At 43.0% G+C, this 144,179-nt stretch overlaps 2 protein-coding genes and 1 pseudogene across 2 annotated transcripts; 2 read left to right on the top strand and 1 right to left on the bottom strand.

The window, feature by feature from the left end:
- Nucleotides 1-21,944: 21,944 nt before the first annotated feature.
- LOC129546423 (U7 snRNA-associated Sm-like protein LSm10) lies at nucleotides 21,945-25,261 on the bottom strand (annotated as a pseudogene).
- Nucleotides 25,262-34,975: 9,714 nt separating this feature from the next.
- On the top strand, nucleotides 34,976-104,819 carry LOC148774286 (uncharacterized). Its single transcript, XM_088830477.1, has 9 exons — nucleotides 34,976-35,015; nucleotides 35,601-35,684; nucleotides 73,991-74,156; nucleotides 75,110-75,172; nucleotides 77,587-82,061; nucleotides 95,276-95,352; nucleotides 97,424-97,550; nucleotides 98,055-98,150; nucleotides 101,082-104,819. Exons 6-9 carry the CDS (start codon nucleotides 95,338-95,340, stop codon nucleotides 104,420-104,422), a joined length of 3,579 nt encoding a protein of 1,192 aa, XP_088686603.1. The 5' UTR covers nucleotides 34,976-35,015; nucleotides 35,601-35,684; nucleotides 73,991-74,156; nucleotides 75,110-75,172; nucleotides 77,587-82,061; nucleotides 95,276-95,337; the 3' UTR covers nucleotides 104,423-104,819.
- A 10,637-nt stretch (nucleotides 104,820-115,456) lies between these two features.
- LOC129546314 (uncharacterized) lies at nucleotides 115,457-134,618 on the top strand. Its single transcript, XM_088830482.1, has 5 exons — nucleotides 115,457-115,538; nucleotides 116,129-116,212; nucleotides 126,199-126,325; nucleotides 126,820-126,912; nucleotides 131,275-134,618. The coding sequence occupies exons 2-5, from the start codon at nucleotides 116,198-116,200 to the stop codon at nucleotides 133,428-133,430; spliced, it is 2,391 nt and encodes a 796-aa protein (XP_088686608.1). The 5' UTR covers nucleotides 115,457-115,538; nucleotides 116,129-116,197; the 3' UTR covers nucleotides 133,431-134,618.
- The last annotated feature ends 9,561 nt before the right edge of the window (nucleotides 134,619-144,179 follow it).

The following is a 144,179-nucleotide window of genomic DNA, read 5'->3' as shown; positions in this document are numbered from 1 at the left end:
ATAACATTGAAAATAAACGTGACTAATTCAGTGACCACAGGACTGGAAAAGGTCAGTCTTCATTCCAATCCCAAAGAAAGGCAATGCCAAAGAATGCTCAAACTACCACACAACTGCACTCATCTCACACACTAGTAAAGTCATGCTCAATATTCTCCAAGCCAGGCTTCAGCAATACATGAACTGTGAACTTCCAGATGTTCAAGCTGGTTTTAGAAAAGGCAGAGGAACCAAAGATCAAATTGCCAACATCCACTGGATCATGGAGAAAGCAAGAGAGTTCCAGAAAAACATCTATTTCTGCTTCATTGACTATGCCAAAGCCTTTGACTGTGTTCAGTTCAGTTCAGTTCAGTCGCTCAGTCGTGTCCTACTCTCCACGACCCCATGAATCACAGCACGCCAGGCCTCCCTGTCCATCACCAACTCCCGGAGTTCACTCAAACTCATGTCCACAGAGTCGGTGATGCCATCCAGCTATCTCATTCTCTGTTGTCCCCTTCTCCTCCCGTCCCCAACCTTTCCCAGCATCAGAGTTTTTTCCAGTGAGTCAACTCGTCGCATGAGGTGGCCGAAGTATTGCAGTTTCAGCTTTAGCATCAGTCCTTCCAATGAACACCCAGGATTGATCTCCTTTAGAATGGACTGGTTGGATCTCCTTTGACTGTGTGGATCACAGCAAACTGTGGAAAATTCTGGAAGAGATGAGAATACCAGACCACCTGACTTACCTCTTGAGAAACCTGTATGCAGGTCAGGAAGCAACAGTTAGAACTGGACATGGAACAACGGACTGGTTCCAAATAGGAAAAGGAGTACGTCAAGGCTGGATATTGTCACCCTGCTTATTTAACTTATCGGGAGGAGAAGGGGACGACAGAGAATGAGATGGCTGGATGGCATCACTGACTCGATGGACGTGAGTTTGAGTGAATTTCGGGAGTTGGTGATGGACAGAGAGGCCTGGTGTGCTGTGATTCATGGGGTTGCAAGGAATCGGACACGACTGAGTGGCTGAACTGAACTGATGGTAAAGTTTCTAATTAATCTTCAGAACTTATTCAACAGCAGACTATTCAGAATCCACAGAAAGAAAACAAGTATAAGAAATGTATAAAAGTCTTTACTCACTCATCCAATCTAAGTAGAGATTGGATAATTCATACAGATTGGAAAACTTTCAAATGTTGGCAAAGCCTTTAGTAAGAGTTCACATCTTAGTCACCATCAGTGAATCCATACTGGCCAGAAATCTTTTAAACTTATAAGGAATGAGTTAAAGTGTTTATCTATTGCTCAAATCTTAATCAACATCAGCAAATTCATACTGGGGAAAAACCTTATAAATGTACAAAGTGTGGCAAAGTCTTTTATCAGAAATAAAATCTTACTTAACATCAGCGAATTCATACTGGAGAGAAAACTTAAAAATGTAAGGATTGCAGCAAAGCCTTTCACCAAATGTCAGGTTTTACTCAACATCAGTGAATTCATACTGGAGATATAACTTACAAATGTACAGAATGTGGCAAAGCCTTTACCAATAGCTCAGGTCTTTCCCAACTTAAGAGAATTCATACTGGGGAGAAACCATGCAAAGAATATGGCAAAACCTTCAGTTCAGTTCAGTCGCTCAGTCGTGTCAGACTGTCTGCGACCCCATGAATCACAGCACGCCAGGCCTCCCTGTCCATCACCAACTCCCGGAGTTCACACAAACTCATGTCCACAGAGTCGGTGATGCCATCCAGTCATTTCATTCTCTGTCGTCCCCGTCTCCTCCCACCCCCAATCCCTCCCAGCATCAGACTCTTTTCCAGTGAGTCAACTCTCCCCATGAGGTGACCAAAGTATTGGAGTTTCAGCTTTAGCATCAGTCCCTCCAATGAACACCCAGGATTGATCTCCTTTAGAATGGACTGGTTGGATCTCCTTGCAGTTCAAGGGACTCTCAAGAGTCTTCTCCAGCACCACAGTTCAAAAGCACCAATTCTTCGGTGATCAGCTTTCTTCACAGTCCAACTCTCACATCCATACATGACCACGGGAAAAACCATAGCCTTAACTAGACGGACCTTGGTTGGCAAAGTAATGTCTCTGCTTTTTAATATGCTATCTAGGATTTTCATAGCTTTTCTTCCAAGGAGCAAGTGTCTTTTAATGTCATGGCTTCAGTAACCATCCTCAGTGATTTTGGAGCCCCACGAAAGTAATATTGTCACTGTTTCCACTTTCCCCCATCTATTTGCCATGATATGATGGGACTGGATGCCACGATCTTAGTTTTTCTGAATGTTGAGTTTTAAGCCAGCTTTTTCACTTTCTTCTTGCACCCCTATCATGAGCTTCTTTAGTTCCTCTTTGCTTTCTTCCATTAGAGTGGTATCATCTGCATGTCTGAGATTGGTGACGTTTGTCAAGGAAATCTTGACTCTACCACTAAAGAAAGTGACAGTTGGTTGCACAATCCTGTCCCACTCTTTGCAACCCCATGGACGGTAGCCCGCTAGGCTCCTCTGTCCATGGGATTCTCCTGTTGTAGCCACGCATTCCGGGAAACAAACTTACTCAGAAGGACAATGCGGATAGTGAAGTGCAGTTTATGACACTGGCGGGCCCAAGGCAGAGTCTCCTCTTAGTCAAGGACCCCGACCAGCATTTGTGAAAATCTTTTATACCCCATGTGTACGTGTCTGAACCCACCACTCCAAATTCCTTGAGACTTACATAAACCAAGGAAGATACAATCCCAGTAACCGCATCATTCACGTGCTGTGTGCTCATTGCTCATGTGCTCAAACAGGCAAACAGTTAGCCAATAATCAATAAGCCCGAGGTTACACTCCGATAGATACAGAACAATTTACGGCCTGTCTGGAGGAAGGGGTGATTAGTGTATGTTTTCTCTTAGGCGATGAGTAACCTAATTACGAGCTCCAAGGTTCCCCTGTCTGGAGGGGGTCTTATCCTTCTGTTGTCGTTTTCATAGGCACTAAACACAGAGTTCAGAGTCCATTGGAAAGGTGGCCGCGCATGATCAGCATGAACAGGCCTAAGATGGAGTCCAGGCCCCATGAATTCATTCTTCATTCCTCCCTCTTGATGCTCTTAACTCATATTATGAGCATCATTTATAGGGATATATTGCACCCTGACCACCAATTTGGAAGTAATGACATCAACTTTCGGGGTTACGAAGTTCATAATACATTGTAAAAATCAGGGCCCACAAAGCAGAACTATCAAGGAAACTATAACAGTGGTAAATATATTTTTCCACCAATCACCCTTCACCCAAGATAGGACCGAAGTCCAGAAAGGAACGTTTTCATTTGACATTGTTTTTACCTGGTTTTTCATGTCAACTAAAGCAGTCAATACATTGCCTTAATTGGTGAAAGGGAGAATGTATACACAGCATTCAGACTTAATTATAGCACAGGTCCCTCCTTGAGCAGCTGTGAGTATGTCCAAAGCCATTCTGTTATGAATTACAGCTTTTCTCATTGGGATTTAGTCTTCATTTAAGGCTTGGATGGCTTTTGTTCTATCTAGGACGGCCTGTTTTGTGAAATTAGTCAAGGCCTCTACTGTAATCATGATAACTGTTGACCCTATAGAGGGTTCAAATAAGGCAGCAATATACTCATACCTTTGAAACACAGAGTTGTCCACCTAGCATGTAAATAAGGTAGATTTACCGGGGCTTGTTGTAGGTTAGGCTTTTGTTACACTGGCATTTATATCAAATGTAACCCCATGACACGAATCTATTGACTGTAGGTCTTACACCAAGAGGGCAAGGAGAGGTTATGATTGACAAGAGAGAGGAAAGTCTCCTTTTGTCATCCCAGAAAAGAGCAGAGTGGTTTAAAATCTCTTTGGCAGAGCAGTGACACCCACCAAGGAAGTCCACCCATCACTGACAGAGGTGTAGCCCCACATACCCAGCAGTTGGAAGTGTTGTGGAATGTGTGTAGTCTGCGTAGGAATGTGCCCCATGAGATGAAAACATTGTCCTGAGTTGAATCGGAAGTTAAATTCAAAATCACGTTGATGAGGCCAAGCAGCAGGAGTTGATTGTGCGGCTTCCTCCTGAAGGGGCTCGTCCAGGATCTTCTTTTCCTTCGTCTTAAGGGTGGTCTTAGTCTCTCGAGGGTCAGCGGGGTCTCTCTGTGCAGTCTACTCAGCGATTTTTGGGTCTGCATGTTATGTTCTCTTCACCCTTGTATGATGGATCCAAGGGACAACACCTGCAACTTTAACTGCAGTAGGGGTAGTTAGAATAACATAAGGGCCCTTTCACCAAGGGGCTAGCAAATCATGTTTCCAGTCTTTGACCCATACTTGGTCACCAAGTGTAAACTCATGAATCTGTTCCCCAAGGGGGAACGGCACCCTTTCTTGTACAAACTTAGTTACCCGATTTATTACCTTACCCAGTTCCATCTGCTGTGAAATCTTATCCCCCCTTACCTGAGGGAAATTTGTTGACACCTGTTTTATTATGGGAGGGGCCTCCCACACTCAATTTCGTATGGAGAACAGCCTTGGGACTGTGGGGTCATCCTGAGTCTGAGCAGAGCCGTCGGAAGCAAGTCCACCAGGGAGCGGCCAGTCTCTATGATCTACTTGGAGAGTCTCTTTAATGTCCGGTTGGTTCATCCCACCATCTCAGAACTCTGGGCCTATGTGCACTGTGCAGTTTCCATTTGATGTTTAAAGGTTTGCTTACTTGTACTAAATCTGCTACAAAAGCCGGTCATTGTCTGAACCAATGCTGGTAGGAAGTCGAAATCTGGGAACTATTTCCCTAAGCAGGCACCGGGCTACTTCTGATGCTCTTTCAGTCCAGGTAGGAAAAGCTACCCATCCCGAGAACGTGCGTACCATGACCAGCAGGTAACGGTAGTGTCGGTGAGGTTTCATCTCAGTGAAGTCCACTCCCAGGTGTTCAAAGGGCAGCGTGCCTTTCAGCTGAATACCCGGAGGATTTTGTCTGAATACACGAGAGGCAGCATTAACCTGTGAGCAGGCAGCATGGCCTAGGTGGGTTGCTTGCTGTGTTTGGCTTACCAGGTTGTGTGCCAGCTCCTACGGTACCAATAATTTGCCACTTGGCAATTCCCACCATCCCTTTTCAGTCTTGACGGCCCCTTCCACTTTGGCTAACCTGACAGCCGTTGTCCTTCTTTTATCAAGCTAGTGCCATCAGTATATAGGACCCAACTAGGGTCTGGAACCTTGTGTCCTTCTTTAAAACAAACCCCAGATACCTTACCTCCTCCTTGCAGATCTCTGCCTTCTTCTTCGACACCTGCTAACCTGCTTCCATCAGCAGCTGGAGCAGTGCTTTTGTCCCTTTCCAGCATTTTTCCGTGGTCTCAGCAGCCAGCAGCAGCAGGTCATCCCCATATTGTAGGAGCCAACATCCATACTCTTCCGGATGGAATGAGTTCAGGTCAGAAGCCAAGACTTCCCCAAAGATGCCTGGGGAGGTCTTAAACCCTTGTGGGGAAGTCCAGATGAGCTGTTGTTTGGTGCCCCCGGCTGGATCTTCCCATTCAAAGGAAAAGATGGGCCGTGACGCTGTGGCGAGGCGTACGCAGAAGGCATTCTTGAGATCTAGGCGAGTATAAGCTTTAGTCCTCAGCAGGAGGAGGCTAATAAGCTATAGGGGTTTGGAACAGTGGGGTGTAAAGTCACAGTAGCCTGGGTGACTAGCCTGAGATCCTGTCCAGGCCTATAGTCCTGTCCTCCTTCCTTTTTGACTGGCAGGATCCGCATATTCCAAGCCGACTGGCACTCTACCAGAATGCCCGCTTGTTTCAATCTATTGATGTGGGGCAGTACGCCGGCCCGGGCCTCTGTTGGTAGTGGGTGCTGGCGCTTTCTAACCGGGATGGTGCCTGGTTTGAGTTCTATTATCACTGGGGCTTGATGCTTAGCCAGCCTGGGGGGTGGGGGGTTGTCTTCCGCCCAGACCTCAGGGAATAATTGAGTTAGCTCTGTCTCATGCTCTTCCGGCCCACTGGTTCTTCTTTCGGAGGCTCATGCAGCCTCCACTCATCTTGGGGTGGTGTTGAGAGAGAGAGCAAATAAGTCAGAGTGCCCATCTGGAAGGTAGGCCTCTCCTCCGGGGAGAAAGTCACTTGTGCTCCTAGTTTGGAGAGCAAGTCTCTTCCCAGCAGGGGTACTGGGCACTCAGGAATGTAGAGGAATTCATGAATCACTTGGCGCCCCCACATCTGACATTTTCTGGACTGGCAAACGATTTCATCATCTCTTCTCCCGATACCGCAGTTACAGCGGTAGTCTTTTTGGACAGTGGTGCCCCAGGTTTTGTTACTACCGACAGTTCTGCTCCTGTATCCACCATGAAGTCAGTGTTTTGGTCCCCCACTTCTAAGGTTACCATGGGCTCTCAGGGACCTGATATCTCTGAGCCCCGGCAGCCCTACTTAATTTCCAAGTCAGCAAGCCCCACCACTGCGGGAGCTTCCTTCTCCTTCCTTGCCTTAGAGCATTCATTCTTCCAGTGGCCAAAAGCTCAGCACTGGGCACACTGGTTTGGCTGTAACGGGGCCCAGGGCCTCCGTTGGGACCAGCTGAAGGACTGTCCTGTCCCTGGGGCAGAGGAGGTTTTCCGGAGGCCCCGAGATAGACTTTCCCAGAGCAGTCTAGCATTGTAAATCTCTTGTCTGTTCTCTTTCATCCCTCTGGCTCTCTGGCAGAGCGCAGTCTCTGCTTAATTCCAACGTCTCCCTCCCTCCCCTTCTTGTCAGTACTCACCGGGAGAGGCGGGTGTAGCTTGGGCGGATCGGCTGGAGCCGGATCCTGGAAGTGCTGGCCAGAGGCTTCTGTCACTGAGGTGGCAGTTCTGTGACCTCTAGGAGAGCGGGCGAAGGAGCAGCGGCTGCTGCAGGACTTCACCTGGCCCTGGGTTGGGCATTAAGGCGGCCTCCAGTCCTGGTGGAGCACTGGGAGGCAGGTGCGTCATTGTCCAGTATGGGGGAGGGGTCAGGTCATCCCCGTCCAAATCCTGTAGAATTTCCTTTTTTGTCATCAGTCAATTTTTGTGCCATTAATATTTTTCCCTTTCCCTTCTGCATACAGAACCTTGTCCATGTAGGAGGGTCTTGAGCTAACCCTAGCCATGACTCAATATGTGGATTTTGATCCAGGTGTCCTGGCTCCCCTGTGACCACTGTATAGACTGCTTCCACTATTTTTAAGTTCATGGTGTTCTCTTGTGGCCATCCTACTCCCACAGGGGCCGTTCGACCTCACAGAGTATGAGGAGGAGGTTAGGCTTCGCCTTCACCCCATCAGTTCAGTTCAGTCGCTCAGTCGTGTCCGACTCTTTGCGACCCCATGAATCGCAGCACGCCAGGCCTCCCTGTCCGTCACCAACACCCGGAGTTCACCCAAACTCATGTCCATCGAGTCGGTGATGCCATCCAGCCATCTCATTCTCTGTCGTTCCCTTCTCCTCCCGCCCCCAATCCTTCCCAGCATCAGAGTCTTTTCCAGTGAGTCAACTCTTCGCATGAGGTGGCCAAAGTATTGGAGTTTCAGTTTTAACATCAGTCCTTCCAATGAACACCCAGGATTGATCTCCCTTAGAATGGACTGGTTGGATCTCCTTGCAGTCCCAGGGACTCTCAAGAATCTTCTCCAACACCACAGTTCAAAAGCATCAATTCTTCGGCGATCAGCTTTCTTCACAGTCCAACTCTCACATCCATACATGACCACGGGAAAAACCATAGCTTTGAGTAGACGGACCTTGGTTGGCAAGGTAATGTCTCTGCTTTTTAGTATACTGTCTAGGTTGGACATAACTTTCCTTCCAAGGAGTAAGCGTCTTTTAATTTCATGGCTGCACTCAGCATCCGCACTGATTTTGGAGCCCAGAAAAATAAAGTCTGACACTGTTTCCACTGTTTCCCCATCTATTTCCCATGAAGTGATGGGACCAGATGCCATGATCTTTGTTTTCTGAATGTTGAGCTTCAAGCCAACCTTTTCACTCTCCTCTTTCACTTTCATCAAGAGGCTTTCTAGTTCCTCTTCACTTTCTGCCATAAGGGTGGTGTCATCTGCATATCTGAGGTTATTGATATTTCTCCCAGCAATCTTGATTCCAGCTTGTGCTTCTTCCAGCCCAGGGTTCCTCATGATGTACTCTGCATATAAGTTAAATAAGCAGGGTGACAATATACAGCCTTGACGTACTCCTTTTCCTATTTGGAACCAGTCTGTTGTTCCATGTCCAGTTCTAACTGTTGCTTCCTGACCTGCATACAGGTTTCTCAAGAGGCAGGTCAGGTGGTCTGGGATTCCCATCTCTTTCAGAATGTTCCACAGTTTATTGTGATCCACACAGTCAAAGGCCTTGGCATAGTCAATGAAGCAGAAATAGATGTTTTTCTGGAACTCTCTTGCTTTCTCCATGATCCGGTGGATGTTGGCAATTTGATCTCTGGTGCCTCTGCCTTTTCTAAAACCTGCTTGAACATCTGGGAATCCACGGGTCGCATCTCCCCCTAATCCCCTTAAACAATGTGAACCGTGCTCTCGAACACACTTGCCTTAGATTCACTTCCGCCCATCTTGCTTACCTTCTCGGACCTTCTTCTACTTTTTCTTTTCGTTCTGTCTTCAAAGCTGATCGCCGAAGAATTGATGCTTCTGAACTTTGGTGCTTGAGAAGACTCTTGAGAGTCCCCTGGACTGCAAGGAGATCCAACCAGTCCATTCTAAAGGAGATCAATCCTAGGTGTTCATTGGAAGGACTGATGTTAAAACTGAAACTCCAATCCTTTGGCCACCTCATGCGACGAGCAGACTCAATGGAAAACAGTCTGATGCTGGGAGGTATTGGGGGTGGGAGGAGACGGGGACGACAGAGAATGAGATGGCTGGATGGCATCACCGACTCGATGGACATGAGTTTGAGTGAACTCCGGGAGTTGGTGATGGACAGGGGGGCCTGGCGTGCTGTGATTCACGGGGTCGCAAAGAATCGGACACGACTGAGCGACTGAACTGAACTGAACGAAGTTTTCAGTACCCTATGTATTTCTGATATTTCCACTCGATGACACTTAAATTGCCATTCTGCCTCCTTCCTAATTGGGGTGAGAAGAGCCTTACCTGCCAGATACCAGAGGGAGAAGGGGGATCAGCCTTCCTTCACCTGCCAGTCATCACAGCCAAACCAGAACACCACGTGCTCTAAGACTGTTTCTCCCTTAAATTCCGTTCCGCCTTGGTGGGCTTGATCAGGTGCGGATGAAAACACAGATGGGTTCAATATCCCATGTCCCAGGCCATCTCCGGAAAAGCCAATTCATACTCACTTATGTATCCCCTTCCTTCTAGCCTAACAACTCCGAGGGGGTCAAGAATTTCACAGGAGACGGGACACCTCCTGGGGGAGGGCAGAATACGAGCATACAAGGACCAGTTTCCTATCCTAAAAATCCCCTGGCAATCGCTGGTTATAATATTCCCTGAGAGGGCGTGGACACACCTCCTAAATGACTGTCACAAATTTCCTTCCTAAACCCTAGCTCACCCATTGACCTGTGTACCAAGCAATCGCTGCCGCCTGCCTCTTCCAGGTCCCTGTGGGTCTGTGCCCCTTCTGGCCCCTCCTGGGGGGTGATCAGGCCCCCTTCTCCTCCCTGCCGGGTGGGCTCCTGCCCACCTGAGTGCTTAGTTCCCTTGCTGCCCTTCACTACCTGCCAAGGCGAAGAAACCAGGCGTTGAGAAGGCCGAATTCTTCCAGAGGGGCGAGGCGCCTTCCCCCCTCTAGGAGATTCAAGCCACAAAGCCTCGGGGTGGCCTCAAATGAGACCTGTCTCCTCAAAGTGAGGAGTTTCCCGGCCCATGCACCAAATGTAGCCACGTGTTCCGGGAAACAAACTCACTCAGAAGGACGATGCAGATGGTGAAGTGCAGTTTATGACACCGGCAGGACCAAGGTAGAGTCTCCTCTTAGCCGAGGACCCCGACCAGCATTTGTGAAAATCTTTTATACCCCATGTGTACGTGTCTGAACCCACCACTCCGAATTCTCTGAGACTTACATACACCAAGGAAAATACAACCCCAGTAACCCCATCATTCACGTCCTGTGTGCTCATTGCTCATGTGCTCAAACAGGCAAACAGTTAGCCAATAATCAATAAGCCCGAGGTTACACTCCGATAGATACAGAACAATTTACGGCCTGTCTGGAGGAAGGGGTGATTAGTGTATGTTTTCTCTTAGGCGATGAGTAACCTAATTACGAGCTCCAAGGTTCCCCTGTCTGGAGGGGGTCTTATCCTTCTGTTGTCATTTTCATAGGCACTAAACACAGAGTTCAGAGTCCATTGGAAAGGTGACCGCGCATGATCAGCATGAACAGGCCTAAGGTGGAGTCCAGGCCCTATGAATTCCTTCTTCACTCCAGGCAAGAATACTGGAATGGGTTGTCATTCCCTTCTCCAAGGGATCTTCCTGACCCAGGAATTGAACCCCGGTTCCCTGCAATGGCAACCCACTCCAGTATTCTTGCCTGGAGAATCCCATGGATGGAGGAGCCTGGTGGGCTACAGTCCACGGGGTCGCAAAGAGTCGGACACGACTGAGCGACTTCACTTTCCCTTTACCTGCAGTGCAGGCAGATTCTTTACCAAGTGAGCCACTAGGAAAGCCCTACTACTAAAAAGCCCTTTGTAAATGCAAGTCTCTGAGCCCAGGTGAAACAAAGCCAGCTATTCAGAAGGTATAGGCTATTTCCTACTCCTTAACTGCCGGGGGAGGGACGGGGGCGGTGTGAGAGGAGTCCAGCTGCCTCATCTACCATCCCTTATAGAAAACAAGGAATTAGGATGTGAACAATCGAGGAAGCAGGATTACTTCTGGATATCTAGATGCCTGTGAAAGAAATTATTTCAATAAGCCTGGACACTTGCATAATACCATACAGAGAAGATCACTAAATCTCTTCATGTGAGGGGTCTTTTTCTTAATTATTGTAACCTTTAATAATCAGATTACCTGCCCCTTGCTGCAAACTTGTATATAGTTTGTCTCCTCCTCTGCCTCCTCAGAGTCAGCTGTCTCAAGATCAACTGACATACTGTCTTCTGGGCTCAAGACCTAACATTCCCACCAAATAAAACCTAATTCTCAACTTTGAGCTCGCAGTTGTTTTTTTTCAGCTGAGCGTTATGTCACTTATTACTTAACACAGATCGTTATTTCCTTTGTTGGTCATCAGATATGCATTTAGGACATCATTTTCACAGGCGTTTGTCCATTCCCATACACATTTTTGGGATTCCCAGGTGGCAACAATACTAAAGAATCCGCTGGCCAATGCAGGAGGCCCAAAAGACATGGGCTTGATCCTTGGGTCAGGAAGATCCCCTGGAGGAGGAAATGGCACTCCACTTAAGTATTCTTGCCTGGGAATTCGCATGGACAGAGAGGCCTGGTGGACTACAGTACAAAGGGTCACAGAGAGTCAGACATGACTAAGCGTCTAGGCACACACATTTTTAATCCAGTGTTCACTGCTGCCCCTGGTTTATTTTCAAAGAAAGCTGTGATGGAAATACCTTCAGGCAGGTGTCACAATGCAAGTCATTTTGTGAAAAGCTGTGTCCCCTAGGCTACAGAGAGGAGTGAAAATTAAGTACTCAAGGCATCATGGGACTCTCCTGGTGGCGCTGGTGGTAAAGAACCCACCTGCCAATGGGGAGATGTAAGAAATGCAGGGTCCATCCCTGGGTTGGGAATATCCCCTAGAGGAGGGCGTGGCAACCCACTCCAGGATTCTTGCCTGGAGATTTCCCATGGGCAGAGATGCCAATGGGGCTACAATCCATGGGTTCGCAGGGCTGGACAGGACTGAACGACTTAGCTTGCAGCAGGCAAGGTATCTTTGGGAAGAATTTGGAGAGCAAAGCCTTCCAGCAACCCAAGGCCCCAGGTGATTCCCACCAAGCAGTCACTCCCCATCTCCCCTCCCTAAAGGTCACAGATACCAGGCCTTGGAGCGCCACACCCTTCCTAGAAGGAGCCCCTCCCCAATCAATCAGGCTGACATTCTTTGTTTCTAGAAGTTCCCGCCCTAAATCCTCCCTTCCTGAGGTCTCAGGAGTGCTGAGTGAGGCTGCAGCTCTTGGCTCATGGATCTGGGTCTTCCTCTTAAATTGTTTCAAAAACCCTCACAGACTGGGTCAGCTAACCTGGTAGTTTTGTCCGTTATCTCTTGCGAATTGTTCTGTGGCCTGCACTCTGTAATGCAAAAGGAAAGGAGAAGAACTAGCAGGGGTGGTCTGCAAAGAGAACGCAGGAAAGGTAAGCACCAAACACAGGATGTGATTAGCATATCAGGTTAGTCTTGATTATCCGCTACAGATCAGGAACCAAGGAAGTAAAAACGGAGCTCTGAAAAAGGCAAAGAGAAACAAGAAAACTATTTTTTCTCAATCATTGGAGCACTTGCAGATTCAAGAGTTGAGTGGATGCCTTTAAAGTTATTTTCTTAACACCCAGATGTGAGTTTGTGACAAAATACCCGCAGAGGAGACGCAGAGCTGGAGGAAGAAGAGGAGGAAATGGCAGCTTCTCAGGTAAATGTCCTGTCCCAAGTCTGGGGCCGTGTCTGCTTTTCCTCCTGAAATGCCTGGACTGAAAATCTGCAAACCTTCAATTCTCTGCTTCTAATTTTTCTCCCTAGGGAGTTTGTTGCCAACTGCTTATTTTCGCCAGTTTTTCTTCTATAAGAAGACTGGCTCTTTAGACGGTTTCTTCCTGATGTCCCAGAGCCCATTATCCAATGTCTGTATCCTGGCTTTCTATAGAGCGTGATGAATTCTCACCTTGAATTAGTCAGTTTTGATGTTGAACATATTCGCTTTGTGAAAGAGCAAGACGGGGAGGCACTGGTGTGAGGGATTCGCAGTGGACGTTGTTCTGTGTTGCGATCCTCGGGCGGTAGGGGAGACGCCACGGTGAGTTTATATCTGGATGCAACTTCAGGTCTTTAGAACAGGAGCAAAAGGCAATGCCTTTGGAAATAGAATGAACTCGGTGGTCCAGAATTTTTCAGAATATGTTCAGAAATAAAAAAATGTAGTTGGGACTATCCTCTTCCTCTGTGTCGATAAGAAAGACTTACTAATTAAATGTGGTATTAGGCTACATGTCAGAGGAGGTATATATGAAGTGAAATTTGCTTAAAACTAACATTTTTAAATGATAGATTCAGATCCTGGTTTCTGTAATATTGCCAAAATACCCGTGCAGTGTTAATGCATTCTTCCATGTACTTCTAACCCCATGACTCTGATGTTCACTGGTTTAGGTACTTCTGTGAGATTCCCGTGTCACGGAGCTCATGTATTTTCCTTTTGTCTTTAACAAGTGTCTTGGAAAGAAACAGTGAGGGATGTGCCTAAACTATCACAGTTAATGGGGGAACCCCATATGCTCTTGGTTTCTCTTTGCTTTGGAAGATGACTGTGTTTAGTAGAGATGCTGGGTTTGGGGAGTGGGAGTTTTGGTCACTCGAGCACAGGTCTGATCATTTCCAGGTACACTCCATGCTCACATCAGAGAGTCTCATCACATTTTTGTATTTTTCAAAATGTTTATAAGAATCTTCTTAGTGCTAATCTATGTTCGACTGCTTTAAAATTTGAACTATAGCTCTTTGCAAATGATATAGATTTTCAGGAAATTAAAAAATTCAGAACCAGAGCTCTATTTTACATCATTGTGTATGTCTGTATCCTAGTTTATTTAAAGAAATAAAAATAACATCATCCTCATATTTATGTACATTTTAATAAGTTAAACCATCTGTTATGTTATTGACATGACAACTTTTCTCTGTTAAGTATTAATAATAAGTATATAGTCCCATTTTAGTGTATGTCTGTGTCTATAAACCTGTTAACATGATTTGGTTGCTTTTTTCTTTTTTTTTTCAAGATTTCCTGGAGAAGGGAATAGCTACCCACTCTAGTATTCTTGCCTGGAGAATCCTAAGGACAGAGGAGCTGTTATTTCTGTTGCACATTCCAGATTCTGTAAAAACTGTCAGAAAGATATACAGTATATACTAAATAGTTAAAATGATTCTTGGTGCCAAGTTTACTATCCTATAAGACTTGTAAAAGACTTAAAGTACAGACTTAACTATGAATTCTTGCCTACTATTCTACTTCGTTGCTGTTCAGAATGGTCACATGTGAAGCGGAATTTGCAACGTTACTAGTTCAAATAAGCTTGGTAAAAATGGGGCACATTTTCTTCACTCCAGAACTCTTGGATCAGAATCTGCTTTTTAAAAATGCTTCCTGTTTTTTGGTAGACAATATATTCTGGGTCACACGAGTACAACGCTCAAAAATAAATATGCCAGTGTTGATCTGATTACATTATAATTTCCCTTCCACATCAGAATAGGCTCTTGTGAATCATATCCTCTTTTCTTGGGGTTAAAAATATGGTAGAAAATGATACTGTGTGATACTGGGGACTACACTCAATCAAAATCAGTTCTCGGAATTTGCTGTTTTCATTTAGGGTCACGTTAGGAAGTCTTCGCTTGGCCATGTGACAATCAGTCGGTCAGTCAGTCATCAGTCGTGTCTGACTCTTTGTGACCCCAAAGTACACGGCATCTGTACTTTGTATTTCAGGGACGGTTGATGTTCCAGGACGTGACCATAGACTTCACCCAAGAGGAGTGGGAGTGCCTGGACCTCGGTCAGCGGGAATTGTACAGGGACATGGTGTTAGAGAACTACTGGAACCTGGTCTCCTTGGGTGAGGACAACTGACTTCCAGAATCCCTTATCCACCACTGGGTTTGGTTCCTGCACTTCTAGAATGACTCCTGGAGTTTTCTGCTTGCCACAATAGCTTCAGATCCCTGCTTTCTAGCAGGAAATGGGTATCTGTGCGTTTAGAGGGAAAGCCTTCGTGGTGATTCTGTGTGATTCTAACCTTTTCCTTCCTTGATGTCATCTGCCTCCTTCACTCTAGCGTGGCTGTGATTCTATTAGTTCCATGGTATTAAATGGTGATACCTTCCTCTGAAAATCACATTTACACTACTTACTTTTGCCTTGCAGTACTTGACCAGAATCTCGGGACCGGATTTTTATGTGTTTGTTAGTGTTGTAAGGGTGCTTTCAATCAAGTGTTTGGGGAAATCATTCTCTAGGCTGTATTAACATTCACCGTGTGTTCTCTTCTCACCCAAATACATATTGGATTGGAAAGTGATGAATCTCTGGCAAAACAAATATTCCTTTCTCTGATGAACAGGTCTTGTGGTCTCTAAGCCGGACCTGGTCGCCTTTTTGGAGCAAATGAAGAATCCCTGGGATGTAAGGAGAATGGACACAACAGCCACATACCCAGGTAGGTGTGAATGGATGGAGCCGATGACTCAGTGAGAGGGCCAAGGAGCAGTGAGGAAGTCATCCTTTGTCATGTGGCTTGGGAAGATGTGCTTCAGTGGAAATGATTTTAGAGAACTCTGGGTTAATTTCTTTTGCTGTCATAGACAGACATTGCCTGGCTTATTTTGCCTCTCAATCATTCATGAATTCAGCTCCATGACTACTTTTCTCATTCACAGTGAGAATTCAAATTCTCTTCTTGGCTGTGATAACTTGCATGAGTTGGCTGCTGTTTCATTTCTTGGGGGCCCTAGGAAAACTGTGCCCATTGATGAATAAATATAGGACCTTCTTTTTAAAGTTTGTTTCTACCTCTAGACAGAAGTGTGTGAGTGGAGTTGCAGACAAACTGCCAAACCTCTAGGAATAATGGGGACAGAATTTATTTTTCTGATTTATAATTTCTAAAACACTGGAAGCTACAAATCAGTTAAGTTCAGTTCAGTCGCTCAGTCGTGTCTGACTCTCCGCGACCCCATGAACCACAGCACGCCAGGCCTCCCTGTCCATCACCAACTCCTGGAGTTCACTCAAAATCATGTCCACAGAGTTGGTGATGCCATCCAGGCATCGCATTCTCTGTCGTCCCCTTCTCCTCCCGCCATGGACCACAGCCGAATGTGGTCCACTGGAGAAGGGAATGGCAAACCACTTCAGTATACTTGCCTTGAGAACCCCATGAACAAGCTACAAATATGACCTTATAAATTTTAAACTCAAGTCATTTCTGTGTATAAAGCAAAACCTCTGTAAAATGAGAAAATACAAATCTCAGGGTTACTTCAGTGTCTCACTTTTCTTTATGTGAACTCATTTTAAATATCTGAAGTGTATTTGCTGCAATTCCTCAATGGTAAAATACTTTTAATGTATTCAATTAACTCAAAGATTTTTAAAATAAATTGGCATAATAGCTTAGAATATTTTCCACCATATTTCTAATGGTTGTTTCAAACTATTAACATTTTAGATCATATAAAGAAGTCCTTTTAAGTCCTTTAAATCCTTGTTGGACTGTAGCTATTTTACAATGCGGTACTCTTGTACAGAAAAGAGAATACAGTGTATGTATAAATAGCCACTCTTTTTCAGATTTCCTTCCATTTAGGTCTCCACAGGGCACTGAGTATAGTTCTGTGTGTTCCCAACATCTTTTTAAAAATCTCACTTCTTATTTAATTGCTTAAGACTTTATTAATTTATCTTGTTTGTTATCAGCTTCCCCAGACTTTATTAATTTATCTTGTTTGTTATCAGCTTCCCCAGACTTTATTAATTTATCTCATTTGTTATCAGTTTCCGATGGCCCTCAGTTTCTAATTGGTTGCATGTCAATATCATTTATGATTTTTAGATACAAACATCTAACAGAATGTGTTCCAATAAAAACGCACGGGGTAAGAAGTGGATTAAAGAATTTGAAGGCACCTAGTATTTCTGAAAATGTTTGGTGTCTCCATTTAAGATGACTTAGGGCAAAAGGTAATCATTAGACTGCGTGTCTCAGCGTCCGTTAGTGGTGCTTGTAGCTCAGTATTTTGCCCCTTCCATGCACCATACTCTTTGTCCTCTCGTTTTATTACATTTTCTGTGTTTGTGGTCTCTGCCCTGAAGGCTGCAGGATCCAAGTTCCTCTTGTTTCTTGTGCCTGCCCCTTAGGGGGTCAGTTTGGTCCTGAGGTTTGTGCCCTTATCCCCTTGATGAGCACTTGATTGCTGCGACCCGAGCCTGCCCTGATATTGAGGGGAGCTTCCCCTTGGCTCTGTGGCTGTCACCGTCCTGTCTATGGTGGGGTCTGCTCCCTGGTTGGTGGAGTAGAAGCCCCCAGATCTGTTTCTTCGCTGTGATTCTGATCTGTGGTCGAGGCAGGTGTGATTGGAGCACAACCACTGGGAGAGGAGCCACTGAGGATTGCTCCTCTGGGGATGTTCACCTCGGGGTGTGCTCTGTGTGTCCCCTTCATGCCTTGTGCAAGCTCTCGTGTCACCCCGTGCTGGCACTGCCCTTGGACCCCCCTCAATCATGGGTATGCCAATACATGGCGCTGGGGTCTCTCAGATGTTTTCACCAGGTCACCAGTGTAGATCCTCTGAAGTCGACCCAGGTCCCAGGTGCTGTGGTGCTGTGGGGGCAGCTTGGACTCCGGCCTGGCCACACCTCCTTGTGTACGAGCCCACAGTCTACAGCTGCTAAAGCTACACCTGCTGTGACTGGGGGAGCCCTCCTTGTCCTTCAGATGCTCTGTAGGGGCTGAGTTGACAAAGCTGGTTGTGGGTGTAAAAGCATGGTTAGAGCAGCTGCAAGGAGAGACTTCAGCTTTTCTTCCTTAATGCTGGAGCTGGCTGTGCTTTCAGCTCAATCTGTTCATGTGGCCCACCCACAGGAATCTGCTGATGGTGGAGGAGGTGCATGGGGGGAGGCCATGCCTGGGGCTCAATAGAGCCCACCCTATTCCCTAGTGCCAGGGAGGAGGGGCCAGCACAGGGGGAGAGAGGCTGCAATGGGCTTCTTCTTTGGGCATCACTCACCAATGGCGCTCTGCGCTATGGAGGTTCAGGCTTCCTCCACATGCATTCCCATGTGTAGAGCTCCTCCCTCACTCCCGTCCCCTCAGGATGTCTCCTCAGAGCCCACAGCAGTCCTCTGCCTGGGTCTGCTCTCCAGAGCCCACATTCCAGCACCCAGCCCTTGTCTGCAGGGGTGGACACCCTCTCAGGCTGGGCGGGCAGGGCTGGGGTCAGTACCCTGTGTGCAGGTCTCACTCTGTCCTGCTGCCACAGGCTGGCTGCCATGTTCTCTTCCCACAGAGAATGAGGCTCCACTTCTACCCCACCTGAGCTCCCATCCCGCCCCAGTGACGGGCTTCCCTGGAGGCGGAGACCTCTTCCGTCTTCAGATGTCCCCAGGGTTGCAGGTCCCATCCCACTTCCTCTCCTCTTCCTTCTTCTTCCTTCTTCGGTCTGCCTGGCTCAGCAAGAGTCTTTTTTTTTTGTGTTTTAGGTGTTGTAGGTCCTCTGCTAGTGTTCACAGGGGGCTCCGTGAGAACTATTCCATTTGCAGATGTATTCTTGATGCATTTGTGCAGAGTGTTGAACTCCATGTCAGCCTAATCCTCGTGCATCTTGATTCTTGTGTCTCTATTTTCTGTACAGTTTTAAGGATATTCACTGAGAACAGTAGATAAGAAAACTTTTATTTGGTATCTTTCAGCTGTGTCTTCTCACAATAGCCATGGTTTGATGTCAAAGAATCCAAGGTTAGAAAATTTAATCCAAGAAGCAAACCTAGGACTATATGAAAGAGCTCACCTCGGAAATGAACATTTAACCAAAGGCTGGAGATATACAAGGGTATGTGAAAGACTGAGAGGATGTTTCTATGGACATAAAGGAATTGAGACCGTTTCACATAATGTGGACATGACTGCCAAAAGACATGAGCGATGTGAGTCAAATTGGGGAAAACAGCCATTTCAGTCATCAACATCTGCGGAGAAGTGTATCTTTGTAAGCGATGACTTACATCATGTTTTGAAACATACACGTTCTCTGAGGGGAAATGTGGAAAATCTGGAAGGTCATCCAGTCTCTACTCCAAATGCTCATTCAAACCACTCTGAACATAGACTTCAATTACACATACATTCAACCACGTCTGAAAAGGAGAAGTTTAAAAATGATGGGGAAAACTCACAATATAATCAATATGAGGGATCTGAGAGCAAGGGGTCATTATTCTTCCACCAAAAGACAGTTTCTCTCCATTCCAAAACGTGTAATGTTGATAATAATGGAAGAGACTTAATTCAGCCATCATTGTTTGATGCATTTCGTGAGAAGGATAATATGAAACAACTTTTCAGGTGTAATAACACGAGTCAGGCCTTAAGTAGGAGCTCCAACCCCAATAGTTACCAGAGTATTTATGATGGAGCAAGAAACTCTTCATGCAATGAAACTGGATGTAACATTGAACAAGGCTCTGATCTTATGAAACATCAGGCACCTCAATCTTCAGATAAGAATTCTAAAAATAATAAATGTAGGAATATCTTTTATCGAACATCAGGTCGTCCACTAAATAAGAGTACACATACTGGAGAGAAGACTTACAATTGTAGTGAATATGTTTCTAATCAGTCTTCAGAACTTATTCAACAGCAGAGTATTCAGAATCCACAGAAAAACTTCAAGTGTAAGAAATGTGAGAAAGTCTTTACTAATGCACTCAATCTATGTAGACATAGGAAAATTCATACAGGATGGAAAACTTTCAAATGTGCAGAATGTGGCAAAATGTTTAATCAGAGTTCAAAACTTAGTCAACATCGGCGAATCCATATTGGCAAGAAGCCTTATAAATGTAAGGAATGTGACAAAGACTTTAGCTGGCAATCAAGTCTTACTGACCATCAGAGAGTCCATACAGGGGAGAAGCCTTTTAAATGTAAGGATTGTGGCAAAGACTTTAGCCAGTGCTATGGCTTTACTCAACATCAATTAATTCATGCTGGAGAGAAACCTTATAAATGTAAAGAATGTGGAAAAGCTTTCAGGCAATATACAACTCTTACTAAACACCAGCGAATTCATACTGGAGAGAAGCCTTATACAAGTAAAGATTGTGGTAAAAACTTTAGCTGGCTCTCCCATCTTATATACCATCAGAGAGTTCATATTGGAGAGAAGGCTTTTAAATGTAAAGATTGTGGCAAAGACTTTATCCAGCACTCAGGTCTTACTTGCCATCAGAGAATTCACACTGGAGAGAAACCTTATAAATGTAAAGAATGTGGAAAAGCTTTCAGTCACTATACAACTGTTATTCAACACCAGCGAATTCATACTGGAGAGAAGCCTTATAAATGTATGGATTGTGGCAAAGAATTTAGCCGACTCTCAGATCTTACTTGCCATCAGAGAATTCACACTGGAGAGAAACCTTATAAATGTAAAGAATGTGGAAAAGCTTTCAGTCACAATGGAACTCTTACTAAACACCAGCGAATCCATACTGGAGAGAAGCCTTATAAATGTAAAGAATGCGGAACAGCCTTTAAGCAGAAGTCATATCTTACTCAACACCAGCGAATTCATACCAGAGAGAAGCCTTATAAATGTAAAGATTGTGGCAAAGACATTAGCCGGCTCTCAGATCTTGTATACCATCAGAGACTTCATACTGGAGAGAAGCCTTTTAAATGTAAAGATTGTGGCAAAGACTTTATTCAGCGCTCAGGTCTTACTTGCCATCAGAGAATTCACACTGGAGAGAAACCTTATAAATGTAATGAATGTGGAAAAGCTTTCAGTCACTATTCAACTCTTAGTAAACACAAGCAAATTCATACTGGAGAGAAACCTTATAAATGTAAAGAATGCGGAAAAGCCTTTAATAAGAAGTCAAATCTTACTCAACACCAGCGAATTCATACTGGAGAGAAGCCTTATAAATGTAAGGATTGTGCCAAAGCCTTTAGCCAGAGCGTAGGTCTTACTTACCATCTGAGAATTCATACTGGAGAGAAGCCTTATAAATGTAAAGATTGTGGCAAAGCCTTTAGCCGGCTCCCACATCTTATAAACCATCAGAGAATTCACACTGGAGAGAAACCTTATAAGTGTAAAGAATGTGGAAAAGCTTTCAGTCACTATTCAACTCTTAGTAAACACAAGCAAATTCATACTGGAGAGAAGCCTTATAAATGTAAAGAATGCGGAAAAGCCTTTAATAAGAAGTCACATCTTACTCAACACCAGTGAATTCATACTGGAGAGAAGCCTTATATATGTAAGGATTGTGGCAAAGCCTTTAGCCAGAGCATAGGTCTTACTTACCATCTGAGAATTCATACTGGAGAGAAGCCATATAAATGCAAAGACTGTGGCAAAGACTTTAGCCGGCTCTCAGGTATTATATACCACCAGAGAGTTCATACTGGAGAGAAGCCTTTTCAATGTTAAGGTTGTGGCAAAGACTTTATCCAGCTCACAGGTCTTACTTGCCATCAGAGAATTCACACTGGAGAAAAACCTTAGCAATGTAAAAAATGTGGAAAGCTTTCAGTCACTCTGTAACTCTTACTAAATACAAGCAAATTCATACTGGAGAGAAGCCTTGTAAATGTAAGGATTGTGACAAAGGCTTTACCCAGCACATTGGTCTTACTTACCATCTGTTGGGGTCCTTTGTGGACCGGGGACCTGGTGGTCCGGAGACGACGATAAGAGTGAAAGAGAAAGAGCCTGATACTCCCTAGTTTATGCAGGAAACCTTGGCACAGGACTTGCGTCTCCCACAAAGGCACCGGGCGCCCTCTTGAGAGAGTCTTAGAAGCCCGGGCAGGAGAGTCGGCAAGATGGGTCTCTACCCTCTAAGGAATCAGCCGAGGAGCGAGAAAGAGAGAGAAAGAAAGAAAGAAGAAAAGAAGGACACAGGGACCCAAGCTCCGATGGAGCGAAGGTACTTTAATGATTTCTCTGTGTGTACATAAAGGCTGTGGTACAAGAAATTTCTTTCAACAATGATAAAGATCAGAAAACCACACGTACAGTAACTGTTACCAAGGGAATCAGGGGTTAATAATGGTCGCAAGGTCAGGAGACAATCCATATTTCAACGAAAAGGGGGAAGAGACTAAGCAAGTTTGTCATAAAGAGAATGTTTACTAGAGGAGATCCGAGCCCGTCTCACACAATGACCCCAGTTCCTGGGAGAAGCTTGCTTCCTCCACTTGAAAAGAAACAAAGGACTTGTGAGAAACAGCATATAGGAATCCTCCTGTTAAACACTCCCTGACAATTCCCCCTTATTTATTTATAATATTTGTAAAAAGAGTTCTGACCATAAGAGTTTGTTTAGTTTTAACAATCTTTAAGAAGGCAATGGTAGATGACAAATATAATTGTCAAGACAGTCACTAAAATTACAGTTCTGGACCTGATGCTGTGAGTAATGCTTTGAAATCATCCACATGGGTTTAACCCCGATAATTGATCAGCTAGTTGTTCAGCTAAAGTTTCCAAATTAGTGGAAGGGGGCCGATTATTAGAAAAAGTTTCAAATATTTCTTTTTGTAATTATTGTACAACGAGAGAAGGATTATCATGTATGATTTGCAAATGAAATTTGACTTGTTCCCAGTTGTAGGCATTATTATTGAAGTGAACAGGAGTAACACAAAATTGAGTGCATTTCCAACCACATTTTAGCATCATTTGTTTTTGTATATCTGTTAATTGATCTCCAACCCATTTGATGGCTGTTTAGTTCTCGTATTTCCTCTTGAATATCTTCATCTATCTGTGCCTGAGTGGCCCACATAGTATGGGCATCTTTAGTCTAACTTTGAATAAAATTATGTGTTTGAATTGAGGTTTGTAAAGCAACACCAGTGACAGCAGCAGTGGTGCAAATAGCTCTTAATCTCAAAATGCCAAATACCAGCCATCTAATGAATCGTTTAGATTGCCAGAGAAATTTAGTGAGTAATCGAGAAGCAAGTCCAGGCATGGGACCTTCTTCCCTGGGCCACTGAAGATTTATTGGTAACCATAGATTATGTCGAGATTGAAGAATCAAAAGGGAGTCATTTCTCAAGGAAATAGAGGAGTTAAGACAAGTATATAATTTACAATTTATGCAAGTTACAGAACGTAAAGTCTTACTGAATTGTAAGTTTTCTATAGCTATAACAAAAGGAAGTGGAACATAGCCTTGTATAAAATATGATTGATTATAGCGAAAGAAATAATTGCTATGCTATGATTAGTCTCTGAAATATTAAGTCCAAGTCCTAAGTTCCTTGGTGCTTGCAGCAAGTTTCCAGATGTCCCATTGCTCAGGCCCAATCTGTTTATCAGGAATGATTCAAGGACAAGCTGGGGGCATTCTACCGTCAAGCCATCCAAAAAGTCCTCTGTCATGGTAATGTTCCATTGTAATATTAGTAGTTTTCTATGTGACTTCAATAATATAATCACACGGAGTTCCATTAATATCATCTGAGCAGTTAGATAACCATATACCATGGGGGTCTCCAATCGACAATTGTATGCTTAGCCACAAATATTGATTTTCCTGATTTGGCTTGACACTTTTCCCAGTGAACAGGAATATATTTAAAGTTTTTATTAGTAAATCCTTTGCATAGTGTTCTTTATTCTTTCCTAATTCTTTCCCTAAAATTTTAGTAGTATAAACATGATTCTCGGACAAGGAAAGGGCAGTAAATAATGCAAGCAGTGTCCGAAAGTCTTCTTTTGGAGGCAGGGCAAAAACCCAAGTTTGTCAACTAACTTTTTTTTTTTTTTTTACAAGAGAAATGGGGCCCCTCAGGCCTGGGATGTTTAATAGTCCTCAATGCAAGAGGGTTGAAAACTATCTGACACAGTCCCTAAATCAGGAAATTAGAGATTCAGATAAATAAGGATCCAAAGGGGGGATTGTCCTCTACCCCAAGGCCACAGTCAGATAACTAAAATTCCGGGTCCCAGGGTGAGTCTGAGAGGTGAGACCCTGAGAAAGGCAGCTGTGACAGGTGACGTCAGACACCAGCTTCTGGGCTGGTCCTGCTCCCCTCCCAGATTCTGGGTGGGCAGGGAGAGCAGGCTTTGGCTCAGAAGAAGTCTGCAGGAACCTGAGTGGGGACCGGGACAGGCTTAAGAGTTCTTGGAGGGAAATTCCTGCCGGCCTGGCCCCTTGCTGCCAAAGTAACGCACCCGATGGACGACCTGCAGCTGCTGCTCAATGGTTGCTGGTGATGTTCACGCTGTCGGGGATGTGGACGTAAGGGACGTTCCGGCCTGTCACAAAGAGGTCGTCCAGCTCCACCCGATGCCCCCAGCGGTCTGTGTAGGTGACCTGGGCCAGGCGGATGTTCATGAAAGCATCGACGTTGTCTATGCGTCCGTGGGCCTCGCTCTCGTCCCGCAGGTCCACCGGTGGTGACCTGGCCCTGGAGGCCCTGCAGCAGGATGATCAGGCTGTTCTCAGAGATGGTCCGCTCCTTCATCGAGTGGCTCACCTCCATTCTTCCACGATCGCCAGAGCGTGGGAGTGGGCGTGGGAAGAGGAGCTAAGCTCAGCAGCCGGGAGGAAGACGCTGGCCCCGTTCCTGCCGCCGCCGTGGTTCCAGGCTTGCTCGCGCTCTGCCCCTGGCTCCCCAGGTCCGCCACGCCGGTTCCTTCCGCTGTCCCTCTGCACGTCGCTGCCGAAACTATTGGGCGCCTAGACGGGCGGCCTCCCTCCCGCTGCCGGAGTAAGACGCCAAGGCAACTCGGTCCTTCTGGAGCATCGAGAGCCCGGCCGAGCACTGAGCTGGCGTTCCCCCGTGGGGAGCCCAGAACTACGTCAGCTAACTTTTATACATAATTTTGCTGGGCCCATACATAAAGGAAGGACTTCATAACCTAGAGAGATATTAATTAGTTTCCCTTCTTCTTCAGGGTGTGAGGGCCCTTTAAGGCTCCAGGGAGAAGGCCTATGTATGGAGTCATTGTTTCATTGTTTGGTTTTCTCTCCATCCATACTACAACCTGAAATAAAGCGGGGGTTAGGTATGTAAGCCCAGTAAGTGTGATTAATTGGTTTAGCTCGAGCGGGGGAGGCAAAAGCAAGCAAAGCAAGCATAGCGAAGAAAAATATTTTCAGGATTCCGAGGCATTCCCTATTGAAAAATCAGATTTTCAGTTTGATTAGTAAGGGTATTTATCTGTCTCCAACTAGGGAGATCATAAGGTCGATGATGTCGAGTGCGGCCTTTTTTGGAGATTTTTAAAGTCGCCTTGTTTTGGAATTCCTTTCTCCTGAGGGTTTTGTTGTATCATCTCTAGTCTGAATGCTGGGGGGCCCCTTAGGTTGAATCTTCTGAAGAGGAAGTCATATGAGTTCGTTGGATCCATCTGGGGAAATACAAGCATATCCCTTTCTCTGTAAGATTAATTCCCTAGGTTTCTATTGTTTATTCAATCCATCTTGATACCAAATGGGCAGAGGAAGAGAAGAGTCTTTGAATTCCTTGAAATGCTTTTTCTGCTCTTGTCAAGATATCTCCTTGCAATAAGTTTAAAAAATTTAAAACAAATAAAGCTATATTAACAATAGAAAGAAAGGAAAGTGATAATGATGAAAACATTCTTAAGAAATATTTCTGTCCAAAAGAAAGAGAAAAAATTATCTAGAAATCTGTTTGGGACTGGTATTTGGCTGTGGTTTGGAATTAATGGGTTGATTTTCTCTTCATACAGTATATACATTTTTCTTGATATAAAAAGAAATGGGATCTGACTGTGTTTTAAGTGTTTTGTGTTATTTGGGGCAAAGGATTAGGAAAGGATTAGGACTGGTATTTCGTTGTGGTTTTCAATTAGTGGGTTGATTTTGTCTTCATAAGTATATACATTTTTCTTGATATAAAAAGAAATGGGATCTGACTGTGTTTTAAGTGGTTTGTGTTATTTGGGGCAAAGGATTAGGACCCCATAGACGGAAACCCACCAGGCTCCCCCATCCCTGGGATTCTCCAGGCAAGAACACTGGAGTGGGTTGCCATTTCCTTCTCCAACTTAGTTCAGTTCAGTTACTCAGTTGTGACCAACTCTTTGCAACACCATGGATTGCAGCATAGCATGCTTCCTTGTCCATCACCAACCCCCAGAGTTTGCTCAAACTCGAGTCCTTTGAGTCAGTGATGCCATCCAACCATCTCATCCTCTGTCGTCCCCTTCTCCCTCCAATCTTTCCCAGCATCAGGGTCTTTTCCAATAAGTCAGTTTTTCACATCAGGTGGCCAAAAGGTTTGGACCTTCAGTATCAGTCTTTCCAATGAATATTCAGGACTGATTTCCTTTAGGATTCACTGTTATGATCTCCTTGCTGTCCAAGGGACTCTTGAGAGTCTTCTCCAACACCACAGTTGAAAAGCATCAGTTCTTCAGCGCTCAGTTTTCTTCATGGTCTAACTCTCACATCCATACATGACTACTGGAAAAACCATAGCTCTGACTATACAGACCTTTCTTAGTGAAGTAATGACTCCGATTTTTAATATCCTCTCTAGATTGCGTATTGCTTTTCTTCCAAGGAACAAGCACCGTTTAATTTCATGACTGCCATCAATATCTATAGTGATTTTGGAGCCCAAGAAAATAAAGTCTGTCACTGTTTCCATTGTTTCTTCAGCTATTTCCCATGAAGTGATGGGACTGGGTTTCATGATCTTCATTTATTGAATGTTGAGTCTGAAGCCAGCTTTTTCACTCTCCTCTTTCACTTTCATCAAGAGACTCTTTAGTTCCTCTTCACTTTCTGCCCTAAGGGTGGTGTCTTCTGCATATCTGAGTTTATTGATATTTCTCCCAGCAATCTCGATTCCAGTTTGTGCTTCATCCAGCCACGAATTTCGCATGATGTACTCTGCATTTAAGTTAAATAAGCCATGTGAGAACATACAGCCTTGATGTGCTCCGTTCGAAATGTGGAACCAGTCTATTGTTCCAGCTCTAACTGTTGTTTCTTGACCTGCATACTGATTTTTCAGGAGACAGCTAAGGTGGTCTGGCTTTCCCATCTCTTTAAGAATTTTCCAGTTTTTTGTGATCCACACAAACACTGTAAGAGAGTCAATGAAGCAGAAATAGATGTTTTTCTGGAACTGTCTTTCTTTTTCTATGATCCAAGGGATGTTGGCAATGTGATCTCTGGTTCTTTTGCCTTTTCTAAATCCAGCTTGAACATCTGGAAGTTCTTGGTTCACATACTGTTGAAACCTGGCTTGGAGAATTTTGAGAACTACTTTGCTAACATGTGAGATGAGTTCAACAACTGTGCTTCAGTTTGAGCATTCTTTGGCATTGCCTTTCTTTGAGATGTGAATCAAAACTGATATTTTCCAGTCCTGTGGCCAGGGCTGAGTTTTCCTAATTTGCTGGCACATTGAGTGCAGCATTTTAACAGCATCATCTTTTCGGATTTGAAATAGCTCAGCTAGAATTCCAAAACCCCCACTAGCTTTGTTTGTAAGTAATGCTTCCGAAGGCTCACTTGACGTTGCACTCCTGGATGTCTGGCTCTAGGTGAGTGATCACACCATCATGATTATCTTATTCGTGAAGATCTTTTTTGTACAGTTCTTCTGTGTATTCTTGCCATCTCGTCTTAATATCTTCTGCTTGTGTTAGGTCCATACCATTCTGTCCTTTATTTTGAACTTGATTTATAAAATAATTGTATTTAATCACAATGATGTTAATGTATTTTACAAAAGTAGTTATGTCTTAAAATAAAAGATATATGTATACATGTATGTTTCCATGCCTTGTCATTTAATTTTAAGTTTGATGGCATTTCTAAACATATTATTTGAGTAACAAGTTTCTGTTTATCTTAAATAGTTACTATTAAGTCAACAGGGAGGATGGATAAATTTTATGCATCTAATAAAATGTAGATATACTGAGAGAAGTAGAAAGTATTAGCCATCCAGTCATGTTCAGTCATGTCCAGTCATGTCCAGCTCTTTGGGACCCCATGGACTGTAGCCTGCCATGTTCCTCTGTCCATGGAATTGTCCAGAGAAGAATACTGGAGTGGCATGCCATTTCTACTCCAGCGGATCTTCCTGACCCAGGGATTGAATGTGGGTCTCCTGCATCTCAGGTAGATTCTTTATTGTCTGAGCCACCAGGGACGCCCCGATTCTAGTCTAGTTTAGAGGTCTGCTCTATGGCAGGGCTTCCGTGGTTGCTTAGTTGATACAGAATCCGCCTGCAATGCAGGAGACCCCAGTTCGATTCCTGGCTTGGGAAGATCCCTTGGAGAAGGGAAAGGCTGCCCACTCCAGTATTCTGGCCTGGAGAAGTCCATGGACTGTATCATCCATGGGGTTGCAAAGTGTCAGACATGACTGAGCCACTTTCATATTTCTATGAAAAATTTTATTTTTCTTAAAAGCTATATAATTATATAAACACAAATTATATATGTATAAATATATAATTTTTATATACATTAAAAACTATATAACTTACACAGAGTGAAGTATGTCAGAAAGAGACATATAAATACCATATACTAACACATATATACGGAATCTAGGAAGATCGTACGAAAGAATTTATTTGCAGGGTAGTAGGAACGCTGGGCTGGAAGAAGCACAAGCTGGAATCAAGATTGCTGGGAGAAATATCAATAACCTCAGATATGCAGATGACACTACCCTTATGGCAGAAAGTGAAGAGGAACTCAAAAACCTCTTGATGAAAGTGAAAGAGGAGAGTGAAAAGGTTGGTTTGAAGCTCAACATTCAGAAAACAAAGATCATGGCATCTGGTCCCATCACTTCATGGGAAATAGATGGGAAAACAGTGGAAACAGTGTCAGACTTTGTTTTTTTGGGCTCCAAAATCACTGCAGATGCTGTTTGCAGCCATGAAATTAAAAGACGCTTGCTCCTTGGAAGGAAAGTTATGACCAACCTTGATAGTATATTAAAAAGCGGAGACATTACTTTGCCAACAAAGGTCCGTCTACTCAAGGCAATGGTTTTTCCCGTGGTCATGTATGGATGTGAGAGTTGGACTGTGAAGAAGGCTGATCGCCGAAGAATCGATGCTTTTGAACTGTGGTGTTGGAGAAGACTCTTGAGAGTCCCTTATACTGCAAGGAGATCCAACCAGTCCATTCTAAAGGAGATCAATCTTGGATGTTCATTGGAGGGACTGATGCTAAAGCTGAAACTCCAATACTTTGGCCACCTCATGCGACGAGTTGACTCACTGGAAAAGACTCTGATGCTGGGAAAGGTTGGGGGCGGGAGGAGAAGGGGACGACGGAGAATGAGATGGCTGGATGGCATCACCGACTCTGTGGACATGAGTTTGAGTGTACTCCGGGAGTTGGTGATGGACAGGGAGGCCTGGCGTGCTGTGATTCATGGGGTCGCGGAGAGTCGGACACGACTGAGCGACTGAACTGAACTGAACTGAACTGAAAGCAGAGACATTACTTTGCCAACCAAGGTCCGTCTAGTCAAGGCAATGGTTTTTCCCGTGGTCATGTACGGATGTGAGAGTTGGACTGTGAAGAAAGCTGATCACCGAAGAATCGATGCTTTTGAACTGTGGTGCTGGAGAAGACTCTTGAGAGTCCCTTATACTGCAAGGAGATCCAACCAGTCCATTCTAAAAGAGATCAGTCCTGGATGTTCATTGGAGGGACTGATGCTAAAGCTGAAACTCCAATACTTTGGCCACCTCATGCGACGAGTTGACTCACTGGAAAAGACTCTGATGCTGGGAAAGGTTGGGGGCGGGAGGAGAAGCGGACGGCAGAGAATGAGATGGCTGGATGGCATCACCGACTCTGTGGGCATGAGTTTGAGTGTACTCCGGGAATTGGTGATGGACAGGGAGGCCTGGCGTGCTGTGATTCATGGGGTCGCGGAGAGTTGGACACGACTGAGCGACTGAACTGAACTGAACTGAACTGAATGGAGAAACAGATATAGAGAATAGACTTACGGACATGGGGAGAGGGGAGTGGAGGGTGAGATGTATGGAGAGAGTAACATGGAAACTTACATTACCACGTGTAAAATAGGTAGCCAGTGGGAATTTGATGAATGTCTCAGGAAACTCAAATAGGGGCTCTTTATCAACTTACAGGGGTGCAATGGGGGAGGGAGATGGGAGGAATGTTCAAGAGGGAGGACATATACATATGCCTATGGCTTACGGATTCATGTTGAGGTTTGACAGAGAATAAAATTCTGTAAATAAATAATCCTTCAATTAAAAAATAAAATTTTAAAATATTTTTTAAAATTTTTGACAAATTTTGTTTTTCAAATGCACTCTAAGCTCTTTACTTGCTTGGTGACAGAAATATTAATTGGTTTTTGACAGGAATTGAATAAACATCTACCAGTCATGGAAGACTATAACCTACACAATGATATTTAGAAAAATCAATGTGTGATAAACTGATGTGACATACAAAATAAACACGACTTATTCCAAATCATAAACTGATCTGTTAATTAATGTGACATTAAAAGTATTAAGTGGAAGTCAAGATTTCTGAAACATTAATATATCACGTTTAAAGAAAAGGACATATTTAAAACGTGACTTTTATTTTGTAAAATGAAATTCCACAATTTGTCTATAAATTTTGAGAATATTTTCAAATCAGAGAATACGACACATTCTGGTTTTATGCCTGATAGCTACCATCTGAAACCCATTTCTGAAGTTGGTTTTGGAAAATGGTCTGACCCAAATCAGCCAACTATGGATGTTGTCAGTAGGAAACAATGTCTTTGTTAAGCACTTTATAAACTCCAGAGTTAGAGAAGGTATTTCTAAGGCTTCCTGGTAGCTCAGATGGTAGAGAACCTGCCTATAATGCAGGAGACCAGGGTTCGATCCCTTGGTCGGAAAGATACCCTGGTGAAGGAAATGGCTACCCACTCCACTATTCTTGCCTGGAGACTTCCATGATAGATGAGCCTGGCTGGCTACAGTCCATGACGTTGCAAAGAGTCAGACACGACTGATGGACTAAGCACACAATTGTCAACTGTATATACTGTTTCTAGAAAAGATCATTTCTATAGATTTATGTTTATTAATCATGGAGGTGCTGTTGGCACCCGTATCAGTTCAGTTCAGTTCAATCGCTCAGTCGTGTCCGACTCTTTGCAACGCCATGAATCACACATACAGTAACCCTAAAAATGTATGCTTTCTGTAAGGTACTCCCTGATTTCCCATATATCTCTGCAATTCCAGTCATTAGTTACATTAAACATCAGGTTTCATATCGCTTGGATTCTACAATAACAATCACTGTCACAAAAATTACATTGTGATTTCCTTGGTGGTCCAGTGACTAAGACACGTTGCTCTCAAGGCTAGCTGCAGTGAGGGCAGGGGTGGGGGGTGGGGGGGTCGGGATTGGGGGGAGGTGCCTAGGTTTGATCCCTGGTAAGGGAACTAGGTCCCATAGGCCACAAGTAAGATCCGGTACAGCCAAATACATATTTTTCAAAAAGAAGTACACTAAGATACATTAGGAGGCATTGGGAGCTGACATCTGGTAGCACCTAATCTCTCTTTAATAGCTTCATTTAATTTTTGAATTATTCCTCCTTCCAGTGTTGCTTTGGCACTGGATTACTTTGACCCTTTTTCCTGTATGGTCACCAACCCAGACTGCCCGAAGCACCTGTTTCTTGCAGATTCTTGCCCTCAGGCTGAAACAGAAAATACTCACTTGATATCCTCACATAGCCCGGATACTGGGTTCAGGTGTTGGTCACGGCAAGCTGCTCCTGTGATAGGGAGGGAGGCAGCCAGACCTCCAGACATGGGTTTGTGTTTCTGTACATCACGTCCCCTCAGAACTGCAATTATCTTCACACCTGTATCTGCGATGTGAGACAGGCTTGGGGAACTGAGATTAATTGTGAAAAGCTTTAATGCTCAGCTGCTAATGATAAAGCACCAATGAAAACTTTGTACCGATCATCTCCAAAGGGACTCTTGAAATCCTTCTGGAAGGTTCTATTCCCTTTGGTCCCTGGAGACAGACAGGGACTCACAAGGAAGCAGTAGGAAATACTGAGGCCTAACAAAGAAAGGGAATTTCATGTGTCTGCTTATATAGTTTGTATCCCTGAGAAGTTTTTCTACAAAAGACGAGTTATTTTCTATTCTTGAGACTACTGAACTGTACCTCCATTTAGAGTATGAGTAGAGAAATGGAGCCAAAGCACGTGAGAGGGACTGTCAAGAATTTCTCCATCTGTCATTTTACAAAGGTGAAACTTTCATACCTCATTGTCTGAAATGTCATAGAACTTCTCAAAAAGTATCTTGAGGCAAATACCTCCTGTTTACAGTTAGGGTTCAATGTCTGATAGAAATCCCCGCATAATTTTCGCTGTAGTCTGCAATAGCAGGTACACATTTGCCGGGAGCCAGCACGCGAGATCCCACCCATGACAAGGTCATGAGGACAAGACCTGACAAGCAAGGCAGATCAGGACTTCAGGGATTTCAAAAAGCTGCCCGGCGCTCACCTTAAAGATGATATCTGTCTTTCTGATGCTTATCTTTCTGACTGTTGTCTTTCTGACTGCCCCTTAATTTCTGTGACTCAGGCAGAAGGCCTTCCCCGACCTCTTTCCAAACAAAATCAACTTGTTTATGCCCTTGGCACTAATGCACACGACTGCTCACAACACCTTCATCATAAATAGCATAAAGAACCTGATCACACAGAAGCCCTACTAGATAGAGCCCTTCAGGGGGTGAAGAAGCCCTATTAGAGAATATAAAAAATATTATTCCAGAAGTTGTTACTGAATCCACGTTTGCTAGCTGTGTTTTTGCTCTTGATGTAGAAATTATTGTTACTATAGTTAGAATTTAGAATAATAAGAGTTTAGCCCTAGTGTAGAAACCATAAGACAACCGAGGCTTTTAATCAGGAATGCGAGGCAGAGGCTGCCTCACCGGAGCCGCAGAGTCTGTGTGCAGTAACTAAAAAGAACTGACCATTGTGTTAAATTTCTAATGTGCTGTAACCTGTTTAACTTTTACCTTATGAAATTATAACTTTTCTGTTTTCTGTTTAGCACAAGACAAGTGGAAAAATAAGAATAGCTTACAAAAAACAGCTTTGCATTCACCTAGCTTGTAAGAAAAGGTCATGAGATGTTAATAGGCCTCAAGGCCAGAAGATAATGTATTAATGTCTACTATAAAAAAGACTCTAGTAAACAGAGAAGTATGCAGAAAGCATTCTGGTTTTGTAAAGGGCAAACTGACACAATGTTAAGCTGACTTTGCTCACTCTCCCCTTTAGCACTGTACTAGTTTAGGGTATATAAACACTGATGTACAAAAATGAAATAGTCTTGATTCAACACTCAACCAAGACTCGACTCACTTTGTTTTCTTCCTTTTCTCGCTGACACCGCTCATCCTGAGGGTATCCCTGGACTCAACCAAAGAGGGGACTTCGGTATACCTTAGTTCCAACTCCCTAGAGAAAGATTCTCCTAGTTCTTAGTGACCAATGTCATATTCAGAACCAGAGTTTCCAGCAGGGAACCATAAGAATTGACCTACTGATAATTTTATCATGAAAATCATCATCAATATCCTCTACTTAGAATATGTTCCCACTCACAGATACTTAAGAAACATATTTTCTTTTCATTTTGTTCACACCCCAAAACATGTGGGATCTTAGTTCCCCGGCTAGGGAAGGAACCCCAATTCTGCATCGGAAGGTGGGGTCTTAACCATTGGACTGCCGGGGAAGCTCCCAAACATATTCTCTTTAATAAGGGATTTAATATCTTGACATACATTTTCCTTTATATTGTAATTAATGCTTTTTGTGTAAGAAATGATTAAATCCTCAACTCTGAGATCTTAGCTCCCCGACCAGGGATTGAACCGACATAACCTGCAGTGGAAGCACAGCATCTTAACCACTGGATTACCAGGGAAGTTGCTAATCTCACATTTAAAGAGAAAGGTGTACTCTCCTGGGATACAATTGTCTGTGGGCCTCTGTTTTTCCTGTCTTGTGTTAAATCTCCTCCAGATTATCCTTTCAAGGACTGGGTGAAGAGGAGGAGGTTAGGAAAGAAAGCCAACAGTGGGGAGGGTGTTTGGGAAGCTAAGTGAAGAGCAGTCGATGTGATCCACGCCACCATTTGCCTAGCTTCGTGTCCAGTTTTAGCACAGAAAGTCCTGCTTCTTGGAAACTTGTTCAGTCCTGCAAGAAGCAGGGCAATTGGTTGCTTCAGCAGCAGCAACGATTAACAGAGGCAATCTGTGTATCAACATATTCTGACAGGAGTAACGGTATGTCACTTCTGGGGTTACCTTATAAACGGCAATGTGGATTCCGGTCTCCCTCTTCCTTTCTGGAATCACTTCCGAAGGGAAAGGCCAGCTGCCCTGTTGTTAAGTAGGTCTCTGGTTACAATTACTGAGGCTTCCTCCCAACGGAGCATCTGAGTGATTACATTCTACTTTTCGTCACTGAGGAGACACCCACCTTCACAACTCACACAAAGGGCTTTTGAATTTTCCCCGATTTTCAACTTGCTGAAAACATCTCGGCTTCCCATAGCGGCAGCTCTCAAAATTCGTCTCTTTTGCCCTCAGCTGTGTGAAACAGTAAGTTAGAACAGGCAGGAAGCAGCTCTGCTCCAGAGGAAATCGAAGAGATTTAAAGGCGTCAAAAGGCAGAGAAAGGGAGCACAGCTGGACAGAAGGGCCAACAGCCACAAACCTGACAGGGGCCCAGGTGAGGGGGACCAGGCTCCGCCCCCACTGGCCCCGCCCCTACCTCCCGGCGCTTCGGGCCTCGCCCCACCCTCTCCGCTTACGTCGCCTCTGGTTGGCCGCGGCGGAGCGCAGTCACCTTCCCTGTGCCGGATCTTCCGCCCGCGCGTGCGCAGTATCCTGCAGACCCGGAATGGAGTGAAGTGATCGACGGAGAGTTCTGGTGAGTTTGTTTGTTTAGGACCCGGATCTCGTAGTCCCTCAGCCTGTGGTCCTTCACACGTGGGTTTCGGGGGTCTCTGTGGACGATCAAACTACCGGGACCATTTTGGCGTCCCCAGTGTGTCCTCGCATCGCCGTGAGTTCTGCAGTCCGTTCGCTTACCTGCCGGGTCCCTGGGGCCCACGTCCGCTTACTGTTAGTATCGTTCTAGAACCACGTCCTTCTCGGGCACTTCTACCTTCTAACTTGTAGAGGCCGCTGCTTCAAGTCCTGCATTGCGCAACCCCTAGGTCCCTGATGCACGAAGAGGTGAAGGAGGCTCTATTCTGTATGGAGTTTGGTCAGGGTCTCGCCTAAGGTTTGAAGGGGAGGGTCAGCCTAGAACGTGTGGTTTTCACAAGCCGGGCCGCGAGTTCTGAAGAGAAGAGTAAAACTAAAAGCACCTCGTTTGATTCTGTGTTCCAGAATCCCTGCTGTATCAGTGGCCGTAGAGGATTGTGTTGAGATCCTCCCTGTGTGTGGGGCTATGTTACAGGGACCTAGGTGTATTTTTCTAAGTCTTGAACAGGCTATTTTGAACACTCAGGGGTCACTTCCCAAGACTGATCTTACCTGAGAAGGAAGGCCAGAGGAAGAGAAAAGCAAGGAGTCAGAAATGACTCATTCCGAGGTAAGAGGCATAGTCCTTTTGTTTCTTGGTTCTGTCTCTCTTTCCTGAAATGCTGTTTTTTTTTTTTACCTGATAAGCTTCTTAACTTCTGAATGAGTTTGTTTGAATTTACCCTAGGGTCATGATCCCTAGGGACCCATTGCCCTCCTGGCACATCCGTGTGACAGAAAACAGAGTATTGCCAGCCAGAGAAGCTCACTCAAGCTTTTATGTCCCGCGTTTTTATTGGGGTTTAGCTACATAGGCTTGATAACCATCTCCAGCATTGTCCCCTGCTTAGAGGTTGGGCAAATAAGCCCACCTGGCTCAAAGTCACAAGTCTCTAGTCACTTCGTTGGTCTTCGTGAAATGGCCAGCCTCACAACCTGAGTCATCCCATTATTAAACTAGGGGCCCACCATAGGTCATGTTAGCATAAGTAATCAGGGCCCACGGAAAGTAATAAAGCCATTTCAGTCACTAAGGAAATTCCAAGGGAAAAAACACTTAAATTCCAAGAGTAGTTAACAAACTTCCACAACCGGGGACCAAAGCCTGCCATATTCTTTTTTTTAGTTTTAGTATTTATTTAGTTTTGGCTATACTGGGATTTTGCTGATGGGCTTGGGCTTTCTCTGTTGTGATTAGGAGGCGCTACTATCTTGTGGAGCTCTGGCTCTAAGGCACGGGTTCAGTGGTTGTATTAATAACTGGCAGGCTCTGGAGCAGGTGGGCGCCAGTAGCTGTGGCACACTAGCTTAGTTGCTTCAAGGCATGTGGGATCTTCCCTGACCAGGGATGGAACCCGTGTCCTCTGCATTGACAGGCAGATTTCTCACCACTGGACCATCAGGCAAGTCCCTAAATTCTTTATTACACGAAGCTGAAACCTAAATCTTTCCTGTATGCCCTTTGAGTTTTTTTCCCCCCTCTGATTTTTGTTTTTACCTCGGAATACATCACTTGTTGCATTATTTAAAAATATTGTGTTTACCTTCTATTTTATTGTTCAAAATAATGTCCAAGTCTCTCTTTAGGTGAGCTTCTTTGGCTACCTTGTAACTATTTTGCATCATTTGTTTTGAAGTTTTACTAGTCTATACAATAATAACTTTATCTGTAATTTGGCAGAATTACACATTTACAGATTGTAATTACAGAAACCTGTAATTTCCCTCTATTTAGGTTTTCTCTTGTAAAAGTTCCAAATTTTGTTGGCTCTCCTAGATACAGCTGAGACTTATATTTGAAATATCCATGTTTGTTTTGAGTTTGAATTGTTCTGAATTTGCAGTCACTGAAGTCTTTATGTCACCATGTCTTTCAAGTAAAACTTGTGATTTTCAGACTTTATGTGCTTCAGTAAAGGTTTACAGTTTCTTCACATCGGTCTGGAAATGTGTTCTAAATAGGTGTCATGGTATATTTGCTAATAAGATGTAGACTGTTTCTCATGTTGTGTTTTTGATCATTCCTACTAAAGAGAAGAAATTGTTTTCAGTGAATCCAGGTGGCTCAATGGTAAAGAATCTGCCTGCCAATGCAGGAGAACTGGGTTTGATCCCCAGGTTGGAAAGGTCCCCTGAAGAAGGAAATGGCAACCCCCTCCAGTATTCTTGCCTGGGAAATCCCATGGACAGAAGAGTCTGGATGGTTACAGTCCCTGGGCTCGCAAAGTGTTAGACATGATTGATGTGACTTAGCATGCATTCATGCACAGTTTGTACATTTTTGTTTTACCATAAATGCTAAAATACACTTGAGTTTTACAAGAAGAGATGGATTAAAAATGTTTCTTCCTAAGGATCTGTTACTTATAGAAGGTTGCTTTTACTTTAAGTGTGTTTGTGCATCTTTGTGTTCAGGCAGAAACCTAGAGTTTATATAAAAGCCATCATCATTTCATGAATATTTATATTTATTCTAACCTTTGAAAATTGTTCGTACATATTTTCCATGGCTTTAGGTTATTTCATTCTAGTGAAATGAATATGTAGTTCCATTTTAATATATGTATGCATGAAAATATTCAATGATTTGATCACTTATTTTTCTTGTATTTTGTATTCTTCACAGAGAAACTTCTGTGAACTTTCTTTAGAGTTGTCTCTATACATTTGTGTGTGTATTATTAAAGTTTAGAGTACATAAAGTGAAGTAAATTTAACCTGTTTAAGGAATGTTTGCTACATATTTGCAAAAAGGTGGAACAACAACAAAACTGATTTTAAATTATTTCTGTTACACATCCAAGACTCTGTAAAAATTCTCAGAAAGATATATAGTATATCCTGAATAGTTCAAATGATTGTTGCTACTGAGGGTGCTATCATATTTGAACTGTAAAATTTGTAAAACACTTGAAGTTCAAAAGTAAGTATGAATGCTTACCTTACTATTGTATTTCATTACTGTTTAAAATGGTATTCATGCAGCGGAATTTTGAACATCACCAGTTAAAAGGAGCTTGTTAACAATACTAAGAAAACAGTTAAGCTTGTTAAAATAAATGGCACATTTCTCCCACTCCAGAGCTCTTGGGTCAGAGTATGCTTTTTAAAAATATTACCTGTTTCCTTGATAGACAATTCATCCTGGGTTATACAAATACCACACTCAAAAATAAATATGCCCATGTTGTTCTGATTATTTTATCATTTCTTTTCCAGATCAGAATAGTTTCTGAAATGGCGTGTGGGTCATTTCTCATCTTTTTTGGGGTTAGGATTACTGTAGAAAATATTGCTGTTTAAAAATCATATTATAGTATAACACCCGTTCAGTCCTGCGCCCAGGACTGAGATAACGAGATTTATCGCAAGCATGGATTACCTTCAGTGAACTCTTTCCCTTAGGTAAATCTGCCTAGTCACCACCCTCCCTCTTGAGATATGGATTGTGTTCTGACCTTATGACCATTGTTAATTCCTTGGTAATGGTAACTATACATGTTTGGTTTTCTGATCTATATCATTGTCAAAGAAATTCCTTAACAGCCTATATATGCTCACACAACGATCATTTAAGCACCCTTGTTCCATCAGCTCTTGGGTCCCTGTGTCTTTCTTTCTTTCTCTCGCTCTCTCTCTCTCCCTCAGCCTAATTCTCTGGAGCATGGAAACCTGCCGAGCTCAATTTCTTGCCAGGGTTTTCAAGACCTCCTCGAGAGGACGTCCTGTGCCTTCATGAGCGGTACAAGCCCTGTGTCAAGGACTTTATTGGTTTTTTGCGTAAACCAGGGAATATTAGCCTCTTTCTCTCTTTTACTTTCTTATTGTTAACTCTGGACCACCAGGTTCCAGTCTGTTAAAGGACCACAACATTCAGTTCAGTTCAGTCGCTCAGTCGTGTCTGACTGTTCACTCAATCTCATGTCCATCGAGTCGGTGATGCCATCCAGCCATCTCATTCTCTGTCGTCCCCTTCTCCCCCTTCCCCCAATCCTGGCCAGCATCAGAGTCTTTTCCAGGGAAGGCATATATGAAGTGAAGTTCATTTACAACCCATTTTTAAAATTTATTTGGCTGCACTGGGTCTTCTGGTGGCAGGTAGGATCTTCAGTTATCCTTGTATTTTTCAGGTTCTTTGGTTGTGACATGTAAACTCTTAGCTACAGCGTGTGGGATCTGGTTTCCTGATCAGGGAAAGAACCAGAGCTCCGTGCACTGGGAGCTCAGGGTCTTAGTCACTGGATCATCACAAAGTCCCCGAACTAACATTTTTTAATGATAGATTCAGATGATAGTTTCCGTAATAGTGCCAAAATACCCATGCAGTGATAATGCATTCCTCCATGTACTTCTTAGCCCATGACTCATGTTTACTGGCTTAGGTGTTCCTGTGAGATTCCCATGCTATGAATTTGTTTTTCCATGTGACTTGAACAAGTGTCTTGGAAAGAAAAAGTGAGGGATGCAGCTAAACTATCACAATTAACGGAGTGACTTCATGTCTTCTTACTTTCTTTCTGGTTTGGAAAATGAACATTCTCATGTGTGAGTGAGATGCTGGGTTTTGGGAGTGGGGGTTTTCATCCCAAGCCCAGGTCTAATCTTTTCCTGTACACTCCATGCTAACATCACAGAGTCTCATCACAGTTTTGTATTTTCGAAAATGTTTACAAGAATCTTATTAGTCCTAATGTATGCTCAGCTGTATTAACATTTAAAATACAGCTCAGTGCAAATAAAGAATATCATCTTCAAACATTATGTACGTTTTTAATCCATTGAAAATTACCTGAGTGTAGTGACATGAAAAATTTTCTCTCTTCCTCCTAATGAGCATATAGCCCCATTTGAGTGTATGTCTGTACTCAGTGTTGATGAGTTTGAGTAGGCTCCGGGAGTTGGTGATGGACAGGGAGGCTTGGTGCGCTGTGGGCTAGGATCGTGAAGAGTTGGATATGACTGAGCAACTGAACTGAACCACGTGTATGAAAATCTTAACATGACTTAATCAATTTTTTCTTCTTTTCTTTTTGCTTTGTTTTTTTTGAGGAACTTCTGGGGAAGGGAATGACTCCCCATTCCAGTATTCCTGCTTGGGAATTTCTTGGACAGAGGAATCTGGAAGTTAGAGTCCATGGGGTCACAAAGAATGGGACATGACTGAGTGACTAAAACTTTTCTTGTCTTTAGTATTCTTTACAGTTACAGAAAGTTCTATCAACTTTTCTTAAGAGTTGTCTCTGTGAATCTGTGTGTTATTAGTTAAAGTCTAAAGTACATAAACTGAAGTAAAGTTTAAGCTCTGCCGTTTAATGGCTGTTTGTTAAAATATGTGCCAAACGGTTCAAGATCAACATTACTGATTTTTAGTTATTTCTCTTGCACTTTCAAGGCTCTGAAAAAAACGATCAGAAAGATGTAGAGTATATACTAAAAAGTTAAAATGATTCTTTCTGCCAAGGTTGTGGTTACCCAAAGAGTGAAGAACAGATAAAACCAAGGAGGGTCTAAGACTGCAGAAACTGAAAAACCAGACCCGTATTGTCTCATGTCTGGAAATTCTTTTCCAGCCCGCACCCAGACCATGACATTTCTGGTGGCTTGTTCGGGGACTTGGAGTCTCTTCCACACCTCCTCTCTTCTCCTTTCTCATAGGGACCCTCTGCCAACAGGCAACTGCTGTGGAGGCACTGAGGCACTCTGGGCAGGGTTACCCTCTGGTATGTTCCAAAGGCCGCGCTGCTCACTGCGCCCAAAGTAGCTGCCGATTGAATGGGAGAGGGTCTCTCCTTTGTCTTTTTCGCAACTAAGGACTGCTCTCACCAATATTGTGTGGGCACAGGTCAGACACATAAAAGCCATTGGGGTGCCTGCCACAGAAAGACTCCCATGTGAGGATAGGGGGCACACAGAACAGATCAGGGCACAAGGGCGTCCGCCCCCAGCAAGGCAACTTCCGTCCACCATGTCAGACACACGGTGGTTGAAGCAAAACAGAGACCATTGTCCCCGGGCCACCGCCTCCCCGATATATTGTAAGGCGGATTCCGCAGCCTTCTTCCCTGTCACTTTCACGTCTTTCCCTTTTGGTCCGCATTGATTTACAGGACCTGGGTGTTGCCTCTTCAGTGTATTTGCCCCAATTCTACTATGGCAAAATGTGTTTTTATATTATATTACCTCATAGAAATTTAAAATAAATTGACAAAATCTTAGCACATTTTCCACTATATTATTAATGGTTGATTCAAACTATGACAATTTTTAGATTATATAAAGAAACCTTTATTAAAAGTTCTGATTGGAATATAGCTGTTTTTCAATGTTGTACTCCTATACAGTAAAGAGAATCAATTGTAAATATCAGTCAGTTCAGTTCAGTCACTCAGTTGAGTCTGTGATCCATGGTCTGGAGCAAGCTAGTCTTCCTTGTCCATCACCAATTCCCAGAACCTGCTGAAACTCATGTCCATCGAGTCAGTGATTCCACCAACCGTCTCATTCTCTGTCGTCCCCTTCTCCTCTCATCTTCAATCTCCCCCAGCATCAGGATCTTTCTCAGTGGGTTAGTTCTTCGCATCAGGTGGCCAAAATATCGAAACTTCAGCTTTAGCATGTCCTTCCAATGAATATTGAGGACTGCTTTCCTTTAAGATGGAGTGGTGTGATCTCCTTGCAGTCCAAGGGACTCTCAAGAGTCTTCTCCAACACCACAGTTCAGAAGCATCAATTCTTCGGCACTCAGCTTTCTTCATGGTCCAGCTCTCACATCCATACATGACCACTGGAAACACCAAAGCTTTGACTAGATGGACCTTTATCAGCAAAGTAATGTTTCTGCTTTTTAATATGCTGCCTAGGTTGGTCATAGCTTTTCTTCCAAGGGTAAGCTTTACTTTCATGGCTGTAGTCACCATCTGCAGTGATTTTGGAACTCAAAAAAATAAAGTCTCTCACTGTTTCCACTTTTTCTCCTGCTGTTTGCCATGAAACGATCTGACCGGTGCCATGATCTTCATTTTTTGAAGGTTGAGTTTGAAGCCAGCTTTTTCACCTTTTCTTTCAGTTTCATCAAGAGACTCCTCAGTTCCTCTTCGCTTTCTGCTATAAGGGTGGTTTCATCTGTATATCTGAGATTATGGATATTTCTCCCTGAAATCTTGATTCCAATTTGTGCTTCTCCAACCCGGTATGTCACATGACGTACTGTGCATATAAATTAAATAAGCAGGGTGATAATATACAGCCTTGGTGTACTCCTTTCCCAATTTGGAATCAGTCCATTGTCACATGTCCAGTTCTCACTGTTGCTTCTTGACATTTGCACAGATTTCTCAGGAAGCAGGTAAGGTAGTCTGGTGTTCCCATCTCTTTAACAATTTTCCACAGTTCCTTGTGATCCACAAAATCAAAGGCTGTGGTGTAGTCAATGAAACAGATGTAGTTGTTTTTCCAGAACTCTCTTGCTTTTTATATGATCAAAGGGGTGTTGGCAATTTGATCTCTGGTTCCTCTGCCATTTCTAAATCCAGCTTGAACATCTGGATTCTCTCGGTTCACATACTGTTAAAGCCTCGCCTGGAGAATTTTGAGCCTTTGCTATTGTTTGAAATGAGGGAAATTGTGTAGTAGTTTGAGCCTTCTTTGGCATTGCCTTTCTTTGTGATTTGAATGAAAACTGACGTTTTCCCATCCCGAGACCACTGCTGAGTTTTCCAAATTTGCTGGCTTACCGAGTGCAGAACTTTAGCATTATCATCTTTTAGGACTTGAAATAGCTCAGCTGGAGTTCCATCACCTGCACTAGCTTTGTTGGTCGTCATGCCTTCTAAGGCCGACTTGATTTTGGATGCCAGGACGTCTGTTACTAGGTGAGTGATCACACCATCGTGGTTTTCTCAGTCATTAAGATCTTTTTTGTGTAGTTCTTCCAAGTATTTTTGCCAACTTCTCTTAATATCTTATGCTTCTTTTAGGTCCATCCCGTTTCTGTCCTTTATTGTTCCCATCTTTGCATGAAATATTCCCAGTACCTCTAATTTTCTCAAAGAGATCTCTAGTCTTTACTGTTGTATTCATTTCCTTCCCATTTAGGTTTCCACAGAGCAATGAGTAGAGTTCCGTCTTTCAATCACAGTTTTAAAATCTCTCTTCTTATTTAATTTCTTAAACTAGTACTTTATTAAGTGTATCTTATGTGTATTCAGCTTCCTCGGACACTGTCTTATGTGTCCTCAGTTTCTAATTAGTTCTCTGTCACTATCATTTATGATTTTTAGATGAAAGATCTAATAGACCATTCTCAGAAACATGTGTGGCAAGAAGTGGATTTAAGAATTACTAGGCACCTAGGATTTGTGAAAATGTTTGGTCTCTCCACTTAAGATGACTAAAAGCAAGAAGTAATCATTAGATTGCCTATCACCTTAATTCAGTGGTCCTTGGAGGTTTTTATTGTGCTTCTTCCCCTGTAACCTATTTATTTGCCGTCTCATTTTGTCCAGTGTTCTGTTTATGGTCTCTGTTTTGAAGGGTGCAGGAACCTAGCTAGCCTTCCTTCTGGTGTCTGCACCTTGGTGGGTGAGGTTGGTCCAGATGTGTGTGCCCTTTTCCGCTCTTGATGTGCTTTGATGGCATTTAACTGTGACCAGAGCCTGCCTGGGTATTCAGGCTGTTTCCGCATTGTTCTGTGGTTGTTACTGCCCTGTCTGTGATGGTGCCTGCTCCCTGCGTGGTGGAGTAGAGCCCCCGCATCTGATTCTTCGCTGTGATTCTGATCTGCGGTGCAAGGCTGGGGGAATGAAGCACAGCCACTGGGGGAGAAGTCACTGAGTGTTCCTCCTCTGGGGACGTTCACCTCAGGGTGGGCCCTGGTGCCCCCTGTCATGTGTTCTACAAGCTCTCATGTTATATAGTGCTGGCACTGCTCTTGGCCCCTCCTTAACCATGGGCATGGTGGCACATGGCACTGGGGTCTCTCAGATGTTTTCACAAGGTCACCAGCGTAGATTCAGTGAAGTCAGGTCCTGGGATTACTTTTAGCATGGAGCTGGACCCGCTGTGGTGCTATGGGGCAGCTCAAGCTCTGTCCTGGCCCAGCCCCCTTCTGTAGGAGCCCACATATCTACAGCTCCTAAAGCTAACCTGCCATGACTTGTAGAGCCCTGGTTGTTGATTCAGATGCGCTGTAGGGGCTGAGGTTTCAAAGCCGGTCATGGGTGTAAGACCAAGGCTTGTGTTGCTGCAAGGAGAGGTTTCAGCTTTTCTTCTTTATCCCTGGGCTCAGCTGTGCGTTCAGCTCCATCTGTGCGTGTGACCAACTCACAGGTGTCTGCTCCAGAGGCTGCCCCAGAGCACAGGAGTCTGCTGACTGTGGAGGAGGTCGATGGGGGAGGCCATCGCTTGAGGCTCAAGCAACTGGAGTTCTTCATAGTTGCTGCCAAGCAGGGCCCGGCACATGGGACAGGGAATGCAATGGGCTTCTTCTTTGGCCATCACTCACCAGTGGTGCTCTGCTCTATGCTGGTTCAGGCTTCACCACAAGCATCCCCTTTGCAGAGCTCCTCCCTCACTCCCATCCCTTCAGGATGTTTCCTCATAGCCAACCGCAGTCCCCTGCCTCGGTCTGCTCTGCAGACCCCACATTCCAGCACCCAGCCCTTGTCTGCAGGGGTGGACACCCTCTCAGGCTGGCCGGGCAGGGCTGGGGTCAGTACCCTGCGTGCAGGTCTCACTCTGTCCTGCTGCCACAGGCTGGTTTCCATGTGCTCTTCCCACAGAGAATGAGCCTCTCCTTCTGTCCAAACTGAGATCCCCCAGTGAGGGGCTTCCCCGGATATGGAGACCTCTCCTCTCTTTCATCTCCCCGCAGGGTTCCAGACCCCAACCCACTTCCTCTCCTCTTCCTTTTCCTTCTTCTTTCTTTTGTCCTACTTGGCTCAGCAGGAATCTTTCTCGTCCTTTCAGATTTCCAAGGGCCTCGGTTAGTGTTCAGCTTTGCTCTGTGAGAATTGTTCCATTTCTCATTCATCTGTGGAGAGAGAGGTGATCTCCACATCGGCCTAATCCTGTGGCATGTTGATCCTTCCGTCTCTGTTTATTTTTAAACTAGCTATGGTCATCAACTTTCTCTAAATCTTTAAAGATATTCACTGAGAATAGCAGAGAAAATTACTTGCTATTTGGTATCTTTCAGCTATGTCTCCACAAGACACCCAGGATTTGATGCCGAAGAATCCAGCATTAGAAGATGTATTCCCAAAAGCAATCCTAGGAATATCTCTCAGAAACTTAAATTTAATGAAAGACATGGAATGTATGAGGGTGTATGAAAGACAGAGAGGATGTTTATATGGACATAGAGAAATGGAGACAGTTACACATAATGCTAACATTACTGCAAAAAGACATGAGCAACCTGAGTCAAACTGGGAGAAACACCAACTTCAGACTTCAACATCTGTGGAGAAGTGCAAGTGGTTAAGAAAAGATTTCCGTCCTTTTTTGAAACATACGTGTTCTCGAAAAGGAAAGGGGGAAAATCTGGAAGGTAATCTAGTCTCTACTGCAAATACTCCTTCAGACAATTCTGAATGTAGGCTTCGATTAAACATACATTCAAGCATGTCTGAACACCTACAATTTAACAGTGAGTGGGAAAACTCACAATCTAATCAATTTGAGGGATCCATAAGCAGGGGGTCATTTTTCTTCCCCCAACAGATATTTTCTCTCCATTCCAAGATGTAAAATGTTGATGATAATAGAAGGGATGCCATCCAAGCATCATTGTTCAATACATATTGTGATATGGTTAATACACAACCACTTTCCACGTGTAATAAAATGAGTCAGACCTTAAGTAAGAGCTCCAGCTCCAATAATTACAAAAGCATTTATGCTGGACTGAGAAGGTATTCAATCAATGAAATTGGGTGTATGGTTGAAGGAGACTCAAACCTTATAAAACATCAGGGACCTGAATCTTCAAACAAGGATTATAAAAGTAATAAATTTAGAAATACCTTTGATCAAATATCAGGTTTTTTCACTAGATAAGAGTACTTGTACTGGAGAGAGGACTTGTATTGAATATGATAAGGTTTCTAATCAGTCTTCAGAACTTATTCAACAGGACATCGTTCAGAATCCACAGAAAGAAAAGAAGTGTAAGATATGTGGGAAAGTGTTTAGGAACTCATCCAATCTAAGTAGACATAAGAAAATTCATACAGGAAGGAAACCTTTCAAATGTACAGAATGTAAGAAAGCATTTAACCATAGCTCCCTTCTTACTCAACATCAGCAAATTCACGCTGGAGAGAAACCTTATGAATGTACAGAATGTGGCAAAGCCTTTATTTACAACTCAGATCTTATTGAACATCGGCGAATTCATACTGGAGAGAAACCTTATAAATGTACAGAATGTAGCGAAGCCTTTCTCTGTTACTCACGTCTAACCTACCATCAGCGAATCCACACTGGAGAGAGACCTTATAAATGTACTGAATGTGGCAAAGCCTTTAGTCAGAGTGCTCATCTCACTAAACATCTGAGAACACACACTGGAGGGAAACCCTCGTCATGGAACAAGTGATGGAAGAGGTGAAAACATGCATGAAAAACACAAGAGTTAATGTAAGAAACCAATGGGAATGATGTAACAAATATGTTCAGTTCAGTTCAGTCGCTCAGTCGTGTCCGACTCTGCGCGACCCCGTGAATCACAGCACGCCAGGCCTCCCTGTCCATCACCAACTCCCGGAGTTCACTCAAACTCATGTAGAAAAGTATTTAATCAAAAGTTAAATCGAAATAAATATCAGAGTTTGCATACTAGAACGCATTTCATCAATCTTGTTTTCAGAAGTTTCTCTGAAGTAGAATGATTGTAGAGAGGACTCCATAGTTAAAACACATAGAAAGTTGACATATTAGCATGAATCGTGAGATGAAGTTGATGGTTAGAAAGTTACAATTCTTAGCATTGTATGTGTGAAAGTGAAGTCACTCAGTCGTATCCAACTCTTTGCGACCACATAGACTGTAGCCTACCCGGCTCCTTTGTCCATGGCATTTTCCAGGGAATAGTACTGGAGTGGATTGCCATTTGTATGCTTGTTTATAATGACATGATGAGGTTCTTTGACGTGAATGTAATTCAACACTCAATCCATACTAAGCTTTCTTTCTACTGTATTTGGAAACATAGATCTTTGATGGTTTATTAAAGATTAGCTTTTTTATATTGTGTTGCAACCATTTCTGTCTATTCTCCATTAGAAGATGAAGGATACCATAATGTAAAATGGACAATGACCATCTAAATGGAGGTGTTTGGCATTGATGTGAAATATCTGAAGGTTGCCATGATGTAAGTGATCATTTAATCTTTCCACGTATTAAAGTAAGATAGAAATTGGTTCTAAGGTTTCAATAGTAATATCCTTGATTTGTAAGAACACAATGACAGTTCACCTCAATATTGATGTATCTTTATAATATCAACACAAGTCATGATTATTACTTGACAGTGTTGAACTCAGCTTCTGTGATAACCTAGAAACGTATTAGAAACTCTTCCTGGAAAAGGCTTGGAATTAGTGTATACCATGCTTGCTGAGTGCTTCCTAAGCTTTGTTCCGTAAGCCATAAAGGTCACCAATCTCACATCCTTATATCAAACAATTAATATTGTTGACAGCTTTTCTAAGCTGTTCCATTATATTGTTGCTTCAGCATCTGTCTGGGGAGCAGGCAGCCTGTGATTCCTTGAACTCATACCAGCCAGTCCTGTGAGCACTTCCACTAGATGGCCCCCTTCCTTGAGATCAGCAGTCTTGCTGAACCCCAGGGTCTACTTCACAGGCCCCCCTTCAATGACACCCTCACAGTGCTCACCGGATTCCTTGTTTTGGTTTCAGTGGATTAATTCACACACACCCTGGGGAGCCCAGAGCACCTCGCCCAGCATAACTAATTAAGGATAAACCACAAGAACTGGTATTTTCTGTGCCTGATTCTAGCTTTGACCTCTCTCAGAAATTCCTGCCCTAAATCCTCCCCTACAGAGAGGTCTTACGTGCAGTGAGTGTGAGGCTTTGAGCTCAGAACTCCTGAACATTGGTTTGGGGGAAGAAATATCAGAAAAAACAGGATTTGCTGATGACTCCTTTCATGGCCCCACTGTAGACCTGAAGATTCATAACTTGTTGGAGTGGGGACCTGACCACCAGGGATTTGTATTCATTGAAATGATTCAGAAGAAATCTTTAGCCAAGTGGTTTCCATCTGGTTTCCCATCAGGATCAGGTGACCAGTGTTAGGACTGACCTCACAGATGCCCTCCCAACAGAGTTCTATGTTGGTCCTGTGGGAGCATCAGTGTGGTGTGTAGGAAGTGCTCCAGGGGATTCTCAGGAGAGGCTCAGGTTAAGGATGTGGCTCCTGGTCCATCTGTGAGAGCTGAGCCCCGGCTTCATCCATGAAGAGGCAGCAGGGTTGGTCTAACTGGATTTGGACCGGGGAAGTCAGTCAGCTCACATTAGTTCACAAGCTGGTCTCCAGGTAGGAATTGATTGTTTCTGAATCTCTCCTGAGACAGAGGACAGGACAGGTCAGTCTTCTCAGCTTTTCAAGGTCCTTCTTTCTGTAGGAGCAGTGGTTGCAGGTTAAAGAGCTGAGTTGATGCCCTCCAAGGTATTTTCTCAAAATTCAGAAGTGCGTTTGCAGTGTAACATCCCCAGAGAAGACAGAGAAGGAGGAAGAAGAGGAGGAAATGGCAGCTTCTCAGGTGAATATCCTGTCCAGGATCTGGGGCTGCATCTGCTTTTCCTCCTGAAATGCCCGAATGAGAATCTGCAAGCCTTTAGCTCTCTGCTCCTAATTTTTCTTCTCGGTCATTTGTTATCATCTTATTTTTTCCCATTTCTTCTTATAATATTGAAGACCTGCCCTTTAGAATACTTTCTTTGTCCCAGAGCCTTTTCTCCCTTGTCTGCATGCTCGTTTTCTATGGAGCATGCTGAATTTTCAACGTGAATCAGCGACTTTCAACTGTTGAAACTATTCTTTTTGTGAGAGATCAGCATGGGGAGACACTCCAATCCTCACTCCCACTGGGTTGTGGTTTGGTGTTGGATTTTAGGGACGTTGGGAAATGCAGTAATCACTTAGCACCTGGATGCAATTTAGATATTTAAAACAGAGTTTGAATGTGCCATTATACATAGAACCAACTCTCTTCTGTCCATGGGATTTTTCAGGCAAGAATTTTGCAGTGGGTTGCCATTTCCTTGTCCCGGGGATTCTCTCCACCTTGAGACTGAAGCCACATCTCCAGCATTGGCAGGCAGATTCTTTACCACCGAGACAGCTGGGAAGCCCAGTGACTCAACCTAGTGGTCCCGAAGTTTTCAGAAAATTTTCAGAAATAAAAAAACTAGGAGATACTGTCCTTTGCATTGCTAATACTTACTAGCTAAATGCATTATTAGGATACTAAACAGGGGAAGTGTGTGTGAAATTAAATTTGCATAAAATTGACATTTTTTAATGTTAGATTCAAGTTATACTTTCCTTGTTAATTCCAAAATGCCCATGCAGTGGTAGTGCATCTTTCATGTGATCCATCACACCATGACATCTGATGCCCACTGGTTCTGGAGACATCTCTCTGACACCATGAGACTATGAAATTCTACTTTTTTCCTCTCTCTTTAAACAAGGTTATGGAAAAAAGAAATAAGCAATGTGTGGAAACACTCATACTTAATGGAGAAACTCCCCATCTTCTTGGTTTCTCTTTGCTTCTGAGAATGAACACTCATTGTGTTGATTATAGATAGTGGTGTAGGCGTATTGATCACTCAAGCCCAGGTATGATGTTTCCAGAAGACTCCGCACTCAAATCACACACACCGTCTTTTTACCACATTTTTTTTTAATTTTTTCAAAATATTTACAACAGTCATAATGGTGCTAATCTGTTTTCCACTCTGTTGAAAGATAAAGCTCTACACAAATGATACAGTGTTTCAAGAAAGAAAAGCTTCAGAACCAAGAGTCGTAATTTATCTTATACTGCTGTGTATGTTTCCACCCTAAATGTATGTAAAATAAACAAAGAGTATCATCCACAAGTAGATGTATATATATATTTACCCTTTAAAAATGATCTTGATTTTCTTGACATGAATAACTTTAATATTCTTAGTAAGTATAATCTCATTTTCACGTATTCCTGTGTGCAGAAAAATGTTGAAATTATTTGATTGATTTTTTTCTTGTTTTGGTATTCTCTCAAGTTATATAAAGTTCTTTTGAAAAATACACTGATTTAATGTTTGGCTCACTTGTGTCTTAGTAGCAGGCAGGGTCTTGGAGCCGTGTGGGAGAGTTCGTTGACACGGGAAAACTTTAGCTATGGGGTGTGGGATCTGTTTCTCTAAGAAGGTATTGAACCCATCCCCCTGACTTAGGAGCTGAGAGTCTTAGTCATGGACTGTCAGGGAATGTTTCATAGTAAGATTCCTGTGTGCTGTTTCCTATCTCTCTTGAGCCCTCTGTTCCTTATCACTCCCTGTCAGGAGGGAGAAGAGTGGCAAGCCACTCCCAGGACTGAGCCAATAGAGATGGGATGCTTGTGTAGGATTTCCTTCATTCAGTTCAGTCGCTCGGTCATGTCTGACTCTTTGCGACCCCATGAATCACAGCACACCAGGCCTCCCTGTCCATCACCAACTCCCGGACTTCACTCAAACTCATGTCCATCGAGTCGGTGATGCCATCCAGCCATCTCATCCTCTGTCGTCCCCTTCTGCTCCTTCCCCCAATCCCTTCCAGCATCAGAGTCATTTCCAGTGAGTCAACTCTTCCCATGAGGTGGCCAAAGTATTGGAGTTTTAGGTTTAGCATCAGTCCTTCCAATGAACACCCAGGACTGATCTCCTTTAGAGTGGACTAGTTAGATCTCCTTGCAGTTCAAGGGACTCTCAAGAGTCTTCTCCAACACCACAGTTCAAAAGCATCAATTCTTCGGCAATCAGCCCTCTTCACAGTCCAACTCTCACATCCATGCATGACCACTCTAAAAGCCATAGCCTTGACTAGTAATGTCTCTGCCTTTTAATATGCTATCTAGGTTAGTCATAACTTTCCTTCCAAGGAGTAAAACAACTTTTAATTTCATGGCTGCAATCAGCATCCGCAGTGATGTTGGAGCCCAAAAAAATAAAGTCTGACACTGTTTCCACTGTTTCCCCATCTATTTCCCATGAAGTGATGGGACCAGATGCCATGATCTTTGTTTCCTGAATGTTGAGCTTCAAGCCAACTTTTTCACTCTCCTCTCACTTTCATCAAGAGGCTTTTTAGTTCCTCTTCACTTTCTGCCCAAAGGTGGTATCGTCTGCATATCTGAGGTTATTGATATTTCTCCCAGCAGTCTTGATTCCAGCTTGTGCTTCTTCCAGCCCAGACTTCCTCATGATGTACTCTGCATATAAGTTAAATAAGCAGGGTGACAATATACAACCTTTTCCTATTTGGACGTACTCCTTTTCCTATTTGGAACCAGTCTGTTGTTCCATGTCCAGTTCTAACTGTTGCTTCCTGACCTGCATACAGGTTTCTCAAGAGGCAGGTCAGGTGGTCTGGTATTCCCATCCCTTTCAGAATTGTCCACAGTTTGTTGTGATCCACACAGTCAAAGGCTTTGGCATAGTCAATGAAGCAGAAATAGATGTTTTTCTGGAACTCTCTTGCTTTCTCAGTGATCCAGCAGATGTTGGCAATTTGGTCTCTGCTTTTTCTAAAACCAGCTTGAACATCTGGAAGTTCACGGTTCACATATTGCTGAAGCCTGGCTTGGAGAATATTGAGCATGACTTTACTAGCGTGTGAGATGAGTGCAATTGTGCGGTAGTTTCAGCATTCTTTGGCATTGCCTTTCTTTGGGATTGGAATGAAGACTGACCTTTTCCAGTCCTGAGGTTTCCAAATTTGCTGGCATATTGAGTGCAGCACTTTCACAACATCATCTTTCAGGATTTGGAATAACTCAATTGGAATTCCATCACATGCACTATCTTTGTTGGTAGTGATGTTTTCTAAGGCCCCCTTGATTTCACATTCCAAGATGTCTGGTTCTAGGTGAATGATTATACCATCGTGATTATCTTGGTCATGAAGATCTTTTTTGTACAGTTCTTCTGTGTATTCTTGCCACCTCTTCTTAATATCTCCTGCTTCTGTTAGGTCCATACCATTTCTGTCCTTTATCAAGCCCATCTTTGCAAATGAAATGTTCCCTTGGTATCTCTAATTTTCTTGAAGAGATATCTTGTCTTTCCTTCATATTAGCTTTTCCAGTTGGTGAAAGGGATTATTTAGGATGCTCTTTTGATATGGATAGAAAGTGAAGCGGAATTTAAAAGCCTCTTGATGAAATTCAAACAGAAGAGTGAAAAAATTGGCTTCAATCTCAACATTCAGAAAACTAAGATCATGGCATCTGGTCCCATGAAATTAGAAGACGCTTATTCCTTGGAAGGAAAGTTATGACCCAACTTAGACAACATATTAAAAAGCAGAGATATAACTTTGCCAACAAAGGTTCGTCTAGTCAAGGCTATGGTTTTTCCAGTGGTCATGTATGGATGTGAGAGTTGCTGAGCGCCAAAGAATTGATGCTTTTGAACTGTGGTGTTGGAGAGGACTCTTGAGAGTCCCTTGGACTGCAAGGAGATCCAACCAGTCCATCCTAAGGGAGATCAGTCCTGGGTGTTCATTGGAAGGACTGATGCTAAAGCTGAAACTCCAATACTTTGGCTACCTCATGCGAAGAGTTGGCTCACTGGAAAAGACCCTGATGCTGGGAGGGATTGGGGGCAGGAGGAGTAGGGGACGACAGAGGATGAGATGGCTGGATGGCATCACCCATTCGATGTACATGGGTTTGGGTGAACTCCGGGAGTTGGTGTTGGACATGGAGGCCTAGTGTGCTGTGATTCATGGGGTCACAAAGAGTCGGATACGACTGAGCGACTGACCTCAGCTGAACTGAACTTTGATATGTATTGCGTTTTGGCCTAATGGCCTCTATTGCTTCTTGCTTTCTTGGTACCTTGTAAAGTCTGGTCGTTTGATCTTTATCTGAAGAAGCTACCTTGTAATACAGTATATATACTCACACAGAATTCAATAAAGCACCCTTGTTCCACCAGAGAATTGAGTGCCCGTCTCCTTCTTTCTCTCTCAATCGCTCTCTTTCTGGCCGATTCCCTGGAGCGTGGAGGCCTGCTGCGTAACCAGGGAATATTAGCCTCTTTCCTTCTTTCACTTTCTTGTCGTCGACTCCGGACCACCATGTCCCTGTCCATTAAAGGACCCCAACAATGGACCACCGCAAAAGTCTCTCTAAAACTTCTATAAACTTCCATTAGTGTTGCCTCTGTGTATTTGTGTTTATTAGTTCAATTCTAGGTCACACAAACTGAAGCAATATTCAAGCTCTGCCCATTTAATGAATGTTTGAAACAAATATTTCAAAAATCTGGAACTGCAATGGTGTTGATTTTATATTATTTGTGTGGTGCATTCAACAGTAAAAACTCTTAGAAAGACAGTTCAGTTCAGTTCAGTTCAGTTGCTAAGTTGTGACCGATTCTTCACGATCCCATGAATCATAGCACGCCAGGCCTCCCTGTCCATCACCAACTCCCAGAGTTCACTCAAACTCATATCCATCGAGTTGGTGATGCGATCCAGCCATCTCATTCTCTGTCGTCCCCTTCTCCTCCTGCCCCCAGTCCCTCCCAGCATCAGACTCTTTTCCATTGAGTCAACTCGTCACATGAGGTGGCCAAAGTATTGGAGTTTCAACTTGAGCATCTGTCCTTCCAATGAACACCCAGGATTGATCTCCTTTAGAATGGACTGGTTGGATCTCCTTGAAGTCCATGGAACTCTCACGAGTCTTCTCCAGCACCACAGTTCAAAGCGTCAATTCTTCGGCGATCAGCTTTCTTCACAGTCCAACTCTCACATCCATACATGACCACGGGACAAACCATAGCCTTGAATAGACGGACCTTTGTTGGCAAAGTAATGTCTCTGCTTTTCAATATACTATTTAGGTTGGTCATAACTTTGCTTCCAAGGAGTAAGCGTCTTTTAATTTCATGGCTGCAGTCAGCATCCATAGTGATTTTGGAGCCCAAAAATATAAAGTCTGACACTGTTTCCATTGTTTCCCCATGTATTTCCCATGAAGTGATGGGACCAGATGCCATGATCTAAGTTTTCTGAATGTTGAGCTTCAAGCCAACCTTTTCACTCTCCTATTTCACTTTCATCAAGAAGCTCTTTAGTTCCTCTTTACTTTTTGCCATAAGGGTGGTGTCATCTGCATATCTAAGGTTATTTATATTTCTCCCGGCAATCTTGATTCCAGCTTGTGCTTCCAGCCCAGTGTTCCTCATGATGTACTCTGCATATAAGTTAAATAAGCATTTAATATATGCTAAATAAGTCAAAGAATTGTAGCTGCCCTGGATACTATTCTATCAGACCTCTCAAATTTGCAAAACAGTTCAATGTTTAAATATGAATCTTTACTATTCTATCTCTTTGCAGCTCATGTAGCTCAAAATGGCTATTTATGGAGCAGATTTCTTCACATTACTAGTGAAAATAAGCTTGTTAAAAATGCGGAACACTGGCCCCACTCCAAAACTCCTGAATCAGAGTATGCTTTTTAAAAATGTCTCCTGTTTTCTTGATAGGCAATTTATCCTGTGTCACAGGCTTACAACACTCAAAAATGAATATGCCAATGTTGATCCAATCATTTTATAATTTCCCTTCCAGATCAAAGTAGTTTGTGTAATGCTTTGTGGATCCTATCTCATCCTCTTTTCTTGGGGTAGAAATGTGGTGGAAAATATTACTGTGTAAACATGTTATTATTCTGTAATATCAGCCACAGCACTAATCATAACCAGGTCTCTGAACTTGCTGTTTTCGTCTTGGGTCATATGAGGAAGTCTTCCCACAGCCACACAGCATCTGTCCTTTGTGTTTCAGAGACAGCTGACATTGTGGGATGTGGCCATAGGTTTTACTCAAGAGGAGTGGGAATGCCTGGTACCATTTTTCTAAATTCCGTACATATGCCTTAGTATATGATATTTCTATTTCTCTTTCTGACTTCCTTCACTCTGTATAGCAGGCTCTAGGTTCATCCACCTCATTAGAACTGACTCAAATACGTTCCTCTTTATGACTAATATTCCATTGTGTATATGTACCACTACTTCTTTTTCTTTCATTCTTGTTGTTTGTTATTCAGTGGCTAAGTTTATGGAACTCTTGGATCCCATGGGATACAGCAAATCAGGCTTCCCTATCCTTTGTCAACTCCCGGAGGTTGCTGAGATTCATCTCCACTGAGTCAAGAAAGCTATTCCACCATCTCACCCTCTGTCACTCCCTTCTCCTTTTGCTTTCAATCTTTCTCAGCATCAGGATCGTTCCAATGAGTTGGTTCAGCACACAGGAGACCAAAGTATCGCGGCTTCAGCTTCAGCATCAGTCCTTCCTATGAATATTCAGGATTGATTTCCTTATGGTTGACTTGTTTCAGCTTCTTGAGTCCATCAAGAGCCTTCTCCCGCACCACAATATGAGGTATCAGTTCGTCGGCGCTCAGCCTTCTTTATCGTGCAACTAGGAAAACCATAGCTTTGACCATATTGACGTTTCTATGTAAAGTTATATCCTGCTTTTGAATACGCTGTCTAGATTGGTCATAGCTTTTCTTCCAAGAAGCAACTGTCTTTGAATTTCATGGCTGAAATCACCATCCACAGTGATTTTGGAGCCCTCCTAAAGGCTGTCACTGTTTCCGTTTTCCTCATCTGTTTGCATTAAGTGATGAGACTAAATGCCATGACCTTAGTTTTCTGAATGTTGAGTTTGCTGCCAGCTTCTTGCACTCTCCGTTTCATCCCGTTAAGAGCCTCTTTAGTTCCTTTTCGCTTTCTGCCACTAGTGTGGTACCATGTGCATATCTGAGATCGTTGATATTTCTCCTGGCAATCCTGATTCCAGGTTCTACTTCACCCACCTTGGCATTTGCAGAGTGTACTCTGCATAGAAGTTAAATAAGCAGGGTGACAATATGCAGCTCTGAGGTCCTCCTTCCCTATTTGAAACCAGTCCACTGTTCCGTGTTTGGTTCTAACTGTTGCTTCATGACCTGCATATCCTTCATTGTGGAGTAGTGGTGATTCTGTAAATTCTCTGGCATAAAATAGTCCCAGCCTCCTCTTAAAATCAGGTTTCCTCTACCTGCTTTAACCTCAGTAGAGCTTGAGTACAATGTCAGAATCTGACTTTTATGAATTTGTATTTTAAAGGTGCTTTCAATAAAGTCTTTGGGGAAATCCCTTTTTTTTTTTTTTTGGCTGTTTTAGCTTTCTACCTTGACTTCTCTTCTTACCTTAAGACATACTGGATTGGAAACAGATGAATCACCACCAAAACACATATTCCTTTTTCTGATGAACATGTCTTGTGTTCTCTAAGCTGGACCTGGTCGCCTTTCAGGATCAAGTGAAGGATCCCTGGACCATAAATAAAATGGAGGAAACAGCAATACACCCAGGGACGTGTCAGTGGGTGGAGCAGATGACTCAGATGCAAGGGACGAGTATCGTGGAAGAAGCAATACTTCGTCATGTGGTTTGGGAAGACCTGCTTCTACGGAAATGATTTTGGATGAGCCTTGGTTTATTTCTGTCACTGTCATGGAGGGTCATCTCTTGGCCCAGTCTTGATTCTTTGTATCATTTTTGTATTTCTCTCCAGTGAATAATTTTCACATTCACAGTGAGGACAAGAATTCCTGTGTTGGCCTGGGACAAATGGCATGAACTGATGGCTCCTCCATTGAGCCATTGAGGAGGTTTCAGGAAAAACTGTGTGGATTTCTGAGTAACTATATTAAGCCCTTTTAAATCTTCTGATTCTGTCTCTAGTCAGAAGTGTGTGGGTGGAGTTGTGAACAAACTGCCAAACTTCTGGGAATACTGGGGACAGATATTATTTGTTTTCTACCCTATGCTTTCCAGTTCTTGGAAACTACACGTATGATCTGATAAATTTCATCCTCAAATTCTTTCTTCACTGCTTAAGACACCTCCGTTCAGTGAGTAAATGCAAACCTGAATTTTACTTCAGAGTTTCTCTTAGATGAACTAACATTAAATATGTTAAGTGTATTTACCCTAGTTCCTCAGTGATAAAATACTCTCAAGAGTCTTCTCCAGCACCACAATGTGAAAGCATCAATTCTTCAGTGCCCTGTCTTCCCTATGGTCCAAATCTCAAATGACTATTGGAAAGATCATAGTTTAGACTAGATGGACTTTTGTTAGCAATTGATGTCTTTGCTTTTTAATGCACTAAGTTTGTCCTAACTTTCCTATCAAGAGGCAAGCATCTTTTGATTTCATGGCTGCTGTCACCGTTCACAGTGATTTTAAAGCCCAGAAAGAGAAAATCTCACTGTTTGCACTTTTCCCCCTCTATCATATGAAGTGATAGGACCAGAAGTGATCATCATAGTTTTCTTAATGATGAGGTTTAAGCCAGCTTTTTCACTCACCTCATTCACCCTCATCAAGAGGCTCTTTAGTTCCTCTTCACTTTCAGCCAGTAGTGTGGAATCATCTGCATATTTAAGGTTGTTGCTCTTTATCCAGGCCATCTTGACTCTAACACTGCTGCTGCTGCTACTATGTCGCTTTAGTCGTGTTCGACTCTGTGCGACCCCAGAGACAGCAGCCCACCATGCTCCACTGTCCCTGGGATGCTCCAGGCAAGAATAGTGAAGTGGGTTGCCATTTCCTTCTTCAATGCATGAAAGTGAAAAGTGAAAGTGAAGTCGCTCAGTCGTAACTCTTCACGACCCCATGGACTGCAGCCTACCAGGCTCTTCCATCAATGGGATTTTCCAGACAAGAGTATTGGAGCGGGGTGCCATTGCCTTTTCCGGACTCTAACACTAAAGAAGCCTTTTCTAAAAGCAGATCTCTGAGCCTATGGAAAACAAAGGCAGCTATTCAGAAGCCACCAGCTCTTTCCTACTTGGTAAGTGCAGAGAAGCTGGGGCAGGTGGGGTCGGGTTTCGTCGACAGGCTGCCATCCGTAATTGTTCAGACCTTGGTTCTTGAATAGACTGATTCATAGAGGGTGTGGCTTAGTGATCAGTGTGCTCCCGGATCCATTCAGAAGTCGAGCTGTGATGGGCTTCCATGTCTTATGTTTGTTGCTGTTCAGTCACTCACTGTTGTCATTCTAGGAATCAGCAAACTAGAATGGACTGGAATGGGGGAATTTAACTCAGATGACCATTATATCTGCTACTGTGGGCAGGAATCCCTTAGAAGAAATGGAGGAGCCATCATGGTCAACAAAAGAGTCCGAAATGCAGTACTTGGATGCAATCTCAAAAATGACAGAATGATCTCTGTTCATTTCCAAGGCAAACCATTCAATATGACAGTAATCCAAAGCTATGCCCCAAACAGTAACACTGAGGAAGCCGAAGTTGAACAGTTCTATGAAGACCTACAAGACCTTTTAGAACTAACACCTCTTCACTTTCATCAAGAGGCTTTTTAGTTCCTCTTCACTTTCTCCCATAAGGGTGGTGTCATCTGTATATCTGAGGTTGTTGATATTTCTCCCGGCAATCGTTCTTCTAAAAAAAAAAGAAAAATTTGAAGTAAAATTCAGGTTTGCATTCTCATTTTACTGAGGCATCTTAGGCAGTGAAGAAAGAATCTGAGGATACAATTTTTATAAATTATGGTCATACGTGTAGCTTTTTGTGAATTGGAAATTATAGGGTAGGAAATAAATAATGTCTGTCCTCAGTATGCCTAGAAGTTGGCAACTTGTCAGGACTCCACCCACACACTTCTCACTAGCACAGAATCAGAAGATTTGAAAGGGCTTAATATAGTTACTCAGAAATGTGCACAAATTTTCCTAAAACCTCCTCAATATGGAAGAGCCATCAGGTTATGCTGATTGTCTCAGGTCAAGACAAGAATTCTTGTTTTCACTGTGAATGTGAAAATAAATCACTGGAGAGAAATACATACATGATAGAAGAATCAAGAATGGGTCAGGAGATGACCTGCTGTGACAGTGACAGAAATAAACCCAAGCTTCTCCAAAATTTCTATCTAAGCAGATCTTCCAAAACCACACGACAAAGTATGGCTTCCTCCATGAAACTTATCCCTTTGACCTGAGTCATCTGCTTCATCTGTTGACATGTACCTGGGTGGATTGCTGTTGTCTCCATTTTACTTACATACCAGGGATCCTTCATTTGATCCAGAAAGGTGGCCTATTTTGGCTTAGAGACCACAAGACCTGTTTATCAGAAAGGTAACATGTGTTTTGCTGGTGATTCATCAATTTCCAATTCAGTATGTGTTCAGGTGAGAAGAGAAGTCAAGGTAGAAAGGTAAAATAGCCAAGAAAAGGATTTCCCCAAAGACTTTATGGAAAGTACCTGTATGCAGGTCAGGAAGCAACATTCACAACTGTACATGGAACAAGAGACTGGTTCCAAATAGGAAAAGGAGTGCGTCAAGGCTGTTTATTGTCACCTTGCTTATTTAACTTATGTGCAGAGTACATCATGAGGAACGCTGGGCTGGAAGAAGCACAAGCTGGAATCAAGATTGCTGGGAGAAATATCAATGACCTCAGATATGCAGATGACACTACCCTTATGGCAGAAAGTGAAGAGGAACTCAAAAGCCTCTTGATGAAAGTGAAAGAGGAGAGTGAAAAGGTTGGTTTGAAGCTAAACATTCAGAAAACAAAGATCATGGCATCTGGTCCCATCACTTCATTGGAAATCGATGGAAAAACAGTGGAAACAGTGTCAGACTTTATTTTTTTGGGCTCCAAAATCACTGCAGATGCTGATTGCAGCCATGAAATTAAAAGACGCTTACTCCTTGGAAGGAAAGTTATGACCAACCTTGATAATATATTAAAAAGCAGAGACATTACTTTGCCAACAAAGGTCCATCTAGTCAAGGCTATGGTTTTTCCTGTGGTCATGTATGGATGTGAGAGGTGGACTGTGAAGAAAGCTGATCGCCGAAGAATTGATGGTTTTGAACTGTGGTGTTGGAGAAAACTCTTGAGAGTCCCTTGTACCGAAAGGAGATCCAACCAGTCCATTCCAAGGGAGATCGATCCTGGGTGTTCATTGGAAGGACTGATGCTAAAGCTGAAACTGCAATACTTTGGCCACCTCCTGCGACGAGTTGACTCACTGGAAAAGACTCTGATGCTGGGAAAGGTTGGGGGCGGGAGGAGAAGGGGACGACAGAGAATGAGATGGCTGGATGGCATCACCGACTCTGTGGACATGAGTTTGAGTGAACTCCGGGAGTTGGTGATGGACAGGGAGGCCTGGCGTGCTGTGATTCATGGGGCCGCGGAGAGTCGGACACGACTGAGCTACTGAACTGAACTGAACTGAACCTTTAAAATACAAATGCATAAAAATCAGATTCTGATATTGTACTCAAACACTACTGAGGCAAAAGCAGGTAGTGGAAATCTGATTTTAAGAGGAGGTTGCCACTATCTTATACCACAGAATTTATAGAATTACCACTAACCCAGAGTGAAGGATATGCAGGTCCTGAAGCAACAGTTAGAACCAGACATAGAACAACGAACTGGTTTCAAATAGGGAAAGGAGGACCTCAAGTGTATATATTGTCACCCTGCTTATTTAAATTTTATTCAGAGTACATTATGCAAATGATGTGCTGGGTGAAGTACAACCTGGAGTCAGGATTTCCCGGAGAAATATCAACAACCTCAGACATGCACATGATACCACTACTGGTAGAAAGTGAAGAGAAAGTAAAAAGGCTCTTAATGGGGGTGAAAGAGAAGAGTGAAAAGAGCTGGTTGAAAACTCAACATTCAGAAAACTAAGATCATGGCATTTAGTCCCATCACTTAATAGCAAATAGATGGGGAAAACAGAGACAGTGACAGATTTAATTTTGAAGGGGGTTCCAAATTCATTGTGGATGGTGATTGCAGCCATGAAATTCAGACACTTTCTCTTTGGAAGAAAAGCTATGACAAACCTAGACAGTGCATTAAAAACCAGAGACAACACTTTGTGAACTCTGGGCGTTGATGATGGACAGGGAGGCCTGGCGTGCTGTGATTCATGGGGTCACAAAGAGTCGGACACAACTGAGTGACTGAACTGACTAATAGTTTTTCTAGTAGTCACATACGGATGTGATAGTTGGACCATCAAGAAGGCTGACCACTGAAGAACTGATGCCTCAAATTGTGGTGTGGGAGAAGAGTACTGAGAGTCCCTTGGACTCCAAGAAGCTCAAACAAGTCAACCCTAAAGGAAATCAATCCTGATTATTCATTGGAAGGATTGATGCTGAGGCTGAAGCTGCAATACTCTGATTACCTGGTGTGATGAGCCAACTCATTGGAAAGATCCTGATGCTGGGAAAGAGTAAAAGCCAAAGGACAGGGGAGTGACAGAGGGTCAAATGGTTGAATAGATTTGTTGACTCAATGCACATGAATTTGAGCAAACTCCAGGCGTTGATGAAGGATAAGGAAACCTGGCTTGCTGTATTCCATGGGATCCCAGAGTTCCATACAAGTTAGCCACTAAACAACAAACAACAAAATGAAGGCAACAGGAATTGTGGTACATATACACAATGAAATATTACTCAGCCATAAAAAGGAATGCACTTTTGTCAGTTCGAATGAGGTGGATGAAACTAGAGCCTGTTATACAGAGTGCAGTAAGTCAGAAACAGAAAGATAAATATCGTATACTAACATATAACAGTGGAAGTGACACATAGATTTAAGGGATTAGATCTGGAAGAGTGCCTGAAACTACGGATGAATGTTCAAGACATTGTCCAGGAGGCTGTGATCAAGGCCATCCCCAAAAAAGAAATGAAAAAGGCAAATTGGTTGTCTGAGGAGGCCTTACAAATAGATGAGAAAAGAAGAGAAGCTAAAGGCAAAAGAGTAAAGCAAAGATGCAGAATTCCAAAGAATAGCAAGGAAAGATAAGAAAGTTTTCCTCAGTGATCAATGCAAAGAAAGAGAGGAAAACAACAGAATGGGAAAGAACAGTGATCTCTTCAGGAAAATTAGCGATATCAAGGGAAATTTTCATGCAAAGATGGGCAAAATAAAGGACAGGAATGGTATGGACCTAACAGAAGCTGGAGATATTAAGAAGAGGAGTCAAGAATACACAAAAGAACTGTACAGAAAAAGATGTTCACGACCAAGATAATCACGATGGCGTGATCACTCACCTAGAGCCAGACATCTTGGAATGTGAAGTCAAGTGGGCCTTAGAGAGCATCACTACGAACAAAGCTAGTGGAGGAGATGGAATTCCAGTTGAGCTATTTCAAATCCTGAAAGATGATGCTGTGAAAGTGCTGCACTCAATATGCCAGCAAATTTGGAAAACTCAGCAGTGGCCACAGGACTGGAAAAGGTCCGTCTTCATTCCAATCCCAAAGAAAGGCAATACCAAAGAATGCTCAAACTACCGCACAGTTGCACTCATCTCACACGCTAGTAAAGTCATGCTCAAAATTCTCCAAGCCAGGCTTCAGCAATATGTGAACCGTGAACTTCCAGATGTTCAAGCAGGTTTTAGAAAAGGCAGAGGCACCAGAGATCAAATTGCCAACATCCGCTGGATCATGGAGAAAGCAAGAGAGTTCCAGAAAAACATCTCTTTCTGCTTCATTGACTGTGCCAAAGCCTTTGACTGTGTGGTTCACAATAAACTGTGGAACATTCTGAAAGAGATGGGAATACCAGACCACGTGACCTGCCTATTGAGAAACCTGTATGCAAGGTCAGGTCAGGAAGCAACAGTTAGAACTGTACATGGAACAACAGACTGGTTCCAAATAGGAAAAGGAGTACGTCAAGGCTGTATATTGTCACCCTGCTTATTTAACTTATATGCAGAGTACATCATGAGGAAGTCTGGGCTGGAAGAAGCACAAGCTGGAATCAAGACTGCCGGGAGAAATATCAATAACCTTAGATATGCAGATGACACCACCCTTATGGCAGAAAGTGAAGAGGAACTCAAAAGCTTCTTGATGAAAGTGAAAGAGGAGAGTGAAAAAGTTGGCTTAAAGTTCAACATTCAGAAAACAAAGATCATGGCATCTGGGCCCATCACTTCATGGGAAATAGATGGGGAAACAGTGGAAATAGCGTCAGACTTTATTTTTTGGGCCTCCAAAATCACTGCAGATGCTGATTGCAGCCAGGAAATTAAAAGATGCTTACTCCTTGGAAGGAAAGTTATGACCAGCCTAGATAGCATATTGAAAAGCAGAGCCATTACTTTGCCAACCAAGGTCTGTCTAGTCAAGGCTATGGTTTTTCCCATGGTCATGTACAGATGTGAGAGTTGGACTGTGAAGAAAGCTGATCGCCGAAGAATTGATGCTTTTGAACTGTGGTGCTGGAGAAGACTTTAGAGTCCCTTGGACTGCAAGGAGATCCAACCAGTCCATTCTAAAGGAAATCAATCATGGGTGTTCATTGGAAGGACTGACGCTAAAGCTGAAACTCCAATACTTTGGCCACCTCATGCGATGAGTTGACTCACTGGAAAAGACTCTGATGTTGGGAGGGATTGGGGGCGGGAGGAGAACGGGAGGACAGAGAATGAGATGGCTGGATGGCATCACTGACTCGATGGACATGAGTTTGAGTGAACTCTGGGAGTTGGTGATGGACAGGGAGACCTGCCGTGCTGTGCTTCTTGGGGTCACTAAGAGTCGGACATGACTGAGGGACTGAAATGAACTGAACTGAACTGTACATGTTGCACTATGGTATCCTTCATCTTCTAATGGAGAATAGATGGAAATGGTTGCAACACAATATAAAAAGTCTAGTCTTTGAAGCATAAACCATCCAAAACCTACGTTTGCATACACAATATAGAAGCGAAGCATAGTATGGATTATTTGAGAATCGAATTACATTCACTTCACATAATCTCAAATCACGTCATTATAAACAAGCACACATTGCCAATAATTCTAAGTTTCTAACCATCAACCTTCATCTCACGATTCATGCTAAAATATCCATTTTCTATGAGTTTTAACTATGGAGTACTCCCTACAGCAATTCTCCTTCAGAGAGACTTCAGAAAAGCGATTGATGAAATACTTTCTAATATGCAGTCTCTTATGTTTATTTGCATTTGATTTTCGATTACTTTTCTACGTATTTGTTACATCATTTCCATAGGTTTGTTGTATAAACTCTCATGTTTTCTGACGCATGTTTAGGGCAAACCTTTCATCACTTGTTCCATTACTAGAGTTTTTCTCCAGTGTGTGCTCTCAGCTGTTTAGTGAGATGACCACTATGAGTAAAGCCTTTGCCACAATCTTCATGTTTATAAGGTTTCTCTCCAGTATGAACTCGTAGATGTGTAGTGAAATTTGATTTCTGATTAAAGGATTTGCCACATTCTGTACATTTGTATGGATTCTCTCCAGTATGAACTCGTAGATGTGTAGTGAGAATTGATTTATGATTCAAGGCTTTGCCACATTCTGTACATTTGCATGGTTTCTCCGCAGTGTGGATTCGATGATGTGCAATTAAATTTGAACTCTGAGTAAAGGCTCGGCCACACTCTGTACAATGATAAGGTCTCTCTCCACTATGAATTTGCTGATGTCGAGTAAGCTCTGAACAACTGATAAAGGCTTTATCATGTTCCTTACATTTATAAGGTTTCTCCCCAGTTTGAATTTGTTGATGATAAGAACTGAGCTCCGATTAGGCTTTGCCACATTCTGTATATTTATAAGGTTTCTCTCCAGTATGAACTCGTGGATGATTAGTGAGAATTGATTTCTGATTAAAGGTTTTGTCACATTCTGTACGTTTATATGGTTTCTCTCCACTATGTACTCAGAGATGTATAGTAAGATTAAAGTTCTGATTAAAGGCTTTGCCACATTCTGTATATTTACAGGGTTTCTCTCCAGTATGAACTCGTGGATGATTAGTGAGAATTGATTTCTGGTTAAAGGTTTTGTCACATTCTGTACGTTTATATGGTTTCTCTCCACTATGTACTCGCAGATGTATAGTAAGATTAAAGTTCTGATTAAAGGCTTTGCCACATTCTGTACATTTCTAACATTTCTCTCTAGTGTGAATAAGCTGATGTTGAGTAAGAAGTAAGCAATGGACAAATGTTTTGCCATATTCTGTACATTTGAAAGATTTCCTTTCTGTATGAATTTTCCTGTGTCTACTTAAATCAGATGAGGTACTAAAGGCTTTCCCATGTATCTTACATTGGTTTTCTTTCTGTGGGTTTTGAATAGTCTGCTGTTGAACAAGTTCTGAAGACTGATTAGAAGCTTTACCATATTCACTACAATTATAAGTCTTCTCTCCAGTATGAATACTCTTTAGAGAAAGAACTGACATCTGAAAAAAGATATTTCTACATTGATTACTTTTAGAATCCCTGTGTGAAGATTCAGGTCCCTGATGTTTCATAAGGTTTGAGTCTCCTTCAACCTTATACCCAGTTTCATTGCTTGAATACCTTCTCACTCCACCGTAAACAGTCTTGTAATTACTAGAGCTGGAGCTCTTACTTAAGGAAAGTTGTTCCGTATTAGCAATATCATGATGTGTATTGAACAATGATGGTTGGACTACATCTCTTCCCTTATCATCAACATTATACATCATGGAATGGAGAGGAAATATCTTTTGCTGGAAGAATAATAATTTCCTGCTCAAAGATCCATCAAATTGAGCATGTTGTGAGTTTTGCCCCTCATTTTTAAATTTCAGATGTTCAGACATGCTTGAATGTATGTTTAAATGAAGGCTATGTTCAGAATTGTTTGAATGAGTTTTTGCAGTAGAGACTAAATCACCTTCCAAATATATCACGTTTCCTTTCAGAGAACATGTATGTTTCAAAAGATGATGTAAATCTTTCCTTAAAAACTTACACTTCTCAGCAGATGTTGAAGACTGAAATTGGTGTTTTTCCCAATTTGACTCATGTTGCTCATTTCTTTTTGCAGTAGTAATGTTTGCCTTATGTGTAACTCTCTCAATTTCTTTATGTTCATATAAACATCTTCTCTGTCTTTGCTTTTCAAAACAAATCTTCTATCCTTGGTTTCCTTGGCATCAAATCCGGGGTGTCTTGTGGAGACACAGCTGAAAGATAGCAAATAATAAGTATTTTTACCTGATATTCTCAGGGAATATCCTTAAAGATTTAGAGAAAATTGATGAACCCTTTACTAGTTCAAAAATAAAATAGAGAAGGAAGGATCAAGATGCCAGAGGATTAGGAGGACGTGGACTTCTCTCTCCACAAATGCATCAAGAAAACATCAGCAATGGAACACTTCTCACAGAGCCAAGCTGGGCAATAGCAGAGGCCCGTGGAAATCTAAAAGGACAAGATATGTTCTGCTGAGCCAAGTAGGACAAGAGAAAGAAGAAGGAAGAGGAGAGGAAGTTGGATGGGGCCTGCAACCCTGCGGGGAGATGAGAGTAAGGAGAGGTCTCCACATCTGGGGAAACCCCTTGCTGGGGAGCTCACTTTGGACGGAAGGAGAGCCTCATTCTCTGTGGGAAGAGAACATGGCAACCAGCCTGTGGCAGGAGGACAGAGTGAGACCTGCACACAGGGTACTGACCCCAGCCCTGCCCAGCCAGCCTGAGAGGGTGTCCACCCCTGCAGACAAGGGCTGGGTGCTGGAATGTGGGGGTTGGAGAGCAGACCAAGGCAGGGGACTGCGGTTGGCTATGAGGAAACATCCTGAAGGGACGGGAGTGAGGGAGGAGCTCTGCAAAGGGGATGCTTGTGGTGTAAGCCTGAACCACCATAGAGCACAGCACAAACCTCTGGACGAATCTCATGCACCAAGGTGCAGGTACCAGGATGACTAACTAGGTGCCTGTAGCTTTCCAAATGGAGACTACAAGCAGAAAACTGGACAAAATGAGATGGCAAAGAAATATGTGACATAGGCAGAAGTGTGCTAAAAACCTACAGGAACCACTAAATGAAGAGGAGATAGGCAATCTAATGATTACTTCTTGCTTTTAGTCATCTTAAGTGGAGACAAAAATATTTTCACAAATCCTAGGTGCCTAATAATTCTTTAGTCCCCTTCTTGTCAAACATGTTTCCAAGAATGTCTATGAGATGCTTCAATATAAAAATAATAAATGATAGTGACAGAGAACTAATCATAAAGTGAAGACACATAGGAAAATATCTGAGGAAGCTCATTACACATAAGATAAACCTAATAATTTCTTAAGAAATTAAATGAAAGAGTGACTTTGAAAATATGCTTGAAACACTGGGACTTCTACTCATTGCTCTGTGGAGACCTAAATGAGAAGGAAATCAATAGAATGGGAAAAACTAGAGATCGCTTCAAGAAAATTAAAGATACCAGGGGAACATTTCATGCAAAGATGGGCACAATAAAGTACAGAAATGGTATGGACCTAACAGAAGCAGATCTTAACAAAATGTGTCAGGAATACGTGGAAGGGCTATATAAAAATATCTTAATGACCGTGATAACCAGGATGGTGTGATCACTCACCTAGAGACAGACATCCTGGAGTCTGAAATCAAGTGGGTCTAAGGAAGCATCACTACCAGCAGAGCTAGTGGAGGTGATGGAATTCCAGCTGAGCTATTTCAAATCTTAAAGATGATGCTGTGAAAGTGCTGCACTCAATATGCCAGCAAATTTGGAAACCGCAGTAGTGGCCACAGGACTGGGAAACATCAGTTTTCATTCTAATCTCAGAGAAAGGCAATGCGAAAAACTGTTAAAATTACCGCTCAATTGCACTCATTTCACACACTAGCAAAAGCAGGCTCAAAATTCTCCAAGTGAGACTTCAACAGAATGTGAACTGAGAAATTCCAGATGTTCAAGCTGGATTTAGAAAAGGCCAAGGAACCAGAGATCAAATTGCCAACATCCCTTGGGTCACTGAAAAGCAAGAAAGTTCCAGAAAAACATCTGCTTTGGCTTTATTGACTATGCCAATGCCTTTGACTGTGTGGATCACAACAAACTGGAAAATTCTTAAAGAGATGGCAATACCGGACCACCTCACCTGCCTCCTGACAAATGTGTATGCAGGTCAAGAAACAAGAGTTAGAACCAGACATGGAACAACGACTGGTTCCAAATTGGGAAAGGAGTATGTCAAGACTGTATATTGTTACTCTGCTTATTTAACTTGTGTGCAGAGTACATGATGCATGAGCCCTGGGTCGATCCCTGGGTTGGGACGATTCCCTGCAGAAGGGAAAGGCTACCCACTCCAGTATTCTGGCCTAGAGAATTCCATGGATGGTATAGTCTGTGGGGTCGCAAAGAGTCGGACACGACTGAGCAGTATTCACTTTCACTTTTCATCATGCTAAATGGCGGGCTGGAAGAAGCACAAGCTGTAATCAAGATGCAGGAAAAATATCAACAACGTCAGATATACAGATGACACCATCCTCATGGCAGAAAGCAAAGAGAAACTGAGGCGTCTCCTGATGAAACTGAAAGAGGAGAGTGAAAAGCTGGCTTCAAACTCAACATTCAAAAATCCAAGATCATGGCATCCAGTCCCATCACTTCATGGAAAACAGTTGGGGAAACAATGGTAACAGTGACAGACTTTATTTTTGGGGGCTCAAAAAATACTGCAGATGTTGACTTCAGCCATGATAGTAAAAGATACGTGCTCCTTGGAAGGAAAACTATGAGCAACCTAGACAGCATATTAAAAAGCAGAGACGTTACTTTGCCAAAAAATGTCTGTCTAGTCAAAGCTAAGGTTTTTCCAGTAGTCATGTATGGATGTGAGAGTTGGACCATAAAGATAGCTGAGTCCCGAAAACCCGATGGTTTTGAACTGCGGTGTTGCAGAAGACTCTGAGTCCCTTGAACTGCAAGGAGATCACACCACTACATTCCAAAGGAAATCAGTCCTGAACATTCACTGGAAAGACTGATGCTGTAGCTGAGGCTCCAGTAATTTGGCCGCCTCATGCAAAGAACTGACTGACCAGAAAAGACCCTGATGCTGGGAAAAATTGAGGGCAGGAGGAGAAGGGGACAACAGAGGATGAGATTGTTGTATGGCATCACAGACTTGGTGGACATGAGTTTGACCAGGCTCCAGATGTTGGTTTTGGAGAGCGAAGCCTGGTGTGCTGCAGTCAATGGGGTTGCAAAGAACGGGACATGACTGAGGGACTGAATGAGCTGACTGATAGGTGTAATTGATTCTTTTTGGTGTACAGTAGAACAAAATTATAAAACAGTTGTATTCCAACTAGAACTTTTTAAAAAGATTTCTTTTTATAATCTAGAAATTCTTACAGTTTGAATCAACCATTAATAATATGGGTGGAAAATGTGCTAAGCTTTTATGCCAATTTATTTTAAAATTCTATGAGGTAATTGAATATATTAATGTAGTTTAGCATTTTAGAATAAGGACGAATACACTTGAGATATTTAATATGAAATCATATAAGGAAAAGAAAAACTTTGAAGTCAACCTGAGATGTGCATTCTTTCATTTTCATGAGGTTTTGCTTTCTGCAGTGAAAAATTACTCGAATTTGTAATTTGTTTAGAAGGTCCTATCTCTAGCTCCCAGTGGATAAGAAGTTATAAATCAGAAAACAAAAACCTGTCCCCAGTATTCCTAGAAGTTTAGCAGTTTGTCTACCACTTCACGCAGACATTTTTGTCTAGAGGTAGAAAGAAACTTTAAAAGGACTGTCATACAGTTCCTCATAAATGGCACAGTTTTCCTAGGAGCCCCAAGAAATGGAAGAGCAACCAATGAATGCAGTTTGTCACAAGCCAAGAGGAACTTTTAGTTCACACTGTGATGGAGAAAAGTAATCACTGGAGATGAATTCATGCATGATTTAAGGGAGAGAATGGGGCAGCTGATACATTTCTATGACAGTAGCAGAAATAAACCCAGGTTTTCCAAAACCATTTCCACTGAGGGAGATCTTCCAGAACCACCTGACAAAGGATGACTTCCTCACTGCTCCTTGGACCTCTCATCTGAGTCCGTTCATACCTACTGGGTATATGTCTGTTGTCTCCATTGTCCTTATACTCCTGGGATCATTCAATTGCTCCAGAAAGGAGACCAGGTCCAGCTGAGAGACCACAAGACCTGTTCATCAGAGAAAGGAATATTAGTGTTCTTAGAGATTCATCTGTGTCCAATCCTGTATGTATTCAGGTGAGACAGGAATGCATGGGAGAATGTTACTAAAGCCTAGAGAATGATCTCCCCAAATCCTTTATTCAAAGCACCTATACAACACTAATAAATACATAACAATCAGATCCTGAGAATTTGGTCAAGTACTGCTAAGCCAAAAGTAAGTGTGTAAATGTGAGATTAAGAGAGGGTGCAACTATTTAACACCACAGAACTTAAACAATTACCACTAACCTAGAATGAAGGAGGCAGAGTACATCAAGGAAGAAAAAGCTTACCAGCATAACGAATCATCATGAAGCTTTTCTTTCTAAACTCACAGATACTCATTTCCCCCTAGAAAGCAGACATCTGAAACTACTGTGGGACGCAGAAAATTTCAGGAGACATTCTAGAAATGAAGGAACCAAAACCTAGTGGGTGGGTAAGCTATTCTGGAAGGAAGTTGTCCTCACCCAAGGAGGCCAGGTTCCCATAGTTCTCTAACATCACGTCCCTGTACAATTCCCGCTGACCGAGGGCCAGGCATTCCCACTCCTCTTGATTAAAATCTATGGCCACATCCCAGAATGTCAGTCGTCCCTGAAATGCAAAGTACAGATGCCATGTGGCCGTGGGAAGACTTCCTTATGTGAACCAAGATGGAAACAGCAAGTTCAGAAACCTGGTTTTCCTTTAGGAGAGTGCCTGCTATTACACAAGAATATAATTTTTACACAGAAATATTTTCACCGTATTTTTAACCCCAAGAAAAGAGGAGAGAGATGATCCCCAAAATAAAATATAAAATAAATGTTGGCATATTTATTTTTGAGTATTGTACTCATGTGATACAGGATAAACTGAGTATCCAAAAAAAAAAAAAAAAACTGGAAATATTCTTAAAAAACACATTCCAATCCAAACATTCTGGAGTGGGACCAATATGCCACATTTTTAACAAGCTTATTTGAACTAGTAATGTTGAAAATTCCGTTCCATGAATGACCATTTTGAAGAGCTATGAGGTAGAATAGTAAGGAAAGAATTCATACTTAACTTTGAACTTCAAGTGTTCTACAGATTTTACAGGTCTCATAGTAGTAACCTTGGTAGCAAGAATTATTTTATCTATTTAGCATCTACTATATAAAGGAGATCAATCCTGGGTGTTCATTGGAAGGACTGATGCTAAAGCTGAAACTGCAATACTTTGGCTAACTCATGCGATGAGTTGACTCACTGGAAAAGACTCTGATGCTGGGAAAGGTTGGGGGCGGGAGGAGAAGGGGACGACAGAGAATGAGATGGCTGGATGACATCACCGACTCTATGGACATGAGTTTGAGTGAACTCCGGGAGTTGGTGATGGACAGGGAGGCATGGTGTGCTGTGATTCATGGGATCGCGGAGAGTCAGACACGACTGAGCGACTGAACTAAACTGAACTGAACTGATACATGCAGGTCAGGAAGCAACAGTTAGAACTGGATATGGAACAACAGACTGGTTCCAAATAGGAAAAGGACTATGTCAAGGCTGTATATTGTCACCCTGCTTATTTAACTTATATGCGGAGTACATCATGAGGATCCCTGGGCTGGAGGAAGCACAAGCTGGAATCAAGGTTGCCGGGAGAAATATCAATAACCTCAGATATGCAAATGACACCACCCTTTTGGCAGAAAGTGAAGAGGAACAAACGAGCCTCTTAATGAAAGTGAAAGAGAAAAGTAAAAAAGTTGGCTTTAAGCTCAACATTTTGAAAACTAAGATCATGGCATCTGGTCCCATCACTTCATGGGAGATAGATGGGCAAACAGTGGAAAGAGTGTCAGACTTTATTTTTTGAAGTTCCAAAATCACTGCAGATGCTGATTGCAGCCATGAAAGTCAAAGACGCTTACTCCTTGGAGTAAGTTATGCCAACCTAGATAGCATATTAAAAAGCAGAGACATTACTTTGCCTACCAAGGTCTGTCTAGTCAAGGCTATGGTTTTTCCAGTGGTCATGTATGAATGTGAAAGTTGGACTGTGAAGAAAGCTGATCGCCAAAGAATTGATGCTTTTGAACTGTGGTGTTGGAGAAGACTCTCGAAGGATTCCCTTGGACTGCAAAGAGATCCAACCAGTCCATTCTGAAGGAGATCAATCCAGAGTGTACATTGGAAGGACTGATGCTGAAGCTGAAACTCCCATACTTTGGCCACCTCATGGGAAGAGTTGACTCATTGGAAAAGACCCGGATGCTGGGAGGAATTGGGGGCAGGAGGAGAAGCGGATGACAGAGGATGAGATGGCTGGATGGCATCACCAACTCGATGGACATGAGTTTGAGTAAACTCTGGGAGTTGGTGATGGACAGGGAGGCCTGGCGTGCTGCGATTCACGGGGTCACAAAGAGTCAGACACGACTGAGCAACTGAACCGAACTGATACACCTTTCTGACAGTTTTTCAGAGTCTTGAATGTGCAACAGAAATAATTTAAAATCAATAACGTTGCTCTTGCATCCTTTGGAAAATATTTTAACAAACATTCTTTAAATGGCAGAGCTGAAATTTTACATCAGTTTATGGACTCTCAGTTCAGTTCAGTTCAGTCGCTCAGTCGTGTCCGACTCTCCGCGACCCCATGAATCACAGCACGCCAGGCCTCCCTGTCCATCACCAACTCCCGGAGTTCACTCAAACTCATGTCCACAGAGTCGGTGATGCCATCCAGCCATCTCATTCTCCGTCGTCCCCTTCTCCTTCCGCCCCCAACCCTTCCCAGCATCAGAGACTTTTCCAGTGAGTCAACTCGTCGCATGAGGTGGCCAAAGTATTGGAGTTTCAGCTTTAGCATCAGTCCCTCCAATGAACATCCAGGATTGATCTCCTTTAGAATGGACTGGTTGGATCTCCTTGCAGTATAAGGGACTCTCAAGAGTCTTCTCCAACACCACAGTTCAAAAGCATCGATTCTTCGGCGATCAGCTTTCTTCACAGTCCAACTCTCACATCCATACATGACCACGGGAAAAACCATTGCCTTGACTAGACGGACCTTGGTTGGCAAAGTAATGTCTCTGCTTTTTAATATACTATCAAGGTTGGTCATAACTTTCCTTCCAAGGAGCAAGCGTCTTTTAATTTCATGGCTGCAATCAGCATCTGCAGTGATTTTGGAGCCCAAAAAAACAAAGTCTGACACTGTTTCCACTGTTTTTCCATCCATTTCCCATGAAGTGATGGGACCAGATGCCATGATCTTTGTTTTCTGAATGTTGAGCTTCAAGCCAACCTTTTCACTCTCCTCTTTCACTTTCATCTCTAGACTGTAATAAAACACAGACAAATATACAGAAACAACTCTACTGAAAGTTTACAGAAATTTCTGTATTCCTAAATAGTACTAAAAGCAAGAAAAATGTTTGCCACTCAGTCGTGTCCTATTCTTTGCAACCCCAGGGACTGTAGCCTGCCAGGCTCCTCATGGGATTCTCCAGGCAAGAATACTGGAATGGGTAGCCATCCCCTTCTCCAGGGACCCTTTCTAAAGATAGAAAAAAAAAAAAACTTCATACATGGGAATCTCACAGAAGCACCTGAACCAGTGAACATCCAACATCATGGGGTAAGAAGTACATGGAAAAATGTATTATCACTGCCAGGTATCTTGGCAACATTATGAAAACCATGATCTCTATCTATTATGAAAAATAATAATTTTATGCTAATTCCGCTGCATATATTCCTCCCATGATCTGTAACCTAATAGTATATGTAATAGTTTTTCTTCTTGAAGCAGGATAGTCTCTGGTATTTTTTGATTTCTGAAAATTTTCTAAGAAATTCTGGACTGCTGAGTTCATTCTATTTATCAGGGCAGTTTTAAAACTCCTGTTCTATAGACCTGAATTGCATCTACACGTGAACTCATCACAGCATTTCCTTATTTCCCTCGGATCCCAACACAAACCACATTCCAATGGGAATCTCAGATACCAGTGACCCCCATGTTCATTTCTCACAAAGGGAAGTCACTGATTCTTCTTGAGAATTCATCATGGTCTGTAGAAAGCCAGGATAGAATGAAGAAAAGGCTGTGGGACACAAGGGAGAAGCAGTCTAAAGAGCCAGTCTTCACTTTTATAAGAAAAAAAGAAAAAAGAAGAAGCTGATAACAACAAATCCCCAGGGGGAAAAACCGGAATCAGAGAAGTAAAGGTTTGCAGCTTCTCAGGCATCAGAAGGAAAAGCAGACACAGCCCCAGACCCGGGACAGGACGTTTACCTGAGAAGCTGCCATTTCCTCCTCTTCTTCCTCCTGCTCTGCGTCTTCTTTGGGGATGTTAAGTCCCAAAACAGCGTACATGCTGAGAAAATATCTCTAAAGGCATGCACACAGCTCTTTCTTTCACCTTCAACTGCTGCAGTGAAAAAGAGGAGAACCTCTTGTTTCTCTCTCCCTTTTCCGAGCTCTTTTCTGACTTCCTCTGTCCCTGAGCTGTAGTGGGTAATCAAGATTTCGCTGATATGCTAATCACATCCTGGGGCTGGTGCTCACTTTCCCCACTCTCTTTGCAGACCACCCCTAGAGTTCTCTCTTTTCGCGTTGGAGACAGGAGGCCCCAGAACAATTCACAAGAGGTAATGGACCCAACTTTTGAGCTACCTGACTCAGAGGGTTTTTGAAACTATGCAGGAGGCAGACCTGCTTCCAGAAGCCTTGAGCTGGAGGCCTCAGCTCTCCCTGCCCCGGAGCTCTGGAGGGTTGAGAGCAGAATCTTCTAGAAATAAAGAATGTCAGCCTGATTCCCTGGGGAGGGGCTCTTTTTAGGATGGGTGTTTCCCTGCTAGGCTAGTGCCTGTGCCTTTGGGGGAGGGAAGAGTAGGGGTGAGTATTTGGTGGGAATCACCTGGGGGCCCTGGGTTCCAGCAAGGCTTTGCTCTCAGATTTCTATGAAAGGTGGCCTGAGTCCTTAGTTTTGGTTTGGTTTTTTTTTGTTACTCCCCTCTGTATCCTGGGGACAAAGGTTTTCACAAAATGATTTGCACTGTGAATACCTCTCTGCAGGTGAGGGGCCTCCTACTTCAAGACCAGGGGCCTGGAGGTGTTTCCATCACAGCTTTCTTTAAAAATAAACCAGTGGCAGCAGTGGACATTGGGTTAACAGTGTATATGGGCAGGGACAGATGCCTTTGAAAATGATGCCCTAAAATCTATCTGGTGACCAACAAAGGAAATAATGTTCAGTGTTAGGTCATAAGTGAACTTACCCATAAATTAACGCATGAAACAGATTATCTGGTGGCTCAGATAGTAGAGTCTGCCTGCATGTGGGAGACCCGAGTTTGATCCCTGGGTCTGGAAGATCCCCTGGAGAAGAAAATGGCAACCCTCTCCAGTATTTTTGCCTGGAAAATCCCTTGGACCGAGGAGCCTGGCAGGCTACAGTCCATGGAATCGCAAAGAATCAGACACGATGGAGTACATAAGAACATTTACCTACACCAGAATGCCATGCTGTAAAAATCTTACTTTTTGTAGCATTTTCAGATGGGCTTCCTTCGCACAGTAAAATGCATGGAATGATCGTCCATGTATTTTATACCTTGAAAGCTTAATATAAAAAAGTTTAAAATCTACATCTGCACCACGAGTCCTGCTCATTAAATAGGTTCACCAATAACATTTTCTAGATTCCATATATATATATGTTAACAGAATATTTTCACAAATATAGAGAACAGACCTGTGGACACAGCCGGAGAATGAGAGGGGACCAGTTGAGAGAATAGCCTTGACATGTATTCACCACAGTGTGTGAAACAGGTAGCAAGAGGGAAGCTGCTGTGCAGCTCAGAGAGCTCAGCTCGGTGCTCCGTGATGGCTAGAGGGGTGAGATGGAGATCGTGGGCGGGAGGCTCAGGAGAGAGTGGGTATGCATATGCTTATGGCTGATTGATGAAGTTGTACAGCAGAATCTGACACAACATTGTAAAGCAATTATTTTCCAAAAAATATATATACATCTCAAAAGGAAAAACAAAACAGAACCGATTAATAACCCAGTGCTTAAGAATCCATCTGACAGGGCAAGGAACCTGGGCTTCATCGTGGGCCAGGAATACTCCACATGCTTTGGGGAGACTAAGCCTGTGCGCCACAACTGCTGAGCCTGGGTGGGGCAACTTGCTCTTTTTGATGCGCAAGAGGCAAATGAAAGATGCTCACCATCGCTAAATAATAAGAAATGCACAACCAAACTGCAGTGATGTATCACCTCATGCCAGTCAGAATAACAACTAGCAAAAAGCCCACTGATAATATCATAAACGCTGGAGAGGCCTGGAGATCAGGGAACCTCCTACATGGCTGGACGGAATGTAAACTGCTGCAGTCACATGGGAGGACAGTGTGGAAGTTCCTTAAAAAACATAGCCTCCTGACATTTAAGGAAATGAATTCCAAGAAGAGTAGACAGAATAGATTAACTGACAAATGTATAAGATTTGCAGTTTTCAGTAAATCATCTGCAATTCTGAAGTGCCCAGGTGTGGTCTAGCATTTTTAAATTCTTTGAGTAAATGTGTATTAATGCACACACTCACATGTTCCTTTGCAGTTTCTCACTGCATGTGTATCTTCAGACACATATTTATCGTATTCAATGTGTGTTATATAAATTATATAACATATATTCTTTCAGATATTTATACATTGCATTCAATGTATGTCAAAGTCATGAGAAACATGACTGGCCAAATATGGCATAGCTGATAGTTTCATTGAGTTGGACAAGGCTGTGCTCCATGTGACCAGTTTGGTTAGTTTCATTTGAAGGGCAGGGTCAGAATAGAACATGTGGTTTTCACAGGAAGGGCTGCGAGTTCTGAAGAAAAGAATAAAACTAAAAACACCTTGTTTGATTCTGTGTTCCTGAATCCCTGCTGTGTCAGTGGCTGTAGAGGATTGAGTTTTACCTGTTGAGATCCTCCCTCTGTGTGGGGCTGTATTACAGGGACCTCGGTGTGTTTTTTTAAGTATTTTCAACACTCAGGGGTCACGTCCCAAGACTCATCTTGCCTGAGAAGGAAGCCCAGAGGAAGAGGAAAGCAAGGAGTCAGAAATGACTCGTTCTGAGAGAAGAGGTATAGTCCTTTTGTTTGTTTGTTCTGTCTCTCTTTCCTGAAATGCTGTTTCTTTGGACTTCATAAGCTTCTTAACTTCTGAATGGGTTTATTTGGACTTACCCATAGTCATCATTCCAAGGGACCCATTGCCCTCCTGGCACATCCGTGTGACAGGAAACAGAGTATTGCCAGCCAAAGAAACTCACTCAAGCTTTTAAGTCCTGAGTTTTTATTGGGGTTTAGCTACATAGGTGTGGTTGATATCATCTCCAGCATTCTCCCCTCCTTAGAGGTTGGGCTAATAAGCCCACCTGGCTCAAAGCCCCAAACCTCTAGTCACTTCATTGGTCTTTGGGAAATGGCCACCCTCACAACCTGAGTGTAAGAATGCACCGCGGCAAGACAGAAAGAGCGCCAGAGGGGTGATCAAGAGGCTTTATTGGGCAATCGCTCTCGGGCAGAACTCCCAGGTGCGAGCAGGGAAGAGCGGGAGTCTGCAACTTGTGGGAAGGGAGGCGGCACTTTTATACCCCGGTGACTGAGGATGTGACAGGCCTTTTCCATATACGGTAAGGATCGGACCCTGAGGTGCTGGATGGTCTATATGGCCTCGTGTAGGTTTTTAATTGGCCTGCGTCTTGGCGACTCTGTGTCCATCAGTCTGCCTGGCAACGGGCTGTTGATTGGTGGATGGCTGGCTCCGGGACCTTCTGGCGGGGGCCTCTTGCTGGCGCTCTCCGTGCTTTCTGCCCGCGGTCGGCGTGACCTTTCACTGAATCACCCCATTATTATACTGGGGGCCCACCATAAGTCATCTTGTTAGCATAAATTATCAGGGCCCACGGAGAGTAATAAAGCCACTGCAGTCACTAAGGAAATTTCAAGAGTGAAAAAACTTAAATTCCAAGAGTAGTTTAAAAACTTCCAGAACCTGGGGACCAAAGCCTGTGAAATTCTTTTTTTTTTTTTTTTTTTAGTTTTAGTATTTATTTAGTTTTGGTTATACTGGGATTTTGCTGATGGGCTTGGGCTTTCTCTATTGTGATTAGGAGGCGCTACTATGTTGTGTGGAGCTCTGGCTCTAAGGCACGGGTTCAGTGGTTGTATTAATAACTGGCAGGCTCTGGAGCAGGTGGGCTTCAGTAGTTGTGGCACACCAGCTTAGTTGCTCCGAGGCTTGTGGGATCTTCCCTGATCAGGGATGGAAGCTATGTCCCCTTCATTGACAGGTAGATTTCTACCCACTGGAGCATCAAGCAAGTCCCTAAATTATTTATTACACAATGTTGAAACCTTAATGTTTCCTTTATGCCCTTTGATTTTTTTTCCCCCTCTGATTTTTGATATTACCTTGGAATACCTCACCTGTTACATGCTTACAAAATATTTGTTGTGTTTAAACCTTCTATTTTATTGTTCAAAATAATGTCTAAGTCTCTCTTTAGATGGGCTTCTTTGGCTACCTTGTAAGCTATTTTGCTTCATTAATTTTGAAATTTCAGCTAGTCTATACAGTGGTAGCTCCATCTGTAATTTGGCAGGTTCCCTCTATTTAGGTGTTTTTTGTTTTTTGAATTCAAAATTATGCTGGCTCCCCTAGATACAGCTGAGTCTTATATTTGAAATATCCATGTTTGTTTTGAGTTTGAATTGTTCTGAATTTGCAGTCACTGAAGTCTTTATGTCACTACATCTTCCATGTAAAACTTGTGATTTTCAGACTTTATGTGCTTCAGTAAAGGTTTACAGTTTCTTTACATCGGTCTGGAAATGTGTTCTAAATAGGTGTCATGGTATATTTGCTAATAAAATGTAGAGTGTTTCTCATATTGTGTTTTTAAAGAGGAAAAATTGTTTTCAGTGAACCCAGGTGGCTCAGTGGTAAAGAATACGCCTACCGACGCAGGAGACCTGGGTTTGATGCTTGGGTTGGAAAGGAAATGGCAACCTGGAGAAGGAAATGGCAACCCCCTCCAGTATTCTTGCCTGGGAAATCCCATGGACAGAGATGTCTGGATGGCTGCAGTCCATGGGGTCGCAAAGAGTTGGACATGATTGATGTGACTTAGCATGCTTTCATGCACAATTTGTAAATGTTTGTCTTACCATAAATCCTAAAATACACTTGAGTTTAAAAAAAAAAAAGTGGATTGAAAATGTTTCTTCCTAAAGATCTGTTACTTATGGAAGGTTGTTTCCCCTTAAGTGTGTTTATGTGTGCATCTGTGCATGCAGGCAGAAACCTAGGGTTTATACAAAAGCCATCATCATTTCATGAATATGTTTATTTATTCTAACCTTTGAAAATTGTTCTTACATATTTTCCATGGCCATAGATTGTTTCCTTTTAGTGAAATGAAGATACAGTTCCATTTTAGTATATGTATACATGAAAATGTTCAAATGATTTGATTGATTATTTTTCTTGTTTTTTGTGTTCTTCACAATTATAAAAACTTCTGTGAACTTTCTTTAGAGTTGTCTCTGTGTATTTGTCCGTGTATTATTAGTTAACGTTTAGAGTACATAAAGGCAAATAAATTTAAACTGTGTATGGAATGTTTGCTATATATTTGCAGAAAGGTGGAACAACATTATTGATTTTAAATTGTTTCTGTTGCACATCCAAGACTCTGTAAAAACTATCAGAAAGATATATAGTATATAGTAAATAGTTAAAATGATTGTTGCTACTGAGGATGCTATCTTATTAGAACTGTAAAATTTGTAAAAACACTTGAAATTCAAAAGTAAGTATGAATGCTTACATTACTTATTATTACAAGTACTTATTATAAGTACTTATTGTGTGTCATTACTGTTCAAAACGGTCATTCATGGAGCAGAATTTTCAACATTACTAGTTAAAAGAAGCTTGTTGAAAATACTAAGAAAAAAAATAAGCTTGTTGAAATAACTGGCACATTTGCCCACTCACGAACTCTTGGATCAGAGTATGCTTTTTAAAAATATTACCTGGTTCCTTGATAGATAATTCATCCTGTGTCATACAAATACAACACTCAAAAAGAAATATGCCAGAAATTCCTTGGTGGCCTAGTGCTTAGGACTTGGGGCTTTCACTGCGGGGTCCCAGGTTCGTTCCCTGGTCAGGGAACTAAGATCCCACAAGCCAGGTGGTGTGGCCAAAAAAAAAAAAAAAAAAAGCCAATGTCGTTCTGATTATTTTATCATTTGTCTTCCAGATCAGAATAGTTTCTGAAATGGTTTGTGGGTCCCATCTCGTCATTTCTTGGGTTTGAAATGGTAGAAAATATTGTTGTGTAAAAAGTATACACCAAACACTCTCCTATATCGAAACCAGTTCTGTGAGCTTGCTTTTGTCATCTTGGGATACATTAGGAAGTCTTCTCACAGCCACATGTCATCTGTACTTTGTATTTCCGGGACAGCTGATGTTCCAGGATGTGACCATAGATTTCACTCGAGGAGTGGGTTGCCTGGACCTCAGTCGTGGGAAGTGTACAGGGACTTGATGTTAGAGAACTATAGGAACTTGGCCACTTTGGTTGAGGATAACTTCCTTCCAGAATCTCTTATCTACTCTCAAGGTTTTGGTTCCTGCATTTCTAGACTGTATCTTGGCGTCTTCTGCTTCTTTTAATAGCGTTTCAGATCCCTGCTTTCTATGGGAAAATGGAAAATTATGAATTTTTCCATGAAGACTTCATGATGATTTAAATTTTTTTCTTCCTTAATGTAGTCTGCCTACATCTAGGTTAGTGCTAATTCTATAAGTTCTGATATAAAATGGTGTCACTCTCCTCTTCAAATCAAATTTCCACTACTTCCTTTTGCCTTGTAGTATGTGACCAGAATGTCAGGATCTGATTTTCGTGTATTAGTGTTGTATGCTGCTGCTGCTGCTAAGTCGCTTCAGTCGTGTCCGAGTCTGTGCGACCCCATAGACAGCAGCCCACCAGGCTCCCCCGTCCCTGGGATTCTCCAGGCAAGAACACTGGAGTGGGTTGCCATTTCCTTCTCCAATGCATGAAGGTGAAAAGTGAAAGTGAAGTCGCTCAGTCGTCTCTGACTCTTAGCAACTCCATGGACTGTAGCCCACCAGGTTCCTCCATCCATGGGCTTTTTCCAGGCAAGGGTACTGAAATGGGTTGCCATTGCCTTCTCCCTAGTGTTGTATAGGTGCTTTCACTAAAGCATTTGGGGAAATCTTTTTCTAGGCTGTCTTAACATTCTACCATGCATTCTCTTCTCACCTGGATACGTATTAGATTGGAAAGTGAAGAATCTCTAGCAAAACAAATATTCCATTCTCTGATGAACAGGTCTTGTGGTCTCTAGGTGGACCTGGTCACGTTTCTGGAGCAAATGAAGGGTCCCAGGAGTATAAGGAGAATGCAGACAATGGCCATGTACCCAGGTAGGTGTGAATGGATTGAGCCGATGACTCAGGTGAGAGGGCCAAGCATCAGTGAGGAAGTCATTCTTCGTCATGTGTTTTCAGAAGATCTGCTCCATTGGAAATGATTTTGGAAAAGTCTGGATTTATTTCTGTTTCTGTCATAGACGGCTATCACCTGCTGCCTTCTTCCTGCTAAACTATGATGAAATTTTGTCTGGTGATTACCTTTCTCTTTCACAGTGAGAACTAAAATGCTCTTCTTGGCTTGTGACAACCTTCATGAACTGGTTGCTGTTTCATTTCTTGAGAGTCCTAATAAAACTGTGCACATTTCTGAGTAACTATGATGTTCCATTTATCAAATATCAAGTCTTTCTATAAAGATACTCATGTTGGAGAGAAGACGTATATTTGTAGTGAATATGGTAAAGTTTCTAATCAATCTTCAGGACTTACTCAACAGCAGACTATTCAGAATCCACAGAAAGAAAACAAGTGTAAGAAATGTATAAAAGTCTTTACTCACTCATCCAATCTGAGTAGATATTGGATAATTCATACAGATTGGAAACCTTTCAAATGTTGGTAAAGCCTTTAAGAGTTCACATCTTAGACACCATCAATGAATCCATACTGGCCAGAAATCTTATAAACTTATAAATCTAAGGAATGTGTTAAAGTGTTTATCTATTGCTCAAATCTTAATCAACATCAGCAAATTCATACTGGGGAGAAACCTTATAAATGTACAAAGTGTGGCAAAGTCTTTTATCAGAATTCAAATCCTACTTAACATCAGCGAATTCATACTGGAGATGTAACTTACAAATGTACAGAATGTGGCAAAACCTTCACCAATAGCTCAGGTCTTCCCCAACTTCAGAGAATTCATACTGGGGAGAAACCATGCAAATGCAAACAATGTGGCAAAGCCTTAGCCGGAGTTCAAATTTTTCTAAACATCAGCCAATTCATATGGAGAGAAACCTTACAAATGTAAGCAACGTGGCGAAGCCTTTAGTCAGAGCAGTGATCTCACTCAACACCTGAGAGCACACACTGGAGAGAAGCCCTAGTTGTCGGGAGCCGGCATGAGAGACCCCGTCCATGACAAGGTCTTGGCTGGAGGAGCTGGCACGCAAGGCTGTCCAGACCTTCGGGGATTTCTCTGGGCCGCCCCATCATCTACTCCCGGGCCTCCATCTTTTCTTCTTCTGATGCTTGGTAGTCTTCTATGCTTTCTAAGAATTCTTCTGACTGCTGCTCAGATATCCCCCTTGAAACCTTTGCACGGCAGCGATACAGTCCCTGTGGGTGCATGGGTCCCTATAAGCAGGCCAGGGATGAGGGAAATATTTTTACACAGAACATCCTACCCCTTCTGGCCCCGTTGGGGCTGTAAATGTCAATTTAGAATTTGGAATGCTCACGACTGCACAAAGCACCCCCGGCATAAAACTAAGTCTGCTAACAACAGGCCTAGACACTCCACAAGCAAAAGTAAATACAGAGCCCTTCAGGAGTTTAGAAGGGCCCCTTCGGGTGAGATCTGGAGTGAGCTCATGAGACCCTTGGCCCTCAGGGTCACACACCAGTGCTTGCTGCTGTGTCTCCCTGCCCCCTGTCTATGGTGTGCCTGGGTTACACTAGAAAGTAAACATCGAGATAAGGTAGATATGAGAATAAGTAAACATATAGTATTAGTGTGGAAAATTGTCTCTGCAGATGTTTGGGGGTAGAGCCCAAAATCAGATCCCATGCTATAATCTTATCAAGACATTCCCTCCTCCGTAGAATTATTGTTTTTAGAGTATATAAGCACTTATGTAGAAAATAAACTAGTGCTGATTCTGCATGAAATGTTCCCTTGGAATCTCTAATTTTCTTGAAGAGATCTCGTTTTTCCTATTCTGCTATTTTCCTCTATTTCTTTGCATTGATCACTGAGGAAGGCTTTCTTGTCTCTCCTTGCTATTCTTTGGAACTCTGCATTCAGATGCTTATATCTTTCCTTTTCTCCTTTGCTTTTCACTTCTCTTCTTTTCACAGCTATTTGTAAGGCCTCCTCAGACAGCCATTTCGCTTTTTTGCATTTCTTTTCCATGGGGATGGTCTTGGTCCCTGTGTCCTGTACAATGTCACGAACCTCTGTCCAGAGTTCATCAGGCACTCTATCTATTAGATCTAGTCCCTTAAATCTATTTCTCACTTCCACTGTATAATCATAAGGGATTTGATTTAGGTCATATCTGAATGCTCTAGTGGTTTTCCCTGCTTTCTTCAATTTAAGTCTCAATTTGGCAATAAGGAGTTCATGATCTGAACCACAGTCAGCTCCTGGTCTTGTTTTTGCTAAGTGTATACAGCTACTCCATCTTTGGCTGCAAATAATATAATCAGTCTGATTTCGGTGTTGACCATCTGGTGATGTCCATGTGTAGAGTCTTCTCTTGTGTTGTTGGAAGAGGGTGTTTGCTATGAGCAGTGCGTTCTCTTGGCAAACCTCTATTAGCCTTTGCCCTGCTTCATTCCGTGCTCCAAGGCCAAATTTGCCTGTTACTCCAGGTGTTTCTTGATTTCCTACTTTTGCATTCCAGTCGCCTATAATGAAAAGGACATCTTTTTTGGGTGTTAGTTCTAAAAGGTCTTGTAGGTCTTCATAGAACCGTTCAACTTTGGCTTCCTCAGAGTTACTGGTTGGGGCATAGTGTAATAGTGAATGGTTTGCCTTGGAAATGAACAGAAATAATTCTGTCGTTTGTAAGATTGCATCCAAGTACTGCATTTCAGACTCTTTTGTTGACCATGATGGCTACTCCATCAGGCAAACATTTAATGCAAAGATGGGCTCGATAAAGGACAGAAATGGTGTGGACCTAACAGAAGCAGAAGATATTAAGAAGAGGTGGCAAGAATACACAGAAGAAGTGTACAAAAAAGATCTTCACGACCAAGATAGTCATGATAACGTGATCACTGACCTAGAGCCAGACATCTTGGAATGTAAAGTCAAGTGGGCCTTAGAAAGCATCACTACGAACAAAGCTAGTGGAGGTGATGGAATTCCAGTTGAGCTATTTCAAATCCTGAGAGATGATGCTGTGAAAGTGCTGCACTCAATATGCCAGCAAATTTGGAAAACTCAGCAGTGGCCACAGGACTGGAAAAGGTCAGTCTTCATCCCAATCCCAAAGAAAGGCAATGCCAAAGAATGCTCAAAGTACCGCACAATTGCACTCATCTCCCACGCTAGTAACGTCATGCTCAAAATTCTCCAAGCCAGGCTTCAGCAATATGTGAACCCTGAACTCCCAGATGTGCAAGCAGGTTTTAGAAAAGGCAGAGGCACCAGAGATCAAATTGCCAACATCCGCTGGATCATGGAGAAAGCAAGAGAGTTCCAGAAAACCATCTCTTTCTGCTTCATTGACTATGCCAAAATCTTTGACAGTGTGGATCACAATAAACCGTGAAACATTCTGAAAGAGATGGGAATACCATACCACCTGACCTGCTTCTTGAGAAACCTGTATGCAGGTCAGGTAGCAAGAGTCAGAACTGTACATGGAACAACAGACTGGTTCCAAAGGGGAAAAGGAGTACATCAAGGCTGTATATTGTCACCCTGCTTATTTAACTTATATGCAGAGTACATCATGAGGAACGCTGGGTTGGAAGAAGCATGAGCTGGAATCACGGTTGCTGGGAGAAATATCAATAACCTCAGATATGCAGATGACACCACCCTTATGGCAGAAAGTGAAGAGGAAAAAAGCCTCTTGATGAAAGTGAAAGAGGAGAGTGAAAAGGTTGGCTTGAAGCTCAACATTCAGAAAATGAAGATGATGGCATCTGGTCCCATAACTTTATGGGAAATAGATGGAAAAACAGTGGAAACAGTGTCAGACTTTATTTTGGGGGGCTCCAAAATCACTGCACATGGCGATATCAGCCATGAAATTAAAAGACGCTTACTCCTTCGAAAGAAAGTTATGACCAACCTAGATAGTCTATTAAAAACGAGAGACATTACTTTGCCAACCAAAGTCCGTCTAGTCAAGGCTATGGTTTTTCCAGTGGTCATGTACAGATGTGAGAGTTGGACTGTGAAGAAAGCTGAGTGCCGAAGAATTGATGCTTTTGAACTGTGGTGCTGGAGAAGACTCTTGAGAATCCCTTGGACTGCAAGGAGATCCAACCAGTCCATTCTAAAGGAGATCAATCCTGGGTGTTCATTGGAAGGACTGATGCTAAAGCTGAAACTCCAATACTTTGGCCACCTTATGCTACGAGTTGACTCACTGGAAAAGACTCTGATGCTGGGAAAGGTTGGGGGTGGGAGGAGAAGGGGACAACAGAGAATGAGATGGCTGGATGGCATCACCGAGTCTATGGACATGAGTTTGAGTGAACTCCGGGAGTTGGTGATGGACAGGGAGGCCTGGCGTGCTGTGATTCATGGGGTTGCAGAGAGTCGGACACGAATGAGCAACTGAACTGAACTGAACTATTCTGCACCCAACCAAGCCTCGACTCTCTTTCTTTTCTTCGCCGACGCCGTTCATCCTGAGGGTATCCCTGGACTCTGCCTAGGCGGGACCCCGGCACCTAGTAAAGAAACAAGTGATGAAACAAGGTTTGTCCTAAATACACATCAGAAAGCATGAGAGTTTATACAAGAAACATATGGAAATAATGTGACAAACATTTACAAAAGTATTTCATCAAAACACAAATCTAAATACATACCAGAGACTAAAAACTAGCAAGGATTTCGTCAGTCCTGTTTTCTGAACTTCCTCTGAAGGAGAATTATTATGGAGAGTAATGCATAGTTAAAACACATACAATGTGAATATGTTAGTTGGGGTCACAGGATGAAGGGTTGATGGTTAGAAAGTTACAATTATTAGCAATGCATCCTGTTTATAATGACATGATTTGAGATTATTTGAGAATGAATGTAATTCAACAATGAAATCCCTATGGTGCTTCATTTTTAGTGTGTATGCAAACGTAGATTTTTTTTTTATGGTTTGTACTTGAGAGATAAGAGAAACCCTTCTATATTGTGTTACAACCATTTCTATCTATTCTCCATTACACAATGGAACCGGAATGTAAAATGTACAATGAACATCCTAATGCAGGTGTTTGTCATTGATGTCATATATCCCAAGAGGTCACCGTGATGTAAGTGGTCATGGACTCTTTGCATGTATTAAAGTACAACAGAGGTTGGTTCTAAATTTTCAATAGTTATAAGACTTAATTTGTGAAGATAACACAATGACAGTTCGCTAAAATATTGTTGTATCATTATAACATCAACACAAGTCATGAATATTAGTTGACAATATTGAAATACATCTTCTGTGATAACCTAGAAATGTATGGTAAACCCTTCCTAGAAATGGCATGTAATTAGTGTGTTTGCTAAGTGTTTGCTAACCTCTGTAGTGTAAACCATAGTAGGCACAATTTTCATATTATTATATCGGAAAAATAAGTCTTTCCCTATGATTGTAGTCTGTATTTTAATTAAGGGTCCACAGTTCAGTTCAGTCTCTCAGTCGTGTCCGATTCTCTGCGACCCCATGAATCACAGCACACCAGGCCTCTCTGTCCATCACCAACTCCCGAAGTTCACTCAATCTCATGCCCATCGAGTTGGTGATGCCATCCAGTCATCTCATTCTCTGTCGTCCCCTTCTCCTCCTACCCCCAATCCCTCCCAGCATCAGAGTCTTCTCCAGTGAGTCAACTCTTCCCGTGAGGTGGCCGAAGAACTGGAGTTTCAGCTTTAGCATCAGACCTTCCAGTGAACACCCAGGACTGATCTCCTTTAGAATGGACCGGTTGGATCTCCTTGCAGTCCAAGGGACTCTCAACAGTCTTCTCCAACACCACAGTTCAAAAGCATCAATTCTTTGGCGATCAGCTTTCTTCACAGTCCAACTATCACATCCATATATGACCACTGGAAAAACCATAGCCTTGACTTGACAGACCTTGGTTGGGAAAGGAATTTCTCTGCTTTTTAATATGCTATCAAGGTTGGTCATAACTTCCTTCCAAGGAGTAAGCGTCTTTTAATTTCATGGCTGCAATCGGCATGTGCAGTGATTTGGAGCCCAAAAAAATAAAGTCTGACACAGTTTGCACTGTTTCCCCATCTATTTGCCATGAAGTGATAAGACCAGATGCCATGGTCTTAGTTTTCAGAATATTGAGCTTTAAGCCAACTTTTTCACTCTGCTTTTTCACTTTCATCGAGAGGCTTTTTAGTTCCTCTTCACTTTATGTCATAAGGGTGGTATCATCTGCATAGCTGAGGTTATTGATATTTTCCCCAGCAATCTTGACTCCAGCTTGTGCTTCTTCCAGCCCTGCGTTCCTCATGATGTACTCTGCATATAAGTTAAATGAGCAGGGTGACAATATACAGCCTTGACGTACTCCTTTTCCTCTTTGAAACCAGTCTGTTGTTCCATGTCCAGTTCTAACTGTTGCTTCCTGACCTGCATACAGGTTTCTCAAGAGGCATGTTAAATGGTATGGTATTCCCATCTGTTTCAGAATTTGCCACAGTTTATTGTAAGCCACACATTCAAAGGTTTTGGCACAGTCAGTAAAGCACAAATCGATGTTTTCTGGAACTCTCTTGCTTTTTTGACAATCCGGCAGATGTTTGCAACATGATCTCTGTTTCCTCTGCCTTTTCTAAAACCAGCTTGAACATGTGGAAGTTCACAGTTCACGTATTGCTGAAACTTGACTTGGAGAATTTTGAGCATCACTTTACTAGCATATGCTGCTGCTGCTGCTGCTGCTAAGTCACTTCAGTCGTGTCCGACTCTGTGTGACCCCATAGACGGAAGCCCACCAGGCTCCCCCGTCCCTGGGATTCTCCAGGCAAGAACACTGAAGTGGGTTGCCATTTCCTTCTCCAATGTGTGAAAGTAAAAAGTGGAAGTGAAGTCGCTCAGTCGTGTCCGACCCTTAGCGACCCCATGGACTACAGCCTACCAGGCTGCTCCATCCATGGGATTTTCTAGGCAATAGTACTGGAGTGGTTTGCCATTGCCTTCTCCGACTAGCATATGAGATGAGTGCAATTGTGCAGTAGTTTGAGCATCCCTTGGCATTGCCTTTCTTTGGGATTGGAATGAAAACTGACCTTTTCCATTCCTGTGGCCACTGCTGAGTTTTCCAAATGTCCTGGCATATTGAGTGCAGCACTTTCACAGCATCATCTTTCAGGATTTGGAATAGCTCAACTGGAATTCCATCACCTCACTAGCTTTGTTTGTAGTGATTCTTTCTAAGGCCCACTTGACTTCACATTCCAGGATGTCTGGCTCTAGGTGAGTGATCACACCATCGTGATTATCTTGGTCGTGAAGATATTTTTTGTACAGTTTTGTGTATTCTTGCCACCTCTTCTTAATATCTTCTGCTTCTGTTAGGTCCATACCATTTCTGTCCTTTATCGAGCCCATCTTTGCATGAAATGTTCCTTGGTATCTCTGATTTTTTGAAGAGATCTCTAGTCTTTCCTTTTCTGTTGTTTCCCTCTATTTCTTTGCATTGATCGCTGAGGAAGGCTTTCTTATCTCTCCTTGCTATTCTTTGTAACTGTGCATTCAGATGCTTACATCTTCCCTTTTCTCCTTTGCTTTTCTCGCTGTTTGTAACGCCTCCCCACATAGCCATTTTGCTTTTTTGCATTTCTTTTCCATGGGGATGGTCTTGATCCCTGTCTCCTGTACAATGTCACGAACCTCCGTCCATAGTTCATCAGGCACTCTATCTTGTCTCAGTTCAGTTCAGTCGCTCAGTCGTGTCCGACTCTTTAAGACCCCATGAATCACAGCAAGCCAGGCCTCTCTGTCCATCACCAACTCCCCGAGTTCGCTCAAACTCATGTCCATCAAGACGGTGATGCCATCCAGCCATCTCATTCTCTGTCATCCCCGTCTCCTCCCACCCCCAATGCCTCCCAGCATCAGACTCTTTTCCAGTGAGTCAACTCCTCGCATGAGGTGGCCAAAGTACTGGAGTTTCAGCTTTAGCATCAGTCCTTCCAATGAACACCCAGGATTGATCTCCTTTAGAATGGACTGGTTGGATCTCCTTGCAGTCCAAGGGACTCTCAACAGTCTTCTCCAACACCACAGTTCAAAAGCATCAATTCTTCGGCGATCAGCTTTCTTCACAGTCCAACTCCTACATCCATACATGACCACTGGAAAAACCATAGCCTTGAATGGACAGAGCTTGGATGGGAAACGAATGTCTCTGCTTTTTAATATGCTATCTAGGTTGGTCATAACTTTCCTTCCAAGGAGTAAGCGTCTTTTAATTTCATGGCTGCAATCAGCATGTGCAGTGATTTTGGAGCCCCCAAAAAATAAAGTCTGACACTGTTTCCACTGTTTCCCCATCTATTTCCCATGAAGTGATGGGACCAGATGTCATGATTGTCTAGAGAAGCATTAAATCCTTTCATGGTTACATCAGATCCTCATGATTAGCAACAAACCTTTTGTAAAATGAGTGCTTAATGGCATTGAACTCCCCGTTCACCAAAACCTTATACATTGACCTTCCCCTACTGCCACTTTGGAGCAGTCCCTCAGAGTTATATGAAATTCTGCCTCCCAGGCTGAAGTCCTCATTTTGCCCCAATTCAGTCCAGTCGCTTAGTCGTGTCCCACTCTTTGCAACCCATGGACCGCAGCACCCCAGGCTTTCCTGTCCATCACCAACTCGTAGAGCGTCCTCACGCTCATATCCATTGAGTTGGTGATGCCATTCAACCATCTCATCGTGCCTTCAATGTTACCCAGTATCAGGGTCTTTTCCAGTGAATCCTTTCTTTGCATCAGGTGGCCGAAACATTGGAGTTTCAGCTTCAGCAAGAAGAAAGTGAAAAAGAACTAAAGAGCCTCCTGATGAAAGTGAAAGAGAAAACTGAAAAAGTTGGCTTAAAGCTCAACATTGAGAAACCTAAAATCATGGCATCTAGTCCCATCACTTCATGGCAAATAGATGGGGAAACAATGGAAACATTTTGCCCCAAATAAAAGTTAACTTGCAGATCTCAAGTTGGTCCTCTTTCTACTCAACACTAGAATCAGAGTGTTTTCCAGTGAGTTGGCTCATTGTTAGATGGCCAAGGTGTTGGACCTTCAGCCTCAGGATGAGTCCTTCCAATGAATATTCAGGGATGATTTCCTTTAAGATTGACTGGTTTGCTCTCCTTGAAGCCCAAGGGACTCTCAGAAGTCTCCTCCAGCACCACAATTAGAAAACATCCATTCTTTGGTGCTCAGCCTTACTTATGGTCTCACTGTTTCATCCATACACGACCAGGAGAAAACCCATAGCTTTTGGCAAAGTGATGTCTCTGCTTTTTAATATGCTGTCTAGGATTTTCATAGCTTTTCTTCCAAGGAGCAAGTGTCTTTTAATGTCATGGCTTCAGTAACCATCCACAGTGATGTCGGAGCCCCACGAAAGTAATACTGTCACTGTTTCACTTTCCCCCATCTATTTGCCATGATATGATGGGACTGGATGCCACGATCTTAGTTTTTCTGAATGTTGAGTTTTAAGCCAGCTTTTTCACTTTCTTCTTGCACCCCTATCAAGAGCTTCTTTAGTTCCTCTTTGCTTTCTTCCATTAGAGTGGTATCATCTGCATATCTGAGATTGTTGACATTTGTCAAGGAAATCTTGACTCTACCACTAAAGAAAGTGACAGTTGGTTGCACAATCCTGTCCCACACTTTGCAACCCCATGGACTGTAGCCCACTAGGCTCCTATGTCCATGGGATTCTCCTGTTGTAGCCACGCATTCCGGGAAGCAAACTCACTCAGATGGACAATGCGGATAGTGAAGTGCAGTTTATGACACCGGCAGGCCCAAGGCAGAGTCTCCTCTTAGCCAAGGACCCCGACCAGCATTTGTGAAAATCTTTTATACCCCCTGTGTACGTGTCTGAACCCACCACTCCGAATTCTTTGAGACTTACATACACCAAGCAAGATACAATCCCAGTAACCGCATTATTCACGTGCTGTGTGCTCATTGCTCATGTGCTCAAACAGGCAAACAGTTAGCCAATAATCAATAAGCCCGAGGTTACACTCTGATAGATACAGAACAATTTATGGCCTGTCTGGAGGAAGGGGTGATTAGTGTATGTTTTCTCTTAAGCGATGAGTAATCTAGTTACGAGCTCCGAGGTTCCCCTGTCTGGACAGGGTCTTATCCGTCTGTTGTCGTTTTCATAGGCACTAAACACCGAGTTCAGAGTCCATTGTAAAGGTGACCGCGCATGATCAGCATGAACAGGCCTAAGGTGGAGTCCAGGCCCTATGAATTCCTTCTTCACTCCAGGCAAGAATACTGGAATGGGTTGTCATTCCCTTCTCCAAGGGATCTTCCTGACCCAGGAATTGAACCCCGGTTCCCTGCAATGGCAACCCACTCCAGTATTCTTGCCTGGAGAATCCCATGGATGGAGGAGCCTGGTGGGCTACAGTCCACGGGGTCGCAAAGAGTCGGACACGACTGAGCGACTTCACTTTCCCTTTACCTGCAGTGCAGGCAGATTCTTTACCAAGTGAGCCACTAGGAAAGCCCTACTACTAAAAAGCCTTTTGTAAATGCAAGTCTCTGAGCCCAGGTGAAACAAAGCCAGCTATTCAGAAGGTATTGGCTATTTCCTACTCCTTAACTTCCAGGGGGAGGGATGGGGGGCTGTGTGAGAGGAGTCCAGCTGCCTCATCTACCATCACTTATAGAAAACAAGGAATTAGGATGTAAACAATCGAGGAAGCAGGATTACTTCTGGATATCTAGATGCCTGTGAAAGAAATTATTTCAATAAGCGTGGACACTTGAATCTTACCATACAGAGAAGATCACTAAATCTCTTCATGTGAGGGATCTTTTTCTTAATTATTGTAACCTTTAATAATCAGAAAGTGAAGAGGAACTCAAAGGCCTGTTGATGAAAGTAAAAGAGGAGAGTGGAAAGGTTGGCTTGAAGCTCAACATTCAGAAAACAAAGATCATGGCATCTGGTCCCATCAGTACTTGGGGAATAGATGGGGAAACAGTGGAAACCGTGTCAGACTTTATTTTTTTTGGGCTCCAAAATCACTGCGGATGGTGATTGCAGCCATGAAATTAAAAGACGCTTACTCCTTGGAAGGAAAGTTATGACCAACCTAGATAGCATATTAAAAAGCAGAGACATTACTTTGCCAACCAAGGTCCGTCTAGTCAAGACTATGGTTTTTCCTGTGGTCATGTATGGATGTGAGAGTTATACTGTGAAGAAAGGTGATCGCCGAAGAATTGATGCTTTTGAAATGTGGTGCTGGGGAAGACTGTTGAGAGTCCCTTGGACTGCAAGGAGATCCAACCGGTCCATTCTAGAGATCAGTCCTGGGTGTTCATTGGAAGGACTTATGCTAAAGCTGAAACTCCAATACTTTGGCCACCTCATACAACGAGTAGACTCTCTGGAAGACTCTGATGCTGGGAGCGATTCTGGGTGGGAGGAGACGGGGACGACAGAATGAGATGGCAGGATGGCATCACCGACTCGATAGACATGAGTTTGAGTGAACTCCGGGAGTTGGTGATGGACAGGGAGGCCTTTTGTGTTTTGGTTCATGGGGTCACTAAGAGTCGGACACGACTGAGCGACTGAACTGAACTGAACTTAATGATCAGATTACCTGCCCCTTGCTGCAAGCTTGTATATAGTTTGTCTCCTCCCCTGACTCCTCAGAGTCAGCTGTCTCAAGATCAACTGACATACTGTCTTCCGGGCTCAAGACCTAACATTCCCACCAAATAAAACCTAATTCTCAACTTTGAGCTCACATTTGTTTTCCAGCTGAGCGTTATATCACTTAATACTTAACACAGATCATTATTTCCTTTGTTGGTCATCAGATATGCATTTAGGGCATCATTTTCACAGGCGTTTGTCCATTCCCATACACACTTTTGTGCTTCCCAGGTGGCAATAGTACTAAAGAATCCGCTGGCCAATGCAGGAGGCCCAAAAGACATGGGTTGGGAAGATCCCCTGGAGGAGGAAATGGCACCCCACTTAAGTATTCTTGCCTGGGAATTCGCTTGGACAGAGAGGCCTGGTGGAATACAGTACAAAGGGTCACAGAGAGTCAGAGATGACTAAGCGTCTAGGCACACACATTTTTAATCCAGTGTTCTCTGCTGCCCCTGGTTTATTTTCAAAGAAAGCTGTGATGGAAATACCTTCAGGCTCCTGCAGGCAGGTGGTCACAATGCAAATCATTTTGTGAAAAGCTGTGTCCCCAGGCTACAGAGAGGAGTGAAAATTAAGTACTCAAGGCATCATGGGACTCCCCTGGTGGTGATGGTGGTAAAGATGCAGGTTCCATCCCTGGGTTGGGAATATCCCCTAGAGGAGGGCATGGCAACCCACTCCAGTATTCTTGCCTGGAGATTTCCCATGGGCAGAGATGCTAATGGGGCTACACTCCATGGATTCGCAGGGCTGGACAGGACTGAACGACTTAGCTTGCAGCAGGCAAGGTATCTTTGGGAAGAATTTGGAGAGCAAAGCCTTCCAGCAAGCCAAGGCCCCAGGTGATTCCCACCAAGCAGTCACTCCCCATCTCCCCTCCCTAAAGGTCACAGATACCAGGCCTTGGAGCGCCACACCCTTCCTAGAAGGAGCCCCTCCCCAATCAATCAGGCTGACATTCTTTGTTTCTAGAAGTTCCCGCCCTAAATCCTCCCTTCCTGAGGTCTCAGGAATGCTGAGTGTGAGGCTGCAGCTCTTGGTTCATGGATCTGGGTCTTCCTCTTAAATTGTTTCAAAAACCCTCACAGACTGGGTCAGGTAACCTGGTAGTTCTGTCCGTTATCTCTTGCGAATTGTTCTGTGGCCTGCACTCCGTAATGCAAAAGGAAAGGAGAAGAACTAGCAGGGGTGGTCTGCAAAGAGAACGCAGGAAAGTAAGCACCAAACACAGCATGTGATTAGCATATCAGGTTAGTCTTGATTATCCGCTGCAGATCAGGAACCAAGGAAGTAAAAACGGAGCTCTGAAAAAGGCAAAGAGAAACAAGAAAACTATTTTTTCTCAATCATTGGAGCACTTGCAGATTCAAGAGTTGTGTGGATGCCTTTAAAGTTATTTTCTTAACACCCAGATGTGAGTTTGTGACAAAATACCCCCAGAGGAGACGCAGAGCTGGAGGAAGAAGAGGAGGAAATGGCAGCTTCTCAGGTAAATGTCCTGTCCCAAGTCTGGGGCTGTGTCTGCTTTTCCGCCTGAAATGCCTGGACTGAAAATCTGCAAACCTTCAATTCTCTGCTTCTAATTTTTCTCCCTAGGGAGTTTGTTGCCAACTGCTTATTTTCGCCAGTTTTTCTTCTATAAGAAGACTGGCTCTTTAGACGGTTTCTTCCTGATGTCCCAGAGCCCATTATCCAATGTCTGTATCCTGGCTTTCTATAGAGCGTGATGAATTCTCACCTTGAATTAGTCAGTTTCGATGTTGAACATATTTGCTTTGTGAAAGAGCAAGACGGGGAGGCACTGGTGTGAGGGATTCGCAGTGGACGTTGTTCTGTGTTGCGATCCTCGGGCGGTAGGGGAGACGCCACGGTGAGTTTATATCTGGATGCAACTTCAGGTCTTTAGAACAGGAGCAAAAGGCAATGCCTTTGGAAATAGACTGAACTCGGTGGTCCAGAATTTTTCAGAATATGTTCAGAAATAAAAAAATGTAGTTGGGACTATCCTCTTCCTCTGTGTCGATAAGAAAGACTTACTAATTAAATGTGGTATTAGGCCACATGTCAGAGGAGGTATATATGAAGTGAAATTTGCTTAAAACTAACATTTTTAAATGATAGATTCAGATCCTGGTTTCTGTAATATTGCCAAAATACCCGTGCAGTGTTAATGCATTCTTCCATGTACTTCTAACCCCATGACTCTGATGTTCACTGGTTTAGGTACTTCTGTGAGATTCCCGTGTCACGGAGCTCATGTATTTTCCTTTTGTCTTTAACAAGTGTCTTGGAAAGAAACAGTGAGGGATGTGCCTAAACTATCACAGTTAATGGGGGAACCCCATATGCTCTTGGTTTCTCTTTGCTTTGGAAGATGACTGTGTTTAGTAGAGATGCTGGGTTTGGGAAGTGGGAGTTTTGGTCACTCGAGCACAGGTCTGATCATTCCCAGGTACACTCCATGCTCACATCACAGAATCTCATCACATTTTTGTATTTTTCAAAGTGTTTCTAAGAATCTTCTTAGTGCTAATCTATGTTCAACTGTTTTAAAATTTGAACTATAGCTCTTTGCAAATGATACAGATTTTCAGGAAATTAAAAAATTCAGAACCAGAGCTCTATTTTACATCATTGTGTATGTCTGTATCCTAGTTTATTTAAAGAAATAAAAATAACATCATCCTCATATTTATGTACATTTTAATAAGTTAAACCATCTGTTATGTTATTGACATGACAACTTTTCTCTGTTAACTATTAATAAGTATATAGTCCCATTTTAGTGTATGTCTGTGTCTATAAACCTGTTAACATGATTTGGTTGCTTTTTTCTTTTTTTTTTCAAGATTTCCTGGAGAAGGGAATAGCTACCCACTCTAGTATTCTTGCCTGGAGAATCCTAAGGACAGAGGAGCTGTTATTTCTGTTGCACATTCCAGATTCTGTAAAAAGTGTCAGAAAGATATACAGTATATACTAAATAGTTAAAATGATTCTTGGTGCAAGTTTACTATCCTATAAGACCTGTAAAATCTGTAAAAGACTTAAAGTACAGACTTAAGTATGAATTCTTACCTACTATTCTACTTCGTTGCTGTTCAGAATGGTCATACGTGAAGCGGAATTTGCAACGTTACTAGTTCAAATAAGCTTGGTAAAAATGGGGCACATTTTCTTCACTCCAGAACTCTTGGATCAGAATCTGCTTTTTAAAAATGCTTCCTGTTTTTTGGTAGACAATATATTCTGGGTCACACGAGTACAACGCTCAAAAATAAATATGCCAGTGTTGATCTGATTACATTATAATTTCTCTTCCACATCAGAATAGGCTCTTGTGAATCATATCCTCTTTTCTTGGGGTTAAAAATACGGTAGAAAATGTTACTGTGTGATATCGGGGACTACACTCAAAATCAGTTCACGGAAATTGCTGTTTTCATTTAGGGTCACGTTAGGAAGTCTTCGCTTGGCCATGTGACAGTCAGTCAGTCAGTCATCAGTCGTGTCTGACTCTGTGACCCCAAAGTACACGGCATCTGTACTTTGTATTTCAGGGACGGTTGATGTTCCAGGACGTGACCATAGACTTCACCCAAGAGGAGTGGGAGTGCCTGGACCTCGGTCAGCGGGAATTGTACAGGGACGTGGTGTTAGAGAACTACTGGAACCTGGCCTCCTTAGGTGAGGACAACTGCCTTCCAGAATCCCTTATCCACCACTGGGTTTGGTTCCTGCACTTCTAGAATGTCTCCTGGAGTTTTCTGCTTGCCACAATAGCTTCAGATCCCTGCTTTCTAGCAGGAAATGGGTATCTGTGCGTTTAGAGAGAAAGCCTTCGTGGTGATTCTGTGTGATTCTAACCTTTTCCTTCCTTGATGTCATCTGCCTCCTTCACTCTAGCGTGACTGTGATTCTATCAGTTCCATGGTATTAAATGGTGACACCTTCCTCTGAAAATCACATTTACACTACTTACTTTTGCCTTGCAGTACTTGACCAGAATCTCGGGACCGGATTTTTATGTGTTTGTTAGTGTTGTAAGGGTGCTTTCAATCAAGTGTTTGGGGAAATCATTCTCTAGGCTGTATTAACATTCACCGTGTGTTCTCTTCTCACCCAAATACATATTGGATTGGAAAGTGATGAATCTCTGGCAAAACAAATATTCCTTTCTCTGATGAACAGGTCTTGTGGTCTCTAAGCCAGACCTGGTCGCCTTTTTGGAGCAAATGAAGAATCCCTGGGATGTAAGGAGAATGGACACAACAGCCACATACCCAGGTAGGTGTGAATGGATGGAGCCGATGACTCAGTGAGAGGGCCAAGGAGCAGTGAGGAAGTCATCCTTTGTCATGTGGCTTGGGAAGATGTGCTTCAGTGGAAATGATTTTGGAGAACTCTGGGTTAATTTCTTTTGCTGTTATAGACGGACATTGCCTGGCTTATTCTGCCTCTCAATCATTCATGAATTCAGCTCCATGACTACTTTTCTCATTCACAGTGAGAATTCAAATTCTCTTCTTGGCTGTGATAACTTGCATGAGTTGGCTGCTGTTTCATTTCTTGGGGGCCCTAGGAAAACTGTGCCCATTGATGAGTAAATATAGGACCTTCTTTTTCAAGTTTGTTTCTACCTCTAGACGGAAGTGTGTGAGTGGAGTTGCAGACAAACTGCCAAAACTCTAGGAATAATGGGGACAGAATTTATTTTTCTGATTTATAATTTCTAAAACACTGGAAGCTACAAATATGACCTCATAAATTTTAAACTCAAGTCATTTCTGTATATAAAGCAAAACCTCCATAAAATGAGAAAATGCAAATCTCAGGGTTACTTCAGTGTCTCACTTTTCTTTATGTGAACTCATTTTAAATATCTGAAGTGTATTTGCTGCAATTCCTCAATGGTAAAATACTTCTAATGTATTCAATTAACTCAAAGATTTTTAAAATAAATTGGCATAATAGCTTAGAACATTTCCACCATATTTCTAATGGTTGTTTCAAACTATTAACATTTTAGATCATATAAAGAAGTCCTTTTAAGTCCTTTAAATCCTTGTTGGACTGTAGCTGTTTTACAATGTTGTACTCTCGTACAGAAAAGAGAATACAGTGTATGTATAAATAGCCACTCTTTTTCAGATTTCCTTCCATTTAGGTCTCCACAGGGCACTGAGTAGAGTTCTGTGTGTTCCCAACATCTTTTTAAAAATCTCACTTCTTATTTAATGCTTAAGACTTTATTAATTTATCTTGTTTATTATCAGCTTCCCCAGACTTTATTAATTTATCTCATTTGTTATCAGTTTCCGATGGCCCTCAGTTTCTAATTAGTTGCATGTCAATATCATTTATGATTTTTAGATACAAACATCTAACAGAATGTGTTCCAATAAAAACGCACGGGGTAAGAAGTGGATTAAAGAATTTGAAGGCACCTAGTATTTCTGAAAATGTTTGGTGTCTCCATTTAAGATGACTTAGGGCAAAAGGTAATCATTAGACTGCGTGCCTCAGCTTCCGTTAGTGGTGCTTGTAGCTCATTATTTTGCCCCTTCCGTGCACCATACTCTTTGTCCTCTCGTTTTATTACATTCTCTGTGTTTGTGGTCTCTGCCCTGAAGGCTTCAGGATCCAAGTTCCTCTTGTTTCTTGTGCCTGCCCCTTAGGGGGTCAGTTTGGTCCTGAGCTTTGTGCCCTTATCCCCTTGCTGGGCACCTGATTGCTGCGACCCGAGCCTGCCCTGATATTGACAGGAGCTTCCCCTTGGCTCTGTGACTGGCACCGTCTTGTCTATGGTGGGATCTGCTCCCTGGTTGGTGGAGTAGAAGCCCCTAGATCTGTTCCTTCGCTGTGATTCTGATCTGTGGTCGAGGCAGGTGTGATTGGAGCACACCCACTGGGAGAGGAGCCACTGAGGATTGCTCCTCTGGGGATGTTCACCTCGGGGTGTGCTCTGTGTGTCCTCTTCATGCCTTGTGCGAGCTCTCGTGTCACCCCGTGCTGGCACTGCCCTTGACCCCCCCTCAATCATGGGTATGCCAGCACATGGCGCTGGGGTCTCTCAGATGTTTTCACCAGGTCACCAGCGTAGATTCTCTGAATTCGGCCAGGTGCTGTGGTGCTGTGGGGGCAGCTCAGACTCCGGCCTGGACACACCCCCTTGTGTACGAGCCCACAAAGTCTACAGCTGCTAAAGCTACACCTGCTGTGACTGGGGGAGCCCTCCTTGTCCTTCAGATGCTCTGTAGGGGCTGAGTTGACAAAGCTGGTTGTGGGTGTAAAAGCATGGTTAGAGCAGCTGCGAGGAGAGACTTCAGCTTTTCTTCCTTAACGCTGGAGCTAGCTGTGCTTTTAGCTCCATCTGTGCATGTGGCCCACCCACAGGAGTCTGCTGATGGTGGAGGAGGTGCATGGGGGGAGGCCGTGCCTGGGGCTCAATAGAGCCCACCCTATTCCCTAGTGCCAGGGAGGAGGGGCCAGCACAGGGGGAGAGAGGCTGCAATGGGCTTCTTCTTTGGGCATCACTCACCAATGGCGCTCTGCGCTATGGAGGTTCAGGCTTCCTCCACATGCATTCCCATGTGTAGAGCTCCTCCCTCACTCCCGTCCCCTCAGGATGTCTCCTCAGAGCCCACAGCAGTCCTCTGCCTGGGTCTGCTCTCCAGACCCCACATTCCAGCACCCAGCCCTTGTCTGCAGGGGTGGACACCCTCTCAGGCTGGGCGGGCAGGGCTGGGGTCAGTACCCTGTGTGCAGGTCTCACTCTGTCCTGCTGCCACAGGCTGGCTGCCATGTTCTCTTCCCACAGAGAATGAGGCTCCACTTCTACCCCACCTGAGCTCCCATCCCACCCCAGTGACGGGCTTCCCTGGAGGCGGAGGCCTCTTCTGTCTTCAGATGTCCCCAGGGTTGCAGGTCCCATCCCACTTCCTCTCCTCTTCCTTCTCCTTCTTCGGTCTGCCTGGCTCAGCAAGAGTCTTTTTTTTTGTGTTTTAGGTGTTGTAGGTCCTCTGCTAGTGTTCACAGGGGGCTCCGTGAGAACTATTCCATTTGCAGATGTATTCTTGATGCATTTGTGGAGAGTGTTGAACTCCAAGTCTGCCTAATCCTCGTGCATCTTGATCTTTGTGTCTCTATTTTCTCTACACTTTTAAGGATATTCACTGAGAACAGTAGATGAGAAAACTTTTATTTGGTATCTTTCAGCTGTGTCTTCTCACAGTAGCCATGGTTTGATGTCAAAGAATCCAAGGTTAGAAAATTTAATCCAAGAAGCAAACCTAGGACTATATGAAAGAGCTCACCTCGGAAATGAACATTTAACCAAAGGCTGGAGATATACAAGGGTATGTGAAAGACTGAGAGGATGTTTCTATGGACATAAAGAAATTGAGGCCGTTTCACATAATGTGGACATGACTGCCAAAAGACATGAGCGATGTGAGTCAAATTGGGGAAAACAGCCATTTCAGTCATCAACATCTGCGGAGAAGTGTATCTTTGTAAGCGATGACTTACATCATGTTTTGAAACATACACGTTCTCTGAGGGGAAATGTGGAAAATCTGGAAGGTCATCCAGTCTCTACTCCAAATGCTCATTCAAACCACTCTGAACATAGACGTCGATTACACATACATTCAACCACGTCTGAAAAGGAGAAGTTTAAAAATGATGGGGAAAACTCACAATATAATCAATATGAGGGATCTGTGAGCAAGGGGTCATTATTTTTCCACCAAAAGACAGTTTCTCTCCATTCCAAAACGTGTAATGTTGATAATAATGGAAGAGACTTAATTCAGCCATCATTGTTTGATGCATTTCGTGAGAAGGATAATATGAAACAACTTTTCAGGTGTAATAACACGAGTCAGGCCTTAAGTAGGAGCTCCAACCCCAATAGTTACCAGAGTATTTATGATGGAGCAAGAAACTCTTCATGCAATGAAACTGGATGTAACATTGAACAAGACTCTGATCTTATGAAACATCAGGCACCTCAATCTTCAGATAAGAATTCTAAAAGTAATAAATGTAGGAATATCTTTTATCGAACATCAGGTCGTCCACTAAATAAGAGTACACATGCTGGAGAGAAGACTTACAATTGTAGAGAATATGTTTCTAATCAGTCTTCAGAACTTATTCAACAGCAGAGTATTCAGAATCCACAGAAAAACTACAAGTATAAGAAATGTGAGAAAGTCTTTCCTAATGCACTCAATCTACATAGACATAGGAAAATTCATACAGGATGGAAAACTTTCAAATGTGCAGAATGTGGCAAAATGTTTAATCAGAGTTCAAAACTTAGTCAACATCGGCGAATCCATATTGGTAAGAAGCCTTATAAATGTAAGGAATGTGGCAAAGACTTTATCCAGCGCTGTGGCTTTACTGAACATCAGTTAATTCATGCTGGAGAGAAACCTTATAAATGTAAAGAATGTGGAAAAGCTTTCAGGCAATATATAACTCTTACTAAACACCAGCGAATTCATACTGGTGAGAAGCCTTTTAAATGTAAGGATTGTGGAAAAGCCTTTAGCCAGAGCATAGATCTTACTTACCATCTGAGAATTCATACTGGACAGCTTTATAAATGTAAAGATTGTGGGAAAGACTTTAGCGGGCTCTCAAGTCTTATATCCCATCAGACAGTTCACTCTGGAGAGAAACCTTATAAATGTAAAGACTGTGGAAAAACTTTCAGTCACAATGCAACTCTTACTAAACACAAGCAAATTCATACTGGAGAGAAGCCTTATAAATGTAAAGAATGCGGAAAAGCCTTTAATCAGAAGTCATATCTTAGTCAACACCAGCGAACTCATACCGGAGAGAAGTCTTATAAATGTAAAGATTGTGGCAAAGACTTTAGCCGGCTCTCAAATCTTACTTGCCATCAGAGAATTCACACTGGAGAGAAGCCTTATAAATGTAAAGAATGTGGAAAAGCTTTCCGACACAATGGAACTCTTACTAAACACAAGCAAATTCATACTGGAGAGAAGCCTTATAAATGTAAAGAATGCGGAAAAGCCTTTAATCAGAAGTCATATCTTACTCAACACCAGCGAATTCATACCGGAGAGAAGCCTTATAAATGTAAAGATTGTGGCAAAGGCTTTAGTCAGCTCTCAAGTCTTATATACCATCAGAGAGTTCATACTGGAGAGAAGCCTTATAAATGTAAAGATTGTGGCAAAGACTTTAGCCGGCTCTCAGACCTTGTATACCATCGGAGAGTTCATACTGGAGAGAAGGCTTTTAAATGTAAAGATTGTGGCAAAGACTTTATCCAGCGCTCAGGTCTTACTTGCCATCAGAGAATTCACACTGGAGAGAAACCTTATAAATGTAAAGAATGTGGAAAAGCTTTTAGTGTCTATGCAACTCTTAGTAAACACAAGCAAATTCATACTGGAGAGAAGCCTTATAAATGTAAAGAATGCAGAAAAGCGTTTAGTCAGAAGTCACATCTTACTCAACACCAGCGAATTCATACTGGAGAGAAGCCTTATAAATGTAAAGATTGTGGCAAAGACTTTATCCAGCGCGCAGCTCTTACTTGCCATCAGAGAATTCACACTGGAGAGAGACCTTATAAATGTAAAGAATGTGGAAAAGCTTTCAGTCACTATTCAACTGTTACTCAACACCAGCGAATTCATACTGGAGAGAAGCCTTATAAATGTAAGGATTGTGGTAAAGCTTTTAGCCAGAGCATCGGTCTTACTTACCATCTGAGAATTCATACTGGAGAGGTTTATAAATGTAAAGATTGTGGCAAAGTCTTTAGCCAGCGCTCAGGTCTTACTGACCATCAGAGAGTCCATACAGGAGAGAAGCCTTTTAAATGTAAGGATTGTGGCAAAGCCTTTAGCCAGCGCTCAGGTCTTACTAACCATCAGAGAGTCCATACAGGGGAGAAGCCTTTTAAATGTAAAGATTGTGACAAAGACTTTAGCCGGCTCTCCGGTCTTACATACCACCAAAGAATTCACACTGGAGAGAAACCTTGTAAATGTAAAGAATGTGGAAAAGCTTTCAGTCGATATACAACTCTTAATAAACACCAGCGAATTCATACTGGAGAGAAGCCTTATAAATGTAAGGATTGTGGCAAAGCCTTTAACCAGAACATAGGTCTTACTTACCATCTGAGAATTCATACTGGAGAGAAGCCTTATAAATGTAAAGATTGTGGCAAAGACTTTAGCCGTCTCTCAGATCTTGTATACCATCAGAGAGTTCATACTGGAGAGAAGCCTTTTCAATGTAAAGATTGTGGCAGAGACTTTATCCAGCGGACAGATCTTACTTGCCATCAGAGAATTCACACTGGAGAGAAACCTTATAAATGTAAAGAATGTGGAAAAGCTTTCAGTCAGTATGCAACTCTTACTAAACACAAGCAAATTCATACTGGAGAGAAACCTTATAAATGTAAAGAATGCGGAAAAGCCTTTAATCAGAAGTCACATCTTACTCCACACCAGCGAATTCATACTGGAGAGAAGCCTTATAAATGTAAAGACTGAGGCAAAGACTTTAGCCATCCCTCAGGTCTTATATACCATCAGAGAGTTCATACTGGAGAGAAGCCTTTTCAATGTTAAGATTGTGGCGAAGACTTTAGCCAGCTCACAGGTCTTACTTGCCATCAGAGAATTCACACTGGAGAGAAACCTTAGCAATGTAAAGAATGTGGAAAGCTTTCAGTCACTCAGGAACTTTTACTAAACACAAGCAAATTCATACTGTAGAGAAGCCTTGTAGATGTAAGGATTGTGACAAAGACTTTACTCAGCACATTGGTCTTACTTACCATCTGTTGGGGTCCTTTGTGGACTGGGGACCTGCTGGTCCAGAGACGACGATAAGAGTGAAAGAGAAAGAGCCTGATACTCCCTAGTTTATGCAGGAAACCAGTTAAGTCCTTGGCACAGGACTGGCGTCTCCCACGAAGGCATCAGGCGCCCTCTTGAGGGGGAGTGAAGGCACAGGGCGCCTTCTTGAGAGAGTCTTAGAAGCCCTGGCAGGAGAGTGGCAAGACGGGTCTCTAAGCTCTAAGGAATCAGCCAAGGAGCGAGAAAGAGAGCGAGAAAGAAAGAAGGACACGGGGACCCAAGCTCCGATGGAGCGAAGGTACTTTAATGATTTCTCTGTGAGTATATAAAGGCTGTGGTACAAGAAATTTCTTTCAACAATGATAAAGATCAGAAAACCACACGTACGGTAACCGTTACCAAGGGAACCAGGGGTTAATAATGGTCGCAAGGTCAGGAGACAATCCATATTTCAACGAAAAGGGGGAAGAGACTAAGCAGGTTTGTCGTAAAGAGAATGTTTACTAGAGGAGATCCGAGCCCGTCTCACACAATGACCCCAGTTCCTGGGAGAAGCTTGCTTACACCACTTGAAAAGAAACAAAGGACTTGTGAGAAACAGCACATAGGAATCCTCCTGTTAAACACTCCCTGACAATTCCCCCTTATTTATTTATAATATTTGTAAAAAGAGTTCTGACCATAAATAAGGGTTTGTTTAGTTTTAACAATCTTTGTAAAAAGGCAATCGTAGATGACAAATATAATTGTCAAGACAATCACTAAAATTACAGTTCCAGATCTGATGCTGTCAGTAATGCTTTGAAATCATCCGCATGGGTTCAGCCCCGATAATTGATCAGCTAGTTGTTCAGCTAAACTTTCCAAATCAGTGGAAGAGGGCAGACTATTAGAAAAGGTTTCAAATATTTCTTTTTGTAATTATTGTACAATGAGAGAAGCATTATCATGTATGTTCTGCAAATGAAATTTACTTGTTCCCAGTTGTAGGCATTATCGAAGTGAACAGGAGTAACACAAAATTGAGTGCATTTCCAATCACATTTAAGCATCATTTGTTTTTGTATATCTGTTAATTGATCTCCAACCCATTTGATGGCTGTTTAGTTCTCATATTTCCTCTTGAATATCTTCATCTATCTGTGCCTGAGTGGCCCACATAGTATGGGCATCTTTAGTCTAACTTTGAATAAAATTATGTGTTTGAATTGAGGTTTGTAAAGCAACACCAGTGACAGCAGCAGTGGTGCAAATAGCTATTAATCTCAAAACGCCAAATACCAGCCATCTAATGAATCGTTTAGATTGCCAGAGCAATTTAGTGAGTAATCGAGAAGCAAGTCCAGGCATGGGACCTTCTTCCCTGGGCCATTGAAGATTTATTGGTAACCATAGATTATGTCGAGATTGAAGAAACAAAAGGGAGTCATTTCTCAAGGAAATAGAGGAGTTAAGACAAGTATATAATTTACAATTTATGCAAGTTACAGAACGTAAGGTCATTGAATTGTAAGCTTTCTATCGCTATAACAAAAGGAAGTGGAACATAGCTTTGTATAAAATATGATTGATTATAGAGAAAGAAATAATTGCTATGCTATGATTAGTCTCTGTGAAATATCCAGTGCAAGTCCTAAGTTCCTTGGTCTTGCAGCAAGTTTCCAGATGTCCCATTGCTCAGGCCCAATCTGTTTATCAGGAATGATTCGAGGACAAGGTGGGGGCATTCTACTGTCAAGCCATCCAAGAAGTCCTCTGTCATGGTAATGTTCCATTGTAGTATTAGTAGTTTTCTATGTGACTTCAATAATATAATCACACGTAGTCCCATTAATATCATCTGAGCAGTTAGATAACCATATACCATGGGGTCCCCAATCGACAATTGTATGCTTAGCCACAAATATTAATTTTCCTGATTTGGCTTGACACTTGTCCTAGTGAACAGGAATATATTTAAAGTTTTTCTTAGTAAATCCTTTGCATAGTGTTCTTTGTTCTTTCTCTAATTCTTTTCCTAAAGTTTTAGTAGTATAAACATGATTCTCGGACAAGGAAACGGCAGTAAATAATGCAAGCAGTGTCCGAAAATCTTCCTTTGGAGGCAGGGCAAAACCCCAAGTTTGTCAACTAACTTTTATGCATAATTTTGCTGGGCCCATACATAAAGGAAGGACTTCATAACCTAGAGAGATATTAGTTTCCCTGCTTCTTCAGGGTGTGAGGGCCCTTTAAGGCTCCAGGGAGAAGGCGTACGTATGGAGTCATTGGTTCATACGATTGGTTTTCTCTCCATCCATACTACAACCTGAAATAAAGCGGGGGTTAGGTATGTAAGCCCAGTAAGTGTGATTAATTGGTTTAGCTCGAGCGGGGGAGGCAAAAGCAAGCAAAACAAGCATAGCGAAGAAAAATATTTTCAGGATTCCGAGGCATTCCCTGTTGAAAAATCAGATTTTCAGTTTGATTAGTAAGGGTATTTATCTGTCTCCAACTAGGGAGATCATAAGGTCGATGACATTGAGCGCAGTGTTTTTTGGAAATTTTTAAAGTTGCCGTGTCTTGTTTTGGAATTCCTTCCTCCTGAGGTTTTTGTTGTATCGTCTCTAGTCTGGATGCTGGGGGCCCCCTTAGATTGAATCTTCTGAAGAGGAAGTCATATGAGTTCGTTGGAGCCATCTGGGGAAATACAAGCATATCCCTTCCCTGTAAGATTAATTCCCTAGGTTTCTATTGTTTATTCAATCCATCTTGGTACCAAATGGGCAGAGGAGAAGAAGAGTCTTTGAATTCCTTGAAATGTTTATCTGCTCTTGTCAAGATATCTCCTTGTAATAAGTTTAAAAAATTTAAAACAAATAAAGCTATATTAACAATAGAAAGAAAGGAAAGTGATAATGATGAAAACATTCTTAAGAAATATTTCCGTCCAAAAGAGAGAAAAAATTACCTAGAAATCTGCTTGGGACTGGTATTTGGCTGTGGTTTGGAATTAATGGGTTGATTTTCTCTTCATACAGTATATACATTTTTCTTGATATAAAAAGAAATGGGATCTGACTGTGTTTTAAGTGGTTTGTGTTATTTGAGGCAAAGGATTAGGACCCCATAGACGGAAGCCCACCAGGCTCCCCCATCCCTGGGATTCTCCAGGCAAGAACACTGGCTTAGGTTGCCATTTCCTTCTCCAACTTAGTTCAGTTCAGTTCAGTTACTCAGTTGTGACCAACTCTTTGCAACACCATGGATTGCAGCATAGCATGCTTCCTTGTCCATCACCAACCCCCAGAGTTTGCTCAAACTCGAGTCCTTTGAGTCAGTGATGCCATCCAACCATCTCATCCTCTGTCGTCCCCTTCTCCCTCCAATCTTTCCCAGCATCAGGGTCTTTTCCAATAAGTCAGTTTTTCACATCAGGTGGCCAAAAGGTTTGGACCTTCAGTATCAGTCTTTCCAATGAATATTCAGGACTGATTTCCTTTAGGATTCACTGTTATGATCTCCTTGCTGTCCAAGGGACTCTTGAGAGTCTTCTCCAACACCACAGTTGAAAAGCATCAGTTCTTCAGCGCTCAGTTTTCTTCATGGTCTAACTCTCACATCCATACATGACTACTGGAAAAACCATAGCTCTGACTATACAGACCTTTCTTAATGAAGTAATGACTCCGATTTTTAATATCCTCTCTAGATTGCGTATTGCTTTTCTTCCAAGGAACAAGCACCGTTTAATTTCATGACTGCCATCAATATCTATAGTGATTTTGGAGCCCAAGAAAATAAAGTCTGTCACTGTTTCCATTGTTTCTCCAGCTATTTCCCATGAAGTGATGGGACTGGGTTTCATGATCTTCATTTATTGAATGTTGAGTTTGAAGCCAGCTTTTTCACTCTCCTCTTTCACTTTCATCAAGAGACTCTTTAGTTCCTCTTCACTTTCTGCCCTAAGGGTGGTGTCTTCTGCATATCTGAGTTTATTGATATTTCTCCCAGCAATCTCGATTCCAGTTTGTGCTTCATCCAGCCACGAATTTCGCATGAGATACTCGGCATTTAAAGAAGCCATGTGAGAACATACAGCCTTGATGTACTCCATTCGAAATGTGGAACCAGTCTATTGTTCCAGCTCTAACTGTTGTTTCTTGACCTGCATACTGATTTTTCAGGAGACAGCTAAGGTGGTCTGGCTTTCCCCTCTCTTTAAGAATTTTCCAGTTTTTTGTGATCCACACAAACACTGTAAGAGAGTCAATGAAGCAGAAATAGATGTTTTTCTGGAACTGTCTTTCTTTTTCTATGATCCAAGGGATGTTGGCAGTGTGATCTCTGGTTCCTTTGCCTTTTCTAAATCCAGCTTGAACATCTGGAAGTTCTTGGTTCACATACTGTTGAAACCTGGCTTGGAGAATTTTGAGCACTACTTTGCTAGCATGTGAGATGAGTTCAACAACTGTGCTTCAGTTTGAGCATTCTTTGGCATTGTCTTTCTTTGAGATGTGAATCAAAACTGACCTTTTCCAGTCCTGTGGCCAGGGCTGAGTTTTCCTAATTTGCTGGCACATTGAGTGCAGCATTTTAACAGCATCATCTTTTAGGATTTGAAATAGCTCAGCTAGAATTCCAAAACCCCCACTAGCTTTGTTTGTAAGTAATGCTTCCGAAGGCTCACTTGACGTTGCACTCCTGGATGTCTGGCTCTAGGTGAGTGATCACACCATCATGATTATCTTAGTCGTGAAGATCTTTTTTGTACAGTTCTTCTGTGTATTCTTGCCATCTCGTCTTAATATCTTCTGCTTGTGTTAGGTCCATACCATTCTGTCCTTTATTTTGAACTTGATTTATAAAATAATTGTATTTAATCACAATGATGTTAATGTATTTTACAAAAGTAGTTATGTCTTAAAATAAAAGATATATGTATACATGTATGTTTCCATGCCTTGTCATTTAATTTTAAGTTTGATGGCATTTCTAAACATATTATTTGAGTAACAAATTTCTGTTTATCTTAAATAGTTACTATTAAGTCAACAGGGAGGACGGATAAATTTTATGCATCTAATAAAATGTAGATATACTGAGAGAAGTAGAAAGTATTAGCCATCTAGTCATGTTCAGTCATGTCCAGTCATGTCCAGTCATGTCCAGCTCTTTGGGACCCCATGGACTGTAGCCTGCCATGTTCCTCTGTCCATGGAATTGTCCAGAGAAGAATACTGGAGTGGCATGCCATTTCTACTCCAGCGGATCTTCCTGACCCAGGGATTGAATGTGGGTCTCCTGCATCTCAGGTAGATTCTTTATTGTCTGAGCCACCAGGGACGCCCCGATTCTAGTCTAGTTTAGAGGTCTGCTCTATGGCAGGGCTTCCGTGGTTGCTTAGTTGATACAGAATCCGCCTGCAATGCAGGAGACCCCAGTTCGATTCCTGGCTTGGGAAGATCCCTTGGAGAAGGGAAAGGCTGCCCACTCCAGTATTCTGGCCTGGAGAAGTCCATGGACTGTATCATCCATGGGGTTGCAAAGTGTCAGACATGACTGAGCCACTTTCATATTTCTATGAAAAATTTTATTTTTCTTAAAAGCTATATAATTATATAAACACAAATTATATATGTATAAATATATAATTTTTATATACATTAAAAACTATATAACTTACACAGAGTGAAGTATGTCAGAAAGAGACATAAATACCATATACTAACACATATATACGGAATCTAGAAAGATCGTACGAAAGAATTTATTTGCAGGGTAGTAATGGAGAAACAGATATAGAGAATAGACTTATGGACATGGGGAGAGTGGAGTGGAGGGTGAGATGTATGGAGAGAGTAACATGGAAACTTACATTACCACGTGTAAAATAGGTAGCCAGTGGGAATTTGATGAATGTCTCAGGAAACTCAAATAGGGGCTATTTATCAACTTACAGGGGTGCAATGGGGGAGGGAGATGGGAGGAATGTTCAAGAGGGAGGACATATACGTATGCCTATGGCTTATGGATTCATGTTGAGGTTTGACAGAGAATAAAATTCTGTAAATCAATAATCCTTCAATTAAAAAATAAAAATTTAAAATATTTTTTAAAATTTTTGACAAATTTTGTTTTTCAAATGCACTCTAACCTCTTTACTTGCTTGGTGACAGAAATATTAATTCGTCTTTGACAGGAATTGAATAAACATCTACCAGTCATGGAAGACTATAACCTAAACAATGATACTTAGAAATATCAATGTGTGATAAACTGATGTGACATACAAAATAAACACGACTAATCGCAAATCATAAACTGATCTGTTAATTAATATGACATTAAAGGTATTAAGTGGAAGTCAAGATTTCTGAAACATTAATATATCACGTTTAAAGAAAAGGGCATATTTAAAAAGTGACTTTTATTTTGTAAAATGAAATTCCACAATTTGTCTATAAATTTTGAGAATATTTTCAAATCAGAGAATAGGACACATTCTGGTGTTATGCCTGATAGCTACCATCTGAAACCCATTTCTGAAGTTGCTTTTGGAAAATGGTCTGACCCAAATCAGCCAACTATGGATGTTTTTAGTAGGAAACAATGTCTTTGTTAAGCACTTTATAAACTCCAGAGTTAGGGAAGGTATTTCTAAGGCTTCCTGGTAGCTCAAATGGTAGAGAACCTGCCTATAATGCAGGAGACCAGGGTTCGATCCCTTGGTCGGAAAGATCCCCTGGTGAAGGAAATGGCTACCCACTCCACTATTCTTGCCTGGAGACTTCCATGATAGATGAGCCTGGCTGGCTACAGTCCATGACGTTGCAAAGAGTCAGACACGACTGATGGACTAAGCACACAATTGTCAACTGCATATACTGTTTCTAGAAAAGGTCATTCCTATAGATTAATTTTTATTAATCATGGAGGTGCTGTTGGCACCCATATCAGTTCATTTCAGTTCAATCGCTCAGTCGTGTCCGACTCTTTGCAACCCCATGAATCACACATATAGTAACCCTAAAAATGTATGCTTTCTGTAAGGTACTCCCTAATTTCCCATATATCTCTGCAATTCCAGTCATTAGTTACATTAAACATCAGGTTTCATATCACTTGGATTCTACAATAACACTCACTGGCACAAAACTTACACTGTGATTTCCTTGGTGGTCCAGTGACTAAGACACGTTGCTCTCAAGGCTAGCTGCAGTGAGGGCAGGGGTGGGGGGTGTGGGGGTCGGGATTAGGGGGAGGTGCCTAGGTTTGATCCCTGGTAAGGGAACTAGGTCCCATAGGCCACAAGTAAGATCCGGTACAGCCAAATAAATATTTTTCAAAAAGAAGTACACTAAGATACATTAGGAGGCATTGGGAGCTGACATCTGGTAGCACCTAATCTCTCTTTAATAGCTTCATTTAATTTTTGAATTATTCTTCCTTCCAGTGTTGCTTTGGCACTGGATTACTTTGACCCTTTTTCCTGTATGGTCACCAACCCAGACTCCCCGAAGCACCTGTTTCTTGCAGATTCTTGCCCTCAGGCTGAAACAGAAAATACTCACTTGATATCCTCACATAGCCCGGATACTGGGTTCAGGTGTTGGTCACGGCAAGCTGCTCCTGTGATAGGGAGGGAGGCAGCCAGACCTCCAGACATGGGTTTGTGTTTCTGTACATCACGTCCCCTCAGAACTGCAATTATCTTCACACCTGTATCTGCGATGTGAGACAGGCTTGGGGAACTGAGATTAATTGTGAAAAGCTTTAATGCTCAGCTGCTAATGATAAAGCACCAATGAAAACTTTGTACCGATCATCTCCAAAGGGACTCTTGAAATCCTTCTGGAAGGTTCTATTCCCTTTGGTCCCTGGAGACAGACAGGGACTCACAAGGAAGCAGTAGGAAATACTGAGGCCTAACAAAGAAAGGGAATTTCATGTGTCTGCTTATATAGTTTGTATCCCTGAGAAGTTTTTCTACAAAAGACGAGTTATTTTCTATTCTTGAGACTACTGAACTGTACCTCCATTTAGAGTATGAGTAGAGAAATGGAGCCAAAGCACGTGAGAGGGACTGTCAAGAATTTCTCCATCTGTCATTTTACAAAGGTGAAACTTTCATACCTCATTGTCTGAAATGTCATAGAACTTCTCAAAAAGTATCTTGAGGCAAATACCTCCTGTTTACAGTTAGGGTTCAATGTCTGATAGAAATCCCCGCATAATTTTCGCTGTAGTCTGCAATAGCAGGTACACATTTGCCGGGAGCCAGCACGCGAGATCCCACCCATGACAAGGTCATGAGGACAAGACCTGACAAGCAAGGCAGATCAGGACTTCAGGGATTTCAAAAAGCTGCCCGGCGCTCACCTTAAAGATGATATCTGTCTTTCTGATGCTTATCTTTCTGACTGTTGTCTTTCTGACTGCCCCTTAATTTCTGTGACTCAGGCAGAAGGCCTTCCCCGACCTCTTTCCAAACAAAATCAACTTGTTTATGCCCTTGGCACTAATGCACACGACTGCTCACAACACCTTCATCATAAATAGCATAAAGAACCTGATCACACAGAAGCCCTACTAGATAGAGCCCTTCAGGGGGTGAAGAAGCCCTATTAGAGAATATAAAAAATATTATTCCAGAAGTTGTTACTGAATCCACGTTTGCTAGCTGTGTTTTTGCTCTTGATGTAGAAATTATTGTTACTATAGTTAGAATTTAGAATAATAAGAGTTTAGCCCTAGTGTAGAAACCATAAGACAACCGAGGCTTTTAATCAGGAATGCGAGGCAGAGGCTGCCTCACCGGAGCCGCAGAGTCTGTGTGCAGTAACTAAAAAGAACTGACCATTGTGTTAAATTTCTAATGTGCTGTAACCTGTTTAACTTTTACCTTATGAAATTATAACTTTTCTGTTTTCTGTTTAGCACAAGACAAGTGGAAAAATAAGAATAGCTTACAAAAAACAGCTTTGCATTCACCTAGCTTGTAAGAAAAGGTCATGAGATGTTAATAGGCCTCAAGGCCAGAAGATAATGTATTAATGTCTACTATAAAAAAGACTCTAGTAAACAGAGAAGTATGCAGAAAGCATTCTGGTTTTGTAAAGGGCAAACTGACACAATGTTAAGCTGACTTTGCTCACTCTCCCCTTTAGCACTGTACTAGTTTAGGGTATATAAACACTGATGTACAAAAATGAAATAGTCTTGATTCAACACTCAACCAAGACTCGACTCACTTTGTTTTCTTCCTTTTCTCGCTGACACCGCTCATCCTGAGGGTATCCCTGGACTCAACCAAAGAGGGGACTTCGGTATGCCTTAGTTCCAACTCCCTAGAGAAAGATTCTCCTAGTTCTTAGTGACCAGAGTCATATTCAGAACCAGAGTTTCCAGCAGGGAACCGTAAGATTTGACCTACTGATACTTTTATCATGAAAATCATTATCAATATCCTCTACTTAGAATATGTCCCCACTCACAGATACTTAAGAAACATATTTTCTTTTCATTTTGTTCACACCCCAAAATATGTGGGATCTTAGTTCCCCGGCTAGGGAAGGAACCCCAATTCTGCATCGGAAGGTGGGGTCTTAACCATTGGACTGCCGGGGAAGCTCCCAAACACATTCCCTTTAATAAGTAATTTAATATTTTGACACACATTTTCCTTTATATTGTAATTAATGCTTTCTGTGTAAGAAATGATTAAATCCTCAACTCTGAGATCTTAGCTCCCCGACCAGGGATTGAACCCACATAACCTGCAGTGGAAGCACAGCATCTTAACCACTGGACTACCATGGAAGTTACTAATCTCACCTTTAAAGAGAAAGGTGTACTCTCCTGGGATACAATTGTCTGTGGGCCTCTGTTTTTCCTGTCTTGTGTTAAATCTTCTCCAGATTATGCTTTCAAGGACTGGGTGAAGAGGAGGAGGTTAGGAAAGTAAGCCAACAGTGGGGAGGGTGTTTGGGAAGCTAAGTGAAGAGCAGTCGATGTGATCCACTCGCCCCATTTGCGTGTCCAGTTTTAGCACAGGAAGTCCTCTGCTTCTTAGAAACTTGTTCAGTCCTGGAAGAAGCAGGGCAATTGGTTGCTTCAGCAGCAGCAACGATAAACAGAGGCAATCTGTGTATAGCAAAATATTCTGACAAGAGTAATGCTATGGCATTTCTGTAGTTACGTTACAAACGACAATGTGGATGCCGGTCTCCCTCTTTCTTTCTGGAATCACTTCCGAAGGGAAAGGCCAGCTGCCCTGTTGTAAGTAGGTCTCTGGTTACAATTACTGAGGCTTCCTCCCAACGGATCATCTGAGTGATTACATTCTACTTTTCGTCACTGAGGAGACACCCACCTTCACAACTCACACAAAGGGCTTTTGAATTTTCCCCGATTTTCAACTTGCTGAAAACATCTCGGCTTCCCATAGTGGCAGCTCTCAAAATTCGTCTCTTTCGCCTTCAGCTGTGTGAAACAGTAAGTTAGAACAGGCAGGAAGTAGCTCTCTTCCAGAGGAAATCCAAGAGATTTACAGGCATCAAAAGGCAGAGAAAGGGAGCACAGCTGGACAGAAGGGCCAACAGACACAACCCTGACAGGGGCCCGCGTGAGGGGGGCCAGGCTCCGCACCCACTGGCCCCGCCCCTACCTCCCGGCGCTTCCGGCCTCGCCCCACCCTCTCCGCTTACGTCGCCTCTCGTTGGCCGCGGCGGAGCGCACTCACCTTCCCTGTGCCGGATCTTCCGCCGGCGCGTGCGCAGTATCCTGCAGACCCGGAATGGAGTGAAGTGATCGACCGAGAGTTCTGGTGAGTTTGTTTGTTTAGGACCCGGATCTCGTAGTCCCTCAGCCTGTGGTCCTTCACACGTGGGTTTCGGGGGTCTCTGTGGACGATCAAACTACCGGGACCATTTTGGCGTCCCCAGTGTGTCCTCCATCGCCGTGAGTTCTTCAGTCCGTTCGCTTACCTGCCGGGTCCCTGGGGCCCACGTCCGCTTGCTGTTAGTATTGTTCTAGAGCCACGTCCTTCTCGGGCACTAATACCTTCTAACTAGTGGCCGCTGCTTCAAGTCCTGCATTGCACAACCCCAAGGTCCCTGATGCAGGAAGAGGTGAAGGAGGCTCTATTCTGTATGGAGTTTGGTCAGGGTCTCGCCTAAGGTTTGAAGGGGAGGGTCAGCCTAGAACGTGTGGTTTTCACAGGCAGGGCCGCGAGTTCTGAAGAAGAGTAAAACTAAAAGCACCTCGTTTGATTCTGTGTTCCAAAATCCCTGCTGTATCAGTGGCCGTAGAGGATTGTGTTTTGTACCTGTTGAGATCCTCCCTCTGTGTGGGGCTATGTTACAGGGACCTCGGTGTATTTTTCTAAGTATTGAACAGCCTATTTTGAACACTCAGGGGTCACTTCCCATGACTGATCTTACCTGAGAAGGAAGGCCAGAGGAAGCGGAAAGCAGGGAGTCAGAAATGACTCATTCCGAGGTAAGAGGCATAGTCCTTTTGTTTCTTTCTGTCTCTCTTTCCTGAAATGCTGTTTCTTTGGACCTGATAAGCTTCTTAACTTCTGAACGAGTTTGTTTGAATTTACCCTAGGGTCATGATCCCTAGGGACCCATTGCCCTCCTGTCACATCCGTGTGACAGAAAACAGAGTATTGCCAGCCAGAGAAGCTCACTCAAGATTTTAAGTCCCGAGTTTTTATTGGGGTTTAGCTACATAGGCTTGATACCATCTCCAGCATTCTCCCCTGCTTAGAGGTTGGGCAAATAAGCCCACCTGGCTCAAAGCCCCAAATCTCTAGTCACTTCGTTGGTCTTCGTGAAATGGCCAGCCTCACAACCTGAGTCATCCCATTATTAAACTAGGGGCCCACCACACGTCATGTTGTTAGCATAAGTAATCAGGGCCCACGGAAAGTAATAAAGCCATTTCAGTCACTAAGGAAATTCCAAGGGAAAAAACACTTAAATTCCAAGAGTAGTTAACAAACTTGCACAACCTGGGGACCAAAGCCTGCCATATTCTTTTTTTTTTTTTTAGATTTAGTATTTATGTAGTTTTGGTTATACTGGGGTTTTGCTGATGCGCTTGGGCTTTCTCTGTTGTGATTAGGAGGCGCTACTATCTTGTTGTGGAGCTCTGGCTCTAAGTCACGGGTTCAGTGGTTGTATTAATAACTGGCAGGCTCTGGAGCAGGTGGGCCTCAATAGTTGTGACACACTAGCTTAGTTGCTTCCAGGCATGTAGGATCTTCCATGACCAGGGATGGAACCCGTGTCCTCTGCATTGACAGGCAGATTTCTCACCAGTGGACCATCAGGCAAGTCCCTAAATTCTTTATTACACAACGCTGAAACCTAAATCTTCCCTTTATTCCCTTTGAATTTTTTCCCCCCTCTGATTTTTGTTTTTACCTCGGAATACGTCACCTGTTGCATTATTTAAAAATATTTCGTTTACCTTCTATTTTATTGTTCAAAATAATGTCCAAGTCTCTCTTTAGGTGAGCTTTTTCGCTACCTTGTAACTATTTTGCATCATTTGTTTTGAAGTTTTACTAGTCTATACAATAATAACTTCATCTGTAATTTGCAGAATTACACATTTACAAATTGTAATTACAGAAACCTATAATTTCCCTCTATTTAATTTTTTTCTTTTTAAAGTTCAACATTTTGTTGACTCTCCTAGATAAAGCTGAGACTTATATTTGAAATATCCATGTTTGTTTTGAGTTTGAATTGTTCTGAATTTGCAGTCACTGAAGTCTTTATGTCACCATGTCTTCCAAGTAAAACTTGTGATTTTCAGACTTTATGTGCTTCAGTAAAGGTTTACACTTTCTTCACATCCATCTGGAAATGTGTTCTAAATAGGTGTCATGGTATATTTGCTAATAAGTTGTAGACTATTTCTCATATTGTGTTTTTGATCATTCCTACTAAAGAGAAGAAACTGTTTTCAGTGAATCCAGGTGGCTCAATGGTAAAGAATCTGCCTGCCAATGCAGGAGAACTGGGTTTGATCCCCGGGTTGGAAAGGTCCCCTGGAGAAGGAAATGGCAACCCCCTCCAGTATTCTTACCTGGGAAATCCCATGGACAGAAGAGTCTGGATGGTTACAGTCCCTGGGCTTGCAAAGTGTTAGACATAATTGATGTGACTTAGCACGCATTCATGTACAATTTGTAAATGTTTGTTTTATCATAAATGCTAAAATACCCTTGAGTTTTACAAGAAGAGGTGGATTAAAAATGTTTCTTCCTAAGGATCTGTTAGTTATGGAAGGTTGCTTTTAAGTGTGTTTGTGCATCTGTGTGTACAGACAGAAACCTAGAGTTTATATAAAACCATCATCATTTCATGAATATTTATATTTATTCTAACCTTTGAAAATTGTTCTTACATATTTTCCATGGCTTTAGGTTATTTCATTCTAGTGAAATAAATATGTGGTTCCATTTTAATATATGTATGCATGAAAATGTTCAATGATTTGATCACTTATTTTTCTTGTATTTTGTATTCTGCACAGCTAGAGAAACTTCTGTGAAGTTTCTTTAGAGTTGTCCCTATACATTTGTCTGTGTATTATTAGTTAAAGTTTAGAGTACATAAAGTGAAGTAAGTTTAACCTGTTTAAGGAATGTTTGCTACATATTTGCAAAAAGGTGGAACAACAACAAAACTGATTTTAAATTATTTCCGTTACACATCCAAGACTCTGTAAAAACTCTCAGAAAGATATATAGTATAACCTGAATAGTTCCAATGATTGTTGCTACTGAGGATGCTATCATATTTGAACTGTAAAATTTGTAAAACACTTGAAGTTCAAAAGTAAGTATGAATGCTTACCTTACTATTGTATTTCATTACTGTTTAAAATGGTATTCATGCAGCATAATTTTGAACATCACCAGTTAAAAGAAGCTTGTTAAGAATACTAAGAAAACAGTTAAGCTTGTTAAAATAAATGGCACATTTCTCCCACTCCAGAGCTCTTGGGTCAGAGTATGCTTTTTAAAAATATTACCTGTTTCCTTGATAGACAATTCATCCTGGGTCATACAAATACAGCACTCAAAAATAAATATGCCCATGTTGTTCTGATTATTTTATCATTTCTTTTCCAGATCAGAATAGTTTCTGAAATGGCGTGTGGGTCATTTCTCATCTTTTTTTTGGGTTAGGATTACTGTAGAAAATATTGCTGTTTAAAAATCATATTATAGTATAACACCAGTTCAGTCCTGTGCCCAGGACTGAGATAATGAGATGAATCGCAAGCGTGGATTACCTTCAGTGAACTCTTCCCCTTAGGTAAATCTGCCCAGTCACCACCCTCCCTCTTGAGATATGCGTTGTCTTCTGACCTTATGACCATTGTTAATTCCTTGGTAATGGTAACTATACATGTTTGGTTTTCTGATCTTTATCATTGTCAAAGAAATTCCTTTACAGCCTATATATGCTCAGAAAAAGATCATTAAAGCACCCTTGTTCCATCAGCTCTTGGGTCCCTGTATCTTTCTTTCTCTCTCTCTCTCTCTCCCCCTCAGCCTAAGTCTCTGGACCATGGAAACCTGCCGAGCTCAATTTCTTGCCAGGGCTTTCAAGACTTCCTCGAGAGGATGTCCTGTGCCTTCATGAGTGGTACAAGCCCTTTGTTAAGGACTTAATTGGTTTTCTGCATAAACCAGGGAATATCAGCCTCTTTCTCTCTTTTACTTTCTTATTGTTGACTCCGCACCAGCAGGTTCTGGTCCATTAAAGGACTGCAACATTAGGCTACAGATCAGGGAAGGCATATATGAAGTGAAATTTGTTTACAACCCATTTTTAAAATATTTATTTGGCTACACTGGGTCTTCGTCGTGGAAGGTAGGATCTTCAGTCATCCTTGTAATTTTCAGGTTCTTTGGTTGTGACATGTAAACTCTTAGCTACAGCATGTAGGATCTGGTTTCCTGATCAGGGAAAGAACCAGAGCTCCGTGCACTGGGAGCTCAGGGTCTTAGTCACTGGATCATCACAAAGTCCCCGAACTAACATTTTTTAATCACAGATTCAGATGATAGTTTCCGTAATAGTGCCAAAATACCCATGCAGTGATAATGCATTCCTCCATGTACTTCTTAGCCCATGAGTCATGTTTACTGGTTTAGGTGTTTCTGTGAGATTCCCATGCTATGAATTTGTTTTTTTCCACTTGACTTGAACAAGTGTCTTGGAAAGAAAAAGTGAGGGATGTACCTAAACTATCAGAATTAACGGAGTAAGTTCATCTCTTCTTACTTGCTTTCTGCTTTGGAAAATGAACACTCACGTGTGTTCAGCAGAGATGCTGAGTTTTGGGAGTGGAGGTTTTCATCCCACGCCCAGGTCTAATCTTTTCCAAACACTCCATGCTAACATCACAGAGTCTCATCACAGTTTTGTATTTTCGAAAATGTTTACAAGAATCTTATTAGTCCTAATGTATGCTCAGCTGTATTAACATTTAAAATACAGCTCAGTGCAAATAAAGAATATCATCCTCAAACATTATGTACGTTTTAATCAATTGAAAATTACCTGAGTGTAGTGACATGAAAAATTTTCTCTCTTCCTCCTAATGAGCATATAGCCCCATTTGAGTGTATGTCTGTACTCAGTGTTGATGAGTTTGAGTAGGCTCCGGGAGTTGGTGATGGACAGGGAGGCCTGGTGCGCGGTGGACTAGGATCGCAAAGAGTTGGGTATGACTGAGCAGCTGAACTGAACCACGTGTATGAAAATCTTAACATGACTTAATCAATTTCTTCTTCTTTTCTTTTTGCTTTGTTTTTTTTGAAGAACTTCTGAGGAAGGGAATGACTCCCCATTCCAGTATTCCTGCTTGGGAATTTCTTGGACAGAGGAATCTGGAAGTTAGAGTCCATGGCGTCACAAAGAATGGGACATGACTGAGTGACTAAAACTTTTCTTGTCTTTAGTATTCTTTACAGTTACAGAAAGTTCTATCAACTTTTCTTAAGAGTTGTCTCTGTGAATCTGTGTGTTATTAGTTAAAGTCTAAAGTACATAAACTGAAGTAAAGTTTAAGCTCTGCCGTTTAATGGCTGTTTGTTAAAATATGTGCCAAACGGTTCAAGATCAACATTACTGATTTTTAGTTATTTCTCTTGCACTTTCAAGGCTCTGAAGAAAACGATCAGAAAGATGTAGAGTATATACTAATAGTTAAAATGATTCTTTCTGCCAAGGTTGTGGTTACCCAAAGAGTGAAGAACAGATAAAACCAAGGAGGGTCTAAGACTGCAGAAACTGAAAAACCAGACCCGTATTGTCTCATGTCTGGAAATTCTTTTCCAGCCCGCACCCAGACCATGACATTTCTGGTGGCTTGTTCGGGGACTTGGAGTCTCTTCCACACCTCCTCGCTTCTCCTTTCTCATAGGGACCCTCTGCCAACAGGCAACTGCTGTGGAGGCACTGAGGCACTCTGGGCAGGGTTACCCTCTGGTGTGTTCCAAAGGCCCCACTGCTCACTGCGCCCAAAGTAGCTGCCGATTGAATGGGAGAGGGTCTCTCCTTTGTCTTTTTCGCAACTAAGGACTGCTCTCACCAATATTGTGTGGGTACAGGTCAGACACATAAAAGCCATTGGGGTGCCTGCCACAGAAAGACTCCCATGTGAGGATAGGGGGCACACAGAACGGATCAGGGCACAAGGCAACTTCCGTCCACCATGTCAGACACACGGTGGTTGAAGCAAAACAGAGACCATTGTCCCTGGGCCACCGCCTCCCCGATATATTGTAAGGCGGATTCCGCAGCCTTCTTCCCTGTCACTTTCACGTCTTTCCCTTTTGGTCCGCATTGACTTACAGGACCTGGGTGTTGCCTCTGAGCCATCTCAAGAGTGCCTTCCACGTTTCAGGCAATCACCAAGTGGTGAGTCACCTGGTTGCTCCCGCGAATCTCTGTCTTTCTCTGCCCCTGTCACCTGGTGGCTTAGCTGCACGGTTCTCAGCGGCCTCCTGTCACTGTCGGAAGCGACTGCTGGGCCGCTCGGCCATTTTGTGCCATCAGTAGCTCGGAGAGACCACTGGGGAAAAGGGGACGCCTTTCTGTCAGCCAGTGACTCTCGATACTCCTATTCTATGGTAGGTAGGCTAAGAGTGGGTTCTCTTATATCCCAGGAGGCTCGCTCATACTCAACCCTTGGCTACCTTCTCAGAAATGGAAAATTTTGACCCTCCAAAAGGTCTGACTCCAATACAAATGGGGGACACCCAAAAATGGCCTCTGAGTGTCACACTAGGTTTTTTTAAAAGAAGGGAAAGGACTCAATTTCCTTGCGTTCTGTTGTCTCCCCGTCTCCTGTCCCCCGCTGTCTCTCTCCATCAGATTTCCTAGATGACCCCTACTCGACCTTTCATATCCACATGATCTCTAGGAAAGGATTCTGAGGTTCCCTTTAGTCCAGGTCTTTCTTCTATATTCAAAAGCCTGAAGGATCAAAAACTGTCCTAACATTCTAAAGAATCCCCTTCTAAGGAAACTTCTCTCTCAAGTAGAGAGAGAATCAAGCTTCCCCCACTCCTGAACATCCTAAAGAATTCCCTTCTGACTACTCCTGTTTCTCAGGGCTGGGAAGGACCAAGCTTCCCCCACGCCTGCAAATTCCCTTAAGCCTTCAGATTCTTCTTATGGGACAAAGACCTTATTTCCCACCAGAGGGACAGTCCAAAATTTTTATCAGCTGAAATGCCCCTGATATCGGAATCAATTTGAGCATTGTTTGGTCTATATTTTAGCTATAAAACTAAGACTACAGAATGGAAAGATGACTTTTTGACAGAGGATGGCTCTGATATTCTTTAGACTCTGGAGAAAACTAGTTAAAATGAAATTTTTCTTTCCCTTGGAAACTGCAAAACCCTTTCTTTTTGCATATGCATTTAAAAACAACTCGCTTGTTAACAGATATTGCTGATGTTGTAAATGAGTTCTAATTTAATTGGCCTAAAGGAAAGTAAGAGCTTACAAATCAGACAATTCTAACTACAAGAGAAATTAACCCAAATGAATTTCAGATTCACGTGAACTGGGAAATATTCAATATTAAATATGTAGTATTACTGTTTATTTGCTAATCTAATGTATTTATGTCTAAGAGTCATTAAGCACAGTATTTTCATTGTGCCTAGGTTTATTATAAGTTAAATATCGTTATATTTTTTATCTGTGACAAGTTTGTCAACCACGAAAGTACCTGTAGGAAAGGAAAAAAAAAAAAAACTTCAAAGAAAATGTAAAAGAGATATGAGCTTTCAGAGGAACTCTTTTAAGAATAATCATACTTTAGAAATGTCTCTGTAGAACATTGTCTAGATTTCGGTAACCTGAATTTCTAGGGCTGTGGTAAACTAACTGACGGAAGTTTATTGACTAGCTAGGTCATTTCCAAATAAAATAAGATTCTGAAACATTCATTACTGAGGACTAACTTCCTGTTACAGAGGAAATAGAGATTTTGGACTATTCATGCATAATGCTTGATGCCATCCTGAGATGTTCTCTAGAATTTTTTTTACAAATTATCGCTGGTATTTGTGTTCACCAATCCACAGAATGCTTAAGTTCTTGGTTGCTTAAGGAAAGTAAGATGTGTAGTTTCAGTAAAGAAGGGATGAGGAATGAAATTATATTTTATGAAGGGAAAAGGAAGTAGGTCCGACTTACAGGTGGCTGCTTCAAGATGGGAGAACAAAGTAATGGATACAGAAAGTGATAAGAAGGTTTTATGGAAAGTGGACCCCAAGGGAAGAGTTTTGTGCATAAATAGAAGTTTTCCTGAGATGTTGAGCTGCCTTTGATAATGGATTTTAAGTTTCTTTACCTCTGAAGTGATCTGTTCTATGTTTCCCTTTGAAATCTTCTTTGTTACTTTGGCTAAGTGAATATATTGTTTCCCAGTGATCTATATGATTTTATCTGACTGAGTGTTATAACCCCTTTTGATATTTGTCAGCAAAACTTCCTAAATAACTTGACTTCTAGCTGACTTTGGAATGCTTCAGAGGGCCCCTGAGACATCCCAGTTCAGTTCAGTTCAGTTCAGTCACTCAGTCGTGTCCGACTCTCTGCGACCCCATGAATCACAGCACGCCAGGCCTCCCTGTCCATCACCAACTCCTGCAGTTCCCTCCAACTCATGTCCATCGAGTCGGTGATGCCATTCACCCATCTCATTCTCTGTCGTCCCCTTCTCCTCCCACCCCCAATTCCTCCCAGCACCAGAGTCTTTTCCAGTGAGTCAACTCTTCACATGAGGTGGCCAAAGTATGCAGTTTCAGCTTTAGCATCAGTCCTTCCAGTGAACACCCAGGACTGATCTCCTTTATGATGGACTGGTTGGATCTCTTTGCAGTCCAAGGGACTCTCAAGAGTCTTCTCCAGCACCACAGTTCAAAAGCATCAATTCTTCGGCGATCAGCTTTCTTCATGGTCCGACTCTCACATCCATACATGAGCACTGGAAAAACCATAGCCTTGACTAGACAGACCTTTGTTCTCCCAGGGAGCTATTAAACTACCTGGGTTCATTGGACATATTTGACCATGCTGTGGGGACATTTCTTGTCCATTGTGTCCCGCGGTACTAGGAAGGCTCATTCCCAGGTCTAGGGAAGGTTCCATTGATAGGCCACTCAATGTGCTGTTTCTCGAGTGGCCTTGTGAAGAGCAAAAGTCTCTGGACCATACCTGTCTTTCCAGCTTCTTGGTCCTGGAAAATATTCCCTCTTGTTGCTTCTTCACATATCTAGAGTTACATTATTACAATCATTGATCGCATAAGGGACCCTGCTGAGTGGACTCTGCCAGCTGTCTCTACAAAGATGACATCATGACCACTGCAAGCTCCTGACTTTCAACACCCCCCGACAGCAGTTCAGAGTAGATATCATAAATAAGGCATTCTGTGCTCTGGGGAAAACCCAGAACTGGCCTTCCGAAGGTCAGATGTTTTCAGGTAAAGATTTTATGAGCCCAAATTCTTGCTTCCTCTCGTACCTAGAGAAACGCTAACATCACGCACCAATGTCCAGTCGTGGTTTTCCTGGCTAGCCCCTGAGCAGCTTTTCTCCTTCTCTTAATCTTGTGGACATGTACCTTTAACTTTCTTATGAAGTTTGCTTCTTCTAAAATACCACATATTTCCAAGTGGTCTTGTAGGGATATTCCCTGACCAACACCTGGACAATGCTGAAACACGTCACCTTATCATTCCGTGGACTCTCGTCTCCCTCTGTAAATGCTCCCTGACAGAGTAGGCTAAGAGAACCTGGAGTCCCATGGCGCCCCTGCACAGCTGGAAGAAGCCAGAGGGTCATCATCCCATTTTCCTTGAAACTGGATTCCCAAATTTGTGAGAAGGGAAATGGGTAGATAGTTAGACATGAGCGGGTTATCAACAAAGGCCAAAGAATTGGCCCTAAAAATAAAGAGAGGGAGGTATGTGGTGACCCAGGGACAAAAGAGTAGATCAAACCAAGGAGGGTCTTGGAATGCAGGAACGGAAAACCAAGACCCCTTAAGCATCTTTCCCTCCCCCATGTTGTCAATATTGATTGTTTTCAGGTCCTCTGAGCAGTATATGCGGTCTCCCCTCCTACCCCATAAGGAGAAAGCATTTTTCTTACTCTTCCCCCACTTAGTATATGTGCCCCATCCATTCAGCAAGTGATCGCAAGACCCCTATCCCATTCCTTGTACCCTGGCTATGAAAGTGGACTAAGGACCCCTGTTCAACATCCATTCTCCCTTGAGCTGGCCTGCTGTTCCAACAGCGGCCCCCAACTCATAAACTTTATTTCCGTATCAGTTTGTCTCATGTCATGTCTGGAAATTCTTTTCCAACACGAGCCCAGACCACAAGAAAGGTTACTATCCTATTAGACCTGTTAAAATCTGTAAAACAATTAAAGTTCCAATTTAAGTATGAAGTCTTACCTAACTATTATATTTCATTGTGGTTCAAAATCGTCATTCATCGAGCAGAATTTTCAACATTACTAATTCAAATAACCGTGCTAAAAATGTGGCACTATGGACCCACTTCAGAACTCTTGGCTCAGAATACACTTAAAAAAAAAACAACTTCCTGTTTCTTTGATAAACAACTTATCCTGTGTCACATGAGTATAACACTGAAGAATAAATATGCTAATGTTGCCCTCATTATTTTATAATTGCTCTTTCAGATGAGAATAATTTTTCTAATGGCTTGTGGATCATAACTTATCCTCTTTTCTTCACATTAAAATTGGGTAGAAAGGATTACTGTGTACATAATATATTTTGTAATACCAGCCAAGCCACTAAATCACGACCAGGTCTCTGAAGTTGCCGTTTTCATCTTGGGTCACATTAGGAAGTCTTCCCTCGGCCACAGGGCACCTGTACTTTGTATTTCAGGGACGGCTGACGTTCCAGGATGTAGTCATAGACTTCACTCAAGAGGAGTGGGAATGCCTGGACCTCGGTCAGCGGGAATTGTACAGAGATGTGATGTTAGAGAACTACGGGAACCTGGCCTCCTTGGGTAAGGATAACTGCCTTCCAGAATCCCTTATCTACCCACTGGATTTTTGTTGCGTCATTTCAAGAATGTCTTATGAAATTTTCTGCTTCCCACAGTAGTTTCAGATGTCTGCTTTCTAGGGTAAAATGTGTATTTGTGAGTTTAGAAAGAAAGACTTCATGATGATTCGTTATGCTGGTGACGTTTTTCTTCCTTGATGTACTCTGCCTCCTTCATTCTAGGCTAGTGGTAATTGTGTAAGTTCTTTGGTATTCAATAGTTGCACCCTCTCTTAAGTTCACATTGACACTACTTACTTTTGCCTTAGTACTACTTGACCAGAATCTCAGGATCTGATTGTTAGGTGTTTGTTAGTATTGTATGGCGGCTTTGAATAAAGTATTTCGGGAAATCGTTTTCTAGAACAAAATGCATTCTCGTCTCACCTGAATACATATTGGACTTCATGCTGATGAATCCCTAACAACACAAATATTCCTTTCTCTGATCAACAGGGCTTGTCTCAGAGCTCGACCTGGTTGCCTTTCTGGAGCAATTGAAGGATCCCGGGAATATAAGCAGAAGGGAGACAACAGCCATTAACCCAGGTAGGTATGAATGCGTGGAGATGATGATTCAGATGAGAGGTCCCAGGAGCAGCGAGGAACTCATCCTCTGTCACCTGTTTTGGGAAGATTTGCTTCAACAAATGGTTTTCAGAAACCTGGCTTTGTGTCTGCTACTGTGATAGAAATGTATCACCTGCCCCGTTCTGCCTCTTAAATCAGTCATGAGTTTATCACAGTGATTACTTTTCTCCATCACAGTGTGAACTAAAAGTCTCCGCTTACCTTGTTACAAACTGCATTCATTCGTTGCTCTTCCATTTCTTGGGGGCCCTGGGAAAACTCTACCCATTTCTGAGTAACTGTATGACAGTCCTTTTAAAGTTTCCTTCTACCTCTAGATAGAAATGTGTGAGTGGAGAGGTAGACAGATTGCCAACCTTCTAGGAATACTCGGGATGGGTTTTTTTTTGTCCGGTTTGTAATTTCCTATCCACTGGGAGCGACACATAGGACCTTCTAAAGAAATTTCAAATTCAAGTAATTTTTCACTGCAGAAAGCAAAACCTCATGAAAATGAAAGAATGCACATCTCAGGTTGACTTCAAAGTCTCTTTTCCTGATATGATCTCATAATAAATATCTTTAGTGTATTTGCCCCAATTCTAACATGCTAAAGTACTTACTATATTCTATTACCTCATAGAATTTTAAAATAAATTGACAACAATCTTAGCACATTTTTACTGTATTATTAATGGTTGATTCGAACTATGACAACTTTTAGATTATATACAGAAATCTATTAAAAGTTCCAATTGGAATATAGCTGTTTTCCAATTTTCTACTTCTGTACAGCAAAGAGAATCAGTTATACATATCAATCACTTCAGTTCAGTCGTTCAGTCAAGTCTGAGTCTGCGATCCATGGTCTGCAGCCAGCCAGACTTCCCTGTCCATCATCAACTCCCAGAGCCTGCTCAAACTCTTAAGCATCGAGTCAGTGATGCTATCCAACCATCTCATCTTCTGTCGTCCCCTTGTCCTCTCATCTTCAATCTTTCCCAGCATCAGTGTCTCAGTAGGTCAGTTCTTTGCTTCAGGTGGCCAAAGTATCGGAGCTTCAGCTTCACCATGTCTTTCCAATAAATATTGAGGACTGATTTCCTTTAGGATGCATTGGTGTGATCTTCTTGCAGTCCAAGGGACTCTTAAGAGTCTTCTCCAACACCACAGTTGAAAAGCATCAATTCTTTCATCAGATTTCTCAGGAGGCAGATAAGGTAGTCTGGTGTTCCCATCTCTTTAAGAGTTTTCCACAGTTTCTTATGATCCACACAATCAAAGACTATGGTATAGTCAATAAAGTAGATGTGGTTGTTTTCCCAGAACTCTCTTGCTTTTATGATCCAAGGGATGTTGGCAATTTGATCGCTGGTTCCTCTGCCGTTTCTAAATCCAGCTTGAACATCTAGAAGCTCTCGGTTTACGTACTGTTAAAGACTTGTGTGGAGAATTTTGAGCCTTTTCTATTGTTTGAAATGAGGGAAGTTGTGTAGTAGTTTGAGCGTTCTTTGGCATTGCCTTTCTTTGTGATTAGAATGAAAACTGACCTTTTCCCGTCCTGAGGCCACGGCTAAGTTTTCTAAATATCCTGGCTTATGAGTGCAGAACTTTAGCATCATCATGTTTTAGGACTTGAAATAGCTCAGCTGGAGTTCCATCACCTGCACTAACTTTGTTGCTCGTCATGCCTTGACTTTGGACGCCAGGATGTCTGTTACTAGGTGAGTGATCACACCATCGTGGTTATCTCAGTCATTGAGATCTTTTTTGTATAGTTTTTCCATGTATTCTTGCCAACTTCTCTTAATATCTTCTGCTTCTTTTAGGTCCATCCCGTTTCTGTCCTTCATTGTTCCATCTTTGCATGAAATATTCCCGGTACCTCTTTTTTTCTTAAAGAGGTCTCTAGTCTTTACCATTCTATTGATTTCATTCCCATTTAGGTCTCCACAGAGCAAGGAGTAGAATTCCCTCTTCCAACATAGTTTTAAAAATCTCTCTTCTTATTTAATTTCTTAAAACTAGTATTTATTAGGTTTATCTTCTTTGTATTCAGCTTCCTCGGACACTGTCTTATGTGTCCCCTGTTTCTGATTAGTTCTCTGTCACTATCATTTATGATTTTTAGATGAAAGATCTAATAGACCATTCTCAGAAACATATGTGGCAAGAAGTGGATTTAAGAATTGCTAGGCACCTAGGACGGAGAAGGCAATGGCAAGCCACTCCAGTACTCCTGCCTAGAAAATCCCATGGACGGAGGAGCCTGGTAGGCTGCAGTCCGTGGGGTCGCTATGGGTCAGACACGACTGAGCGACTTCACTTTCACTTTTCACTTTCACACATTGGAGAAGGAAGTGGCAAACCACTCCAGTGTTCTTGCCTGGAGAATCCCAGGGACGGGGGAGCCTGGTGGGCTTCCGCCTATGGGGTCACACAGAGTCGGACACGACTGAAGTGACTTAACAGCAGCAACAGGCACCTAGGATTTGTGAAAAGGTTTGGTGTCTCCACTTAAGATGACTAAAAGCAAGAAGTAATCATTAGATTGCCTGTCTCCTCTTAATTCAGTGGTCCTTGGAGGTTTTTAATCGTGCTTCTTCCCCTATAACCTATTTCTTTGCCATCTCATTTTGTCCAGCGTTCTGTTTGTGGTCTCTGTTTTGAAGGTTACAGGAAGCCACTTAGCCGTCCTTCTGGTGTCTGCACCTTGGTGGGTGAGGTTGGTCCAGAGGGTTGTGCTTTTATCGTCTTGATCTGTGCCTTGATTGCTGTTGTCTTGACCAGAGCCTGCCTGGATATTCAGGCTGTTTCCGCATTGTTCTGTGGTTGTTACTGCCCTGTCTGTGGTGGTGCCTGCTCCCTGTGTGGGGGAGTAGAGCCCCCGCATCTGATTCTTCGCTGTGATTCTGATCTGTGGTGCCAGACTCTGGGATTGGAGCACACCCAGTGGGAGAGAAGTCAGAGTGTTACTCCTCTGGGGACGTTCACCTCAGGGTGTGCCCTGGTGCCCGCTCTCATGCCTTCTGCAGGCTCTCATGTTATGCACTGCTGGCACTGATCTTGGCCCACCTCAACCATGGGCATGTTGGCACATGGCCCTGGTGTCTCTCAGATATTTTCCCAAGGTCACCACATAGATTCAGAGAAGTCAGGACCTGGGTTTCATTCGCGTGGAGCTGGTCCCGCTGTGGTGCTTCTCGGCAGCTCAGGCTCTGTCCTGGCCCAGCCCCCTTGTGTAGGAGCCCACAGAGTCTGCAGCTACTAAAGCTACACCTTCCATGACTGAGAGAGCCCTGGTTGTTGATTCAAATTCTCTGTAGGGGCTGAGGTTACAAAGCCGGTCGTGGGTGTAACACCATGGCTTGTGTTGCTGAAAGGAGAGGTTTCAGCTTTTCTTCTTTATCCCTGGGGTTCAGCTGTGCTTTCAGCTCCATCTGTGGATGTGGCCACCTCACAGGTGTCTGCTCCTGGGACTGCCCCAGAGCACAGGAGTCTGCTGACTGTGGAGGAGGTCGATGGAGGCCGTGGCTGGGGGCTCAAAAGACCTACGCGATTGGAGTTCTTCATAGTCCTTGGCTGGCAGGGGCCGGCAAAAGGGACAAGGGATGCAGTAGGCTTCTTGTTTGGGCATCACTCATCAATGGCACTCTGCTCTATGGTGGTTCAGGCTTCCACCACAAGCATCCCGTTTGCAGAGCTCCTCCCTCACGCGCATCCCTTCAGGATGTTTCCTTATAGCCAGCTGCAGTCCCCTGCCTCGGTCTGCTCTCCAGACCCCACATTCCAGCACCCAGCCCTTGTCTGCAGGGGTGGACACCCTCTCAGGTTGGCTGGGCGGACAAGGCTGGGGTCAGTACCCTGTGTGCAGGTCTCACTCTGTCCTGCTGCCACAGGCTGGTTGCCGTGTTCTCTTCCCACAGAGAATGAGGTTCTCCTTCTGTCCAAACTGAGCTCCCGTAGTGAGTGTCTTCCCCACATATGGAGACCTCTTCTCTCTTGCATCTCCCCACAGTGTTGCAGGCCCCAACCCACTTCCTCTCCTCTTCCTTTTCCTTCTTCTTTCTTTTGTCCGACATGGCTCAGTAGGAATTTTTCTTGTCCTTTCAGATTTCCAAGGGCCTCTGCTAGTGTTCAGCTGGGCTCCGTGAGAATTGTTCCATTTCTCATTCATTTGTGGAGAGAGACGTGATCTCCACATCTGCCTAAGCCTCTGGCATCGGATCCTTCTGTCTCTATTTATTTTTAAACTAGCTATGGTCATCAATTTTCTCTAAATCTTTAAATGTATTCACTGAGAATAGCACGGAATATTACTTCTTATTTCTTATCTTTCAGCTATGTCTCCACAAGACACCCAGGATTTGATGCTGAAGAATCCAGCATTAGAAGATGTATTCCCAAAAGCAAGCCTAGAAATATATCAAACATTTCACCTCAGAAACTTAAATTTAACGAAAGACTGGGAATATATGAGGGTGTATGAAAGACAGAGAGGATGTTTATATGGACATAGAGAAATGGAGACAGTTACACATAATGCTAACATTACTGCAAAAAGAAATGAGCAACCTGAGTCAAATTGGGAGAAACACCAACTTCAGTTTTCAACATCTGTCGAGAAGTGCAAGTGTTTAAGAAAAGATTTCCATCCTTTTATGAAATGTACATGTTCTCTAAAGGGAAACGTGGAAAATCTGGAAGATAATCTAGTCTCTACTGCAAATACTCATTCAGGCAATTCTGAATGTAGGCTTCGACTAAACATACATTCAAACATGTCTGAACACCTACAATTTAACAATGAGTGGGAAAACTCACAATCTAATCAACGTGAGAGATCCATGAACAGGGGGTCATTTTCCTTCCCCCAACAGATATTTTCTCTCCATTCCAACATGTATAATGTTGATGATAATGGAAGAGACACACTCCAACCATCATTGTTCAGTACATATTGTGATATGGTTAATAGACAACAACTTTCCATGTCTAATAAAATGAGTCAGACCTTAAGTAAGAGCTCCAGCTCCAATAATTACAAGAGTATTTATGGTGGACTGAGAAGGTATTCAGGCAATAAAACTGGGTATGTGGTTGAAGGAGACTCAAACCTTATGAAACATCAGGGACCTGAATCTTCAAACAAGGATTCTCCAAGTAATAAGCGTAGAAATACTTTTGCTCAAATGTCAGGTTTTTCTCTAGATAAGCGGACTTGTACTGAAGAGAGGACTTGTAGTGAATATGGTAAGGTTTCTAATCAGTCTTCAGAACTTATTCAACAGGACATTGTTCAGAATCCACAGAAAGAAAACAGGTGTAAGACATGTGGGAAAGTGTTTAGTAAGTCATGCAAACTAAGTAGACATAACATAATTGATACAGGACGGAGAACTTTCAAATGTACAGAATGTAGCAGAGCATTTAACCATAGCTCACTTCTCACTCAACATCAGCAGATTCATGCTGGAGAGAGACCTTATAAATGTGCAGAATGTAGCAAAGCGTTTAACCATAGCTCACTTCTTATTAAACATCAGAGAATTCACACTGGAGAGAAACCTTATAAATGTACAGAATGTGGCAGAGCCTTTACTTACACCTCAAGTCTTATTCAACATCGGCGAATCCATACTGGAGAGAAACCTTACAAATGTACAGAGTGTAGCAAAGCCTTTATCTGTTCCTCACATCTAATCTATCATCAGCAAATGCACACTGGAGAGAAGCCTTATAGATGTAAAGAATGTAACAAAGCCTTTATCTGGTCCTCGCAGCTAACCTATCATCAGCGAATCCATACTGGAGAGAAGCCTTATAGATGTAAAGACTGTAACAAAGCCTTTATCCGTTCCTCACATCTTACTGCCCATCAGCGAATTCATTCTGGGGAGAGACCTTATAAATGTAAAGAATGTAACAAAACCTTTATTCAGCGCTCAAATCTTACTCGACATCAGCGAATTCATACTGGAGAGAAGCCTTATAAATGTAAAGAATGTAGTAAAGCCTTTGTCCGTTGCTCATATCTTTCCGAACATCAGCAAATTCATACTGGAGACAGACCTTATAAGTGTAAAGAATGTGGCAAAGCCTTTATTACGAGTTCGGCCCTTACTCAACATCACCGAATTCATACCTGGGATAGGTGTTATAAATGTACAGAAAATGGCAAAGCCTTCATTAAGGGTTCTAGTCTTACTGCACATCAGCGAATTCATTCTGGAGAGAGACCTTATAAATGTAAAGACTGTGACAAAGCCTTTATCCGTTGCTCACATCTTACTCGACATCAGCGAATTCATTCTGGGGAGAGACCTTATAAATGTAAAGAGTGTAACAAAGCCTTTATTCAGTGCTCATATCTTATTCAACATCAGCGAATTCATACTGGAGAGAAGCCTCATAAATGTACAGAATGTGGCAAAGCCTTTAATCATAGTGGTAATCTCACTAAACATCTGAGAACACACACTGGAGAGAAACCCTAGTAATGGAACAAGTGATGGAAGAGGTTTGCCCTAACATGCATCAGAAAACACAAGAGTTTATACAAGAAACCAATGGAAATGATGTAGCAAATATGTAGAAAGGTGTTTAATCAGAAGTTAAATCGAAATAAATATCAGGGATTGCATAGTAGAAGGCACTTCATCAATTTTGTGTTCACAAGTTTCTCTGAAGGAGAATGACTGCAGGGAGTACTCCATAGTTAAAACACATAGAAAAATGGATATATTAGCATGAATCGTGAAATGAAGGTTGATGATAATAGAAAGTTACAATTCTTAGCATTGTATGTATGCTTGTTAATAATGACGTGATTTGAGATTCTTTGAAGTGAATGTAATTCAGCACTCAAATAATCCATACTATGCTTTCTTTCTAGTGTGTTTGCAGACGTAGGTGTTTGATGGTTTCTTAAAGATTACCCTTTTTATATTGTGTTGCAACGATTTCTATCTATTCTCCATTAGAAGATGAATGATACCATAATGTGAAATGGATAATGACCATCTAAATGGAGGTGTTTATCATTGATGTGAAATATCTGGAGGTTGCCATGATATAAGTGATCATTTAATTTTTCCATGTATTAAAGTAAGACAGGAGTTGGTTGTAAGGTTTCAATAGAAATATCCTTGATTTGTAAGACCACAATGAGAGTTCTCTGCAATATTGATGTATCTTTATAATATCAACACAAGTCATGATTATTACTTGACAGTGTTGAAGTAAAGACAGTGATAACCTCGAAACATATTAGAAACCCTTCCTGGAAAAAGCATGGAATTAGTATATACCGTGCTTGCTAAGTGCTTCCTAAGTGCTTCCTAGCCTTTGTTTGGTAAGCCGTAAAAGTCACAAATCTCACATCATTAATCAGAAAATGAATATGGTTCTCTGTACTTTTGATCTGTATTTAATCATGGATCATACCGTTGATTGTAAAGGGTTTTATTTCAACTATGTGTGAAATTAATACATGGTTATTCATAAAAGTGAATGGCTTTTATTGTTTCGGTTGATTGTAATCAATGAAATGTTAACCCACCACCAACAGCAACCTCGGGGACCTTATTTAAGGTTGTAGTGAAGAGACCACAATGAACGGTTCGGTAGCACACAGAGATGGCATAGGTGGAAATTAGTTTACTCACTGGATTTAAACTTCTCATAACTTCAGACATACTCCATCATTTCTATGTTGTATCTCCTCTCCCATTTTGTAACTACTTGGACACTGGGATGATTCTAACAGAAGGATTACGCAGAGTGTTGTTGACAGTTTCCGTGAACTGCTCCATGCTGTTGCTGCCTCAGCATCTGTCTGGGGAGCAGGCGGCTTGCAGGTCCTTGAGCTCACACCAGCCAGTCCTGTGAGCCCCTGGACTCGATGACCACAGAAGACCACCCTGCTTGAGATCAGCAGTCTTGCTGAACCCCAGGGTCTATTCACAGGCCTCCGTTCAGTCACACTGAGATTGTCAATTTCTATGCAGGTTGATCAGTCCAGGGGTTCCCAAGGAGAGGGGGATCTGGAATTCTCAGGAAGAAGGAACAAATGTTTTTTTGCCCACTACACTCCTTAGGATTATGTAGCCAATTATCCTCCTTGAGGACAGTCTCTGGAAAAACCTTTCTGGCTAATCCTGTTGTCTTAAAATGTAAATTATGGGAGTGTGTCTAGTGAGATCTTTACAACCTCCAGACATTCTTTTGATTCACTGTAATAACTAATTGAAAATAACTGCTTTGCTAACACTAGCGAGGGGGCACTCTTTCTGCCCCCTTCTGATGTCTATCTCAAAAGCTTTCTCTATCTCTTTTATACTTTAATAAATCTTTATTACACAAAAGCTCTGACCAATCACGCCTTGTCTCTGGCCCTGGATCGAATTCTCCACCAGAGTCTAACATTCCCGGGATCTTTCATGGTTCAGCAACAAACCTTCAACACCCTCACAGCGCTCACCAGAATCCTTTTCTTGGTTTGAATGTGTTAATCCACACTGAGGGAGCCCAGAGCACTTCACCCAGGGTAGCTTATAAAAGCCGTTTGAACTGCAAGTACTCCTGTTTTCTTTGCCTGATTCTTGCTTTGACCTTTCTCAGAAATTCCCTCCCTAAATCCTCCCCTACAGAGAGTCTCAGGTATGATGAGTGTGAGGCCATGAGCTCAGGACTCCTGAACGTTGGTTTGGGGGAAGAAACCAGAAAAATGGAATTTGCTGATGACTCCATTCATGGCCCCACTGTAGACCTGAAGATTCATAAGTTCTTAGAGTGGGGAACTAACCACCAGGATTTGTATTTGTTGAAATTGTTCAGAAAGACTATTTAGGCAAGAGGTTTCCATCTGGTTTCCCATCAGGATCACGTGACCAGTGTCAGGAAATGACCTCACTGATGCCCTCCCAACAGAGTTCCGTGTTAGTCCTGTGGGAGCATCAGTGTGGTGGGTAGAAAGTGCTCCAGGGGATTCTAAGGGGAGGCCTGGTTTAAGGACGTGGTTCCTGGTCCATTTGTGAGAGCTGAGGCCCAGCTTCAGTCCAAGGAGAGGCTGCAGGGTTGGTCACGCAAGGAGGCGTGACACCTGATGGTATTCTGGGTACTCTTTCGGACCGGTGTTCCAACTCTCCGGATAGCCGAGCCCTGACTGGACTCATTGAAGGGACAGAACAACTCACCAGGAATGGCCACAGAATCGGGTAATGCCCCGGGACCAGTCCCAAGTCAGGATGTCTTACTCCAATGGGCAGAAGAGGAGACCGATCACCTCCTTGGAGCTCCCAGGAAGGGAGCATGAGATAGGGAAACCTGGGAACTCAGGAAAGGGAGGTACTGCGATAACCTCTGAGTGATTGTGTATGCATGATTGCTGATTGAAGGTAGTGAAAGTGAGTTTCACAGTCCACGGCCTTCGGAGATGGACAGGGTTCAAAACCTGGGGTTCCGTGACGACCTATAAGCCTGGAAGGCTGTTTCAGCCTCTTGGGGATTTGATCCCTCCCTGTGAGGCTGGTCCGATTTGGGAGTTTGTCCCGACCTGCCAATATTAACAGGAATCTTAAATCTCCCTCAGGAGAGCGGCCAGCTGGAGGAAAAATGAATGTGAACGAGACTCTTGAGCTGCGCTCCAGCATTAGGCCTGCCCGATGACACACAGGACTTTATCCTCTATGTCCATGAAAAATTCACACTGCACTGGGGGTCCTCACAAAAACAGCTGGGCCATGTCAGTGCCCAGTCGCATACCTGTCCATACCACTGGATCCAGTGGTCATGGGACGGCCACCATGCCTCCGGGCATTAGCTGCCACTGTGATTCTGGCCAGAGAAGCCGATAAGCTTACACTAGGATAAAATGTAACTGTAAAGGTTCCGCATGCTGTTACTGCCCTGATGAACAGGGCACACAAGTGGCTGACCAACTCCACGATGACTCACTGTCAAGAACTGCTTTGCAGAAACTCACAGGTCCAACTCGAGACTGTGCGGACACTGAGCCCCACCAGGTTTTGCCTACAGAAGCAGGAACCCTGATCATAACTGTGAGGAGCTCAGAGATGAGATTTCCTCGAGCAGGCTACACCTGACAGACACTCCCCTCCAGAACCCAGAACTGGAACAGTGCACCGACGGAAGCAGTTTCATTCAAGACGGGCAGCACAAAGCAGGCTCTGCCAGAGCAACAACTGGCGAGACAGTGAAGGCCCAGGCCTTGCCACAGGGTGGTCAGCACTGCGGGCTGAGCTGTGGGCACGCACCCCGGCACTAAGGCACGCCGAAGGGAAAGGAGTCACCTGATTCAAGGTATGCCTCTGCCACTTTACATGCACATGGAGCCATTTATAAAGAAAGGGGACTATTGACAGCGGGAGGAAAGGAGATTAAAAACAAAAAAGAAATCCTCAGCTGTTAGAAGCAGTCTGGAAGCCTTCCCAAGTGGCAGTCGTCCATTGTAAAGACCATCAGCGAGGAACTGATCCAGTCAGCAACGGGAATCAGTTGGCAACCAGGCAGACAAGGAGGCGGCGACCCAACCGTGCCCCACAGTGGGCCCTGAGTCAATCTTTAAGGTCCCCTTGGCACCAGAATTGCCTCCATCCCCAAGGTATACCAAGGAAGACGATCAATGGGTGCTAAATGAGGGAAGAATAAAAGGAGGGCTGCTGGAGCTCCCAGGTCAAAGACTCTTTGTCTCCAGCAATATAGAAATCCAGCTGGTAAAACAACCTCATGAGAAAACTCGTTTAGGAAAAACTGCGCTGGAGAGCTTACTGGGCAGCTACTATTTCGTTTCTGAGCTCCCAGCCTTGTGTGTGCAGAGCAGTGTTGGCTGTGTGACTTGTGTGCAGAACAACTCCAGCCAAGGACCAGGACCCAACACAGGGGTGCTGCCCTTTGAAGATCTAGAAGTGGACTTCACTGAAGTCAAGCCCTACAGGGGCTCTAAGTATTTCCCTGTGGTAGTCTACACCTCCTCAGGATGGGCTAAAGCCATGCCAAGTGCACTGAACGGGCAGGAAAAGTGGCCAATGCCTTGTGAAGAGACATGATCCCGAGATATGCGCTGCCTCTCTCCATAGGGTCTGACAACAGGCCAGCTTTTGTGTCTCAGATAATCCAAACTCTATCCTGGACACTGGGCCTCAGACGGAAGGTTCGCACCGCTTACAGGCCACAGAGCTCAGGGAAAGTTGAACGCATGAATTGTACCCTCAGGACTAAATTAGCTAAACTCTGTCAGGAGACCAGTTATCTTGGGTCGACATGTTACCCCCTAGCCTTACTCCAAGCCCGATGCACCCTGAGTCCTCAGGCTATTCTCCTTTTGAGATCTTATATGGGAGCAAACCCCCAGTGATAGGAAAACTCAAGGGAAACCCCCAATAATAGCTGACCTGGAGATGTCCCGGCACCTCCAGATCCTGGGAAAGTTCTTGCACCATATCACCCGAGAAACCTTAGCAAGGACACCCATTCCTTTGGGCAATTGGGTTCATCCCAATCAGCGAGGAGATGAGGTACGGGTTGAAGATTGGAAAAAAGAACCAGGTCAGCCAGTTGGGACCGGCCTTCACACGGTTGTCCTGGCAACCCCTGCTGCTGTTAAAGTTACAGGCGTCATCCCTTGGATCCACCACACCAGAGTCAAGAAGGCAGCGGCTTCCTGGGATGAGGGCACCTGGAAACGAGTTCGGGACCCTGGAAATCCTGTCAAGGTCTGGTTCCAAAAGCAACAGCCCTCACCCACCAAAGACGCTGAGCCCTGCTCTAGTGGCTCCAGAAGCTGACAGTCACGTGCCGTCCACGCACGGCAGAAGCTTGAGGATTCTTCAGACGTGCTCCAGCCACACTCTGGCAGCTGGCTGGTCAATGCACGGCGGAAGCTTGAGGATCTGGCTATTCAGATATCAACGGATGTTTACTCTATCCCTGATTGGTATTATTGCTGTGCTGTTCACTACAAGACTACCTTCAGTCACAGTCCAGGACTTTGATTTGGGTCAGAAGCCGTGGTTAGCTGTCTGTTAACTCACCGTAGTGGGAAGCTTCATTCTAATTCGATGTTTCTTATGATCGATTCTCCCTACTATCTAAATCGCTCACAGTATAGCTGACCCCGCCCTTCACGAAAGGCTCAGTTGCTATAGCCGTGACAACCCAAAGATTCGGAGAAAACCTTTTGCTAGTGCTCAGTTACCTGTTATGTGCAGGCTGCTTTGGAGCCTTTTGGTGTCCCTTGCTGTAACAGATGGAGCCGTTCCTTATCCATCATGCACCTGTCAACATTACAGTCAGCCCTTGGAAAATCGTTTACTCAACCATCAGCTAGAACAATGTATAGATAGCCTATCCCATAGGCCGATCACTGACTGCCTTTCTGATCACGTGATGTATATCCAGGACCCAGGGTGCCAAAAATGTTTCCCAGTTTTGTCCCCCAGTGCCGCTCTCTTTCCCTCACCAGAAGAGCCAAACCCTGGGCGGCATCCAAACACCATGGCATTGCCCCTGCACCCCGTCTACCCCCAAATGCCACGTGGAGGTTACAACCCAGAACAGCTGTCTGTCTGCCAAATAAATGGAAAAACCTACTGGACAGGGACAGTAATGCAGACAAATGAAATCACGGACCAACTTTGCCCTAAAAATCAGGCTTTGCCTGTTGTCAGTATGAAACCAGGTTACAGAGTCAACTCCCCCTTAGGCCTTCATCTGTACCAGGTTCTCAACGCAACTCATCCCCTTCTAAATGACACCAACCCCCAGCTGGCCAGGGATTGCTGGCTTTGCTCATCCTTAGGAGCTCCACGGTATTTAGCTATACCAGTACCATTAAATATTGCAACAGCCATGGGAACTCTTACAGATCCACCCTTACAAGGGCCAGCCTAAAGGGCAATTGAGTTAACACAAAAGGCTCCAGAACGCTTTACAAATGATGGAGGAACTGGACCTGTAGGCAAAGTAGCCAGGGACGAATGTAATCAAACTGTAAAAGGTGAGTGGCCCATTCATCTTCCCACAAACACAATATGGTGCTGCCCCCATCAAGGCCTTTTCGTTGTGGGACAGTTGCTTATGTCTACCAATCAATGGATGGCTATCTGCACCTTAGCTTTCCTCACTCCCCAGTTGAATATTGGCCCTAACAAACAGACTCTCACTATACCTCTGACAGCAGTTACGCGGTCAAAAAGAGCCATCCAGTTTATACTCCTACTAGTTGCTCTGGAGAAGGAAATGGTAACCCACTCCAGTATTCTTGCCTGGAGAATCCCATGGACGGAGAAGCCTGGTAGGCTACAGTCCACGGGGTCGCAAAGAGTCAGACACGACTGAGCGACTGAACAGAACAGAACAATTGCTTTGGAAATCTTGGCTGGGGTAAGTATTGGAATAGGGCGTATTGCTTCATTAATCACCTTCTGGAGAAAGCAAGAGAGTTTCAGAAAAACATCTATTTCTGCTTCATTGACTATGCCAAAGCCTTTGACTGTGTGGATCACAATAAAGTGTGGAACATTCTGAAAGAGATGGGAATCCCAGACCACCTGACCTGCCTCTTGAGAAACCTGTATGCAGGTCAGGAAGCAACAGTTAGAACGGAACATGGAACAACAGACTGGTTCCAAATAGGAAAAGGTGTACGTCAAGGTTGTATATTGTCACCTTGCTTATTTAACTTATATGCAGAGTACATCATGAGGAACGCTGGGCTGGAAGAAGCACAAGCTGGAATCAAGATTGCTGGGAGAAATATCAATAACCTCAGATATGCAGATGACACTACCCTTATGGCAGAAACTGAAGAGGAACTCAAAATCCTCGATGAAAAAGAGGAGAGTGAAAAGGTTGGCTTGAAGCTCACCATTCAGAAAACAAAGATCATGGCATCTGGTCCCCTCACTTGATGGGAAATAGATGGGAAAACAGTGGAAACAGTGTCAGACTTTATTTTTTTGTCTCCAAAATCACTGCAGATGCTGATTGCAGCCATGAAATTAAAAGACGCTTGCTCCTTGGAAGGAAAGTTATGACCAACCTTGATAGTATATTAAAAAGCAGAGACATTACTTTGCCAACCAAGGTCCGTCTAGTCAAGGCAATGGTTTTTCCCGTGGTCATGTATGGATGTGAGAGTTGGACTGTGAAGAAAGCTGATCGCCGAAGAATCGATGCTTTTGAACTGTGGTGTTGGAGAAGACTCTTGAGAGTCCCTTGTACCGCAAGGAGATCCAACCAGTCCATTCTAAAGGAGATCAGTCCTGGGTGTTCATTGGAGGGACTGATGCTAAAGCTGAAACTGCAATACTTTGGCCACCTCATGAGACGAGTTGATTCACTGGAAAAGACTCTGATGCTGGGAAAGGTTGGGGGCGGGAGGAGAAGGGGACGACAGAGAATGAGATGGCTGGATGGCATCACCGACTCTGTGGACATGAGTTTGAATGAATTCTGGCAGTTGGTGATGGACAGGGAGGCCTGGCGTGCTGTGATTCATGGGGTCGCAAAGAGTCGGACACGACTGAGCGACTGAACTGAACTGAGACCTACTGGAAGATGAAAAGGCGAGATTCTGCCTCTTGTTGAACAGAGAATGCTGCTTTTATGTAAACCAGTTAGGAATAGTCAGAGACATGGCCCAATAGCTAAGGGAATGAATCATGAAAAGCAGAGTGAAGTGACGTGAAGTTGTTCAGTCGTGTCAGACTCTTTGCGACCCCATGGACTGTAGCCTACCAGGCTCCTAAGTGCATGGGATTTTCCAGGCAAGAATACTGGAGTCGTTGCCCTTTCCTTCTCCAGGGGATCTTTCCGACCCAGGAATATGAACCCAGGTCTCCAACATTGTAGTCAGACGCTTTACCGTTTGAGCTACCAGAGGGAATTCTCAGTGGAGTGTATGTTCGTCGGTTCTTGTCTCGTCACAACAATAATTTGGACTGACGGACATTAAAGCCCCTCAGCCTGTCACAGCTCTCAGGTCTTGGACAGACCGTGTTATAGCTCTCAGGTCTCGAATGGACCATGTTATAGCTCTTAGAAAAATCAGTGTTACAGCTCGGTGTTACAGCTCTATTTTATTTAGAAGATAGCAGGAAAATCCATCTTCAAGGCGTGAGGGCACGTCGACCCAAAGACGCAAAGAGAAGAGCGCCCCAGCGCGCAGGGGAGAGAGAGAGAGAGCTAGGTTTGGCTCCTCTTTTTATATGCTTTTTGCCCCCTGGGCCTGCCCTATGCAAATTGGGGCAGCCAGGAGTGTTGTTTGCTTTACCTGAGGTCCTCACTCCGGTCCTGTGACCTCCTTTGTTCTATTTTCGTGGGCTTTTCCCTTCCTTGTCTTTTGGCCACCGCCATTTTGGACTCCTTTTCCCTATTCTACCTACCTAACATAAAGAATCTTGAAAGCAGAGAGGAACTTGCAAATTCTGGGGTAATTGGAACAATATCTGGAGCTAGGCATGGTGGCTTCTCCCTTTAACGGGTCCTCATTTCATGTTCTTTGCGGTGCCTTTGTTTGGCCCTTGTATTCTCAAAGATACCCAGTTCATAACCTCTCGAATGGAACCCATAAGGTTACAAATGTTAATGGCTCAGTATAGTCCCCTTAACGATGGGGAGCTCTGAATGTCCTATCAAACATGAGATGATACTTTCTACAGTGAGTGATAGAAGCATCAAGAGGGGGCGATGAAGAGGAAAACTTGTCAAATTTTTACATAACCTCCTGCTCCTTCTGCCTCTGTAACTCAGCTTGCTCTTTGCAAAGTCTTGATCATGTAGGTCTCAAAAAGTGGGGACTCACAATACTAGGAAATGGAACTTATCTCACTCACCCTTGTCCTGCTCTTTGCAATTGCCCTAGCCCCTGCAAACCTGCAAACTCTCTTAATCATGCCTGTCCATGTATAAAAACTCTGTAACCCCTTTGTTTGGGGCTCAGAGCTTGGAGTGTGAAGTTCTCTGGGCCTGCTGGCATAATAAACCTGAGTTCTCCAACTCTCCAAGTGTGGTGATTGTTTTCTGCAACAATGGAAACACTTCTGTAAGGTTGAAACGGCCCAATGATGTTAAACAAAAGAACCCAAACGCCAAATAGATAATGGAACAGGCTTTAATGGCTGCGCACCCCCGGGTGGAACCCCAAGACCTAACAGAGCGAGGTCAGGAAGTCCACGCTGAACAAAGGCAGAGAGTAACTTATATAACTTTAGGCAAGATTTGGAGTGGTGGTCTCTCACAGGTCAGTTAGCCCGGGGGCAAGACTGGGTTGGTTGCCTGGTCTGCTCAAGGTTGTGCTGACACAGCGGAATAGTTCTCGCTCTCTGGGCAGAATGCTGTTTCTGGACTGGAGGTTAGGAGGGGAGGTTCAGTTCAGTTCAGTTCAGTTGCTCAGTCGTGTCCGACTCTCCACGACCCCATGAATCACAGCACGCCAGGCCTCCCTGTCCATCACCAACTCCCGGAGTTCACTCAAACTCATGTCCACAGAGTCGGTGATGCCATCCAGCCATCTCATTCTCTGTCGTCCCCTTCTTTTCCCGCCCCCAACCTTTCCCAGCATCAGAGTCTTTTCCAGTGAGTCAACTCGTCGCATGAGGTGGCCAACCTATTGCAGTTTCAGCTTTAGCATCAGTTCTTCCAATGAATACCCAGGATTGATCTCCTTTAGAATGGACTGGTTGGATCTCCTTGAAGTACAAGGGACTCTCAAGAGTCTTCTCCAACACCACAGTTCAAAGGCATCAATTCTTTGGCAATCAGCTTTTTTCACAGTCCAACTCTCACATACATACATGACCACGGGAAAAACCATAGCCTTGACTAGACGGACTTTTGTTGGCAAAGTAATGTCTCTGCTTTTTAATATACTATCAAGGTTGGTCATAGTTTTCCTTCCAAGGAGTAAGCGTCTTTTAATTTCATGGCTTCAATCAGCATCTGCAGTGATTTTGGAGCCCAAAAAGATAAAGTCTGACACTGTTTCCACTGTTTTCCCATCTATTTCCCATCAAGTGAGGGGACCAGATGCCATGATCTTTGTTTTCTGAATGGTGAGCTTCAAGCCAACCTTTTCACTCTCCTGTTTCACTTTCATCAGGAGGCTTTTGAGTTCCTCTTCAGTTTCTGCCATAAGGGTAGTGTCATCTGCATATCTGAGGTTATTGATATTTCTCCTGGCAATCTTGATTCCAGCTTGTGCTTCTTCCAGCCCAGCGTTCCTC

Source organism: Moschus berezovskii, chromosome 22 (genome assembly GCF_049115385.1).
Source record: "Moschus berezovskii isolate FMDL1 chromosome 22, NW_MosBer_1.0, whole genome shotgun sequence".
NCBI lineage: Eukaryota > Metazoa > Chordata > Mammalia > Artiodactyla > Moschidae > Moschus > Moschus berezovskii.
Note: the sequence above shows the minus strand (reverse complement) of the source record. Positions and strands in the feature narration are given on the sequence as shown.

What these genes read in the sequence shown, in the direction of transcription:
- LOC129546314 (XM_088830482.1), top strand. An exon ending in CGGGAACCTGGCCTCCTTGG is followed by an intron (nt 126,326 to 126,819) that starts GTAAGGATAACT and finishes TCTGATCAACAG; the next exon opens with GGCTTGTCTCAGAGCTCGAC. An exon ending in GACAACAGCCATTAACCCAG is followed by an intron (nt 126,913 to 131,274) that starts GTAGGTATGAAT and finishes CTTATCTTTCAG; the next exon opens with CTATGTCTCCACAAGACACC.
- LOC148774286 (XM_088830477.1), top strand. An exon ending in CTGGAACCTGGCCTCCTTAG is followed by an intron (nt 97,551 to 98,054) that starts GTGAGGACAACT and finishes TCTGATGAACAG; the next exon opens with GTCTTGTGGTCTCTAAGCCA. An exon ending in CACAACAGCCACATACCCAG is followed by an intron (nt 98,151 to 101,081) that starts GTAGGTGTGAAT and finishes GGTATCTTTCAG; the next exon opens with CTGTGTCTTCTCACAGTAGC.